Source organism: Equus asinus, unplaced genomic scaffold (genome assembly GCF_041296235.1).
Source record: "Equus asinus isolate D_3611 breed Donkey unplaced genomic scaffold, EquAss-T2T_v2 contig_645, whole genome shotgun sequence".
In the NCBI taxonomy this organism is placed as follows: domain Eukaryota; kingdom Metazoa; phylum Chordata; class Mammalia; order Perissodactyla; family Equidae; genus Equus; species Equus asinus.
In genome coordinates this window covers 143,318-265,213 of record NW_027225344.1, presented here as the reverse complement: position 1 = coordinate 265,213, position 121,896 = coordinate 143,318, and the positions used below count along the sequence as shown (strand labels likewise).

At 42.9% G+C, this 121,896-nt stretch overlaps 1 long non-coding RNA gene and 2 pseudogenes across 1 annotated transcript in view; 2 read left to right on the top strand and 1 right to left on the bottom strand.

Annotated features, from left to right (window-relative positions):
- The first annotated feature begins 2,189 nt into the window (after positions 1 to 2,189).
- LOC139044164 (dehydrogenase/reductase SDR family member 6-like) lies at positions 2,190 to 32,317 on the top strand (annotated as a pseudogene).
- Positions 32,318 to 35,956: 3,639 nt separating this feature from the next.
- On the top strand, positions 35,957 to 88,038 carry LOC123284152 (sodium/hydrogen exchanger 9B2-like; annotated as a pseudogene).
- A 28,735-nt stretch (positions 88,039 to 116,773) lies between these two features.
- LOC139044165 (uncharacterized) overlaps positions 116,774 to 121,896 on the bottom strand; it is a 21,428-nt gene continuing 16,305 nt past the window's right edge. Inside the window, exon 3 of the long non-coding RNA XR_011501210.1 lies at positions 116,774 to 116,923. This is a non-coding gene — a long non-coding RNA (uncharacterized lncRNA). The remainder of the gene's footprint in view (positions 116,924 to 121,896) is intronic.

Sequence of the window (121,896 nt, the reverse complement as noted above, 5' to 3'; positions counted from 1 at the left end):
TTTGTGGGACTCATGTAGCTGGAAAACAAATAACTCATACTTTTAATATGAGCTGATCACAATGTAAGGGTGAAAAAGATATGGTCCCTAACCTTAAACAAATTTAGTCCACTGACTATACAGAGGGGTAAGCAAATATCTGCAATACCATGTGACTTAGGCGGTCGTAGAGTAAGCATAATTGTTGAAGATCTGTGAATAAAGGGAGGCTGAAGACAGCTGCATCGAGAAAGAGGTACCTGAGTTGGCCTTGATTAGGGAACTCTCATATTCATAAAAAGTCTATTCCAAAATCCTCAAAAGTCAAAGGAAAGGTATTGGCGCTGGCCCCATGGCCAAGTGGTTAAGTTCGCATGTTCTGCTTTGGTGGCGTGGGGTTCACTGGTTCAGATCCTGAGTGTGGACCTACCACCGCTCATCAAGCCATGCTGTAGCAGTGTCTCACATAGAAGAGCTAAAATGACCTACAACTAGGATATACACCTATGTACTGGAGCTTTGGGGAGGAAAAAAAAAAAAGGAAGATTGGTAACATGTTAACTCAGGGCCAGTCTTCCTCACCAAAAAAAAAGCATAAAAAAAAAAGAAAGGAAAGATGTTGTTAGGAACACAAGGAGCACAGCTGCGTGTGATTACAGTCATTAGACCCAGTGTTAGAAGCTACAGTGGGGCAATGAGAGACAGTTTTACCAAAGACCTTATGTGAACACAAGCAGAAACTAGGGCAGGGTTTTAAAAAATCTTTAAGGGTAATTTTTACCATCCATTATAATTGAATTTCTAATAATCATTCACATTTTTAAGTACAAATGTAACAACTATTGTACATGCCAAGTCCTTCCTCCTCACAACATCCCTGAGGTAGGTGCTATGCCTACCTTCATTTTACAGATGTGAAACAGGTTTGGTCAGCTGGGTAACTTACTCACTTAGCTGGTGAGGGAAAGATGTGGGACTTACCTGCATCTTTCTGACTCCACAGTCTGTTCTTAACCACTGTGACTGTTACGGATACACTTAGCTCCAGGAACAAAAAACCTGAAAAGTGACTAAAGTTTATTTTTCTCACATAAGAAGTCCAGAGGAGTTACTTTAGGGATTTTGTCTTAAGCCTGTCTTCAAGGAACTAGGTTCCTTTTCTTCCCTATTGTCCTTAGTGTGTGCCTCTGACCTCAGACCAAGTCACAAAATGGCTGCTAGGTCCCAAGGCATCATATCCACGTTCCAGGACTGCCCCCCCCCAAAAAAGGAAGGAGCAAAAGCCAAAGGCCTTTCTATCCAAGAAGAAAGGCCTCCTCAGAAACTCCAGCCCACATTTCATTGGCCAACCCTAGCAGCAAAGGAAGCTGGCAATTTGAGAGTTTTGTTTTCAGCCCCTTGACACAAATAATCCACATCAATCTACAAATCAAAATTGGGGTGAATTTATTATGAGTCAGGTCTGAGGACTAGCCTGGGGCCTTCCTCCCCCAAGGAAGGAAGGGCACCAAAGAAGTGGGGTGTACCGAGTGGTTATACACAGTCTTGGAACAAAGAGCATCCATCATATATGGCAGGAATATCCCTTTTACAATTATCGTGAGATGCTTTGCTGGCCCAGCAGGTCAGAGGTCAGTAGGTCAGTGGTCACAAGGTGGGTGGTCACACAGTGAGCACAGCAGGTCCATAATTAATCCTTAGTTTAGGGAGAGATGCATATTAAAGGAAATGCCGATGTGGGGGGAAGCTACCTCCTTATCTTTAAGGGCATTGTTCTTGTCTTTGGGACATTGTAAGCGTTTAAAGCAGATGTACAATGCATGCTCAACAGACCTTTCTGGAAAAACAAGGTCAGGTCAAATTAGTTTCAAACCAAATGGCTTCCTCATATCCTCCAATATAGCCTACTGCTTGTCACTTATTTATCACCCTTACAGTGTAGGAGGCAGGGGAAAGTGAGTTGGGTGGGTGCTGAGTGAACCCACTTAAACAGCACGTGCACAAACAACCTACACACTCACTCTGCTCAGTTACCTGCCTGAGAAAGTTGGAGTTACGAAGCCTAGTGTAGAGGGCTCACGTGACCCAGTCCTTTCTTTTCCTTCTTGTGTCTCTGTTCTCTTCAGCCAGACTTGGCTTTTTGCTCTTACCCAGCATGTTCTTTCCTTGAAGCCTCCACACTCCCACTGAGGCTCAACCTGCTCCCTGACGCCACCGCCAGTGCAGTCAGGACGCCTGCATTCCGCCACTAAGCGTGTATTAGTGTTAGAAGAGACGGCGCGTCACAAGAGAACCACAACCATACCTTCAACGCGAGAGAACGTGTGCTGCCCTCTCAGCAATCATGTCAAGGGCCAGGAGAGAAGGCTCTAGTATCTTCAGTGACCTGGGCTCCTTCTGTTTCGCGGCTCTGCCGTCTTCCACATGCGACTTCTGCCTCATTCCATCTTGAACACCGCAGAACGGCACGTAGTAGACACAAACGACAGGGACTGAGAGGGGTCAAAGCCAAGGGAGTGGTTTCCAGTCCTGAGCATGCTGCGGGGGCTTTTTCCGCTTTTCACCGTTTACTCGGAGTTAGCAGTTCGACCTGAGCTCCACTAGACGGCAGCACGTACACACATTGAGTATACCAATGTGCGAATCCTTAAAAACTCAAGGAAACAGAACCAGCAAACTCGGAAGAAACCTGAACTACACATCCCAGCATTCATCATTAAGCGCCTGACTTGTCTGCACGAAGGTCGGTCTCCGTTTGCCGCTCGCGCAGTGACCTGGAGGACGCCATCCACCTGCTGCTACTCTAAAGTAAGATTTCCTGGTATTTTTTCAATGAAACTTTAAATGGACTGGGAAAAGGAAATGTTTAATTTTTATGTGTTGCTTTGCTCTGCACGTTACTTATTTCAGGAAATCTTAGCAGTTAGATCAGGATTAGGGTGCATTTGGAAGTCTGGTATCTTAAGTTTTTCAAAATAACCAAAGAAGAGAGGATTTTTCAGTGAACATTTTTCTTCCGGGTTCATGAAGACAGAATTCCCGAAAATGCTCTGCCTCTGATAACGAAAAATTAACACTTTGATTCCAGTGTTTACAGTAAGAAAGCCATCACGTTTGCTTTTCATGTTGGAATTTACCATTTCAGGCCATGTTTGCAACTCATTTTCCCAAAAACTCTGTTTTAGCGTGGCAGTGCAGTTGACCTAACAGTAAACCTTCGGCTCCAAACTCCGGGCCCAGAAAGGCGGGGAGGCCGCCCGGAGCCCGGCGCCCAGAGCCGCAGGGCGCACGGGCTCAAGTCACAGCGTTTGATCCGCACGCTCAGGACTGGGGGTGGGTAAAGGTTCCTGGAGTCTCTCATTCCTAAAGTACATATTGAAAATATCTCAACTCTCCCCAAGTTTAAAGTGAGTATGAACCTCTCGTGTAAGAAGGGGGAAAACCAGTGAAAATTTCGTTGCCTCAGAGTGGCTGGGCTTCTTGGTGGCTGGCGAGGGCGGCCGCGGTCGGAGCGCCTCGGGCAGCGGCGAGCTGGTCCCGGAGTCGGGCGCCGGCAGCTCGGGGCAGCGCTGGGAGCAGAGGGAGCGAGCGCCCGGGCAGGGGCGGGGACGGCGGGGCACCCCCTGGAACGCCCGCCTCCTGTCCGCGCGTGGACGCCGCGGGCCCCGGGCGGCCGAGGGCTGGACGGCAGGGGTCCGGGCGACACGAGGCCCGCTGGACCGGCTGGTGGGAGGCCCGGGTGCGACGCCGGCTGGGACGCGGGAAGGAGCGCGCGAGACCGGGCCACACCTCGGGCCTTCGCCCCGCGCCCCGCCTCCCCCGGCGCGCCCGCCCCCGCCTGCCTGACGCCCCCCGGCGCGCCCGCCCCCGCCTGCCCGACGCCCCCCCACCCCGCCCCGCCCCCCCCCGGGCGCGCCCGCCCCCGCCTGCCTGACGCCCCCCCGCCCCGCCCCCCTGGCGCGCCCGCCCCCGCCTGCCTGACACCCCCCGCCCCCGCTTGCCTGACGCCTGCCCGCGTGAGCGCCCCCGGCGGGCGGAGCCGCGCGTGGCTGAGGAGCACGGAGTGGGGCTCAGGAGGAAAGGGCTTAGGGGCCCAGGCCGGAGAAGCCGCCTGCGCCTTCTCGGGCGCGGTGTGTGTGCGCGCGTGCTGCTTGAGTGCGTTCGCTCAACGCCCTCCCAGCTCGTTTCCCTGCCTTTCCCATCCTGAGGGGGGAAGACGGCGCCCCCACATGCCGGCCCCCGCGGCTGCTAGGGCTGGCGGGTGAAACGTGGGCCGGGGTTCTGAGCAGGCCTTCCTTCTTGGGTAGAAAGACCTTTGGCTTTTGCTCCTTCCCTTGGTGTTTTTTGGGGCGGATGCAGATATGGTGCCTTGGGACATAGCAGCCATGTTGTGACTTGGCGCGAGGTCAGAGGCACACGTTGAGAACAGCAGGATGGGGGAGAGAGCCTGGCTCCTTGAAGACCACCTCATTTGATCATCGTTTGACTCCTCGCCACCCCGACCTCAGCGCTAGCCGTTCCGCGCGCCCTGCAGTCGGCACTGGTCAGACCTGATGCACGCCACCTTTCCCCCGGTCACAGTGTCTCAGTCCTGCCTGTCAGAAGTGACTGACTGTGGCTGTTAAAGCGTTAACTCCCGCCGGCTTAAGCTTGAGAAGAGGATCGGCAGCGTTATGGGGAGGCCTGCGTTTCGTCTGTCTCTCTCACCTGGACCAGGCCACATCAGTTTCCTCATCTGTAAAATGGGGGTATTGGACATGATTTGATTTTCCGGTTCTTTTGTTCAGTGACTTTCTGAGGCCGATGGTGAAATCTTTCCAAGGGACAAGGAAAAACCACAGATGAGAGCCAGCCCTGATGGCTTAGTGGTTAAAGTTTGGTGCACTCCACTTCAGCCTCCTGGTTCAATGTTAGCTTAGGGCGAATCTTCCCCTGCAAAAATAAGAATATAAATAAACAAACTAGAAATGATTGATGGTGCAAACCCAACGGAAGTTTACAGGACAGAAAGCAGGAAGGACATGCCCAGTGGCATAGCAGTGCGTGCGGGCACAGCGGGGAGGATGGGGAGGGGAGGACTCCACCCCTTCTGGATCAGCATTGGGTTCTCAAAAAACCGAAAGGTGGGTCAAGTCCAATGTCTGTCTCTTACTGAGTATCAGTTGAGTGGGCTGTGCCAAATGGTTTTGATGTACAAAGCTAGGTATCTAGAGTGGGCGCTCTTGGAGAATTCTCATGGTGGGAATATTTGTGCTGAGGTGCCATCTTCAGGTTCTTAAAGGAGTACATTGAACCATTCATTCTAGATGTTACTGCATAGGACCATGTCTACAGTGCATGCCATTAAATACACGTGTCTGTAGATTAAACCGCAGGTTCCGTTATGGGTCGACTTGATGGGAAGGTCATCGTCCTGACAGCTGCTGCTCAGGGGATCGGCCGGGCCACTGCCATAGTAAGTTACTATCTCTGTTTGCTTCCTGCCTTTGGAGGTGTTGAATCACGTGGACAGATCCCATGGCTGTTTAATTCTGCTCTACTTCTTTTTTTTATTGGCTTTTGTGCTTCTGTTGTCTTAAGTTACAAAAATAAAAGTTGCTACTCTTGATCCCAGGCAGATGAAGCAAGGCTTACCTCACATATTTATTATGTGACGTCTCATAACTTTTGACGCTGAGAACTTATTTCTTTGCCTCAGTTTCTCTGCACTGTAATAAATTTGTTACAGCGGGCCTAAAGGAGTACATAGCCCTCTGAAATCACCTCAGTTCAGACATAGGACTCCAGAGTTCTAAGACTATCAGGTTACCTTTACCTTGTAATTTATAGCAGCTTCTTGCACATTATAGTCCTCACTTGAGCTAATAATGCAGCTTAACTGTAACGGTAGGATTAGTTTGATATTTGTAAATACACTAGTATACTCTTAGGAGGAAAAGTGTTGAAATAACCCATTTTTCTCATTATTTTGGGTTTAGTCACCTGCTCAGAAATGGAATAAAGGCTGTCAAATCACAGAATAGTAGTATTTTGAGAGGTGTTAATAACAGAATCCTAGTTTTTTAAAAACACGATTGTATTTGATGTTACTAAAAGGGATAAAGTCAGATGACAAGCACAATGTATGTCATGTTGTACTAATTAATGATAAAAATAACAATGGGAAGGGCTAAGTGAGACTAGATAGTTTGAAATTCCACCCATGTATAAGGAAAACAATGAAAATAAGATAAAGGGAGAAAAGGCTAAAGGATTTTCTATTCATGAGAGCAGCTTAACCAAGTAAACAAAGGATTCATTTGTGTGTTGTCTTCCAGGCTTTTGCAAGAGAAGGTGCCCAAGTCATAGCCACAGATATCAATGAGTCCAAACTTCAAGAACTGGAAAAGTACCCGGGTAAGCAACTCAGCAGCTTGAACTTGGGATTCAGAGTCCATAAGGTATTATAAAAAACAGTACTCGTCTGCTGAAAGAAAATTACTTGGCTGGTCAGCTCCACCGGCCTTCTTCTTAGAGCCTGATTCTTTGATATCAAATCTATATTCTGTGAACCTACAGACAAAAATCTGTATACTTAAATATATAAAAGTTGTATACTTAAAATTTTTTTTATCCAGCATGTTGAAGGATTTTGTACCTAATTACAAAGTTGTATGTGAAATTTAACAGTTGTTGCGTTAACTTTTAATGACAACTTTCACTTCTGTGCCCTACTCAGCACAGTGCTGTCCAGTAGGAAAATGATGTGAACCACGTGTGTGATTTAAATTTCCTGTGGCTACATTTAAAAAGTAAAAAGAAACAGATGAAAATTAATTTTAGTAATGTATTTTATTTAACTAAATATATCTAAAATACCATTTTAACATACTCAATATAAAAAAAATTTATGGAATATTTTACATTCTTTTTTCATACTAAATCTTTTAAATTCACGTGTGTTGTACACTTACAGCGCATTTCAGTTCTGACTAGCTGCATTTCAAGTGCTTAGTAGCCACATGTGCCTGGTGGCTACCATATTGGAGACAGCTCAGCCCTAAAGTCACATATGATCAGAAACCCTAAGAGAGTATGCAAATTATTTCGCTGTGTATCACCCCTTACTGCACCACACTGAACTCAACTCCAGCATCAAAGGACTTCAACTAGAGTTCCTCTGAAAGAAATCAGAACAGACAGCTCATTTGAAAGTTAATTCTTCCAGCAAAATAGAACAGGTTATATAATCAAATGCAAATTAGCACATTGAATTCATGAACGGAATTAGACTATGCTATTTTAATTATTGGATTGTTTATTTATTATTGGAAAATTATTTAATTTTAATAATAGGGAATTTTAACTCCAAGTCAGAAAAACGCTGTTGTACTGAAAAAGTATTGAAAAAGTACTAAGGGAAGAAAGTCCTCCCAAAACTTTCTCCCCTTTCTCTCCTTTTCTATGTTTATAATCTTTTCTTTCTATATCTATAAAAGAATAATAAACCATATTTTTTTTAAAAACATTAAAATAGTGACTTTCTTTTATTAGAGAATGTTTGGGGTTTTTTAGTAACTATTACAGTGTGTCTCTGAGATCCAATGCTGGATCTCTCATGTCTAGCTTTCAAGTGTTTCATCCCTTCTCCTGGCCCCTCATTTCTTCTCCTTGCAATTTAGTGCAGAAATAAGTGATTATACCCTTGACTGACAAAGTTGTTTCCAATAAATAATGGAATTGACATGAAGGTAAAGTGCACAAATGGAAACAGTCTCCTGTCTCACTGCCCTGCCCTTCCCTACCCCTCACTCAGATAGGATTCAGTGTTCCTGGGGCAGTGACTCGCCTCTGGGGAAAGAGCAAGCCTGCGCTCTGTTATTACTGCTGGCTCACTGAGAAGCATCTAATATAGATCATTCATACTTCACTGTAAAGTCTTTTCTCAGAAAAGGCCTTTAGTATTCAATTTAGAGAGTGAAGAGAAAGGGAGGGAAAGAGAGGTGTGTTATTGGGAGTTCAGGATGGGGAGGATTTTAAGATTTTTATTAATGAGATTCTTAAGATTCTTAAGACCCTACCAATGGTCAACAATCCTATGAAGGCAAAATGGACAGATACTGTAATCTTTGTACTTCAAAGCAGCTACATCTACAAGACTAAACATTTTTTATGGGTATAAGTAAATAGTTTCCCTTGTTTTATGTTTCAGGTATTCAGACTCGAGTCCTGGATGTCACAAAAAAAAAAACAAATTGATGAGTTTGCCAATGAAATTGAGAGAGTTGACATTCTCTTTAATGTTGCTGGGTAATTCATAACTTTTTAATTTCATTCTCCTCACAGAAAGTTTTCTATGTCTTTTATTAAAAGAAATTTGATAATATGGCCAAATTATTCTTTGTGAACCCTAATATATTCCTTAGGAAATAAAGCTGGATTTTGGACAGAATTTTTGTTACAAGTAAGATTCAGCAAGTAAAACAGCCATAGAAGTTGACATGTGCTTGGGGCCTAAAGGCACTTAAGGATACTCAAGACAACTGCTACCAATCCAACGCTGTTGATCTACCTAAGGCTGGGGACAGGCTCACACCAGTGGACTTGTCACTGATGTTCCACTAAGACTTATAAAATAAAATTAAAAACTGTTTTCCAGGAGTGTCTTTAAGGCAAAGTATATCTGCCAAAAACTGAGTACTCAGTTTATTGAAATGCGAATGTTCCCCATTTGTTGGCACAACATTCTGGCAAGTTCTTTCTACCTCCCAAGCGCAGCATTTCTTATTAGGGCAATTAATCCCAGCAAAAGAAGTTTCACTCTGTTGCTTTATATACAGCACAAAGAGAATGGCTTAATTGAACTTGATAGAGTAGTACCAAACTTGCTGAACCATGCTTGAAGGATGAGAGACTGGAGCTGGAGCAGCCCCATGTGGAGCAGCTAGTGCTTGTGCTCACTCTCCCTTTTCAGGCATGACAGTAGAGATGAGGACAGTTGAGGCTTACGCAGGACTAAGTAGATAGAGTCTGATGTTCCACTTTTCTTGTGTGGTGTTAACGTTTATACTGTGGCATTGATAGAAAAATCCTAGAGCCTTCTTATGTATTTTTATGATTCTTCCTAATCATGTTTCAGTATGAAAAAAGTCTGTCTATTCATAGTTTATCATGTGTTACAATGTATGGAAATTAAAGCAACAATTTATGATTATCTATTTTATAAATAATCTGCTCATCTTTCATAGAAGAATATATTCAGAACCATGAAAAAATCAACTAGCAAAATTATTTTTTGAGCATCTATTAAATTTTCAGCAAAGTAAGGGATATAGAAATATAGCATGTGGTTCTTGCTGTCATTTGATTGAACTGGAAGTACAGTGGTACATGGGAATCACAACTGACAATATTTTATAAGTAATTACATAATCTTGGTCCAGGGGACAGTGAAATCAATTAGGACCCCATTGTTATAAAGCTTCCTTGAGGAAATGTGACTTGGAAAATAGCAAAGGCTATTTTGAGGGTTTTCTTTTGTTCTGCTTTGTTTACTCAGTATGTCAGAACTGTACAGTAGCGATATTACTTTGCTGCCCTGAGATGGTGAGATACTTGTTTTCCCTGCAACTTTGATTTCCCTTGAGAATGATAAGTTCTTGCCACCTGAGGGCACTGCTGCTCTTGAAATCAGAGTCCACTGGGGCAAGTGTCCTCAGTTGTTTGTAATGGCGTTGATATTTCCTGTGCATTTGGTATAGAGCTTCTTATGTTTGGGGGCTCCAGACACTTGCCGCCTTCTTTTAAAAGAAGGATCTTGTTTTCAAATAACAAATTTTTTACCTTAAGTTGTTGAGACACTTACTTACCTAATGTACCAAGTGATACTATGTTTGAATTGTTAAAAGTCTTGGTTAGGGAAGGGACAATGGTCTAAGTCAATAAATGAAAATAAAAATGAAAAGGAAGTGGAATAGAAATCGTTTTTAATGATAATTTTTCCCCATTGTTTAATTACTCTTCCAGTTTTGTTCATCATGGAACCATCCTGGACTGTGAGGAGAAAGACTGGGACTTCTCAATGAATCTTAACGTCCGCAGCATGTACCTGATGATCAAGGCCTTTCTTCCTAAAGTAAGGTGACCACCACCAGGATGACCACCACGTTAGTCTCCAGGTCTCCATCCTGGGCATCCAGAAAGAATCCTCACATGTGCTGAAGAGTAATGGTAGTTAACGTAATGACTAACATGTAGTGAACATAAATACCAAGGCATTTAGTATAAATTAATTCGTCTGACCTTCCAGTTCATCCATTCAAAGAATATTTATTAAGCACTTTCTACATGCCAGGCTCCATTCTAGGTGCAGAAGACAAATCAGAGAACTAAACAAAGTCCCTTCTGTCAGGGAACTTCCATTTTGGAGAGGTGAGACAGGATAATATGTAATCAAATAAACATATAACATGTGAGGTAGTTATAAGTACTATGAAGAGAAAAAAAGCTCAGTTATTAGAGAGGTCCCAGAGGGCCTCACTGATAAGGTGAGATTTTCATAGAGGCTGAATGGAGCAACGGAGCTAACCATTCAGGTGTTTGGGGAGAAGCTTCCAGGGAGAGGGACAGCAGGAGGCCTGTGGGACCAGAACAATCCGATGAGGTAGGTACTACTTTGTCCCATTCACTGTACAGAGAAAGAAACTAGGAGGTTAAGTAACTTGCCCAAATCACATAACTAGCAAGTGGTTAGAGCTAAGACTAGGCACACGCTCTCAGGATGGATGTACCCCACTGCTTTTCTGTACCTTGAGTACCCTCCTTACTCTCCTGTCTTTAGCTGAGCCACTGAAGTTCCAGAGAGGTGAGAGACAGCATGTGCTGAAGAGAGAGTATTCCTCCTGAGTCTGCCACCCTTGAATTCTCCAGCCTTCACACAGCTCATCAATGTTTTTCATTTTGTTATACAAATAAGCTTTAAGTACCTTTTGATACAAAGCACCACACCAGGTGCTCTAGGGGAGACAGGTGTAAATATGAAAAATGTTGACTTCAAATGAGCTTGTAAGCCAGCAGTGGCAGACAGCACGGGCTCAGACAATGGACGGGTTGACTGAGTACAGAACCAGCTCAGTTCAAGGTTGTAAATTAAATCCTAGTGAAATGCAGAAGAGCCATTCTTTCCATCCATCCCTGCTGGATGAGATGACTGGAGTACTGAATGCTGCCCTGTGCGGGGCAGGAGAAGAGCTTTTTAATGGCGCAGCAGGACTGATACTTTGCTCTGAACATTCAACCTAATGTCAAGAAGGATGCAGATGAATGCTAAAAGGAAAGTTAGAGAAATTGACTTAGTAACAAAGGAATTTGTTTTTAATCTATTTGTTTAGTGCCTAGAAGGGATCTTTGGGTGGGCCCACAGATTGTTGAACTAGCAAATTTTTTAAAAATATAAATTGCCTTTTTTACCTATCTGGAGGTGATGAAAATCTGTTATTTGGAACTTGGATGCATTTTTTGAAGGCTGGTCCTTAACACAGGATTTGGGGAGAAGCAAAGGCTGTGGTAAAAGGGGAGAGCGTCCGTCACAGCTGGTGAGACGTGTGAGACTCATTTGTAAAATGAGCTTGTTCGTGTCTGCAGTGCTTCACGAGTATCAGTGAGGAACGTAGGTGTGAGGCACAGTGGAGCTGAAATTTACACTTGTAAGTGTTAACTTTTAAAATATCGAACAATAACTTGCAAATTAGTGAGTTTGCCTGTGATTTAAAGCACCTTAACAATAATCCATATGAAACAATGACACTCGTTTGTAAAAAACGAAAAGAAAAAAATCCCCCAAAATATTAACCAGTGGGATGGGGAATCAAAAGGAGTCAGTGCCACTTGTTAAGGTGACCCTAACCAACCTGACCCCAAGGTCAGACTCTGGTGTCAAAAAACCTTCGGCACAGCCTGAGCTCTGCCCCTAATTCGCCAGGTGCCCTAGGAGATGGTACTTAGGCTCTCTCAGCATGTGTTTCTTCTATTTATTTATTTACTTTTTTTTTTTTCTAAGATTTTATTTTTACTTTTTCTCCTCAAAGCCCCCCGGTACATAGTTGTGTACTTTTAGTTGTGGGTCCTTCTAGTTGTGGCATGTGGGATGCCACCTCAGCGTGACTTGATGAGCAGTGCCATGTCCACACCCAGGATTCAAACCAGCAAAAGCCTGGGCCACCGAAGCGGAATGCGCAAACTTAACCACTCAACCGCAGGGCCAGCCCCATGTTTCTTCTGTTTAAAATGAGGGTGATAGATTACACAATCCCTTCCAGCAGTAATTGTCTAGGATCCTCTTGTGTTCGTTAACCATGACACACATATACCCAGTTAGAACTTTCCAGAGGAAGCCAGGATTTGGAGTCCAAGCAGATCTGCAAGGTCAGGTGGTCAAAATATAGGAACACTTGTAGGAAATTTCTGTTCATGGATAGACATTCCAAGACTGAAAGATCGGTCAAAAGGCAGAGGACAAATTGAAGATTCTGTAAGAGGTCAGTGCAGAATCCAAGGTCCACTAGAAAAGAAGATCCATTACGACAAGGATCTGGGGAGGGCTTGGATGTTTGGGGATTTTTCCTCCTTTGCTGTATTGTAGAAGAGTCCCTAGCACACGGAAGTGCTTAGCAAATGTTGGTTGAATGAGTAAGTGAATCTAGGTTATCAGTCCAGGTTGGGGTCAGGCATGGAATCACTGAAGACCCAAGGAGCCAAGGTCTGCCAAGTTTAGGAGCTGAGTTCTGGTTGATGGGGACAGAAGAGCTGAGTCAGAGTGGGACTGACTAGATACAGCTAGAGGAGATCTTTTGAGACCTTTGTAGCCCTGCCTGAGCTTCTGGAAGATCAGTCCTATGTGGCCTTACTATGTACAGACACTCCACTTTATGGGCCACAGAGGGCTGCTGCTTGGCAGGCAGAGGGAGCATCACACGGGACAGCAGGTTCTGAGCTGGGGGTAGGAAGGCAGCATGGAGGGAGGCAAGGACTTTGGGCTGGAGAATCAGCAGACAGGCCCAGCCGAATGTATGGTACCAGTGTTGGGGCAGCAGTAGCATCTCTAGGCGCGAAATTCTAGTTTGCCTGAGAGATTATTGCATTTCAGAAGATTGGAGACTGAACTCACTTAATAGCCCATTTTTATATATTAAGTTGGGCTGTATGTATTAAAAATGGATTATGTATGTTAATTATATTTCAATAAAACTGGAACAATAAAGTAAAATGGGTTATTTGCTAAAATGGATAAGAAAGAATAATTTTAAGGCTTAGTTTTCAACACCATTCTACTCTACTAATTTTCCTAGTGTTTTTTATGAGGACCCCATTTCATTATGATTCTCTTTATTTTATAGACACACAAGTTGAGTTAAATATATTCTCCCCTCCATCTTCCTTGACTTGGTGGGTCACCTCAGCCTCTCCCGGTGTCCTTCGCTGTCTCCAGCACCATGCCATAGGCTGGTTTCAGACTCTCTGCTTTTAGTATGATTGGTAGCTAAGTATCAAAACGGAAAGTAGGAAGATGACCATAAAGAGATGTATAATCTTGGCAGCCTCATCCCTGATCCATTCGATCATTCACCGTCTCCATTCCTGCCTCTGTCTGAAAGCTACTGGAGAAACTCACCCCAACGGAAGTGACTTTTTTCTCTAGACCCTTTACACTGCCTCTCAAGACTCTGCTCTTTTAGAAACTTCACTTGATTTTCATGATAGAGTATATCCTGGTTTTCCTTCCTCTGTTCTCTAGTTGATATTCTCCCTTTTCCTCCCGGCAGTTATTTGAACTCTTCCCCACTCTCTCGTGGCCACCATCTCCCCTTGTTCTCTATAGTCATCCTCCCAGCCTCTGACTTCCATGAAAAGTTAGTGCCCATTAGGCCCATTCTCTCAACCTCTTGCTTCTTCCTCCAAAACGTTTATGAGTACCCATGCCCTTGCATGTACATAATATTATCTTGAAAACATACGTATATGTTATAATTAATAAAGTGTAAGTTCATTGAAAACAAAACATTTTTTAAGTCATAGCAGCCTGTTTCATTATATATTCTTTTAGGTCTGGGGCAGGGCCCAGTAATCTGCACTTTAAACTAGCACCTCAGGAGATCTTAATTCATCAAAACGTATTGACCGCCTACTGTGCCCCTTGTCTAGGAGGACAACACAGCCCCAGACCCTCCTCTCTCAAAGTTCACAATTGAGTGGGGAAATCCTGCAGGACGTATTTTTAGGAAACACTGCCCTTGACAGGAGGCTGCCATCAGTGCATGTGGCCATGGACTGAGCTCTGCCTGCTGTGTCTGCTTTTACCACTCCTTTCCCGAACCACTACTGCAGCTTCCAGTCGTCTCCAGCATAGGCTGCCAGAGGAACCTGTAATCCCCGGATCTAGACATACCGCTCCTCCTCTGCACTAAGGCCTGCCTTATCTTCAGGGGAAATCCCAAATTCCTAAATTTAGTCCCTGTTGGCCTCTAAGGCCTCTTTCCTCCCAGGGCCTGCCTTCCAGCCAGACCCATCCCTTCCCCCCAGTTCCATAATAGAACCTTTATACCTATGGTTCTCATTCCTTAAAACACGCTTCTCTTTTGTTTTTCTGACTGTTACTCCACAAAAATGGGGTTCTCCTACCCAATGCACGTGGAAAAAAAAACAATTAATTACAGCATCAGATTTGGGGAAAGAAAAAAGCTTTATTGCTAGCTTGATCTGCAAAGAGACAGGAGGCGTATTCTCTCAGATCTGTCTCCCTGATCAAGGACTTGGGGCAAAATTTATGGGATGAAGGGCAGGGTGGTCTGAAGGGTGGAGACGGATACTTGGAGGTGAGAAATGAGGTGAGTGATGATCTGTGCAAGTGCAGTCAGCTCCATGGCTCTTCATAGGACGCATATTCACAGAATGGTGATGTTGGCATGATCTGAGGGTGGAGTTTTCAGCCCTTTGATGTCAAAAAGATTACTTAACAGGCATTTGCGCAGGCCCACTTGATGGAATGGTGGTCTTACCTGGCCTGAACTGGACAAGGGGGGACTCTCAGTTCCTGAAAACCCACTCTTATTACTCTGTTGGTAAGACGGGGTCAGTTGAACTGGTCCTGGAGGGCCCACGGTTACACTAATACTCTAGTTTTCAAAAATCGACCCACATATTTCCTCCTAGGAGCCCTCCTCTGAGTGTCCAACAGTGGATTGGCCCCTTCCTACCACCCACCACCTGTTCTCTGTGAAGGCCCATGCTGTCTCTGGATGCTGATTATGTCAGCCACCCAGTCAGACTGGCAGCTCTCCATAGGCAGGGACTGTGTCACTTATCTTTGAATCTCCTGGACCTACACAATACCCAGCCACTGTAGGTATTCATCAAATAATGTGTTCACTGGAGTAAGAGTTTTCTAACATCAGGAACACAGTAAATATGAACATTCATTTGCACTGGCTTAGAGTTCATCCTCGGTCTTGCTGATACTCTTGTGACAGGGAAGGTGGTAGTCCCCCTGGGAGATGTTCTTGCCAGTGAGAGTGTACTCTGCCATCAGTTCCCAGCAGTGATGAGGAGGTTGTTAAGACTGCTTAATAGTACTTCATGTTAACAGCTAATAAGATGGTTCTGCAAACCCAGAGTAAATGCAGATCTTTTAAAGAGGTAGTATTTTTAGCCTGCAGAGTGGCATTTTTTTTTTTATTATTTGTTTTATTTTGGCAGATGCTCACAAATCTGGCAATATTATCAACATGTCCTCTGTGGCTTCCAGCATCAAAGGTAAGTCTGTTTTCCTCTGGGGGTTGTGATGAACATACTCATAATCTTCACAAGCTAAGGGTTTTGGAAACAAGCATAGCAGATATGATAAAACTTACCCATAACTTCAAAACTGCTCTTTTAAAATTAGTATTAAGTTCCTTGTCTACCAGTCCTTTCACCTTACATGTGATCCAGTGACATTAAATGAAAGTTTGTTTTTTGTGCTCTCCCGTTTAGTTCTTCTAATGGATATGGCAGTGGAGATCAAAGTGGGAGAAGGAAACATTTATTCATTTGATTAATCAAAAATGTATTGAACACCTACTGTGTGCCCCTGCCCCCAGAGAGTTCACAGTCCAAAACGGGGAGAGGGGAGAGGCTCAGGCAAACACACGTCTTCCACCATGTGATAGTTCCACTAAAGCGGAACACGCGCACTTAACCACTGAGCCACCAGGCTGGCCCCAGCTATTTCATTTTAAACTTGAAAATCCATGTGTGCCAGACTGTGCCCTTATCTCCATCTTGCACTGCAATCCTGGCCCTTCAACTTGACTTCTCGTTTAGGGCCCAGATCAACTGTCTTTGTGAAGCACCCCCCCAAGCCCACAGGCAGAGTTACTTCCCGTATTGTCACAGCACTTCATACAAAGCTCTGTTACAAAAAAAAAACAAAAAAAGAAATAGCCACTGCTGAGAGAACATTCCTTCTCTTTGCGAGGATACACACATTAAGCCTGCATGAGAGAGAAATGCAAAGAAATGCCTAAGCTTCTTGGTCTTTTGTTTTGCTTTGCTTTACCCTAATTTTCTTTTCTTTTCTTTCTTTTTTTTTTTTTGAGGAAGATTAGCCCTCAGCTAACATCTGCCGCCAATCCTCCTCTTTTTGCTGAGGAAAGCTGGCCCTGAGCTAACATCCATGTCCATCTTCCTCTACTTTATATGTGGGACACCTGCCACAGCATGGCTTGATAAGCGGTGCTGTGTCCGCACCCGGGATCCAAACCGGCGAACCCCAGGCTGCCAAAGCAGAACGTGCAAACTTAACCACTGCGCCAGTTTTCTTTTTTTATCTTTTTTATTTTATTGAGGTCATAATAGTTTATAACACTGTGAAGTTTCAGTTGTGCATTATTATTTTTCAGTCACCATATGTTGCCCGCAGCCGCAAAGGGCAAGGAATGACAGGCACCGCCAAGGCTATTTGGTTGTTTCAGCAATCAAAGGTTTTGGATAAAGGGAAACAGAACAAGGAGTGGGCATAAGGGAGAACAACAAATCGGTACTTACAACATCCACACCACAATCAGCTGGGGAAGTCCCAATAGTTTGTACGGCGGGTGGGAGTGCCGATTGTCCGGGTCTGAGGCAAGGTGTCCTTTCCTCAGTGAGACTCCCAATTGTTCTATGCCTGTGACTCCCTTTTACCCTAAGGTTTCTCTGGGTTCTGACTCAGGGTTTTAGACATTTGGATATTTTGAGTTATTTCTTCTTGTTCCCACAGATGGGGTGCTTCTATCTTTTTCGTTCCCATGGATAGGATGTTTCTAAAGTCCTGTCAGGTGCCCGTCAGGGTGGCCAGCCCAGACAAGGAACATGACACAGGACTCATTCTTTGTAACTTGTGCCTTAGAGTCAGGGCCGAAGTGGCCCTGAGCCCAGACACATTCCTTTGTGTAGGGCCCAGGCCCAGTATCCTTGGAAGGTGGGGAGGTCAATGAACTCTGTGCACCTTATAAATGGTGCCTCTTCACCCCTTGTGCCCACACCCTAACCCCCTTCCCCCTGGTAACCACTAAACTGTTTTCTTTGTCCATGTGTTAGTTTTTCTTCCACATATGAGTGAAATCATATGGTGTTTGTCTTTCTCTATCTGGCCTATTTTGCTTAGCATATTACCCTCCAGGTCCATCCATGTTGTGGTGAATGGGACAATTTTGTCTTTTTTATGGCTGAGTAGTATTCCGTTGTATATATACCACATCTTTATCCATTCATCAGTCGGTGGACTCTTGGGTTGCTTCCACATCTTGGCTATTGTGAATAATGCTGCAGTGAACATAGGGGTGCATATATCTTTACACATTCATGTTTTCATGATCTTTGGATAAATACTCAGTAGTGGAATAGGTGGGTGGTATGGTTATTTCTATTTTTAACTTTCTGAGGAATCTCCATACTGTTTTCCATGGTGGCTACACCAGTTTGCATTCCCACCAGCAGTGGATGAGGCTTCCCTTTTCTCCACATCCTCTGCAACATTTTTTGGTTTTTCTCTTGGTAATTATAGCCATTTTAACAGGTAAAAGGTGATATCTCATTGTATTTTTGATTTGCATTTCCCTAATAATTAGTGATGTTGAACATCTTTTCATGTGCCTGTTGGCCATCTATATATCTTCTTTGGAAAAATGTCTGTTCGTGTCCTCTGCCCATTTTTGGATCAGCTTGTTTGTTGTTGAGATGTATGAGTTCTTTGTCTATTTTGGAAATTAACACCTTGTTGGATTTATGATTTGCAAATATTTTCTCTCAGTTGGTGGGTTGTCTTTTTGTTTTGTTCCTGGTTTCCTTTGCCTTGCAGAAGCTCTTTAGTCCAATGAAGTCCCATTTGTTTATTTTTTTCTTTTGTTTCCCTTGTCCAAGTAAAAATGGTATTCGAAAAGATACTGCTAAGACTGATATCCAAGAGTGTACTGCTTATATTTTCTTCTGGGAGTTTTATGGTTTCACATCTTAGCTTCAAGTCTTTAATCTGTTTTGAGTTAATTTTTGTGTGTGGCAAAAGATAATGGTCTAACTTCATTCTTTTGCATATTTCTGTCCAGTTTTCCCAGCACCATTTATTGAAGAGACTTTCCGTTCTCCATTGTATGTTCTTGCCTCCTTTGTCGAAGATTAACTGTCCGTAGATGTGTGGGTTTATTTCTGGGCTTTCAGTGCTGTTCCATTGATCTGTGTGCTTGTTCTTGTACCAGTACCATGTTGTTTTGATTACTACAGCTTTGTAGTATATTTTGAAGTCAGGGATTGTGATGTGTCCAGCTTCATTCTTTTTTCTCAAGATTGTTTTGGCTATTCGGGGCCTTTTGTTGCCCCATGTAAATTTTAGGATTCTTTGTTCTATTTCCACATCATTGGGATTCTGATTGGGATTGCATTGAATCTGTAGGTTGCTTTAGGTAGTATGCAAGTTTTAACTATGTTTATTCTTCCAGTCCATGAGCCTGGAATATCTTTCCATTTCTTTATGTCATCATCAATTTCTTTCATTTAACGTCTTAAAGTTTTCATTGTGTAAGTCTTTCACCTCCTTGGTTAAATTTATTCCTAGATATTTTATTCTTTTTGTTGGGATTGTATATGGGATTGTATTCTTAAGTTCTCTTTCTGTTAGTTTGTTATTAGAGTATAGAAATGCAACTGACTTTTGTAAGCTGACTTTGTACCCTGCAACTTTGCTGTAGTTGTTGCTTGTTTCTAATAGTTTTCCTATGGATTCTTTAGGGTTTTATATATATAAAATCATATCATCTGAAAACAGCAAGAGTTTGACTTCTTCCTTGCCAATTTGGATTCCTTTTCTTTCTTTCTCTTGCCTAATTGCTCTGGCCAAAACCTCCAGGACTACGTGGAATAAGAGTGGTGAGAGTGGGCACCATTGTCTCGTTCCTGTTCTCAGAGGAATGTCTTTCAGTTTTTCCCCATTGAGTATGATGTTGGCTGTGGGTTTGTCATATATGGCCTTTATTATGTTGAGGTACTTTCCTTCACTACCCATTTTATTGAGAGTTTTTATCATAAATGGATGTTGGCTCTAGTTAAATGCTTTCTCTGCATCTCTTGAGATGATCATGTGGTTTTTATTCCTCATTTTGTTAATGTGTATCATATTGATTGATTTGCAGGTGTTGAACCATCCCTGCATCCCTGGAATAAATCCCACTTGATCATGTTGTATTATCCTTTTAATGTGATGCTGTATTTGGTTTACCAATGTTTTGTTGAGGATTCTTCGTCTATGTTCATCAGCAATATTGGCCTGTAATTTTCCTTCTTTGTGTTGTCTTTGTCTGGCTTTGGGATCAGGGTGATATTGGCCTCATAAAATGTGTTAGGAAGTATTTCATCATCTTCAATTTTTTGGAATAGTTTGAGAAGGATAGGTATTAAATCTTCTTTGAGTGTTTGGTAGAATTCTCCAGAGAAGCCATCTGGTCCTGGACTTTTATTTTTTGGAAGACTTTTGATTACTGTTTCAATCTCTTTACTTGTGATTGGTATATTCAGATTCTCTGTTTCTTCTTGGTTCAGTTTGGGAGGTTGTATGAGTCTAAGAATTTATCCATTTCTTCCAGATTGTCCAATTTGTTGGCATATGGTTTTTCATAGTATTCTCTTATAATTCTTTGTATTTCTGTGGTATCCATTGTAATTTCTCCTCTTTCACTTCTAATTTTATTTGAGCCTTCTCTCTTTTTTTTAAATTAGTGAGTCTGGCCAAGGGTTTGTCAATTTTGTTTTTCTTCTCAAAGAACTAGGTCTTAGTTTCATTGATCCTGTCTACTGTTTTTTTGGTTTCAATTCATTTATTTCTGCTCTAATTTTTATTATTTCCCTACTTTTGCTGACTTTGGGCCTTTTTTGTTCTTCTTTTTCTAATTCTGTTAGGCGTAATTTGATTGCTTATTTGAGATTTTTCTTATTGGTTAAGGTGGGCCTATATTGCCATGAATTTCCCTCTCAGGACCACTTTTGCTGCATTCCATGTGAGTTGGTATCGTGTATTTTCATTTTTATTTGTCTCCAGTTGTTTTTTGATTTCTCCTTTAATTTCTTCAATGATCCATTGGTTGCTCAGTAGGTTGTTGTTTAGTCTCTGCATGTTTATCTCTTTCCCAGCTTTTTTCTTGTAGTTGATTTCTAGTTTTATAGTATTATGGTTGGAAAAGATGCTTGATATGATTTCGATCTTCTTAAATTTATTGAGGCTTGCCTTATTTCCCAACATGTGGTCCTTCTTTGAGAATGTTCCACGTGCACCTGAGAAGAATGTGTATTCTGCTGGCTTTTGGGTGGAGTGTTCTATATATATCTATTAAGTCTGTCTGGTCTGTAATTCATTTAGTTCCACTATTTCCTTGTTGAGCTTCTCTCTGGATGGTCTATCCATTGATGAAAGTGGGGTGTTAACATCACCTGCTATTACTGTGTTGCTGTTAATGTCTCCTTTTAGGTCAGTTAATAGGTGCTTTATGTACTTTGGTGCTCCTGGGTTACATACACATATGTGTTAAATCCTTTTGGTGGAGTGTCCCTTTTGTTGTTATATACTGCCCTTCTTTGTCTCCCATTGCCTTTTTTTTTTTTTTTGGGTGAGGAAGATTGGCCCTGAGCTAATGTCCATGCCAGTCTTCCTCTTTTGTATATGGGATGCCACCACATCATGGCTTGATGGGCAATGTGTAGGTCCACGCCCAAGATCTGAACCCATGAACCCTAGGCCTCCAAATCAGAGCACGTGAACTTAACCACTACATCACCAGGCTGGCCCCATCTCATTGTCTTTTTTATCTTGAAGTCTACTTTGTCTGCTGTAAATATGGCAACACCTGCTTTCTTTTGTTTGCCATTGGTTTGGAGTATTGTCTTCCATCCTTTTACTCTAAGCTTGTTTGTCTTTAGAACTGAGACGTGTTTCCTGGAGGCAGCATATTGTTGGGTCTTGTTTTCTAATTCATCCAGCTATTCTATGTCTTTTGATTGGGGAATTTAATCCATTTGCATTTAGAGTGATTACTGATATATGAGGGCTTAATGCTGCCATTTTATCACTTGTTTCCCAGTTGTTCTGTATTTCCCTTTTTCTTATCCCGTGTATTTCAGACGGATGATTCAGTTTGGTGGCTCTCTATGATGGTTTTCTCAGTTTTCTGCTTATTTATCATTTGTGTCTCAGTTGTGATTTTTTTAGTGGTTAACCTGCACTTTGTGTACAAGATCTCATAGATGAGATAGTCCATTTCTGATAGACTCTTATCTCTTTTGACTAAGCAGTTTCCATCCCTTTCCCCTTCGCCTTCTGCATTATTGTTGTCACAACTTGTTCCATTTTGTGTTGTGAGTTTGTGGTTAAAATGATGAGACTATATTTATTCTTGATATTTTCCTTCCCTTCATCTTTAATGTTATGCTAATCTGTTCTGATAAAGAGTTGCAGTTTTCTGATTTTGTCTGCCTGTTTATCTCCTTGCTGAAGGCTGTGTAAACCCTTTCTTCTTCTTTTCAGGTATGAAGGCCTTCTTGATCAAATCTTGTAGGGGGCCTTGTGGCAATGAACTCCCTGAGCTTTTGTTTATCTGGGAAAGATTTTATTTCTCCATGATATCTGAAGGATATGTTTGCTGGATAGAGTATTCTTGGCTTAGAGTTTTTGTCTTTCAGAATTTTTAATATATCATTCCAGTCTCTCCTAGCCTGTAAGGTTTCTGCTGAGAAATCCAATTAAAGCCTGGTGGGGTTTCCTTTGTAGGTGATTTTCTTCTGCTTTACTGTCCTTAGTATTTTTTCCGTGCCATTAAGTTTTGCCAGTTTTACTAATCCATGCCTTGGAGAAAGTCTTTTTACATTGATGCAATTAGGAGTTCTCTTAGCTTTTTTTACTTCTAATTCCAGCTCTTTCCCCAGGGTTGGGAAGTTTTCAGCTATTATTTCTTTGAACAAGTTTTGTGCTCCATTCTCCTTCTCTTCTCCCTCTGGAATACCTGTATTTCTGTTCACTAAATTGCTAATTTTATCCTCCGTAATATCAGCTCTGTCATTCAAGGTCTCCAAATTTTTCTTTATCTCATTTATTGTGTTTTCATCTCCAACATTTCTGATCGTTTTTTTCTTTATAGTTTCAATCTCTTTTGTGAAGAATTCTCTCCGTTCATTAATTTTGTTCCTGATTTCATTGAACGGTCTTTCTGAGTTCTCATAACTTATTGAGTTTTTTATGATGGCCATTTTGAATTCTCTGTCATTTAGATTGTAGACTTCTGTGCCTTCAGGATTGCTTTCTGAGTATTTGTCTTTTTCCTTCTGGTCAGGAGTATTAATATACTTCATACCATTCAATGGGGTGGATTTGTGCATTTGCATACTGATAGTATCTGGTCATACATTCCACCTGCCACCACTGGAGAGGGGGCAGCACCTGTGTAATCTGAGCCCACCGTGATCCCTGTCAGCCCTGCTTGTCCGAGCCTGGGCCACTTGTTGGGACTGCAGAGGCCCTGTGGGCTCTCCCACCAGACAAGAAAGCGATTATGCAGGAGCTCAGGGCTGCTGCCTGCTCCCACAGTCCCACTGAGTTGCAGTCCACCCCTTGGGGCCGCAGTGGTACTATGGGCATTCAAGGCAGCTGGGAATTTGTTTGCCTGGGTGCACAGCTCCACTGCCATCTGCTCCTAGGTCACACCAGCCATTAGTGCTTTGTAGGCAGGGCCTCCCCACTGGGTCTGAGCCTAGCCATTCCCTGGGACTGCAGTGGCTCTGGGCTCTCCCACCAGACGAGAAAGTGATCGTGCGGGGGCTCAGGGCTGCCATCACCTGTTCCTGTGGTCACGCCGAGGCACGCTCCCACCCTTGGGGCTGCAGCAGTACTATGGGCCTCCAGCTGGGAGAGCAGCTGCATGCGTGTACAGGTCTGCTGGGGGACCAGAAGAGTACTCACCTATCTCCACCACCTCTCCAGGGGTAGTCCATCCCCCTTCAAATGTATAGCTGCGCAGGTCTCTCAGGCATCCTGAGGTGCTGTGTGGGTATCTTCTGCTGATCAATGAATGACCATTTAGTTGTAGTTCGAAGAGGGAGAGACAAAGGGAACAGCTCACTCCACCATGATGCCGATGTCACTCCTAATTTTCTTTTGGAATCTGCCTAAGGTTTCTCCCAGCTGATGATGAAAAACTAAAACCACTTGTCATTTAAGTGCAGCATCTCAACACCTGAGTCTCAGTTGAGTTGTGCCGATAATGATACTATTTTCCTAAATTCAGAAACTCACCCTATTAAGGGAGAAAACCTGATATCAATTTTTAAAAAACAGTGGGGTGAGAGGAAGCATGACACTGGTTACTGGGGACACTAATTTGTGTTCCCTTTCTAGAGGAGACTGTGTTTTTCATTCCTTCACTTGTCGAACCTTCTCTTCATCCTCAGGAGTTGTGAACAGATGTGTCTACAGCACAACCAAGGCAGCCGTGATTGGCCTCACAAAGTCCGTGGCTGCAGACTTCATCCAGCAGGGGATCAGGTGCAACTGTGTGTGTCCAGGTGAGTTAGGCTCCACAGGGCTATGAAATTGTCCTTTGTGACATCCCACTTGCCACTGTGAGAGAGATCTCCATAAGCTTGTTTACTACCTGTTACTGTGGCCTGTCATTGGGACAAGTTCAAAAGGGAAAGAGTCCCATCCTGTTAAGGTAACAGTCTAACAGTCAGTTGGGAGAGAGATCCTAAGTCATCAGGAATAAGCCACTGAGGCAAACAGTTTACATGCTGCTCATGCACGTGGCGGCAATTCTAAACCACTGGGTTAAGAGACATGAGTCACCAGGGCTTACTGTTTTGGAAGCAGACCAGGGATGACTGTGTCGGGGGGAAGATGAAAAGTAGCCCATGCTCACAGGACAGCGGAAGAAAGTAAGAGGAGCCTCCCAGAACACAGGGGCTCTGCCGTGGAAATCACCTGGGTTGGCCCAGGGATAAAAAGGAGGGATTAATACCTTCCTTGATGCTATACAAAGTGAGTCAGCAAACTATGGCCTGCAGGCCAAATCCAGCCCACCGCCTATTTTGTAAATATAGTTTTATTGGAACACATCCACACCCAGTTTGCTTCTTGTATTGGCAATGACTGCTTTCATCCTACAACAGCAGAGTTGAAAACAAATGGTTCTTAACACCAAGAATATTTACTGTTTGGCTCTTCACCCAAATGTGCTGACCGCTCATAAAAGAAAGGAGAAAAGCAGAACTTATTAGTAGCAAGGACATTCAATGTGTCCAAACTAAAGCATTCAATAACCTATTTCTTAGGAATGACTTCTCATTTTCTTAATATCTGTAGGTGTGTCTATTAATTAGATATGCCCTTTCACCTGGTTCCACTGACCAAAATGAATATAGGCTACCTAAGAAGAATTACTAACTTCCTCTCTGGAAAGAAATGAAATGAACATCCAGGATCCAGGTTTTTCTCAGTAGTTCACAGCTGGTGTGGGGATTGAGGAGGGGAAGCATTGCAGTTCCCTGTGGGACCTTTCACGACCTGGAGGGTATGCTAGGATCTGGGGGGGAGTTGACGGGGAATAGGCTGGACAGCCCCACAGGAGATTCTGATGTAATCCAGCCTGGTCTCCCCTCAGGTTGAAAACCACTGATTTATTAAAGAGGGAAGACGACTATATACCTTTTGTTGACACAGAATAACCAATAACCATTTTATAGATAAGAAAGATAAGGTGCGTTTTACTTGAATCAGGCAGTCTCTACAAAGGAAGAAAGCGTTCCAGAGAGGCATGGTTTTCAGTACAGTTTTATACCTTTTTAGAACACAGAACATCCATAAAACACACCCAGGATACATATTCATCAAAGTTTCAGAGAGATACTCAGTTGCAAATTAGCAAGCAGGTCAACATGACCCTGATGTCAGGAAGGGGAACTTATCTTTAAAGAGTTCTGATAGTGGTGGGCACAGGAGGGGAAGTGTGCATCCTTATCTTCAAAGAGTGCCTTCTTTTACTTTGAGATAATGCATAATGCCCTCTTTAATGGTTAAGGCAGATGTTTGATAGGCTATAAGTCAGGTGTCTTTAGTTCAAGCCAAATCAGTTTTAAACCAAAATAGCTACCCCATATACCTCAATATGTGAAAATTTCTTGTCACTTTCAAGCTACAGCATTCCCCTTATGGAGGTGTTGTGTATAATTTTTCTTGGACTAAAAAGGTAAACATCGGTAGCACTAAGAAACAGGAGGATACAGAAGAGACAGTTTCACTTGGTTTTAACATACAAACTGGTGATACCTGAGCCTATCTGTTCTTGGTACCATTTACCCGGTGGAATAAATGGCAAAATGATTTGGAAAATGTGATTGTTTTAGCAGCTAGCCTTTTCAGAAGATTGGAAAATATGTTATCAAATTCTCTGGGACAAGGAACTAGCTGTGACTCACTGAGCCAGTCCCAGAAGGAAACATGATGGGGAATGAGTGTGTGTGGGATGGTGCTGATGGCTGTAGAGTCACAGCTGGTCAGCACGACTTGGGTAGACAGTAGCATGGTGTGTCAGCCTGTGCCATGGACACAGCAGAGTCAGGTGACAGTGGAATGAAGCAGAAGGCATAGGCTTGATCCACAGCTCTCATTTAATGGCCATTCATACTGGCCACATGTAAGATGTGACGCTCATTTTCCTCAGTGGGAGGAAGCTGTAGAAGCTGTAAGGATTTTGAGGAGAGTGTTAGAGAAGCTCAAGGCATCTTGAGCACACTGCTGGTGAAATTTTGGACTTTAAGGAGGCTGTTGATGAGAGAAGTAAGCAAAATGTTGTCTGAGGGGCTGGCCCCGTGGCCGAGTGGTTAAGTTCGCGAGCTCCGCTGCAGGCGGCCCAGTGTTTCGTTGGTTCGAATCCTGGGCACGGACATGGCACTGCTCATCAGACCACGCTGAGGCAGCGTCCCACATACCACAACTAGAAGGACCCACAACGAAGAATATACAACTATGTACCGGGGGGCTTTGGGGAGAAAAAGGAAAAAAATAAAATCTTTAAAAAAAAAAATGTTGTCTGAAACTGGATACAAGGGGGTCTTTGTTATGTGGTTTCAGAAATTTTATCAGCACTATTGGCTGCAGTGACATGGAAGGTATAAAATGTTTCTAATGAACCAGGCAATGTAGCGAAGGCAATTTCCTCCCAGAGTGGGGAGAGTGCCGCCCCTCCGAGTAAAATGTGAGAGGAGAAAGAAGCTAAAGAAAGGGTTCTTAGACAGAAAAGTGTCAGAAAGTGCAAATTTTGAAGCTTCCCAGCCTCTCCAGAGAAATGGCAAATGGTCATAAAATTAAGGAATTATTTCTGAGCAGACCTCAAATCTGCAGTGCTGTGAGGAGCCCGCTCTAAAGATGGACCTGAAGGATGACTGCAGATCATTTTCCGTGACCGTAGGAAGACCGTGTGGCCTCCTGGAGTACTGTCAGTCAGAAAGAGGCTTCCTGAGAATTTACAGGTTACATACGTTAACAAAAAAAGTCTGGGGAACTTGCTCTGTAGGAAGGTGAACTAAGTGGGGTTGTAAAAATTTTAGTGTCATTCTTATTTTTCTTTTTTTAAGTAAAATATTGTAAATTATATTTTTCAATGAAAAACATGAAACAATGTTAAAATAGGAATTTGAAGCCAATGAAAACTGGCAAGATAATGAGGAAAATTTAGAACCAAGGACTGTGACAAGCATGGAGCTGTCCCTGAGGATTCAGAGTGAACGTGACAGCAAAGAATGGTTTTGAGATCATTGAGACAATGTGGGTCCTTGTACTGGTAAAGAATTGTGTGATATTACCTAGCCCTCAGGGTTGTTGTGAGGATTACTGAGATAATACCTGTAAAACTGCATACAGTCCATAAAGTATCATGTCAGTGTAATGCGACTAAAATGCTGGTGTTTCACTCAGAGTCCCTGCCTAGTGTCATAGTGAATTGTAGTCTGTGCTTTTAAAAATCATGGAAATGCTGTTGAAATAAAAGGGCAGGCAGAAGAGGTGAAATTGCTGTTCCAAGTTATGGACAGGATTTCTCTGGTACCTGTATCCTACGGAAAGGAAGTTTAAAGTTGAGTTGCCAATTTCTTTTTCAGTCTAAGTAAGTAACCAAGCTGAATGTCACCCTTTGATTTAGGAACCGTTGATACCCCATCTCTGCAAGAAAGAATACAAGCCAGACCAAACCCTGAAGAGGTATGTCTCCTATTTTAAATGTGTTTAAATCTTTTAGTTAAAAAAAATGCCCTCTTCCTTACGCAGAGTAGACAAATGCATAGAGACAGAAAGTAGAAGGGTAGTAGCCGGGCCTGGGGGAGGGGCCTGGGGAGTTAGTGTTTAGTAGGCATAGAGTTTCAGCTTTGCAAGATGAAGAGACTTCTGGAGATTGGTTGCACAACAGTGTGAATGCACTTCATGCTACTGAACTGTACACTTAAAAATGGTTAAGATGATAAATTTTATATTATGTATATTTCACCACATTTTCAGAAAAATTTAAAAACCCTCTACTTTAAGATTAACTTCCTGATCTGTCACAGTGTCTGTAGGTTTTAGTATAACACAAATAGTTTGAGCAGCGTAGGAGTCACCATAGTCCTGCGTGGCCCACAGTTAATAATATTAATGATACTCTCATGTATCATGCGTGAATAATCGAGGCAGCAGGCCAGTGGCCTCTGTAGATCTCTCTTGCTTTGCCTCCTGAAGGAGCTGCCAGTGAGTTCATACTTTAGCTCACACCACTGATGTCTGGTGTGGTGTCTGGTCACAGGCACGGAGCGACTTCCTGAAGAGACAGAGGACGGGAAGATTTGCAACCGCAGAAGAAATAGCCCTGCTCTGCGTGTACCTGGCTTCTGATGAAGTAAGCGCTATTCTTCCCAGGGAGGTCATTATTCTCAATCACATTGGCCCGCTATTTTTGCTCATCAAGTAATGTCATTTTACAGAGTTACAGCATATGATCGTTAAGTTGCTGCATTTACGAGGTAGGGATAAGTTCTGATTTAATTTGCTCAAAGAAAGACCACTTTGATCTGAGCCACTAACTCTTCCTCATTCAAGTTTATATGTCACCAAATCTTGTAGCAAATAAAATGGAGGATGGAAAAAAATTAAATCACTCAATTTTATGAGAAACAGTTACTTTCAAAAATTACAGTTGGGGAAGCCTTGATTAAGTGTAAATCAAACGAACCTCCAAAATCATGAGAGCTTCAGGTGAAATGGGGAGAGAGTTAACCAGATATAATTGTGTCCAGGAGACACAGAATTGGCATCTGGTGTTCTTAGTTTTACTGGAAACTTATTTAGAAGAATCCCACTGACTCTTTTCCTATGAATTTTTACTGTTTGTCATCATATATGGAAATTCCTAATTCTGTCTCTTTCCACTTTGCATCTATTTAGTAACCAGTTTCTTCCTTTTTTTTTTTTTTTGAGGAAGATTAGCCCTGAGCTAACTACTGCCAGTCCTTCTGTTTTTTGCTGAGGAAGCCTGGCCCTGAGCTAACATCCGTGCCCATCTTCCTCTACTTTATATATGTGGGACACCTGCCACAGCATGGCATGCCAAGCGGTACCATGTCCACACCCAGGATTCAAACCAGCGAATCCCGGGCCACTGAGAAGCGGAATGTGCGAACTTAACCACTGCGCCACTGGGCCAGCCCCCCAGTTTCTTCCTTAATGGCTATTGTATATTTTTAAATGGCTTACAACTGTGAAGGCAGAAACTACATTTATAAGGAATAGAGCACAAGAATATCCCCCTATGTTATGTCTTGAAATGTTACATGCCCTGGAAACTAACGTGTGAGCAGAAAGAAGGAAAAGGGAGCAGGCAGGAGAGAGGTGTGTCACTGGCCACTTAGCTCCTCTTTACAGTGATTTGGTGCACATGAGGTGGTTGATGAATGTGGCAGATAGAAGGGTTGAAATGTTTTAGTGACAGAGCAGTTACTACTTGTCAGAACTATTACAACAGCTGTTAATTAATAGCTGGGGAAATTGCTAGGCATTTGATTAATGGAGCATACATTGGCTTTTGTGATTTCTCTGAATCTATATCTTCAGAAGAGCTCACTTGATTTTGAGGTACTGCTGATAAGCTAAATTGTCCTTGTTTAGCCAGAACTTAAGTTACCAAATATTTAGAAATGTTCTGGCTTGAAATGTGCAACAAAAGGACCATTGGCCTTTTAGAGGAGACCAGAGGAGTCCATATATAAAACAGAGAACTTGCCTTTTTAAAAAAACTTGAGGGAATTGGGGTTGTTTCTTGATAAACTGATTTATCTGCTTTATATGATCCGTTTTCATATATTGAACTTGGGGCCAGCCTGGTGGCGCAGCAGTTAAGTTTGCAGTCTGCACTTTGGTGGCTAGGGGTTCACTGGTTTGGATCCCAGGTGTGGACCTATGCACCGCTTGTCAAGCCATGCTATGGCAGGCATCCCACATATAAAGTAGAAGAAGATGGGCATGGATGTTAGCTCAGGGCCAGTCTTCCTCAGCAAAAAAAAAAAAAAAAAAAGAGGACGATTGGCAGTAGATCTTAGCACAGGGCTACTCTTCCTAAAAAAAAAAAATTTCTGTTCTTCTATTATGATGTCTTTCCTTCTTGCCTCTTCCATTGTCTCAGGCTTTAGATGAGTTTAAAACTAAGAACACAAATTAGAGTCTTTATTATCCATGTTTAAGTTAAAAGACTGTTAAACCTCTACCACAAGGATCACTTCACCTTGAATTATTTAGAAAATGAAAAATTCTGTGGGGAAAAAACAGTAATATTTTTAACTCCTTTAGTTTTACACAGATTTAGATGTCTGAAGTTAGTATAGAATATTTTTTTGTAGTTCAATAGATAATTATTAGTATTCACATAAATTTTAAAAACACATTTAGCATGCTCCAGTTCGTGGAATTACCTGTGTATGTTGACCAACTAAATATACACCATCTTTTAAAACAATTCTATTTGTAAATTGACACCACCACTTTATGACTGACACACTTGATTATGTTCAAAAGTTTATTAGTGGCATAAAACTCAGCTAGTTTAGAATAGTTCTGAGTCTCAAAATTAAAGTGTACTATTTTAGCCTCGACTTTATCCTAATTTGGAGAATGGGTATATATCACCAAACTGCTTAATTTTCTGATTCTGAGACCAAATACCTAATAGCCCCTGCGTAGAATGTGATACATGCTCAAACACCAGCTAGAGGCCACTTAGCTCTGGATCACAAGAACACTCAGAAGTTTTAAATCACCCGAAACTTAATTCTAATTTTCCTAAATTCTGTTTGTTAAGTGAAGTTTCCTGTTACCAGGAGAGTAAATTGTTTAGTTATCTCAGTCATACAAAAATTGAAGAAACACAACCTGTGTTAAACCTGGCTAATTGTTGGGTCTCCTTGTGTTTATCACTACAGTCTGCCTACATCACAGGTAATCCTGTCATCATTGATGGAGGCTGGAGCTTGTGATTCAGGATCTCCTTGCTGGGAAGGCAGGCCCTTCCTATACACTGTAAACCCGGCTATGAAGAAAACTCACTCATCATCTCTTTCGTATTAATGGAATATTAATGAAAACAAGCCCTTTTTAAGGATGTCATTGTTCACAAGAATTTGATTCTTTAAATATATTAATCTCTTTTGAAATCATTGTAGCTTAATAACATCACAGCAAAAGAATAGTTTTTAAAATAAGCCTCAATTTGTAAGCATATAAAATTAAAATATGAAGGAAAAAAGTAAGTTTTTTAAAAGAAAAGTGTATTCATTTCTATTTCCCAATATTCAGATGTTTTTGTTCAGGTCTGCATTGGTCTGTATGTGGATACTAATTTAAAATTTTTACACCGTTATAAATGAACAGCAAAGGTAGGAAGGAGTTTGGCTTCACTAACTTATGTTAAAAGAACTATAGACTATTCAGAACTATATGTTGGTCTGTTATATAAAATAAAAATAATCATCAGGTGTTTATACTTAATGGATGTTATCACTTGTAATTAAGTACTATTTTCTTAGTCTAACTAAAAGATCTTTATTAAAATAAACAATGACATTTGACATGAGCCTAAGAAACATAATAGTTAACTAACGCAGTGATGCAGTCTTGGCGAGCCGAGGAGTCAAAAGAAAGATTTCTTGGACTCTCGAGGTCTGGCAGTAGTGCTCTTTTATTAAGAGAATAGCATGGAGTAGCATGGGGACAGGACCCATGGACAGTGAAGAGCTGCAGGCATGGGGACAGGACCCAGGGGCGGTGAAGAGCTGCAGCATGGGGACAGGACCCAGGGGAGGTGAAGGGCTGCAATGGGTTGACGGTAGGGCTAAATTTATAAGGCATAGGTATGTGAGTTATTTCTTTACAAGACAAAGGAAAGATCATGAAAAAAATGTTAAAATGGTGTCTTTGCAGGTGGCTCTGGTTATTGGGTGGTCCTAGAACTTTGGGTAAGAATCAGATCAATGAGGTCAGGATGTCCTGTGCTTCCCGGAGGATGATGTAGATGGGTATGTAGGCCAGGACGCCTTGGGCTTCTCTCCAGCGGGCAGCCTTGATCTGCATCAGCAGTATCATCAGTTTGAGGGATATTTTTTAGATTAAGTATAGATTTCTTCACCAAATTCCAGGATAACAGACAGGAGGATATAAAACTTAGAAATAGTCTCTGGATAAATAAATATAAATGAATCATATAACAGGAAACAAAACTAAAGAAAATAAAAGTTCCAAGAAAAAGTTCAAGTAAATTCATGTATGAGAGAGTACTAGGAAGTTTTTTCTTGTTCTTTTAGTTTTAGCGTTTTGTGTTTGTTTTTTATTTGTAGCTACCTCAAAAGACCAAATGGTATGATGCACATATAGATAATAAATGAGCAGTCTTTTCTCTTAGAATGTTAATTAATATTAACAAGGAAATTTTTAATGGACAATGAAAGGATAACATTTTGTTATAATAATTGCAGTGGATTCTAACATTAACACATGACCCTCAGGGTCAGTTCTCTCAGAGCTAACTGTGAACTATAAAACAGTGTCAACAATAAAAGTAAACTGGAGCCCAAAAGTTCATGTTCTCTAAAGTAAGGTTAATTAATCAGGTTGATGGATCAATGAGGAGCATATGACTGAAAGAAAAGGAAAAATACATTTCACTCCTGTGGTAAGAGGAAGCTGGATGTCACCAGAAGCCTTTCAAGCTTTAGGGAGGAAGAGTCAGTGTAGGAAAATAACCATTGTAGACGGCCTGAGCCAGGTCATGGGACGGGACTTGGGTTCCTCCATCCTGTCCACAAAGGAGCACCTGAGAGACGAGGAGGAGCGGCTCCTGTCTGCTGGGGACGGTCCTGGACACTGTCTGTCTCGCCTGAACAGCGGTGATTAAAACTGGCAGTTGCTTAAAGGAGTAAAAAACAGGTAAGAAATTCTTTATTTCTGAAGGACATGGAAATGCCCCGGAAGGGGCGCGCGCCCAGGCTCACACTCGGGTGGCGGGGTCGATCAGGGAAGGCAGACCTGAAGCAGAAGGGAGGGGAGGGGAGGGGAGGGACGCGGGCTGCCGCCGGCACCGCAGCATCCACGCGGGCCAGCGGGAGGCTCGAGCCAACACGCGGCCGAGGGGACGAGCCGCCCGCCACGCCGCTCGCTGCAAGGGTCCTGTTCTCGCGGCGCCTTGGAGAAGACGCGCCGCGGTGCGCCCGGAGCGCGCGACGGCCCGGCCCGGGAACCGGGCTCCCCGCCGCGGGCTGCCGGCCCGCCCTCCCCGCGCGGCCTCGCCCGACCCTTCCCGCCGGCTCCCCGCCCGCACAGCGCCTAAGGCCGCCAGCGCCGCGCCGCCGAGCCCCGGACCCGTGGAGGCCGCGGGCCCGCCCGGGTCTCCCGCGCCGAGAGGGCGGGGCGCCGCCTGGGGCGATGCGTGCGGGCGCCCGCCCGGCCGTCCCTGGGCCGCGGCGCAGCCGGGTCCCCCGCGGGCCCGCCCGTCCCTGAGCCGCGGCGCAGCCGGGCCCCCCGCGGGCCGCGAGCTGGGCCCCCGAGACGCCAGGGTAAGCGGAACCGGCGGGGCCTCAGGGCTTGCGGGCCGGGGGCGCGGAGGCGGGCGCGGCCCTGGGGTGCGTGGCTGTGTGCGCGCTCACTTGTTAGTTGTTGCTGCCGTGGGTTTCTCTCGTTTATTTTAGTTCTTAAAACAACCGGAGGGTGTGGCTCCTGTGGGCCGAGGTGCCGCTGCGCCCAGACGCCGCCGCTGGAGCCGGCACCACTGTCGAGTTGGGGGCGGCCGTGCTGCCCGGGCCTCCCGCGGGGGCGTCAGCGGCCCTGCAGCCGGCGGTGCGGGCTCTGCCGCCGGGGCTGCGTGCGCGCTGCGGGGCGCGGAGAGATGCTCCTCTGCCTTCCGGCTCTTCTGGCCGCTCTATGATCAGATCGCCACGAGAGACTCTAACGGGAGAAGGAAAGCCTAATAGCGTGTGTACACGAGAGAAACCCAGGAAAACAAGTAACTTGCCAAAATGGCCGAGGCCCTCGCCTTAAATGCCATCCTCAGCTGAAGACAAAAGATGTTGGGGGTGGGGAGAGCCAGGGGCTTCAGAGGGTAGGAAGGCAGTTCACAGGTAGGAGAAAAGGAGCAAACATTTGGAAAACAAGTGTTTGGCCACGCAGAAACAGAAGACAGAGGGGAGCCCAGCAAACAGGCTTTTCTAGGCTCCTCCCGCTCTACTGCCTCGTTCTTGTCACACCAAGGTGACATAGCTCGCTTCCTGAGACAGGTTTTTGTATCACTTTTAGGCGCTTAAAGTGAAGGTAACAAGAAAAACCTCTGAGTCTTTTTTTTCTTACAAATAATCCTAAAATAATGTTCATGTTGAAAGAACACATTTTGGGGTCACACATTTTGTTCCGCTTCAGTACACTCTGATGCTTGCACAACAAAATTGCCCGAGAACGCATTTCTCAGAACTATCAACATGTCAAGTGACTGTACTTCCCAGGCAGCAGCCTGTTATCTCACCCTAGAAGCTGGTGTACTTGTTGCCCTAGAAGATTAACAGCAGGAAGCCACATTTCCTTTAGCCTCCGGTCAAGAAATGGATAACATGAGTGGATAGAGAGAGGCAGATACCCTACTGAGACAAGTCAACCTCTGTTTCCACTGAAAGACTAAAAGCCCTTTTCAACCCCACTCCATCTCTCTAATGGGGCCTCCGCCTGAAGTTATTGCTGCTACAAAGTGCTCTCGTGAAATTCTAGTTTACTGTTTCTCTCCAAGTCAAGAATGTAACGTTTCAATTCAGCAAGTACCCGTGTGTCTTCTCTGGGCCACGCAGGCATGGGGACAGGAGATACAAATATGAATTAAATAAAGTTTCTGCCATTCAGTAACTCAAAATCCAATGGATCAGAATATACCTAACAAAAAATTAGGTAGTGGATTCATGGTATGCTAATGATGTGAGCAAAGTGACTGAATCGCATAATATATTTTCCAGCATATTTTGCCTGTATTTTTATTTTTTAATTTTTTCCTTTTTTTAGGATTTCCCTAGAAGGCATTGTAGAATTAGTGGGAAAAGGTCGATGATGTAGGTCTGAGCCCTGGGGCCTACACCAAAAGTTGCTATCCTGGATGTGGAAGTTTGGCCCTCACATCCATTCCTGCTTGCTTCTTGTATGCCTCTTTGTACAGGCGAAACTGGAAAGCTAAAGTATTTCCTAGACTCCCTCGCAGGTAGAGTTCTGGATGTAAAATTAGCGTCTGGCAAGTAGATGACTTGCCTGAGATTTCGAAGGCAGGGATGAGGCAGAGGCATCTCCCTGCTATTTTTGGCGAATTTCTGTTGACAAGGACGGTGCAGGAGATGCGAGTGTCCAGTCTCCAGAACTGTGGGTGTTGGGAGGGCCTTACAGCAGCAGGGACAGCCAGGTCAGCGTTGTCGTGTTGAAGCACCAGCTCTCTGGCTGTCCGGAGGTGGTTGAGGGAGGTGGGAAACATCTTCTGTGTTCTCTGTCCAGGCAGCTTCCAGATCCCAGCCTCTCTGGGTCTCAGCTACAGTGTTGTTCTTGAACGCTGTAGTCCCTGTGGGGTCTCCTGATTGAGGCAAAAATAGTACATTCCCCAGTGGTTCAGTTACTAGTGTTCTAGAAGTCCTTCCTGGAGGCCCAGCGTAGACCCTGCTCTCTAGCCCTTTCAACAGTTCACTCAATTCCCTGTAGAATCTCTTTCTGCTTAAAATACCTGGAGTGGTTTCTATTTTCTGCGCTGACTCATTAATATGTTTGCTCTGTAGCCTCCAAGAGTCATCTAAACCTAATCTCTTCAGTTTCTTTTGATGGGAAGTGAAGACATGAGATGAGGCCCAGGGGTCTGCAGTGATCTGATGCCTTCAGCTGGGCTGTGCCCTCACCGGGTGCTGCAGACCCCACATTGAGTTTATCCCTGAAGGTATTTGAGTTTGTTACGCATAGACTAGATTATCTCTGACATCTCTTGCTGTACAAATATAATGTAAACGCCTTCTTCATTTAAAACATTTACAGAATGTATTCTGTAACAAGAAATTGTTGAGTATCTGGTTCATGCCCAACTGTTTCCTAGTCCTATTGATAATTGATAGGCTGCTCACAGACCCCAATGATAGAACAGATGTTTCCTCTAGGGGAAAGGATTTACATCTTTTGCACACAAAGCCTAGGAACACAGTATGTGGGGAATGGAGCTGCCTGTATATACACTTGTGTGAGGCGGTGGTGTTCTCAGTGTTTTTAGAGTCATGTATCCTGCATGTTAAAGAAAGCACAATTATGATAAGTTCTAAAGAGTTTTTAACAGCTTTATAAAGTTATTAAAGATATCTTGTAGATATCATAAAAGCTCTTTGCCTTTTTCGAAATCCATTCCTTTATTTTTCTGTGCTTTACATGAAGGACTGAAAGGTTTGAATTTACCAGTGTCCCTTCAGCACATGTATGCTTTCTTCTCAGGGAAAATCCTATAAAAGGAGGAGAAAGCATTGAGGGGACTATTTTGGGACTGCATGATGTACTTAGTACTTTTTTAAGATTTTCTGTGACATAGGCATTTTCACCATTTTACTGATGAAGAAACTTATCTGTACTGGTTAAGTAACTTGCCCCAAATGGCCCAACTAGGAGGCAGTGACACAGGATTTACAGTAAGGATTAATCCCATTGTCCTCTAACCACTCCGCATCTTGCCGTTTATGGTGTAGTTGATGCAGATATACACAGAGTTCCCTACAGACACATTCTCTTTCACCTCTCATCCTTTAATCCTGTGGTTTCTCTGCCTGTACTGGTCTTTATTTTCTTCACAAGAGTGGGTCCTCTTTCAAGGCTTGACCCCAGCCAAGTAGGCAATACCTCCTTTCTCCATTTAACTATGTGACTGTACTTCTCACATCACAATTAAATTACCTTGAGGTAACACTAGCTGCTATAACAGATAAACTCAAAATCTCAGTAACAACACAGAGGCAGCTTATTTCTCCCTCATGGAAAGTTCAATCAGGTGTTCAGCTAGTGGCCTTCTACTCAGTGATTCAGGAACCCACACTCTTTTTATATTATGGCTGTGCCATCCCCTAAGACCGTCGAGTCCTTAGTTTCCAGGCAATGGACAGGAAAAGAGAGGGTATGTGGAAGACTGCATGAGAGGTTTCTTACAAGTGAAGAGTAGAAGTAGCAGACATTGTTCATGCCCACGTCCTGTGGCCAGAGCTCAGTAACATGCCACACTGACTTGCAAGAGAGGCTAGGAAATGTCAAATACCTGTGTGCGCAGGCAGCAGGGGAAACTGGTTTGATGAACACATATCAGTCTCTGTGCCTCCCTTAAAGAATAGAGACTGCATCTCAGTCATCTTGGTATCTTATCCAGTGAAAGTCTGATGAACGTCACTGATTTTGAAGTGATGGGGTTGCTGTCTTATGTGCCCCAAATTGAAACTTACTACATTCTATTATGGTTGCTTAAGGAATGATCTGTCATTCTCTGATTAGGTTTTAACCTCTGAGTAGAGGAACTATGTCAGACTGTTTACTTTTGAATCCCCAGCACAAGGACTAGAACATAGCAAGAGCTTAATAGATGTTTGTCAAATAAGTGAGTGAGTCCTCAGAGAGAAGAAAGAGGGACAGAGCTAGTCTATGTGGAGTTAGGAAATACTAATTGACAAGGTGACTTGTAAGTTAAATGTTGAATGACTGATAGAATTTTACCAAGTAGAGAGAGCAAAAAGGAAGTGCAGGCAGGGATGGTAGTGGTGTTGTGTTACTGTTTTGTTTGTTTCATGGGTAGAAATTTAGAAAACAATCACATGTTTATAAGCCCAATTTTTTTTAATTCGATATTCAAATATTACAAATGAACTTCAGGGATGGGGAGGGAAAATATACAACTTTACAATGTATATGATCTCTATTGACTAAAAGGGTGGTCCTAAAAACCTTGGTATTGGTCTTTAGCTACTAAAATTGTTATTTTCGGTTTATTTGTTGAGATATATCAATACAAAGGCAGTGTTCTGGTTGTGTGTCCTCTGAAGATTTTGCACCATGTCAAGAAGCTAGGGAGATAGATATGTGTGAGCCAAAGGTCCCTCATCACTGCTCCTCATCAGAACTTCTCAGAGCTGGCTCTGCGTCAGAATCACCTGTTGGATTGGTTAGGGTGCTTTTGGCTGCAAGTAACAGGATATTTGGCCAAAATTACTTTCAAAAATACAGGTTTAATTTTTCCCACACAACAAGATGTCTGAAGGTAAGCGCGTCCAGGGTTTGTTCGGTCCCCAGTGATATCAGGCTCTAGGTCACTTTCTATGAGCCAATCTTGCCTTTTTCTTCATGGGTGAATGATGGCTGCTAGAGTTCCAAGAAACATAGTGCCCCTCCACAGCTCCATTTCCACACACACACACACACACACACACAATTTAAAGGCACAAAGAGGAGAGGGTTCTCTTGCTTCCCTGTCTTTTTATTAGGAGTCTTACCCAGTGGCCTCCAATAGCCTTGCTCACAAACTTCATTGGACAGAGTGAATTACGCTCAGCTCTGAACCACCAGCCGGCAGAGAGGAATGGTGTTAGAGAGATTGATTTAGCCCAGTTGTGATTTACCCCTTGGGGTGGAGGAGGGCCCCACCGGCATGCCTGAGCAGTGGTTTTAGGTAGTTAGTAAGTCCTGTCTGCCACACTTGGGGGGTTCAGTCTCTGGAGATTCTGATTGTAGTAGGCCTAGAAATAATATTTTAAACTTTCAATTAAATGCTTTTTTCCTAGGTGAGGAGAGAGATTACAAAGGAGAAAAGCAAGTACTGGGTCCTTTCTTACCTAGGGATAATTTCCTTTCATTCATATCTCATTATACAGTGTTTTACTTTACGTGTCTGTATCAGTTAACCAAACAGCAGAGCAGTTGTTTTTCTCTGATAACTTGGTCCCATGTGGTTGGCACGCTAACACTTTCAGATGAGGTCGTTCTTGTTCAGGAAAACATTCTCAGTCGTTTCAGTACTTATTTATCAAGGACATTTTAAGCCCTACTCTTCACTTGATCTGAATTCGTCACGGCTGGGCAGTGCTCCTTTTGGAAAATGAGCCTTAGATCAGAGTTGGTTAGCAGGACCCAGGAACTGGAAGGTTTCTGTATGTTCTATATAGAAGTACTGCGTGAGACTGAGAACCCCCCCTTTCAACACGTGAATGGATAAACCCCGAAGGTAGGTGATGTTTATCATTGTAATCATTATAGAAGGCTTCATGAACAGTCCTGGAGATGCTCCTTCAAATGTACGAATACAGCACATATTGTACTCCAGCAATATATGTAAATTCTCAATAAGAACATCCCAGTAAATGTTGGACAGTCCATATCACAGACAACAAACAACAGGAATAATCAGCCTTTATCCATGTAATGATCTTTTAGCAGTAATTCAGTCGATAGCAGTAAGCCTTTGGACATTTGCAAATCATAGTTCTTTTATTTCCTCTGAAATATTACTGAAAGCACTTTTTTTTTTTTAAGGAAGATCAGCCCTGAGCTAACATCTGCCTCCAGTCCTCCTCTTTTTGCTGAGGAAGGCTGGCCCTGAGCTAACATCCATGCCCATCTTCCTCTACTTTATATGTGGGACGCCTGCCACAGCATGGCTTGACAAGTGGCATGTCGGTCCGCACCTGGGATCCGAACTGGGGAACTTTAGGCCACCGAAGTGGAACGTGTGAACTTAACCACTGTGCCACCAGGCCAGCCCGCAGAAAGCACCTTTAAACATTTAGATTAATAAGATAACCTGAAAAAGAGAAGGCTGATTTAACAAACATCTCCTCTATGTGAAAGCGTGTTTACAAAAGGGTTTTAATTGTGCTTCACTTGCCAGAAGGAGCAGGGCAAGTGATAGGCTCCTTCAGCTCCACCTTTTCTCTGTCCCATTTGTTGGGTTTCAGGAAAAGGTTTCATTTGGTGAAAGATTTTTGGCTTAAGAAATATTTGAAAACTGCTGTAGAAGATTCTAGGCAGTTCTCCATTTTCTTAACCACAAAAACAAAAATGACCTTAAATTGTAGCGGGTGGGATTAAGTTACCTAAAGTCAAATGACGAGATTCTATCTCTGAAAAATAGTGTTACCAAGGAAAGCTGTATTCCTTTTCTCTAAAGCTTTAAGAATTGCATAAATTTTTTCAATGTATTTTAAATTGCGTAAGAAAGTCTTCTTGTAAAAATCCTAACAGTACAGAAATATAGAGAATGAAAATGAAATTTCAACCTCTTCAATTCCATTTTCCACCCCAAAGGCAACTACTATTAACAGACCTTTTTTCTCTATTTACATCCATACTCATATACAGAACTGCTCATCTTCTTGATGTGCAGTTTTCTCTCAGGTTTGGAGGAAAGACTAAGGAAACTGTTCAGGTCCACAGCTCTATGATTTTGGTGGCATATATCCATAATACTGGAAAGCAAAGCTCAAATTGAGCCAAGATTGTTTCTAAGTGTTTGGGTCAGTCCTGTAGGAAATTCTGTATATTAAGAATGCTAGAGAGTCAGCAGCCGTTGGCGTGTGTATGCAGGTGACACCTGACCTACTGACCTACATGCAAGTGGACAGGCAGATGGTCTTAGCAGCCACGTCCCTGGGCTCAGGTCAAACCTCCTTCTTCTATTGAAATCTGTATTTGAGTCACAGAATTTGATTAAATTCATGTTATTTACTGAATTTATGAAATCTATAAAATTTCACCATTTGACGCAGGATAGGTTTTTTTTCCTAATATAGTGTACAGGTTGTGATATCAGTCTGAATAAGGCACTACCTTGATGGAGAAGCAGAAAAAAACTTGTTTCTGTGTATAGGCGCTTTTATCTAAAATATCTTCCGAGTTCTCAGTGTAATTTTCTGATAAACAAAAATCTCTCAAAGCCTCTCAGCTTAACTGGATTTTTTTAAAAGAAAACCTCCTTAATTCTTAGAATCTTAAGACATGGTTAAGTGGCAAGGTGTCAGCCAGTTAACTATTAATTGAGAATATGTAAATAATATTTGTCATGAGAATAGGACAAAAGTTCTTGTTCCATTCATTTTGTCACCAATGTTGTACAACCATTTAGGTTAGTACAATTTTTTATTCATAATAAACTCTATTAACATTTCTAACAATGGGAAAGAGTAAAGCTGAACATAATACAAGGTAGAAAATAAAAATATTTGTATTTGCTTGTAGAAGATGTTTTCAAACTTCTTGTGGAATGTGTTTTCAAACTTAGAATTAACTATGAGTATATATGAGTGGGATTTTAAATAAAATATTATAGCAAAAATGTAAAAATATAATATAGTGATTTGGTAGCGATGCATGAAGTCAATGATACAGATTAAAGAACCAACTCATTTCACAAGTTTTTACACGGTTTTACTGTGAGGCTTGGCTGACATTGGCTATTAGTTGAAAAAGTTACTTAGCTTCTCTAGGCAGTAGTTTTCTCATTTGAATGTTAAAGAGATTAGACTAGGATATTTCTAAAGACCTTTCCAACTTTTTTTATTCCATTACCCTGTGATTCTTAATTTCTTGGAAACCACCTAGTTTCTCTGAATTTCCCCACTTTTTCATTTTTCCATCCCAGATACTCAGCATCTCAGATGCTTAACAGCTCTTAAAACTTCCCTGGGACTGAGGACTTCAAAAGTCTTCCGTGAACACAATGAAAAAATAATTAAGGTCCATTAACTAGAGTATTTTATTTAACCAACATTGTTTAAAGAAAGAGCATTTCACTTAAATTTATTTTTTGGATAACTGACACCTATTTTATTGAATACCAGATTTTTGCTTATTTTAACATTCTCTTTAAAGAAAATCTCTAAATTGTATTATATATTTTAATGCCTTTAATAACAGAAAATATCTCCACATCATTTTCTTTTCTTTTCTTTTCTTTTTCTTGGAGATGTAGAATCACCTTTCTAAACATCTCTTATAATACTGGGGATCTTTCAGGGCAGTTCAGGTATGAAGGTTCTTATGAAGGATGCATTTGGTGGCAAGTGACAGGAACCCAGCTCGAACTGGTGAGGAATTAATTGGCTCACCTAACTGAAAGGAGCTGCTTCTAGGTGTACCAACAATATGAGTATTAATCTGGAGCTCTCTCTCTCTCTCTCTCTTTGCATATTCAGAATCTGCTTTGCTCTATGATCATTCTTTGGAAGGCTTTTCTTATATGTCACAAAGATTGTCAACAGCAAGTCTGGGCTTAGCAACTCTAAAAGAAAGCAAGCTCTTTCCCAGTGATTCCAGGAAACACCATAAAGCTGACTCTCATTAGCCAGGTATGAGTCACTTGCTCATGCCTAGAACAGTCAGTGTGACCAGGGAAGGAGCTCCTCATTGTCTAGGCCTGTCCCCCTCTCTGGAACATTGGTGCAGTAGGGGGTTGGGGAGGTGAGGATGACGTGAGCCTCACATGAACCATGGATGGAGACTAGGGGAGCTGTGGATTCCACAAGAGAAAATTAGTGTGCTGTTGCCAAAAAAGGAGGGGAAGAGACACTTGGCAGGACAAAACTGTAAATACTCCTGTGGAAAAGACATTTATCCCCACGTTTTGTACACCTAGATTGCTCTTTTCCATCTCTTTCACTGTCAGCTGTCACTCGTGCTGTTGTCAGTTTGCTTCTTTACAATCTCTTCATTCGTTTGTTTTAATTTATAACGTCTTATCTTCTGAGGGTTTGGAAACCAGATGAGCAGAGTCATTAGAGTTGTTTTCAAAATAAGAGTTAATGGGCTCTGAATGAGGACTGGAGAGCCTCTCTCTGAGTAAGGGGTATAAACTTTCTACTTTTTAATGGATTTCATCACATTTCTTTTGGCCCTTCAAAAGTCATTTCTGGGGGCCAGCCCTGTGGCCAAGTGGTTAAGTTCACACGCTCTGCTTCGGCGGCCCAGGGTTTCGCTGGTTCAGATCCTGGGTGCAGACATGGCACCGCTCATCAGGCCACGCTGAGGCAGCGTCCCACATGCTGCAACTAGAAGGACCCACAACTAAAATATACAACTGTATACTGGGGGGAATCTGGGGAGTTAAAAAGCAGAAAAAAAAAAAAAGATTGGCAACAGTTGGTAGCTCAGGTGCCAGTCTTTAAAAAAAAGTCATTTCTGCATATTTTCTGATTTCTTTGCCAAAACTGCTTTCTTAATAGGTGATATACTATTGTAATTTTAAGATCCAATGACTATGAACAGTAAATGCCATGAACACAGTTGCTTTAAGTAAAAGTTACATTTTTGTGATTTTTCTAAATTTAAGTGGGTTTCTGACGATAGCTTACGTGTTCTTTTGGAAATGAAAACAGCAGAGAATAAACAAAGCTGAGCAGCTGTAAGTTGCTTTACTGGACTTACTAAAAGACTGGCATTTTATTTTACCTTTCCTCTTTGTAATACTGCTCTGATTGCAGATAAGTAGTTTAGCATTCATGGTGGAGTTTAGGGGAGAATAGGGAAATTTTTTTGAAACACAAAACTATGTATTTCCACAAATATCATATACTGTGCAACACACCAAGTTTTGATCATTTATGTTAAAAAGGACCAGAATAACATTAATAAAATAAATTCTCAAAGGCTTCATTTTAGTTAATAGTTTATCTCTACTAGAAATAATCAGTTGTACTTGTTGGCTGTTTAAAAATACTCTTCGTAAGTAGCATAATTGGCTGATTTTGAGAATTTGGTGGAGGTAGTTCTAGTGGCGCTGCCCAAGAGTTTCTATGTAATTCTACTAAAGAAAAAGGTGAAGAAATGACAGTGGTGAGTGTTACATCCACCTAATCAAGAAGCTGGCCTTGACAGAAAGAAGTAAAAAATATGGTCAAAGAAAATCAATGGGCTTAAGTAATAAATTCTTCAAGGTTAATAGGAAAAGCAGAAGGATTCTTAGAGATTTATGATAATTAGAGAGAAGGAATATGAGTGGCTTATAACCAACACTGTTGGATGCTTATCGTGTGCATGGTTGGAACTACTCGTCTCCATTTTGTAGATAAGGAATTAGTTAGAAAGAGGCTAAGCGATTTGGTATATGATGGAGCTGAACTTCAGACCCAGGTTTGTCCAACTCCAGAGCCAGCAGACCTGGTCACTTACTCTGAGATGAAGGGTCATTCTCTACAGAGGGTAAAGGCCAAGCCCCATGGTTTTGGACGTGATATTCCAAATCTCTACCCTCCTCCCCCGTTACTCTCAGCCTCCTCCTACATGCAAAGTGGGAGCAGCAAAGTTTCCCTCACACCCCACTGGCTTTCATGCTTCTATGCCCTTAAGACAAGGGTTTTCTGAGCCCAACATTTTCCTGTCAAAATGCTGTTCTTTCTCATTATGAGTCTAAATTTTGGAGTAAGTTTTTTAATTCAAAAAATTATATATACATATATATAATATGTCATCATATATGCATATGTTTATTATACATAATAAAAATCAAGCTGAAGGTTCTTTGAGATGCCTTTCTGGCTAACACTGTGTTTTGTAAGGAAGAAAAATGGTGGTGGTGATGGTGGTCGTGGTGGAAAGGATATAATTTTCTTTGAAATTTTAAATTCAAACATCTTGGCACTTTGTTAAACAGAAAATGATTCCTTGAGGCAGGAGTCCTGTCTAATTAATCTTTGTCTTTATGGCCTAGCATAGTGCCTGGCACATATTAGGCACTTAAATATGTGTTGAATTAGATTTTCCCTTATCTTACATAATTTTTCCTTTGGTCCTACCTAGGTTTGTAGTTTGTACCTCTACTATAATATTCATCATACATGTTGCATTAGGAATAACTTTGGTTACTAGTAAAAAGAAAACTTGACTAATAGTGGTTTAAACCATTACCTCAAAGCTTGGCAGCCCAAGACTGATGCAGCAACTCAAGGATGTCATCAGGGAACCCACTCCACTTCTGTACTCTCTTTGGTATAAGGCTTTTTATTCTCTTGGTGGAAAGAGGGCTGCTGTCCCCCAGGTAGTGTATCTACATCCAAGGAAGGAGAAAGGGAAATGTTAGAGGTGAAAAGTAAACAGTATGATTCTCAAAAGTCCTTCCCTTATTATTTGGGAATGAAAGCCCTTCCCAGGGACTCCCACTTATGTCTCATTACATAGAGCTGGGACACATGGCTACCTCTAGCTGCAAACATGGCTAAGAATTGGATTATGTGGCTTTTCAGCCTCTATAGCCTGGGCAGCCAGGGGAGAAAAGGTTGAAGTGGGTGTTTACGAAGCCAACCTTGTAGGTCTGCCCTACAAGTTTTTAGTTACTTGGTATAAGTTTATGTTTCCTGGCATACCATAAGCCTATGGAAAACAAAGAATGTGTTTTGGCAATCTTTGAGTTACCCATAATAACCAGCAGGAGACTACCATAGCACTTATAGTGTCTAAGACATTGTGGCTACTCAATCAATGTTGTATTTTTTTACTTTAATTCAGAAATAAGAGCCGGGCAGGAATTAGTGACTCTGGTTTCTCTGAAAATGATGGAGTCCATAGATTTCTCTTTGGTGACTCATTTCCTCTATCAACATTGGAAAATTACCTGGAGCTTTCCTGCTTCATCAAGTTGGCCCATTACAGAGGACAATTTAACAGTAATATTGCCTGGAATGTGTAAAGTATAACTCAAAAAACAGGATGGGAGAGAAATCATGAACATATGATGGTCAACAAGGGCTTTTTTAAGAGAGATAAAAAGGTAGATAAGCAATAGGATAATATATTGTAATCAAAGAAAAGATTAGCAATTGAAAGTTAAGAATAATCTAAAATATCTTAGCCATTCAGAGTTCTAAGGGGAAAAATAAGTACAATTCATTCCTTTAAATGGCTCAAATTGCTGTCTGATTCATTTATTTAAATCCCAAATTGCTATTCTATATCTATACTGTTTCTCCTTCAGAACAGATCTTGTTCCTTTTCCCTCTATCATCTTACTCTTAATTATCAATCATGGAGAATGAAGATAAGACAATTGAACATGAAGATTTGGCACCATCCACAGAGATGAATAACATAGCCTCTACGGATCAAGAAACCCAGGTAAATCTGTGATCAAGTGTAGACCGTCTCAACCATTTCCTTAAGGAAGGGACTTCCAAATCTATGATAGCAACGTGTCCTCTTCGTTCTCTGTCACTCAGTTAACAATTCTCCCATTCTTAATCCCCAAGCTTGTACAGTAGGTGTGACTACCAATTTTCCCAGTCATTTTAGCAGCTAGCCCTACATAAAACTGCAGAAATAGAGAGCCTGTGAAATGCTTTGTGTTCGCAGCCTAAACCCTAGAATGCTTCTGGTTTCTTCCCTCTCTGTTTTTATTGCTTAAATTTAAGTAGATGAATGAATGTGAATTGTTTTTCATCACAGATAGTTATTTTTTTTCTGAACCACTTTGATATATTTACCAACTATTGCTTTGAATCATATCTTAAATAGGCTAATTTTTAAACAGTATTGCAAATGTAATGACATTGTATGTGACTCAGGCATTTATAATGCTACAATAGTGACTCAGTGGTAAACACCCCTAAGAGAGTTCTTGTTCCAAGCAGTAGCTGATTAGCTAGAAATGAAGCTGTATATTTCCCCTATGAACTGTTACCCTTAATTCTAATAATGGAAATTTTATTCGTGATGTGGTGGCTCAGTGAGTATAAAAATGGACAGCAAATGTACAGTTTTAAGTATTTTTTTAATTGCTTTAAACACAGGAGGAGACAGTTATGAACCTCAAAGGTACAGAGGGAAATGAACCAACAGAAGGAAGTAACCTATTGAGTAGCAGTGAAAAAAGGCTGCAGGAAACACCAACTGAATCAACTCATTTGCAAAGACTGAGACAAACATTTGCTTGCCTCCACATGGTTTACTGGATAGAGTGATAACAAATGGTATGTAAATGGTACGGGTGAATTCAGAAAGATGGTAAAAGATGAAGTTGTCATATAATGAAAGATTTCAAATAATATGGTTTAAAGGACAAAAAGAAGTTTATTTCTCTCACACATAAAAACTACTAGGTGGGGTCAGCCAGGTGGTGTACTGGTTAAGTTCACATGCTCCCTTTCAGCAGCCCAGGGTTTCACCATTCGGATCGTGGGTGCAGACGTAGCACCCCTCATCCAGCCATGCTGAGGCAGCGTCCCACACAGCAGAACTAGAAAGATCTTCAACTAGGATATACAACTACGTACTGGGGCTTTGAGGAGGAAAAAAACAAGAAAAAAGAGGAAGATTGGCAACAGATGGTAGCTCAGGGCCAATCTTTCTCACCAAAAAAAGGATACCTTAAAACCATATTTAAAAAAAAAAGAGGGGTCGGCCCCATGGCCGAGAGGTTAAGTTGGCAAGCCCCACTTTGGTGGCCCAGGGTTTCACCAGTTCAGATCCTGGGCGCAGACATGGCACCACTCATCAAGCCACACTGAGCGGCGTCCCACATGCCACAATTAGAAGGACCTACAACTAAAAATACACAACTATGTACCAGGAGGCTTTGGGGAGAAAAAGGAAAAATAAAATCTTAAAGAAAAAAAGGGGAGAGTAGAAACGGGTGGGCTTCCCTTCTGAAAAGAAAAAAAAAAGTTACTGGGTGAACAATTCACAATGGTATGTGTCTTTATTCCACACAGTCACTAGGGGCCCAGGCTGAAAAGCTCCACCATCTTCAACATGGAGGGCTTCCAAGAGCACTGTGGTCACCACCATTCCAGCTGTCAGAAAGAGGAAAAGAGCAGAGATCAAGGACCTTTTCCTCTTCTGCGTCAGAGTAATCTCACAGGATTATGTTAGACCTCCAATGAGAAAAGTGATTGAGAAATCAGTTGTAAACAGAAAAGCATTACATAAATGTTGGTTGTTATTACTGTTAAGTAATGCAACTAAGGTTTAAGCCAACACAGCTACACTTCCAAATGTCACATCATTTTATAAGGAAGAATCCTCGTTTGCAATTCAATTTATTCCCATAGAGCTGCTATTACTTAAAACATTTGGGAGGAGTGACGTCAGCAATATGGCTGAGTGAGCTAGTCCCTTCCTCGCTCTCCCTTTTGAGTTATAACTAAATGGACACTTACTGACCAACAGAGGAAACCCACACAGCACAACAGGATGCCTGAGAGACACACGCAGCTATAAATCTGAGGGTGGGTGGACTGGCCCCCCAGGAAGTGATGGAGACAGGTGAGCACACCCTGTTCTCCCCGCTAACCCTGTGCATGCAACACGAACACTCCAACCTGGTGCAAGCACCTGGAAAGTGGGAACACGCAGCAGGGCAACCATAAGAGGAGGCGGCGGTAACCCTTAGCCTGCACTCGTGGTTGATCTCCCAGTGGAGAGAGGGAGCCCACCACACCCCTGTGCGGTAAAGGAGCAGCCATAGCCCAGGTCCCAGCAGGGAAGCCCTGCCCACCAAGCTCAGCAGCCCCACGGACTGCAGATCGTAAACAGGGACCTCAGCAGATTTCCAAGCTGGGGCAAATACTTCGCAGGTGTGCATGAATGCTCACAGTGCAGCTGTGCTCCCAAAGAGGTAACCAGTCCAGGCAACTGTGGGAATAGGTGTGGCAGCTTTGAACCCACATGCACTTACTTTCCTGGTGGGGAGGGGGAGCCCACCATGCCCCAGGGCTGTCAAGGAGCAGCCATAGCTCAGGTCTCTGCCTGGAAGCCCTGCCCACCAAGCTCAGTAGCACCACGGACTGTGGATCATAAGGGACCTCAGCAGATTTTTGTGCTGGGACAAACACTTCCAGGCACACATGAGTGCTCCCAAAGAGGGAACATGTCCCAGGCAGCTGTGGGAATAGGTGAGGTAGCTTTGAGCCCACTGGTGATCACTTTCCGGTGGAGAGGGGGAGCTCAGAGTGCCCCTGAGGCACCAAAGAGTGGCCCTAGCCTAGTGAGGAAGCCCCGCCTGACAAGGACAGTCCACACAAGTGCCTGAATGCATCCCAGGCTGGGGCAAGCACCCATAATACCCCCACAGCTTCCAGCAGATGGGGTACGGCCAGAAACACTACTCCTGCTCCCCGCTAGCGGTAACAGGGGGAATCTGCATCCTAAGAATACCACAAATGCCACAACAAAAGATTAGTTCATCAAACACCATGAGAAACTGCAGCAACAATTCAGACCAGGAGGAAAATGACAATTCTCCAGAAACCAACATGGAAGATACAGAAATATACAAGCTAAATGACCGAGAATTCAAAATAGCCATCATAAGGAAACTCAACGATTTACAAGAAAACACAGAAAGACAGTTCAAGGAGCCCAGCAACAAAATGGATCTCTTCACCAAAGAGATTAAAACTATAAAAAAAATCAAGCAGAAATTCTGGATATGAAAAACACAAATAATAATCTAGAATCATTAAGAAATAGAATTGATCTTATGGAGGAAAGAATTAGTCTTCTTGAGGATAAAAATGTAAAAATTCTACAGGTGGAGGAGGAGACAGAACTAAGATTTTTTCAAAATGAAGGAATTCTTCAAGAAATATCTGACTCAATTAGGAAAAGCAACATAAGGATTATAGGTATCCCAGAGGGAGAAGGGAGGGAGAAAGAAGCAGAGAGCTTATTCAAAGAAATAATTGCTGAGAACTTCCCAAACATGGGGATGGTTTCAGATTTACAGATAAATGAAGTTAATCGTATGCGCAACTTTATCAATGTGAAAAGACCCTCTCCAAGGCATATAATAGTAAAAACGGCAAAAGTTTGGGATAAACAAAGAATATTAGGAGCAGCAAGGTACAAGAAGATAACCTACAGAGGAAGCCCCGTCAGGCTTTCAGCAGATTTCTCAGCAGAAACCTCACAGGCTAGGAGAGAATGGAATAATATATTCAAAATACTGAAAGACAAAAACTTTCAGCCAAGAATACTCTATCCAGCAAAACTTTTCCTCAGATACAATAGAGAAGTGAAAGCTTTCCTGGATGAACAAAAGCTGAGGGAGTTCACTGCCACCAGACCTCCCCTACAAGAAATAATTAAAGATGCCCTCACACTGGCAACAAAAAGGCGAAGGTCTACAAAGCTCTGAGCAAGAAGGTAAATAGACAGACATGATCAGAAACCTGCAGCTCTCTACCAGAATAGGAAGGTAAAGACTCAATTACAACTTAAAAGAGAAAGGGAAAGAAAGCATCAGAAGCAATGATAAACACTTCAACTTAGCCACAAACTCAGGAAATTAAAAACAGAACATTGTGTAACAGCAATTACCCAGAAGGGGAGAGGAAATGGAAGGAACTTGCTTAGGTTAATGGCGATAAGAGGCTATGAGAAAATGGACTGTCTCATCTCCAATATCTTTCATACAATCCTCACGGTAACCACTAAACAAAAAAATCAGAGCAAAACCACAATTCACAAAGAGAGAGAACTGAGAAATCCCTCTTGGAAAACCAACAAAATGAAATGGCAGTCAGAAATGGAAAGGAAGAGAAACAGTGGAATCATAGAACAACTAGAAAACGAGATAAAATGGCAGCATTAAGCCCTCATATAACAATAATCTCTCTAAATGTAAATAGACTGAACTCTCCAATCAAAAGACATAGAGTAGCTGGATGGATTAAAAAACAAGACCCAACAATATGCTGCCTCCAGGAAACGCACCTCAGCTACAAAGACAAACATAGGCTTAGAGTGAAGGGATGGAAGACAATACTTCAAGCTAATGGCCAACAAAAGAAAGCAGGGGTTGCCATACTTTTTATCAGACAAGGCAGACTTCAAGTTAAAGAAGACAATGAGAGACAAGGAGGGGCAGTATTTAACGATAAAAGGGAAATTCCATCGAGAGGACATAACACTTATTAATATATATGCACCTAGCACAGGGTCACCAAAGTACATAAAGCGATTATTAACAGACCTACAGGGAGAAATTAAGAGCAACACAATCACAGTAGGGGACCGCAGCACCACACTTACTTCAAGGGACAGATCATCCAGACAGAAATTCAACAAGGAAATTGCAGATTTAAATGAAACACTTGACCAGATGGAGTTAATGGACATATATAGAGCATTCCATCCAAAAACAGCGGAATATACGTTCTTCTCAAGTGCCCATGGAACATTCTCAAAGATAGACCATATGTTGGATAGCAAGGCAGCCTCAATAAATTCAAGAAGATTGAAATCATCCCAACCATCTTTTCTGACCACAATGCTAGGAAGCTAGAAATCAACCACAAGAACAAAACTGGGAAAGTCGGAAATATGTGGACATGCTATTGAACAACCATTGGATCATTGAAGAAATCAAAGAGGAAATTAAAAAATAACTGGAGACAAATGAAAATGAAAATACAACATACCAATTCTTATGGGATGCAGCAAAAGCAGTCATGAGAGGGAAATTCATAGCAACACAGGCCCACTTCAACAAGCAAGAAAAATCTCAAATAAGTAATCTTAACATACAGCTAACAGAGCTAGAAAAAGAAGAACAGATAAAGCCCAAAGTCGGCAGAAGGAGGGAAATAATAAACATCAAAGCAGAAATAAATGAAATATAGACTAAAAAAGCAGTAAAAAGGATTGATGAATCTAACAGCTGGTTCTTTGAGCAGATAAACAAAATTGACAGAACCTTAGCCAGACTCAACAAGAAAAAAAGAGAGAAGGCTCAAATAAATAAAATTAGAAATGAAAGAGAAATTACAACAGATACGGCAGAAATACAAAGGATTATAAGAGACTATTGTGAAAAACTGTATGCCCACAAATTTGATAACCTAGAAGAAATGGATGGATTCCTATACTCATATAACCTCCCAAAACTGAATCAATAAGAAACAGAATCTGAACAGACCAATCACAAGTACAGAGCTTGAAAGAGTAATCATAAACTTCCCAAAAAACAAAAGTCCAAGACCAGATGGCTTCTCTGGAGAATTGTACCAAACATTCAAAGAAGATTTAGTACCTATTCTCCTCAAACTATTCTGAAAAATTGAAGAAGAGGGAACATTTCCTAACACATTCTGTGAGGCCAACATTACCCTGATACCAAAACCAGACAAAGACAACACGAAGAAGGAAAACTACATGCCAATATCACTGATGAACTTAGATGCAAAAATCCTCAACAAAATATTGGCAAACTGAATACAGCAATACATTAAAAGAATCATACACCATGATCAAGTGGGATTCATTCCAGGGACGCAGGGATGCTTCAACATCCATGAATCAATCAGTGTGATACACCACATTAACAAAATGAGGAATAAAAATCACATGATCATCTCAATAGATGCAGAGAAAGCATTTCACAAGAGCCAACATCCATTTATGATAAAAACTATCAATAAAATGGGTATTAAAGGAAAGTACCTCAACATAATAAAGGCCATATATGACAAACCCACAGCCAACATCATACTCAATGGGGAAAAACTGAAAGACATTCCTCTGAGAACAGGAACGAGACAATGGTGCCCACTCTCACCACTCTTATTCCACATATTACTGGAGGTTTTGGCCAGAGCAGTTAGGCAAGAAAAAGAAAAGGAATCCAAATTGGAAAGGAAGAAGTGAAACTTTCACTATTTGTAGATGATGTGATTCTATATATAGAAAACCCTAAAGAATCCACCAGAAAACTCCTAGAAATAATCAACAACTACAGCAAAGTTGCAGGGTACAAAATCAATTTTAAAAAATCAGTTGCATTCCTATACGCTAACAATGAACTAGCAGGAAAAGAAATCAAGAATACAATCCCATTTACAGCTGCAAGAAAAAGAATAAAATACCTAGAAATAAACTTAACCAAGTAGGTGAAAGATGTGTACACTGAAAACTATAAGTCATTACTGAAAGAAATTGAGGAAGATGTAAAGAAATGGAAAGATTTTCCATGCACATGGGTTGGAAGAAGAAACATAGTCAAAATGTCCATACTACCTAAAGCAATCTACAGATTCAGTGGAATCCCAATCAGAATCCCAATGACATTCTTCACAAAAATAGAACAAAGAATTCAAAAATTTATATGAAACAACAAAAGACCCCAAATAGCCAAAGCAATCCTGAGAAAAAAGAACAAAGCTGGAGGTATCACAACCCTGACTTTAAAACATACTACAAAGCTACAGTAATCAAAACAGCGTGGTAGTGGCACCAAAACAAACAGATCAATGGATCAAAATTGAAAGCCCAGAAATAAAACCACACATCTATGGACAGTTAATCTTTGACAAAGGAGCAAAGAATGGAGAAAGGAAAGTCTCTTCAATAAATGGTGTTGGGAAAACTGGACAGCTACATGCAAGAGAATGAAAGTAGACCATTATCTTTCACCACACACAAAAATTAACTCCAAATGGATTAAAGATTTGAATGTAAGAACTGAAACCGTAAAACCCCTACAAGAAAAAACAGGCAGTACACTCTTTGACTTTGGTCTTAGCCACATCTTTTTGAATACCGTGTCTACTCGGGTAAGGGGAACAAAAGAAAAAGGTAACAAATGGGACTACATCAGACTAAAAAGCTTCTACAAAGCAAAGGAAACCATCAACAAAATGAAAAGACAACCCACCAACTAGGAGAAAATATTTGCAAATCATTTATCAAACAAGGGGTTGATATCCAAAGTACATAAAGAACTCACACACCTCAACAAAAACAAACAACCCGATCAAAAAGTGGGCAGAGGATATGAACAGACATTTTCAAAGGTAGATATACAGATGGCCAACAGGCACGTGAAAAGACGCTCAACATCACTAATTGTTAGGGAAATACAAATCAAAACTACAATGAGATATCTCCTTACACCAGTCAGAATGGCTGTAATTGCCAAGACCAAAAACAACAAATGTTGGACAGGATGTAGAGAAAAGGGAACCCTCATCCACTGCTGGCGGGAATGCAAACTGGTGCAGCCACTATGCAAGACAGTATGGAGATTCCTCAAAAAACTAAAAATAGAACTACCATGTGACCCAGCTATGCCACTACTGGGTATCTACCCAAACAACTTGAAATCAACAATCCAAAGTAACATATGCACCCCTGTGTTCATTGCAGCGCTATGCACAATAGCCAAACATGGAAACAATCCAAGTGCCCAACGACCAATGACTGGATAAAGAAGATGTGGTACATATATACAATGGAATACTACTAAGCCATAAAAAGACAAAATCTTCCCATTTGCAACAACATGGATGGACCTGCAGGGTATTATTTGCTAAGCGAAATAAGCCAGACTAAGAAAGACAAACACCATATGATTTCACTTATATGCAGAACATAAACAAACACACGGACAAAGAAAATAGTTCAGTGGTTACCAGGGGAAGGGGGCTGGAGGGTGGGCACGAGATGAAGGGAAGCACTTATGTGGTGACAGACAAGAAATAATGTACAACTGAAATTTCACAATGATGCAAACTATTATGAATCTCAATTTTAAAAAAACAAAATATTTGGAAGATTTTTCCTTGAGAATTTATCTCAGCACAATTTTGGATATTGTTAGAGTTGGGGTATATTTGTCTTTTAGGAATGGATTTGGTCTTTGGAGGCAGCCAAACATTAAGCTGATATCAATTTGATTAATAAATGGATGTTCAGATTCAGTAATGCTGTTTTTTGTTCAAAAAAGAAGTGTGTGAATGTACCTGTGTGTGTATGTACGCTCTGAAGCTCACGAAATGAAAATGAAAGACATTTTACCATTCTCAACTGGAACAATGGTATGTTATACTTTAGACTCTGAATATGTTTTTACTGAAATTAGTTAATTTTCTAAACTAGCATGAGAAAAAAATCTCAAACTTTATTTAAAACACATGGAGAAAACCAGGTTCCAAAATGTACACTAGTTCATAAGGCAACAGATAATTTAATACCTTTTCTGTCCTTTTTATTATTTTTTTAAACTTTTACCCTTCAAATTATGGCACATTTCTAGTTAAAACATTTACAGGAAAACTGATACAGATTGACATAGGAAAGGTGTAAATGAACGATGTGGTCTGGAGACTCACTGTTTTGAGTTCTGTAATCGTTGTCCATCAGCTGCCTGAGAAGTGGACTCACGTGTGTGAGCGCCTCTTCTCTTGTTTTCTGTACTTCTGTTCCTGAGGCTCACAAGAGGGCTTTCTCCTGTACTCCTTCCTGTGCCCATTTAGAATACATAAGTATTTGTCTTAAGAAGTCAATCTTACATGTGAAAAAATGATTTTCCAAAATCATAAATGAGAAGTAAATTATTAACTAAATTAAAGATGATTTAGAGAAACCTTATACACATATATTTACTGTGTATTTAGAACTGAATTTTGAGTATGGGAGAGGAAAGGAAAATTAGAGATTTTTTTTAAAAGTGGTCTTGAAGTAGAAAACTACCTTGCTGAATTTAGTATAAAATCAGGTTCATGCTGTGATACAGTAAAATTTAGTAGCTGGTAATTCCTACTTTCCCATTATACCTTCAATACTGTATAGAAATTTCAGCCCCTATAGCCAACTGGAAAATACTGAAGGCCTTAAGTTATTTATTTCATTATAACATCATCATAAGCCTAGAAAATCAGGAAGAATTCTGTGAGGATGTAAAAACTGGGGCATTAGATTCAGTCTCTAGCAGTATGGTAGACAAGATTCAGTGAACAATTCTCTCACTTATGCCAAGATGAAAACAGTATTTTAAGTCTTTTTAAATGTACCTTTTTTCTGTGAAGAAAACAGGAAGTCATTGGACACCAAAACCAAACTGAGCAGAGGAGATAAATATGCACTCAAGCTGGCCTTCACCCTGGAGGCTTCTGCAAAACACCTGTGAGCTTGAGAGTCATTCTGAGGCCCTGAGAGCATAGGGGGCTGCGCTGGAGCTGGTCCAGGTGGGCAGAAGTCTCAGGAGCATTCATCCTCCCTCACCCACACAAAGCTGGAGCCCAGCGTGGCAGCTGCAGATGGGGCCTGCACCCACACCTATCTCAACTATGGTGCTGGCTGGGGGAGAGGAGCGTCCCACTAAAAATGTGTAACTCCATGCTGATCTGTGCTCCAAATTCACATAAAAAACACAAGCTGAAAATATATCTAAAAGTGATCCCAGATTGGAAGCTTCTAAGCACATGGTAGAAGCAAATGCAGATCCGATCCAGGAAAACTCACATTCAACCTAAGGTTCCAACAATCCCCAAAGGTAAAGTTCCAAGGAAGAGGTCACTGTCACAACAAATTTTAAAAGATCACAACATGCACAAGGAAACAGAGATTTCAAAAATTTGCATTATCAGAAAATAGAATAGAAAATATTTTTGGTATCTGTAAAGAAATTAAAGAGGAGATAGCAAATATAAGTACAAAACAAGGAACTATTTTTAAAAAATAAACATTTTGCTAACGACCAAGTCGAATTTCTAGAAATGAAAGATATAGTACAGTAATTGAAATGTAAAACTCAGTGGATAGATGAAGCAGTGGGTTAAGTGACAAGAGAATTGGTGAACTAGTAAGAGATCTGAAGAGATTATCTAGAATGCAGTTCACACAAAGATGGAAAATGTGAAAATGAGGGATAGCAACATGGAGAAGAGTATGACGGTCTGATCTTAGTTCCAGAAAAAGAGAATAGAGAATGGAGAAGAGGAAATATTTGAAGAAATGAAGACTGAGAATTTTCCAGAATTAGTGAAAAACTTAAATCCCAAGCAAACCGAAAGGAAGTCATACCTAAATACATCAAACTGAAATTGCAGAAAACCAAAGAAAAGGAAAAAATCTTAAAAACAGCCAAAGAAAAAGAATTCCCTAAAAAAGCAGAAATTAGACGTAAAAGCAGCAATGAAAGCCAGAAAGCCAAAGAGTAATATTTTCAAGGACCTGAGAGAAAGTAACTCTCAACCTAGAATTGTATATGCAGAAAAACTCTGTCTTAAGAATGAAAATGAAGATAATTTCAGACAAAACTAAGACTTTACTACCAACAGAGCCTTATGAGAAACATAACATGCTTTGCTACAGAGAGTTTCTGTACCATCAATTAGCTCTTATGCGATGGTAAATAGGGAATTGTGTGAGTGCCAGATGGAATTTGCATTTTTGTACATAATTTTTCCTGTCACCTTAGTATTTTTCATCATCAAGCAATAGCAAGTGAATACAAAGTGAATTGAAAACAAAAATCAGATAGATGTTTTCTTACAATTAAAGATAAAGCCTTATCAACTTGAGGACCTTTTAAAAAGCTGAAATCTCTGTGAAAGTGCGTTCTTTTTGGGCAGTTAGTTGCTGGTTTAGGGGCTTCAAAGACTTTTGAAACTTCCCACAATGTTAAGCTATCTAATGAAACCACACGTGGATGAAGAAGCTGACAGTACAGGTGAAGAAGCTGCCAACACTTTTCCCTCAGTTAAAAACAAACAAACCTTTGTTTGATGAATAAGCTACAATCTGCATAAGATTTTGATGGAGCTGCTCTCTATTTAAAGCAAATGCCCTCAAGATTCTACATCTCGGGAAAAAGGAAGTGTGGTTCCAGGGTTTAAGTCTGCAAAGAAGAGACTGACTTTAGATGCGATGTCAGTAGAGATTTAACTGTGCTGATACTGTATTAGAATTGTTACTGTTTTTTAGTGCTTTGGTCACAAGTTTTGAGTTTTGAGTTTTGGGTCGTCTGCTCCAACTCTGTTTTTCCCATAAGTCTTTTTGTTTTCAGTGTCTGATTTTGTAGAACACAAGGTTTTTGAAACAGGGAAACATATTTTGCATTCTAACAGAAATGCCTCTACTAAAGCAAATACTTCAGGTAACCAGATGATTGTCCCAGAGGAAAGGTTTGAGGTGCCACAATGAATGATGTCCCCCCCAAAAAGGTAAGTATCTGAGTAATTCTAAACAAACGTCAACATAGAAGAGAAACAATGATAATGTTTAATTCAAGGCAGAGCTAAAATAGGGGAGTGTGGTTGTTCAAGTATTCTCATGCTCCTGTGAAGAGGTTAAAGATAGTGATTGTTTCTCTTTTTATTAACTACTGATATATTTATAGTAAAATTAAAAAGAATAATAAGGGAATGGTAAAAAGAAAAAAGTTCAAGGTAGTAGTTGTAGCAGTGTGGAAGGCGATGGGGGATGGGATTAAGAGGAACACAGAGGTGCCTTCAAGGCACTGGTAGTATCCTATTTCTTCAGATGGTTGGTAATTACCCAGTTGTTCATATCACTGGTGTTCTTCAAAACTTACACATGGTTGTAAATATTTGTATGTGTATTCAGTATTTATTTTTAAAAACTTTTAGATTATATCAAAACCGACATATGACAACTTATTGATAGAAGTTTTCCTGGTTTATTTCAGTTACCATCCTTGTTCTTCTGTGGGCTGTAGTGTGGTCAATTACTGGCAGTGAATGTCTTCCTGGAGGAAACCTATTTGGAATTATAATCCTGTTCTATTGTGCCATCTTTGGAGGGAAACTTTTGGGGCTCATTAAGTTACCTACATTGCCTCCACTGCCTCCTCTTCTTGGTAAGTACCAAACACTTCCTGTGTCCTTCAGAGTAAATCATATTTTTAAAATAGTAGTTTGGGAAATAAAGGAATAAACTATTTCTGTATTTGCTGTGCTGGCCCTTAAAGCTGATTGTTAAATTGTGATGAGTTTTATGAGCCAGTTGGTAAACAGCAATTTGAAAATTAAATTATATATACTTACAATTAAATAACTTGCATTAAACACAAGAGCAATACTCAAAACCAATCACTTCTTAATTATTTTACTACATTTTCCTCTTATCTCTCCTCTTGAGATTATGGAAATACTATATCACGGTGTGTCACTGCCCATCTGTTCCCAGCTCCACGTTCAATGACGTCAGGTTGGTAGGTTAACATCAGCCCTGGTAGAAGTATCTGTAATACAGAAATCAGCAAATGCTGCAGCCCAGGGCTTAATATGTTGTCAGTCACTCACATCATTGACAAACGAGTGAAGTTCCAACATGTATTACAAAACTATTCTTCCAGAGGCCATGAGAACTGTGCAGATACGACACGTAAAAATTAGTCTTAAAACTAGGTATTATATCTTTAATGTTTCTTTTAAAAATTCCATATTACAAAATTTCAGTGTACTACTTTCAGTATACCACAAAAGACATTTTGTGTCCCTTTCTCACAGATTTATAAATCATTAAGTTTTATTTAAAAACCATGTACCTTTTACACATGCATATTTGCACACATCTCCTTTTTTTATTTCAAAAGATTGGCCCTCGGCTAACATCTGTTGCCAATCTTCTTTTTTTTTTTTCTTCTTCTCCTCAAGGCCCCCCAGTACATAGTTGTATATTCCAGTTGTCGGTTCTTCCAGTTCCTCTATGTGGGACACCACCTCAGCATGGCCTGATGAGCGGTGCTAGGTCAGTGCACAGGATGCGAACCAGTGAGACCCTGGGCTGCCAAAGCAGAGTGCATGAACTTAACCACTCAGCCACAGGGCCAGACCCCCCCACACACACACATTTCCTAAGTAAAAATTTTTTTCTATTAGTGAGGACCTCAGGATTGCTTAACATAGACCAAAATTATTTTCTTGTGAATTTGTGGTGAGCAATTGAAACTAAATGTAAAAAGAAGTAGAATTATTTACATCTTACTCTACACTGTTTCTCAATATATTTTTCAATTTAGGTAAAATTCAAGTTATTTCACTTAATTCATATTGTTTATCATGGGTGCTTTTTGTTAAAGTTTTTAATTGAATTATTATGACAATGGGTTGTTTCTAGGCCAGCCCGGTGGTGTAGTGGTTGAGTTCCGTGCACTCTGCTTCAGTGGCCCAGGTTCGTGGGTTCCGGTCCTGGCTGTGGACTACACCCTTGTCAGCTATGCTGTGGTGGCGTCCCACATACAAAATAGGGGAAGCTTGGCACAGATGTTAGCTCAGGGCAAATCTTCCTCACCAAAAAACAAAAGGGGGGCTGTTTCTAAATATGCCTGTGTGCTATGATAAAGGGTTGGCAAACCATCTCTTCTTGTAAATAAGATCTTATTGGAACACACTCATGCTCATTCATTTACATATTGTCTGTGGCTGCTTTTATACTACAGTGGCAGGGCTGAGAACTTATAACAGACACCATGTGGCCCACAAAGCCTGCAGTGTTTCTTGTATGGCCCTTTACAGAAAATGTTTACTAACCCCTGCATCTAAGTCAGAGCTTCTCACACTTTATTATCCAGAGAATGACCTTGGATCTTGTTAAAATGCAGACTCTAATTCAGTAGGTCTGGGGTGAGGCCTGAGATTCTGCCTTTCTAATAAGCTCAAAGACCACACTTTCCACAGAAAAATCATAAGTTTTCAAACCTGGCTGCACGTAGGAATCATCTGGGAAATTTTTTAAAAAGCTGATGCCTGGGACCCACCCCAGAGATTCTGAACTAATTGAATGGAGTAGCCCTGGGTATCAGAATTTTTAAAAGCTCCCCAGGTGATTCTAATATGCAACCTAAGTTGAGGACTACTGTTCTAGACGCCATGAAAAGGCCCTTTACACCTCATCCTTCTCTTTTCCACTCCATGCCTGTTATTGCAACAATCAAAATACACATGTTGCAAAATGATAAATCCTTGGGCTTTGTGATTACATGAAATCTCCTGAGGTCACTGAAATCATTCTTAAAAGTCACGTACGTAATGTGTCTTACCATCCCTTTCTATAGTGGTACGCTTGTGACAGAAGTTTACTGGCTCTTAGCGTATTAGGGCCAGTATCTAAAACTGAAACATTATCTGAATCCATAAAGAAGACTTGTTAAGACAGACATGTGTGGTGATCTCCTATTCCATATTTTTAAAAATTCATTGAAATAATTGCCAGAGATGGAGGATGAAGGAGCATTTTTTATTCCAAAAATGAATGTGAAAACAACTTTCCTAGGACACTGTTTCCTTTGCTGATGGTCTGGGTTGCTGGAAATTTTTTTCAATAATGATTTGCTTCAAAATAACTTGAGAGTAGATGAAATAAGATTGGCCATGTATTGATAATTTTTGCATGTTTTAAAAAATTTCCGTAATAGAAATTAAGGAGGAAAGAAGAATACTCCTTATCAAAGAAGGTATTCTTTTCTCCACACCCAAGGGAAAGGCCCCCCCCAGGGGCTCAGAGGCCAGAGGGGGCGCCTTCCTAATCACAGTCAGGTGGCCACATCAACGGAGGCCATCGGCAAACAGAACTGTCTCAGGGAAATTGTTTGTACATTCATCTCAGAAATGAAAAATGCTCCTTCATCCCCTCCAAAACTCCAAAAGAAACTCCTACATATTTGTGAGTTCTTATTAGACTATTATTCCTTTTGATTTCAGGTAGTTGTATGCTATAATCAATTTAGGGCTGGTTTAGATTCACATTTTAAGTTTCAGTAAAGAACTGTTGACAAATTAATGAAATGTAAGGTTAGTGCAGCATTTTTGGCTGGTAATTCATTAATATCTATAAAAATGATATACACTGTACCCTGGAGCCTAACATTTCCACTGCTAAGAATTATCCTATGGATATACTTGCACAAACCTACAAATATGTAAGCTCTATGTGGACAAGGCCCATGTTGGTGTAGCTCGCCTCTGCATTACCAGGGTAGAGTAAGGGTCTGGCATGCAGTTAATAAATACTGTGCTCATTTCAGCACTGTTTGTAATGAAAAGTCTGGAAAGTTCCTTCAAGTCCCTTACTTAGTCCAAAAATTATGGTACTTCCACACAACGAGAAACTATTCCAACTATTAAAAAAAACAAGGCAAATATATATGTGCATCATTGGGAATATGTCCACGATATATTGTTAAGTGGAAAAGAAACAGATTATACAATGGTATTTAAACATGCTCTCATTTGTGTCCAGTGCAAAAGAGCACACGTACACACACACAGAGAAGCATGCTTTAATAGGTAGAGAAACTTTCTGGAAGGGCACAGAAAACTCTGGACAGTGGAAACCTTTGGGGAATGAAGCTGGAAAGTTGCACTTGGGGTAGGACATGTACTGGTCACTTTACATTGTCTGTCATGGTTTAATTTTATCATGAGCAAATATATTATTATTCTTTTAAAAACAGCTATTGTAGGCTGGTTCTTACTTTCAAAAATTCTAGAAAGATCATGACTGCAGAATTCATAACTTCTTCTAGATTAAATGGCAGCAATGAGAAATGCCTGGAAGAGATGCTTCCTTGCCTAATGGTGTCTGGAACAAGTCACAAAAAGCTATACTTGTAATTCATCTCTATTCTCATAAGCTTACATATAAAACAACCCAAAGTTAGTAAATTTATTTAGTCCTTTGAAGTGTGGTCCATATAAGGACGTGGTAAGAAAAGAGTCCTGCTGGAGAAGAACAGAGTGTGGACGGCTTGCAGTCTCTGAGGAGAAATCCTTCCCCTATCTGGGCATGTGGTATCAGGGAGGGCAGGATTCTCTGACAAACTACCCGGCTTCCTCAGGCACACTCAACTACTTGCAGTTCCCAGAATGTGTCACACTTTCCCTTCATACCTTGGAAGAAACTGTTATTTCTCCCAGAAACTTCTCAACTTCTCCAGCCCCTTCTTCATTCCCCTTCCCCTTCTTTGGCCCCTGCTGACTCACCCTTCCTTGTCTCAGCTTGTATAAGGCCTCCTCATGCTTCCATAAAATTGAGGTTGCCCCCATAGACTGAAAGCTTGTTGAGGGATAGTACTGAGCCTTTGTTCATTGCAATATCTCTAATACCTACTATAGTGTCGAAAGTACCGAAGGCATTTGATAAATGTTGAATGGCTGAAGGAAAGAAGAGTCACCAGCTGACATGACAGAACAATGTCTATTTCATGATAACTCACTTCTAAGCCTTTGCAAAGCAGGTTATATGTTTTTTATTAAATTATCTGGTTTGAAAATAGGTAAAATAGAGCCCATATAGGTATTGATATTTCAAGTAATCTGGCATGGTAAATAATTTTAGAATCTTTCTGCTGTTTGCATACAAAGAGATGACTGAATTGGGCCTTGTATTAAAACATTTTATATTCAGAATTTGATCATACTTTCTACCCAAATACTACATCCTGTTTCTCTCTTTCAGGTTCAATTATTAATGAATTATTAATTATTCTAATCTTTCATTTTTATCTGCATATTAAAGCCTTTTCTTAGCTCCTGTAATTTTTTTTTTCATTAAAAGTTTGACATAATTTCATCTAAGGACTAAGCATAAAAGAAGTGGTTCCTGGGATTATAATCCTGGGATAGTCTCTTCTACATCTAAAGTACTGAAAATATTTTCTGTATTTGAAAACTAAAGATTTGTTTGATTTCTCCATCCCAGGCATGCTGCTTGCTGGGTTTCTCATCAGAAATATCCCTGTCATCAATGATAACGTACAGATCAAGCAGAAGTGGTCTTCCGCTTTGAGAAGCATAGCACTATCTGTCATATTGGTTCGTGCTGGCCTTGGGCTTGATCCACAGGTATTGAAGTATAAATTTCTAATTATTGACTTGGAATTTTGTTCTTCCAATATTGCAAGTATTTAGAATGACTGAGCTTTAGGAAATGGATGTGGACACTTTGCACAGCATTCAGAACGACAGAATGAAATTTATTTCATACAGGACTGTCCCCAAAAGATGTTCCCATACTCTCTCTTGGAGAAAGGTGGAGTTACTGTCTATCTAGGGACAGCACCAAGAATAAAGGCTCCCCTTTTCTCTGACAGAGATACAGGCCGTAGTTATAAATAAGGGTTGTGAGAGAGAAGACATCATATTTTTGGTGTGGAAAGCCCTATACGAGTGTTTAGGACTAACTATGCTGGCTCAGAAAACTGCCTAGCATACAGAATGAGTCTCAAAGTGTGCTTTTTTCGTGTTTGCTTTTGAAAGCAGGAATGAATGTTCTTGAGGATTGCCTTTACATCCCGTTCATTCTGGGGCCACAAATTATACATATGGCCAACACCGAGACGGTTAGATCAGCTAGTGTGGAGGTTATGAGCACAGACTCTGAAAGCAGCCTGGCCGAGCTCAAACCAAGCTCCACCACTCACTAATTTCATGATCTTGGAGAACAGCTTTAACTTGTGCCTTTTTGGATGAGAAAATCTAAACAATGATGATAATATTATCCCCTGTGTCATAGGTTGCTATGAGGACTAATAAGCCAACTCTAAAACACTTAGAACACTGAAATGTTTGTTAAATAAAACTCATTACCTGGAAAATTCATGATGGATGATCCAGACAGTCTGAACACTGAAGAAAAAGCATTTAATGTCATTCTCTCTGTGTGTCTTTAGAGGGTTATTTCGTATGTCTATTTTTATATTTCAGGCCCTGAGGAAGCTGAAGGGTGTCTGTGTAAGATTAGCCATGGGTCCCTGTCTTGTGGAGGCATGCTCATCTGCTCTTCTTGCCCACTTCCTAATGGGTTTGCCGTGGCAATGGGGATTTATACTGGGGTAATGATTTTTCTTTGTCGTATGAAAATACACACGGACATTTAGGACTTTCTCTGACGCTATATAAGTGAATGCATAATATTTTCGTAAGGACATCAGAAAATACAATACAGATATTCCAGCATAATATTATGACTATTAATATACCAGCATATAAACATTATAACTTCAAAATATAGTGTATGTCTTTGTAGGTGCTAACTTTGACAGTTTTATAATAATTTAAACTATTGAGGAAGTAATAGACTTTTATTATGCCTGATTCCATGCCAGTGAGAGATGCCAGATCTCTCCTCAAAGTCCATACAAAGGATAACGAATGCTCAACGGTGATCCACACCTAGCACAGGCCTCCTCCTCCTTTCACCAGGCTCTTATGATTATCTGTTCTGCTGTATTTTCCTCCTGCTGTTAGTTCTTTCTTCTTCTTCTTCTTCTTCTTCTTTTTTTTTTTGGTGAGGAAGATTGGCCCTGAGCTAACATCTGTTCCCAAGCTTCCTCTTTTCTTTTTTTTTCTCCCCAAAGGCCCAGTATATAGTTGTATATCCTAGTTGTAAATCCTTCTAGTTCTTCTATGTGGGATGCCACCACAGCATGGCTTGATGAGCAGTATATAGGTCCACACCAGGATCTGAACCAGCAAACTCTGGGCCGCCGAAGCAGAGCACATGAACTTAACCACTATGCCACTGGGACAGCCCCCGGTTCCTACTTCTAAGATTTAAGAGCCATAAGAAGTAAATAAATATGAAAGTACTTGGTAAGAATTTGGTGTTGGGGCCAGCCCCACGGCTCATGTTGAGGTGGCATTGGCGTCCCATATAGCACAGCCTGAGGCACTCACAACTACAGTCTACAACTATGTACTGGGGGGCTTTGGGGAGAAAAAAGAAAAGATTGGCAACAGATGTTAGCACAGGTGCCAATCTTTAAAAAAAATAATAATAATTTGGTGCTGATAAGTAGGCAAGAAGTAAGAACTACTTACTTCTCACGGTTAACACTCTCGAGCTATACTGCCTAGATTCAAATCTCGGCTCTGACTTTCCAGTATGTGATCTTCGGCAAATTACCTAATCTCTTTGTGCCTCCATTTCCTCATTTGCAAAACAAAGATAATGATTGTAGCTACCTCATAGGGTGGTTGTGAGGATTAAATTAGTTAATATATGTGAAGTGCTTAAAATGGTGTTAGGTACATAGTGAGCTTCATAAATGCTTTCTGCTATCCTACTGCTGCCGTTATCAGTGTCACTGTTACTGTCACTATGGCCTTCCTCTTCTAATCTGTTGTCTGATTTTTACATGCCAGGTCCTGATAGAAGGCCTCGCATCACTGGATTCCAATCCAAAAAGTCCATGGCCGTGTTTTTCAAACCTCATGCCGTGGATGTTTTGTTTAGATAGAAGGCAGATTCCTGGGGCCTCACCCCATTAGGTCTTCCAGACCAGCCGTAAATACAGATTTCAGACAGGCTGCGTAGTCCCAACGCAAGTTGTCCATGGCCACGCTCAGAAGAAGTGTTCTGTAGAACTTGTAGCTGTGCGTGTGTTTCTGTTTGGGACTTCACTGCCTTTGAAAGACTGTAATTGTCTAAAGTGTAACCTCTGAAAGAGTGGAGGTTATTATAATTTCACTAATAATAGTAATAATGAAGAAGATGCTATCATAAATATTTAAAGTGCTGCCTGCTTAGTTTTGTCTTAGGTGCTGTGTCTCCAGTTGTGGTGGTGCCTTCAATGCTCCTTTTGCAGGAAGGGGGCTATGGTGTTGAAAAAGGTGTCCCGACCTTACTCATGGCTGCTGGCAGCTTTGATGACATTCTGGCCATCACTGGCTTCAACACGTGCTTGGGCATGGCCTTTTCCACAGGTAAACTGATCAGTTCATGTGTGCTGTTCTCTTATGCTCTAGCGACATAGATATGATGTTGTGAGTGTGGCATATTTCCTTGATAATTGATTAAGGCAAATTAAAATAGAAAAAGCAACTCCAAGAGTTAGTTCTATACCTAAGGAGAAACCAGTGGCTTCTTGTCTTTACTCCCTTCACCCTCTAAATATAAAATGCTCAAGTACTGTGGTAGGTGCGTGAGGGGGCTTCAAAAGAGCAAAGTCGAAAGAAGGAGAACAGCTTCTGCATGCAGCCACCCGGGAGGGTCAGCCTTCGAGACTGCGCACAGAGGGTGAGCAGGTGTTTCAGTGAGCACAAAGGACAAAGTAGTCCAAGTGGGAGGGACAGTTTCTGTTCTCTCGTCTTTAACATTTTAGGGGAAATAATTATTTTAATGTGTATCTTATTAATACTTAATAACTGTCTGATACAGACATATTTTGTTTTAAGTAGTAATAAAACAGGAACTTAAGGCATTTTTTCCCTACTGTTATTCAACACCTTTATTATCCTTTGGGACAGCACACATTTAAGTTCACTTTTTAATCTGTTTCCAAGACTGGAAGATAAGATTTGCAATTTCATATTATTGACAAAATGTAATTGTGGGCTAAGTTTAGCTTCAGATTATTTAGTGGGAACACACCTTAGAAAGTCTTGTGTTCTCAGTCTCTCTGCCCCATGGTTATCCTCCCATTTTATGACTATATTTGACGTATGCCAATTACCTAGTACTTCACCTCTTCCCACACCCTGAAGTTGCCTTACGTCTAGTCCCCACCGTGTATCACTGGTGAATTAATCTTCTCAAAGCATTGTTTTGATAGTCTTACTTTCTTGTTCAAGCACCAGCAAGGATTCTCTATTACCAATTAGGTCGAATCTACACCCTTGTCTCTATTTTAACTCTACTGTACCTGTCCAATCGTACATTCTCCCTGCTTCCTGGTATACACCTTTAAAACAATAGTTCTCAGCCTCAGCTGCACACTATAATTACCTGGGAACTTTTTAAAAATACTCATATGTGGGCCCTACCTTAGGCCACTTAAATCATAATCTTTGGGAATGGAAACCACAGCTTTAGAGCAACAGAGTTTGCATTAAAATCACACAGGAGCAGGGTAGGGAGGGCCGTGGGGAGCGGCTGCTGGGGTTTTCATAATCTGAGGGGTGGGGGTGGGGGTGGGGCTAGCCTGAAGAACCTTCCTACTTGACAATACTCTGTACCCTCTGCCCTGCCCTACTAAATGCAGTCCTTAGACCATCTGGATAGGAGCTACCTGGAGCCTCTTTAAAATGTGGATCCCAGGCCCGGCCAGACTTACTGCATCAGAATTTTCAGAGGTGGGGCCCAAGAAGTCTTTTTTTCTTTTAAACAATCTTACTATACGGGAGACTGAAAGTGGTTAGTTACTTTCTACACATTTATAGTAAATTATTTACTGTAATATCTTGCAACGTATACTATTATCACAGATAAATGTTTTTGACAGTCACACTATTACCTAATAGAGAGCTGTCCTAGCTAAATAAAACTACTACAGAGGTAATCATTTTTTTAAATACAAGAGATAATTGAAACTGTAGGGGAGGAAAAACCGTTTCCCACACCAGGTTCGTTGACTGGGGCCCTGTAATCAGACTGACAAGAGACAGACTAACAAGAGAAAAACAGTTTATTAACGTGTGCATTGTGCTTACACAAGACCTCAAAGATGAGTAAGTCAAAGGAGCGGTCAGAATTTGGGCTTGTTCAGCATTTTAGCAAAGAACAATAATTATGTGGAGAAGCACAAGATAAAGGAGCTTTGAGCTTCTAGAGGCAGCAAATTGTGGGAAAAGAAACATATGGGGACCTAACGGTAGATAAGGGCTTGTTTTAGCAAAGTTTGTGATGTGAATTCCTCTGGTGCTGTCTTGGGGCTGATAAGGGCCCATAAGTGTCCCAAGTTGTCTCAGTGATTAACTTCTGTCCTTCCTGGTAAAAAGGAGAGGGGACACCTTTATGAATGTATGTCCTGCTTTTGGGCAAATAGTGAGAGGGCAGAGAGCTTTTCTTATATCTGCTTCTTCTCAATTGCCTTCAACTCAGAATAATCCTTATGCCCCAGTGGCATATTTGGGGTGACATATTGCGTACTCTAAACCACAATGACAAAAACCCACAATAACTAGTTAGTACATTTTTTCTTAGAATAGTGTGTGAAGAAGGGCTTTATGTGTTGAACAACTTTTTTTTTTTTTTTGAGGAAGATTAGCCCTGAGCTAACATCTGCTGCCAATCCCCTTTTTTGCTGAGGAAGGCTGGCCCTGAGCTAACATCCTTGCCCATCTTCCTCTACTTTATATGTGGGACGCCTACCACAGCATGGCTTGCCAAGTGGTGCCATGTCTGCACCCGGGATCCAAACTGCCAAACCCTAGCCGCCAAAGCGTAATGTGTGAACTTAACCATTGCACCACTGGGCCGGCCCCTTTGAGCAACTTTAATATAATTTTCTGCACAATGTGTTCACAAAGTTTTTTTAATTAAAGTTTCCTAAGTTCTGTATGATATGGGGGAAAATATTGGTTCTACTTACCTCTCTATTATTTCAAAGAAGCTGAGTAAGAAATAAAGATTCTTCTAAGAGCAATTTCAAAAATAATTTGTTTTCAGTTTGCTTTTAGAATAAACATTCAAGAAGGAATGAGTCCTTTACACTCATCATAGTAAGAAAAGATTCTTGATTTTAATTCTCAAATTAAGTTCCTGTATTCTATACATATCAAACCTACTAAAATCAGTGTACATTTGTTATTTTAAAATCAGGCTCGTAGGGCCAGCCCTGTGGGGTAATGGTTTAAGTTCGTGTGCTCTGCCTTAGTGGCCCAGGATTCGTGGGTTCAGATCCCAGGCACGGACATAGCGCTGCTCTTCAAGCCATGCTGTGGCGGTGTCCCACATAAAATAGAGGAAGACTGGCACAGATGTTAGCTCGGTGACAATCTTCCTCAAGTAAAAAGAGGAAGATTGGCAACGGATGTTAGGTCAGGGTCAACCTTCCTCACACAAAAAAAAATCAGGCTATTAAATGGCTGTTTGAAAACTAGATCAGTCTACTCACCCAGCCTATGCATATCATACCAATTAGCTCTGAATCATGAATTTTATCTTTCATATTTTCTTAGGCCCTTTAGGTAAAGTTTTTTGAAGTAAATGTACAAAAAAGTGCACAAATCATAGTTTATGCCTATTTTGAAGTTTATCTCTAATAATGCATACCTTTCTTATAAGATAGGCCCATTTTATTAGACACTTTAAGTCACATATATTTAAGACTGTGGAGAGCAGGAAATATCTGTAAACTTTTCCTTCTGTGTAATCAGATGCTTTGTGTGATGATTGAAGTAAAGTCTTTGTATTTATGGATTTAGAGTTCTGACTGAAGATTTTTTTATGTGTGTCTAAGGTTCCACGGTTTTTAATGTCCTCAGAGGCATTTTGGAGGTAGTAATTGGTGTGGCGGCTGGGGCTCTTCTTGGATTTTTTATTCAGTACTTCCCAAGCAGTGACCAGGTAAAGGAAACCATCTGTGGGAAAGTCGTGCTCTAAAATGTCACGGGAAAACATTCTGGAACACTCCCTCAGAGCCATGTGAAGGACGTGATTTAGCAAATGACCCCCATTTTAAAACTGCTTGCTGCTCTGTCAGTGCTGTCTGTGAGGCTTAGGAAGACAGCTAAACCTTGAAGATGTTAATGCAGTCCTGGGATTTTCTTCTCCTATTTATATTCTGTACACTTCAGCTTGCACTGTAAAACAAATAACATGAATTCCAAACTAATAGGATATGCAAGTCTTATTTTTATTTTCATTTTTTTGAGGAAAGATTAGCCCTGAGCTAACATCTGCTGCCAATCCTCCTCTTTTTGCTGAGGAACACTGGCCCTGAGCTAACATCCGTACCCATCTTCCTCTACTTTATATGTGGGACGCCTGCCACAGCATGGCTGGACAAGCAGTGCATAGGTTGCACCTGGGATCCGAACTGGCCAACCATGGGCCGCCGAAGTGGAACGTGCGAGCTTAACCACTGCTCCACCCAGCCAGCCCCGCAAGTCTTATTTTTTTAATTAATTTATTTTTTATTTTTATTATTATTCATAATACTCAACTAAATCAAGATATAAAATGGTTCTTTGGGCCCACGGTTTTAGTGTCAAAATACCTTAGATTCTAATACTATCAAATAGATAGACCTTAACATTTCATTAAAATATAGTCTCTTTCTCACCGAGTAGATTGAAGTTCTTTACTGTACATAGTGATTCTTAATGAGAAACAAAGGCTTGTTTGTTTTCCTTTACCCTCTTTAGTCTCTTCTGATAGGTAAACATATAAAAACCTTTTCTTTTCTAAAAGAATTGGTGTTATTTTGAGATTTCAGAGCATTTTGAATGGAATTCAAATCTTAACTGAAGTAAAACTTTAATTAAGAAAATTAATGTTTGCATTATCAGAATGTATGTTGATTTGAATTTTTATTGTGCTGCAAAAAAACTCCAAGTAAAATAGTCTGTAAAAGATTTTATGAATGCATAAAAGAAAATTCAAGGATTTTCTAATTATGCAACAAAGTACAAAGAAAAATGATGGCTTACATTTTGTTGCTTACTGTGTATAAAATGACAGGTGAGTTGAGTAAAGTCCCGCTGTGCTCATCAGGGCAGCGACTATCTACATGCAGCTCCAGCAGACACAGGACATTTCCAGAGACAGTACAGACATAGAAATTTCCAGCATCACTGATCGTTCTGTTGGGAAGCGCTGATCTAGTGCAATCCACACAATAACCCATGAAGAGAATACCTTTAATATGACCATTTCACTGCTGAGGCTCAGGGAGAGATGACTTAAACAAGGTCACGTAGCTAGAACGCCGTAGAGCTGGGTATGAACTCAGTTCATCCACTGCCAGGGCCTGTGCGCTTCCAGTCGAACCCTTCTAAGGACCTGCTGCCTTCTAAAGCAATCAAGAAGTTTAAAGGCTGAACAGGGACAAGTAACGAAAGAGAGGAGCACATTGCTTAGATTTTAAAAATCAACACCACAGACTCCTCTCAGTCTACAGCCACCTAGAGTTTCTTGGTATTCAAAGATTTAGAAAGAAGAACTGGAGAGCATCACATTAAAGAGTAAATAGAGAACCTAAAAATAATAGAGATATCATATCTTTAAGCTTCACAAAAACCCCATGATGTAACTGCTTTCAAGGAGGAGGAAACAAAGCTTGGAGAGGCTAAGTAATATGGCCACTGCATAGCCAATGGTGGGAAAGAGCTTGCATTTTAACCCTAATTTGTCCACTTCCAAAGCCCACACACTCTTTTCTGCTGCTCCGTTCAGCCCTGCGGACTTCTGCGTCAATGACTTCAGAGGAGGCTCACTGAGGTTCCTGAACGGGGAAGCTGCGTTTGTACACATGCTAACTCTACTTTTGTTAAGGAAAAGAAAGTAAATGTTATGTCATGCATTTATGTGCACAGATACAGACATTTTTATTTTCTACTAAGTCCTGAATATGGAAAAATCAATAATTAAAAATCAGTTCTATGAAATAATTGAGCTAATCCACGTTTTTTCTCCTCAAGGACAAACTTGTATGGAAGCGGGCGTGCCTTGTTTTGGGGCTGTCTGTGCTGTCGGTGTTCAGCAGTGTGTATCTTGGTTTCCCTGGGTCAGGAGGACTGTGTACGTTGCTCATGGCTTTCCTTGCAGGCATGGGATGGAGCAGTGAAAAGGTGAATTTCATTTTAAGTTCTTCTTCTCATGACTACTTTCTGATTAGATTAGTTTTTTTCCAGATACTTTCATAATATCAAGTTAATAAAATTAATCATAAGAGCTATTTTCTGTACATATACAAACGTATGCCCAAATGCACACATACACTTCCTTTTTTCCTGTTACATACCAATCTATAACTTGATGTTTTTACTTAAAATGTATCATGGTCATATTTCCATGATGCCTCCCTTATTCTTTGTAAGGGTTGCAGAGTATTGCATTGTATAGCTGTACTGTACTTTATTTAACCAGTTTCCTGCCTAAATTTAATTTAACAGACATTTAAATTGTTTCTAATTTTCTGCCAAGACAAAAAGTGCATCAATAAAATATCCTTGCATATACCACTAAGACACTATCAAGTCTAAGAAGCACCATTATTTTACATGCCACCAAGAGAGAAAAAGAATGCTGCCAATTAAACTATGACATCACTTCCTAATTTCAGAAATGAAAAAGTGTGTTTCTTAAAATCAACAAAATATAGCATATCTTTGAGTGTATCTATAGGATTAATTTCTAGAAATAGGATTTCTCTATGAAAGAGTATGCACATTGATACTTTTGATAGTATCAATTTGCCCTTTTTTTAACGTATGCTTTTTAAAAATTTTTTGGTGAGGAAGATTGGCCCTGAGCTAACAGCTATTGCCAATCTTCCTCTTTTTTTCCTCCCCAAAGCCCCAGTACGTAGTTGTATATCCTAGTTGTAGGTCATTCTAGTTCTTCTATGTGGGACGCCGCCACAACATGGCCTGACAAGCGGTGTGTAGTAGGTCTGTGCCCAGGATCCAAACTGGTGAACCCAGGCCGCCAAAGCAGAGTGCACGAACTTAACCACTCAGCCATGCAGCCAGCCCCTTGAGTTGCCCTCTTAAACAGCAGTACCAATTTATATTCCCACCAACAGTTTGTGAAAGGATCTGTTTTTCTGATCTGTGTACTTTCAATCTTTAGATATTTTGCTAATCTGACAGGTGAAAAATGTTTCTCATTATTGATCTGATTTGTATTTCTTTACAAGTGGAGCTAATCATCTTGTCATATATTTACTAGCCAGTTTATTCAAAAGCCTGTGCCCATTTTTTATGATTGTCTGTTTTTCTTACTGACTTTCAAGATCATTAAAATTATTCATTTCCTTTATGTGTATTATGGAAATTAGCTGGTTGCCATTTATTTAATTTCAAGGTACATTTTTATGGATTTGAACTTGAGAGGATCATATACTATTCTGCTTCATGAAGAAATTAGATGTGGGTGACCTAAACTAAATACACATATATCATTTGGGAAAACCAAAGACAACTGTTGAAAATAATTCAGCTTAAAATAATACTACATGAAAAATATATGTTGATTATCAGTCCTGAGGTTGGGTGTGCAGTGCCCTGCAGGTGAGCGGTCTCTGCAGAGGTCTGTAGAGGCAGGGCTTCACTGTGGGCACATGGCACTCCGTTGGAGGCTTTCACTCTCGGGAGGCAAGACATGTGCAGTTGGGCATCCCTTTGCTGTAGAGGAGGGTGGATTGGTGGGGCTGCCTGGAGCCTTGTGTAGATAAGGGACTGAGGCCCCAGGAAAGCAGGCCGCAGTGGATTGGGCTTTGCAGGCAAGGAGCAAGGCTCTGCAGAGCCCTGCTGCAGGCACTGCATGGGCCCAGGGCTGCTGCGTCCTCCTGGGGAGGCTTGGCTGTAAGGCTTATTTCAGGTCTACTTTTTTTTCCTTAGCAGCACCCGTATTATTAAATTCTCCTTTGTGATTTCACGTAACTTAACATCTGACAAGAGGAAAGCTAAAACATAAACTTCCCAGTATAAATTGGGTCCTCTTATCATCCCTCATCTCTTGTAAACATTTGCTCTTGTCAAAATTTGCTTTTCCGTGGCTTCACTTTCCTTGCAGGCCGAGGCAGGTGATCACACATTGCTGTTCAGTCTCGGGTCTGATCTCGGCTCCCTGGCTCCTCGCTGAGCGCTCACTGCTGAGTGCCTTCCATCCTGCCTGGGCTGCTGACCAGCGCACTGCTCTTGGAGCACTCTGGCCCCCTTGTCCGGGACAGAGCTCGCAGTCTTCACTCCGTGAAGGCATGCCACTGTGTGTGCACTGTGACCCTTGTCGAGCATCTGGGAGCTTGCCTGACATTAGCATTTTACAAACTGTCCCTTCACTTTTGAATGGTAACCTTTTTTAGCATTTAAAAAAATAAATTACCAAAGAGAATATTGTTTAGAATAAAGTTTATTTGATTTCTGAGTATGAAAGCGGTATATGCTTATTGTAGAACTTTGAAAAATTTTTTAAAAGTCAGATAAAAGGAAAGAAAAAATGATTTGTAATTTCTCCACCTAAAGCCAACAGCTCTGTAAACTATTTTGGTTTATTTCCTTTCATTTATTCAACAGGAAAATTCTCAAATATGCTTGTAGTAAGTTTCTTCAAATTGAATTTTATAGGTAAATGCTTTCTGTTGTCACTTGTTTAAAAGTCTTCAAAAATTACAACCAACTCATTATATTATACTGTCATGGGTGAAAAGAGGGAAGAGAATTAATCAATTTTTATTGCCACTCCGTATGGCCCTGTGCTAGCCAGTGAGGGGATATTCTCATTTATTCTCATCAAAAAAACCTTTGAAAAAATATTACCATTTACATTTTATAGAGACTGTAAGTCAGAAGGACTTAAATAACATGTCCAAGGTCACAAAATTAGAAAGTGGCACTGGGATTTAACTCAGGTTTATCGACTCCAAAGTGACCAGAATATACCATCATTGTGCAGGGCACGTTTTTATGTTTCGACATCTATTCGAATAACATATAGCAAGTGTATTAAAAACATTATACTTCCAAACTTTGCAATTTCAGATTGTTTGTAAATTAATAAATGATAGGATAAAAAATAAACAGTGAAAAGGAACCATATCATTTGGAATAGAACATAAAAGAGTAGTTTTAGCAACAGACGTCGAGGGGAAGACGGGTGCCCACCGCAAGTGGACGTGAGCCACTCGCGCAGAAGACAAGGGAGGGGGCCCGGCCAGTTCCGGTTACACGATTCTTCAGAAAACGAGGATGTGAGTCATGTAGAAAAGACCGTTATAAACCAAACAAATCATCTGTTTTTCTGCATTTGCCATAACTTTGCCTGAATTGCCAGCAGCCTGGCTGATTACATAGAAGATCAATGTAATCCCAAAACCCGGAGAGAGAACTGACAGCTTTTTTTTTCATATTTACCTCTGGTTAATCTCCTATGTATGTCTCTTTACACACACACACACACACACACACACACACACACGTGGATGCACCATAAGCTTTTTAAAACCAGTCTCTGCTATTTTAAATTATGCTGAAATCCAATATCGTTTCCTTAGGGCAGATTCTTAATGCTAAATTTTTTGGGTCAAATAACATGAACATTTTTAGGTTTTTGACACGTATTACCAAACTGGTTGCTTTCTAGAGTTGTATCCATTTACTTTTCCACCAGTAATATGTGAGGTACCTATATCATTACATCGTCATCAGCTTAGAATAATGTTTATCCAACTTTAGCACCACCTGGAAGTCTTGTTAAATTGGACTTGTGGACCCCACTCCCGAATTTCTGATTTAGTTAGACTACGGTGGGGCCTGAGAATGTGTACTTCTGATCAGTTACCAGGTGATGCTGATGCTGCTTCCCTGGGGACCACACTTTGTGAAACACTGCCTTAGAATATTATTGTTTTTAATTTTTATCCTTACTGATAGTCAAAAGTGGTATCTTTTTTTGTTTTATGCCTCCTTGCTTAACAATAAAATTGAATGCTTTTTCATATATTTAGCTATTTGTATTTTTTCTTTTTCTTTGATAGGTTTTTTGTCCATTATCTCCTAAAGTTGAATGTACTGATTATATATACGATATTAGCCCTTTGTGCCTTTTTTTATTGTTCATTTTTAACACACAAATATCTTATAGTTTCACGTGGTCCGATCTATCAATCTCTTATTATGACCTTTCCTCAGTTTATTTTTTCTTAAAGATTCCTTTCCTAGTGAAATCTTACCTATGTTATCTCATTTATTCTTTGCAATAACCTTGAGAGGTAGATATGAGACCCATTTTACAAATGAGGATACCAAGGCCTAGAGATAGTAGATAGAGTGCCTAAGGTCACCAAGCTAATAAGTGGCAGAGCCAGGATGAAAACACACTGTTTGAGTATATGAAAATGATTTCCTAAAGACAGGGTAAAAAAACCTTCATTGAATCACTTATATGGCAGACACTCTCCATATCTTTTCTAATTTAGTACTCAGGCAAGTCCCTACTTCTGGAGGCACCAAATCAATGAGTCCAGGTTTTGGACTGCTTTTCCTCCTTGTTCCATGGTGTAGCATAGGGTCTGAGCACTCAGACTTCCTGGATTAAGCTCAGCCCTACACCTGAGTAGCTGTATGCCCATGTACAAAGTATCTGACTTCTCAGTCTTCGATTTCCATATCTCTCAAGTGGGGAATGATAATAGCAACAACTTCATAGAGTGGAGGATTAAGTGAAATAATCTATATAAGGCAAAGTGCTTAGTCAGAACACACTAATAATTTTTATGACTATCTCTGAGCAGCACAATGTAATAAAAAGAGCATAAAATTTAATCTATGGAAATTGGGATTCCAGTCCCAGAGATTCTACTGTCTAGATGTGTAATCCCAAGCAAGTCACTTACCTTCTCTAATACTCAGTTTCCTCAACTGTACACTGAAAAAAATAATAATAATCACTAAAGAATTATTGTGGCTATTATGTGGGAAAATGGAAATAAAACACTTGTAAACTCAGTGCTGTAGCTATATTGTTGTTGAATTATGCTTTGACAAGCTACAATATTTTATAAAATTTTGTTTGCGCCTGTAGTTTTCTGACATTATCTCATACTTTCCTGCTTGGTTTTCCTTATAATCTTGCCATTATTGTATTCAAATGCACTCACTTTTTTAAGGCCTTTTTCATCTATATTTTTCATCTGTTTTCAAATGCAGTGCTTCTTCTGATGACTTTAACAGCTACAGGATGTTTTTCTTGATATATTTTCAATCTTCTGAATCTTGAAATCTTCTCTCTAAGAAGAGAAGTGTCAGCTTAAGTAGATATTTAACTCATGATGAAACTTCTGTTTCTCTTAACTTTCTCTTTTTGTCCATAATGGAAAGTGATTTCCATTGTTGAAGATTCTTACTAATGGTGCATACAGATAGGTAAAGTGGCCTTAACTTTCAGTGGACACCACAGTCTTCATTCCTCTGAACTCATGTCTTCTTTTGTACTTAGCCTATTTGATGACTCCTTTTTCTTTCTTTTTTTTTTCCTGAGGAAGATTCACCCTGAGCTAATATCCATTGCCAATCTTCTTCTTTTTATTTTTGCTTGGGGAAGATTGTCACTGAGCTAACATCTGCACCAGTCTTCCTCTACTTTGTATGTGGGTCACCACCACAGCATGGCTGATGAATGGTGTAGGTCCACGCCTGGGATCTGAACCTGCAAACCTGGGCCACCAAAGTGGAGTGTGCCAAACTTAACTACCACACCACGGGGCCAGCCCCTCTATTTTCTTTATAAACAGATTCATTTTAGTTTTGAAGTTACAAAAAAACCCACAAGAAGGTACATTGTGGCTCCTCTCTCATCTTTAAGTTTTACAATATATAGGGCCATGTCTGATATTAAATTAGTCTACAGTATTACAATCAAAAACCAAATCGTGGGGCCAGCCCTGGTGGTCTAGTGATTAAGTTCAGCATGCTCCGCTTTGGTGGTCTGGGTTCAGTTCCCAGGCACAGATGTACACCACTTGTCTATCAGTGGCCATGCTGTGACAGCAGCTCACATACAAAATAGAGGAAGACTGGCAACTGATGTTGGCTCAGGGCGAATCTTCCTCAGCGAGAAAAAAAAAAAAAACCAAATTGTGGCCTTTGTCCAAGTTTAGAAATAAAAACAATTTGATAGAGAAAACTCAATATGCCTCTGCCTTCATTGGAGTTCTCAGTACATGAAATACTTTCGAGGACTTCTGTTAAGCCATTAGTCATGGCAACAGAAGGCTAAGTAACCTAAAATTAATAGAGTTGATTTTTGTTCTTTACAACTATGGATATCAGCTAAAGTCTGAACTTTAGCTATGATATACTCTAAAAACTAAATTAAAAAGTAAAATTTAAAGATATGTAGAAGGGTGGCATCTGGACCTTAGTTTGGCAGACGATTCACTGTCATTAAGTGATAAAGGATCTTGGACGTTATCTAATGTAAACCTCTCATTTTACAAATGAGGAAAATTAGGTGCTGAGAGGCGAGTGGCTTGCAGTTGGTGTGTGGCAGAATTTGAACCTCAGTCATGATCTGATTCCTTACGATGTGAAAACATAACTTTATAATGATATAGGAATAGAACTATATAAATAAATCAACCAACCCCTCATATACGGTGTCTTTAAACATTTATAAACTAAGAGGAAATAGAATCTTCACCTTAATAAACATACCAGAAATAACAAAAATTAAGAAAATAGGGAAACGAGGTAATCCTCCTTTGTCAAACTGCTGAGTACGTAAATGAAAGTATAGATCCTTAGATGTGTAAAAATGGTAAAAAAATGTTAAAATGTCGTTCAAAAACATAGATTCTTATTAGTTGATTGAAAAAATCTGTTAAATGTAAATTCTTAGACACTGTTAAGGGTACTGCTAAATTGCCCTACAAAAAAAGCATTATCAATTTGCTCTCCTACCAATTGCTTAGTTTCCTTACAGTCTTATAAATACTAGACATTATTAAAACTTTTTAGTGTTTTTTTCCAATATGATGGCTCCCCCCCCAAAAAAATATATGGTATATCATTTTAATTTGTGTTTCTCTGATTACTGAGTTTTAGTATCTCATGTTTTTTGGCCCTTGTGTTTCTTCTGGTACAAATTACTTGTGTGTATGCCTTGCCCATTTTTCGATTAGGTTCTATGTCTTTTTCTTATTGATTGGATATTGCTCCTTATTCTGTTACACATGGTACAGATATTTTCCCCTGGTTTGTCACCTATCCTTTTTTATGGTTTCTTTTGCCACAAAATATTTTCGTTTTATTCTAGTCAATTATGTCAATCTTTTCCAAGGGTTTTTGTATTGTGTGTCATAAAGTTAGTACTTATATCAATTAGGGTCTTAGAAGGAATGAGAAACCATATAGTAACTGGAATAGGGAAAGCTTATTATTAACCATACTAGGGATTGTCTTGTAAGATGTAAAGAGGCCCCTAAAGAATATAGGAATAGCAGCTATAAACCCCTAGGGCTGAGATGCAGCATCCGCTTCCACCTCCCCACCCCACCCCACCTACTTCGGCACCCAGGGCTGAGAATCCAAGCCTTGTTAGAGCCTTGGTTCACTGGATGGCAGAGAAGTCACCATGGTACCCTGCCTGCAGAAGTTGCTGGAAATCTACCCTCTAAAGGTGTATGGGGTGGTATGTTGCCCAGGGCAGTTGGCTATGAAATCACCCGAGGAGGAGGCTGGGGGCAGCTGCTGACCGCTGAGTGCTGCTGGCCGCCATACACCCTAGGAGCCTGGCTCTGGAGAAGCCACCCGGGCTGCAGGACCCGGTGCGGAAGCATCCTGCTAGGAGGAGCCACCGAACCAGACGAGCGCCTTCCTCTTGGAGTAGCTCTTGGGCGCCCTCTAGTGGCAAAATTTAATATGGTCCAGCTAGCAAAGGGGAAAGACTTAAAAGGGTCCAGCTCCATCTTCTTTTTTTTTTTTTTTTTGAGATTTTATTTTTCCCAAGCCCCCCGGTACATAGTTGTGTGTTTTTAGTTGTGGGTCCTTCCAGTTGTGGCATGCGGGATGCCACCCCAGCATGGCTTGTTGAGCAGCGCCACGTCCACATCCAGAAATCGAACTGGCGAAACCCGCGGCCGCCAAAGCAGAGCGCGCGAACTTAACTACTCGGCCACTGGGCCAGCCCCTGGCTCCATCTTCTGCAGAGCAACAATTGAAAGGAGGATTTGGAGCCGAGGGGCAGTAAGTTAATAACTGGCACAGCACTTCACTATACCGGAATTTTATTTTTGTGCATGATTTGAGATAGTCATAAACAGTATTCTTTTATAATAAAATAAAATTGGAAACAACTTAAAGGTCTATTAATAAAGAAATGGTTGAATAAACTATGGTACTTCCATATCATACATTATTATGCAGCAATAAGGTGCATTTCTAGATATATGTATAAATATTACAAGATCTTTTAATCATATTGTTGAGTGAAAATTAACTATAAAGTAATACTAAGTATTATGGACACACACATCATGTATTCAGAAGTCGAAGTCCTCCTGAGATGACTTGATGAGATTCTTTATAGTTAACATCCTTTTGCAAACCAACACCAACGCACCTTATGTAATACCTTAACTGTTAGAAGTATCTTTATGCAATTTTTTGCTGTATTCTAGCTACCTTCTTATTTATAGATGCCACATAGATAAAGCCTATCTCAGGTCAAATTGACTCAGATTTCAAATTAGTAAAATTCTTAGATCTTCTAACTTCACATAATAAAAATCCCTGTATGTGTATGTGTGTTTCTTTTAGGCAGAGGTTGAAAAGATTACTGCAGTGGCCTGGGATATCTTCCAGCCCCTTCTCTTTGGACTGATTGGAGCAGAGGTATCTATTGCATCTCTCAGACCAGAAACTGTGGGTGAGAATTTCAAAGTAGTGTTTTTGCTAAAATCAACTTTTTATATTCAGTTGTAGTATCTGTAGTAGGTTTATATTTGGTGGTTCCCATTGTCACAATTATATAAAAAGTTAATACTGATCTTTTAAGCAGTTGGTTAGAAAAGAATGTTTGTCAATCTAAGACAGTAAATTTTATGCCTTCAATATTGTTGCTTGTAAAGAAAAGTGTCGCTCTTAACTACTATCAAGAAAATGCAGGCCTTAAAATTTTTTTCCAACGATAAGAATGTTCATCTAGGCTTGTCCTGATCAAGGGCCAGAATTTTAAAGATAATTAGGCAGTTCTATAATATGTATCCATGGGATAGAAATGTTTGTTCATTCATTCTTTTATTCATTCATACATTCAAAAGCCATCATATTAAAACTGTTGACTTTTAGTACCATACTCAAAAATTAATTTGTACACGTATACAGATGGTCCCCGACTGACGATGGTTTGACTTAGGATTTTTTGACTTTACCATGGTATGAAAGTGATATGCAGTCATTAGAAACCATACTTCGAATTTTGAATTTTGATCTTTTCCCCGGCTAGCGATATGCCATATGATCCTTTCTCGAGATGCTGGGCAGCCGCCAGTGAGCTGCAGCTCTAGTCACCACAGGATCATGAGGGCAAACGACCCATACACTTCTACCCTTTCTGTTTCTCAGTTTCAGTAAGTATTCAAGAAATTACATAAGATAGTGAACATTTTATTATCAAATAGGCTTTGTATTGGATGATTGCCTAACTGTAGGCTAATGTAAGTGTTCCTAGTACATTTAAGGTAGGCTAGGCTAAGGTATGATATTTGGTAGGTTAGGTGTATTAAATGCATTTTTTTCTTTTTCTTTCTTTCTTTCTTTCTTTTGGTGAGGAAGATTGGCCCTGAGCTAACATCTGTTGCCAATCTTCCTCTTTTTGCTTGAGGAAGATTGTCGCTGAGCTAACACCTGTGCCAGTCTTCTTCTAATTTGTATGTGGGATACCGCCACGGCATGACTTGAGAGCGGTGCTAGGTCCACACCTGGGATCCAAGCCTGGGAACCCTGGGCTGCTGAAGCGGCAGGTGCGAACTTAACCACTATGCCACCAGGCCAGCCCAAAGTGTATTTTTGACTTACAATATTTTGACTTAAAGTTGACTTTCAACTTATGATTGGTTTATCAGGATGTAACCCCATCGTACATCAAGAAAGACCTGTACTCATTATTTCCTTCTTTTCTTGCATCACAGTATTATTCCGTCCATACTAGGGATCCCATCCCTGCCACCTCCTTCTAGATCTCACACAGAGTCTCCCCTTTTTCTGACACATCTTCAGATATCCTTGTCACAGCTTTCTCTTCTGCAGAATTGAAACAGATTTTAATCTCTCCTATCTTAAAATAGTATCTTTCTATTCTGACGCATGTGACAACATAGATGAACCTGAGGACATTACACTGGGTAAGATAAGCCAGTTACAGAAAGACAAATCCCGCATGATCCCACTCCTGTGAGGCATCCAGAGGAGTCAAATTCATAAGGACAGAAAGGAGAGCGGTGGCTGCCAGGGTTTAGGCGGGGAAATGGGGACTTGCTGTTTAATGGGTGTAGAGTTTCAGCTTTGCAAGATGAAAATGTTCTGGAGATTGGTTGCACAAAAATGTGAGTGTTTAACTTAATGCTGCTGAACTGTACACTTAAAAATTGTTAAGATGGTAAATTTTACGTGTATTTTACCACAGTCAAAATTTGAATAAATATATATACATATATATATATATATCCCTTCTTCATTTCACTTCCCCCCTCACCTACCACTCTCTCTCTCTCTTCCTCTTTTCAAACTTTTCTAAAGAGGTAACTGTGTCCCCCTTTTCCATTTCAACTCTCATGCCCTCCCTCAGAACATTTCAGCCCAGCTTCTGCCCCATTCCACAACCAGCCCCGCCCTCACCACGGTCGTATTGCTGGATACACGAAATACGTGTTAGTCTTGACTTGACTTGATCTCTCAGCAGCATTGGACGCTATTGACCTCTTTACAACACTTTTTACGTTGAATTTTTACATTTTCCAGTGCCCTCTGAGTCTTCCTTTACACTATATATGGCTTAAGTGCTGCTCTTCCTCCAAGTTCTTTCAAAAGATTTCTACACTTCACGCTGGGTATCATTTCTCTGAGCTCAGCTACACTCAGTGGCTTCGATTATAAACTATGTAATTGCAAAATCTTTATCTCGAATTCAACATAGCCAGTTGCTGCTTGGACATCACCACTTGTAAATCCCACAAAACTTGAGGCTCAGTGTGTCCAAGGCTTCCTCATCATCCTCCCCAGACTGCTCCCTCCTGGGAATGGGATCGTCCCTTTTGTATCTTGTACTTAAGGCAACAAATACTTTTGAAAATCTACCACGCTGGGAAAAATACCCTCCAATAAAGAGCCACAGAACCTTTTCATAAAGAAACCATGTTGCAGATTCACAATAGAGCATCAAGCAATGTCTGTCTGGTGTTTTACCAGCCTCTTGAACTTGAGAAAGTTATTTATCCTTTCTGATCTTCATTTTTTTTCAACTGTAAAGTGAGAATAATTACTCCACAGGTTGTAAAGACTAAGTAAAGAGATGCATTTAAAGCTTAATACAGAACCTAGCACAGAGCAAGCACTCAACAAATGTTACTTTTTCAAAAACCACCCTATTACCTAGTACTCACCTTAGCTTTGCCTTTCTCAGGTCCGGTAGCTTGCCTTGCCCTAGTCACAATCTCTTATTTTGCAAATCAGAATGAACTTACCTTTATCAGCAAAGGATTCTGAAGGACTGAACGAAGTAGCTGTACACATCAGCCAGGGTGATGGGCAGTCAGTGCACACACCAGTATGGGGAAACAGGTGTAGAAGCCAGTGTCTATTCTGACTGGTCAGTGCCCAGCCAGCTCTCTTCTGACTGCCTGATTGCCTCCATACTTGCTGATAAATATTTTGAATATCACCTCTGGTCTTATCCTCTGTAAAGAATTCTCAACCACTTTGATGAAAATATTAAGTTTTTTCTCTTCTGCGCCCTCTTACCGGTATATTTACACTGCACTCACCTTTTGGTTCTTTATGTTTCTGTCTTCCTCTGACTTTGGAGTTCATGGAGGCAAAGTCTGTACGTTATGCGTGTTTGGGTATCAGAACCTAGTCCAAATTCTGTTATGCGTAGTTATAGTTTAATAAATTCTTGTTAAATAAACACATGGGAAAAAGTGTGGTTCTTGCTATAAAGCATAAGATAAATAACATTCAAATCTCCTTTGTGGAAATTCAAATATATTTAGTTAATTTCTGGCTTTAATTTAGGGCAAATACCTTCTTTTAAACAAATGGTCTGATTGATCCTTAATATTGATGTTTTGACAAATTATGCCTAATCATTTTTGTCTTTTTAATTTTTTAATGTTTTTAGATTATTTCTGTTGATAGAATTTTGAATCAATAATCAGGAGATTCCATTTCTTCCCCAGTATTTCGTTATGTCTAAAAATTGAGTATTTCTTACAGGCCTTTGTGTTGCCACCCTGGGTATTGCAGTACTGATACGAATTTTGACTACATTTCTGATGGTGTGTTTTGCTGGTTTTAACATAAAGGAAAAGATATTTATTTCATTTGCATGGCTTCCAAAGGCCACAGTCCAGGTAATGATGGATCTTAACTCCTATTTCAATATGATCCCTTAAAATTTTGAATAAGAGGGCTTGTCCAAATTTGGTGAACAAAAGTAACTAAAGTTTGATTTATGAAAAGAATTTTTACTAATCTACTCTAAAAGTTTTATTTTTGGTATGCTGATTCCTTTAATATGATGGCTCATTTAAATTTCTTTAGATCTCCAGGGTACAACTGAAAATCCAATAAATCCCTATGTTACTAGAAAGCAGTAGTAGAGGGAGGGAAGAGTTTGAATTTTCATCAGTCAGAGCTCTCTGAATCACCTAGAGATTTTTCGTTTTGATGTCTTCTAAGAAGAGAGTGAAACAGAAATAGCGCGGCCCATGTTAGTGTTTGGAAATACTTCACTGTCAATATGATTGATGATCAGTTATGCTCAACCTCGGTCTTTATATATAATGGAGAAAGATTTATTGAGAAACAACTCAGAAAATGCTTTATTGATTTCCTAGATTATTAGTTAATATTAAATTTTTCAAACTAGCTGTACTTCCTGTCAGTTGTCTCAATCACATGACCCAAAATTTGTGCACTCTAACAAGGCACTAACAGGTGCTTGAAATTATTGACCATGCATTTGGTAGAATACCTATAATTGCTAATTAAATTAGAACTGTATAGATTATCATTTGTTGCAAATAGCCCTGATTGTATTGTATATTTTCAGACTAATTATAGCAAACAAGATCTAACTGTTGCATCCTTGATTATTTTGCAATTATTTAAATATGTAAATTTCTATTTCATGAGATGAAAATCAGATATTTTTAATTTAGGAAACTTTGAGGGTTGTGTATGCTCTGTAACTATATGCCAGATTTGGTGTGGCTATAGGTTTGGGCATTATCCCAGAGAAGTTTTTTTTTCATCAGACTTTGAAAGATGTCTGGGACATAATGGCTAAGAATACTGTGAGGTTTATATGGTACAATAAGTGGAATAGTTTCTCCCTCAGTGTCTCCAGCTTCTACACTACTTCTGGTAACTTTATTAGGTAACTATCAAAATAATTACTCTAGTAGCTTTGGTTTGAAAGATTTGTTTCTAAAGGTTAAAATTTGAAAGACAGCACTTTCCTGCTGTCAAAGCAAATTTATAATAAGGAGAAATTATCTTGGATGTGGTGAATAATGTATGTACTGTGAAGCAAGTATTGTATGGAATTTTCTTTTTTCTTCTTTTGCCACTGCCTAAGAAACAAGACTTTCTTGTATGCTTTTTTCCATATTAGTGTTCTTCAAACTTTTTGGTCCATGACCTGCTGTAAGAAATATATTTTAAATCACAATATATTTTAAATCAGCATACCTACAAACCTCAAAACATACACACACAACGGAGAACTGAAAGAGAAATATACATTGTAATGAGTGCAGTTCTTGCCAAGAATTCTTGAAATGTTGAATTAGTTATGGTACAAGGAACCTGAAATAACAAAGAGCCCTCACATACAGGGACTAAGTGAGATAGATTTTTCCTTCTCTCCCACCAGCAGTCCAGCATGGACACTCCAGAGCTGGCAGGGTGACACTGTCCTCAGCATGTGCCTTCCATCAGTTCACCATTTCTCATCAGGGGGAAGGGGAAAAAGAATGATGTGCAAGTGTCCATTTCTCTTCAGGGAACAATCCAAAAGTAGCATTTATCACTTCTGCTCACCTCTCAGTGGCCAGAACTTAGATATATAGCTTCATCTAGTTGCAAAGAAGGATGAAAAAAAGTCTTGGTTTGGACAGCAATGTGACCAGCTAACACTCAGGAGTTCTAGTTTAGAAGGGAAAAGGGGCATTCAGATATTTGTGGGCAATTAGTAGTCTCTGCCATTGTGTCTCATCCACACCAGCATTCTCTCTTCTGATTCATTGTCCTAGAGGACAACATTGTTGTGTTTTGTGGAATAAGGGAATAACCAGATTGATTAATATATTATTTTCCCAAGTGCACTAATATGGCATTTTGCCTCTAAAAGAAAATGAAGGTTTTCATAATACTTCCCAGTAGACAAATTTTAAATAAAACATTTCACCAAGACCTAAGGCAAAGAGTTCACCAAATACCTAATAAGATTACCTTCAAGTTTTGACAGTGCCTACCACTTTCAGGTTTCTTTATGTTTAACAATTAGTTTAGCTCTATAGCAATACATATTCTTATGTTTTTTCATTTAAAACTTTGCCATCTTCCAGTAAGTATCACTAAACTTTTTTTAAAAGATTGGTATCTGAGCTAACATCTGCTGCCAATCTTCTTTTTTCTTCTTCTTCTTCTCCCCAAAGCCCCTCAGTACACAGTTGTGCATTCTAGTTGTGAGTGCCTCTGGTTGCGCTATGTGGGACGCCGCCTCAGCATGGCCTGATGAGCGGTACCATGTCCACCCCCAAACTAGCAAAACTCTCAGCCGCTGAAGTGGAATATGCAAACTTAACCACTCGGCCACAGGGCTCACTGCACTTTTTCATCTTGTTCTTTTTTAATTCCAGATTCCTGAAGATAAAAGAGTGAGATGACCAGTGACTTTCTTTACTCATAAGGAATTTAGTATACAGAATCGTCTTATAGTCAATTATATCATGAGGCTGTATTTACCTTGTGTTTTGAAATATATTTGCCTGATATTTTTGTAACCCTGCCTTCTGCAACTAAGTACATATGAATCACCATCCCTTCCCCATGCCAGGGCAGGAGAATTTTCAGAATACCAAAACCAATTGCAGTACACTTTGAAAGAAAGAACTTTCTTAGTTGAACAAAAGAACAAGCAGTTTGTTTTTGCAAATGATAAAATAATTCACCTTTTTTCTATGTGCCTGTCTTATATGCCTGTGTCCAACTTTACCATTAAACTTTTACAGGCTGCAATAGGATCCGTGGCCTTGGACACAGCAAGGTCACATGGAGAGAAACAATTAGAAGAATATGGAATGGATGTGTTGACAGTGGCATTTTTGTCCATCCTCATCACAGCCCCAATTGGAAGTCTCCTCATTGGTTTGCTGGGCCCCAGGCTTCTCCAGAAAGCTGCACATCAAAATAATGATGGAGAAGTTCGAGGAGAGCCCTCTGAAGAAGTTTAGAGGTGAAAAGAGAGAATGCTAAATATATGATTAGAAAGCTGTACCAGAGGCTGCTTTTATCAAGATAGATATTGAAATATATAATATTTAAGCTTAAAATGTAACAGAACTTAAAGTGTGGTTATTTCTTTAAACAGCATTTTCAGCCATTACCCTTTCCATGTAGGTGGTAATGTTCTACATTTCTAGCCTGATTTCTCTATCTTCTTCTTTTTGCTTCAAACACTCCATCATTATCTTAATCTGTGTGGGGAGAAATACTCTTTAATGTACTACCACGATATCAGATTAACAGGGGAAAGACCGAGTTCGGTGTGGCGTTCTGCTGGCCAACAGCTCGCTCTGAGTGACTGTTGCCGCCACAGTTTTATGATGCGTGGCCACCTAGCCTCTCATGCCTTGAGTTGTTTTTGGATCCTCTTTTCTTTTTAAATACATTGTAATCTCTCATCAGTTTCTCCCCTCGCTTTCCCTGTTAATCTGCCTCTTCTCCATTTCTGCCCCTCTTACTACCTTTCTGTGAAGTATTGTAACTGATTGGCCCCACCAAAATTTTTATGTACACAAAGTATCTTCATTGGCTCTTCCTCTTGCACCTATTTGGATGACAAAAGCCCTCATTCAACTTCCTGCCTGGCTCCACAGAGTCCCCCACTTCAGTGGCCCCTCTGAGTTTGCCTCCCGCTAAGACGTGCCCTGGTCTAGCCCTTTCTTAGTTGTTTCTTGTGACCCACGTCTTCAGGCTCTTCCTGTTCTCTAGGTGACAGAGAGCCAATTTTCAAATCTATGCCACTCTCAAGAATATCATATTAATCAGGGTAAGTTAAGCTGCTATAATGAAGAAACAAGAAATACAGTACTTAAAAGAAAATGGAAATTTATTTACCTCTCATGAAACTGGCTGCCTGGTCGATGCTGACAGGGTTACTCTGCTCATGAGGTCTACTGAGATTTGTGTCCTTTTTTTTTTCGGAGGAAGATTAGCTAACATCTGCTGCCAATCCTACTCTTTTTGCTGAGGAAGGCTGGCCCTGAGCTAACATCTGTGCCCATCTTCCTCTACTTTATATGTGGGACGCCTGCCACAGCATGGCTTGCCAAGTGGTGCCATGTCCGCACCCAGGATCCGAACCAGCGAACCCTGGGGCCGCCAAAGTGGAATGTGCGAACTTAACCGCTGCGTCACCAGGCCAGCCCCGATTTGTGTCCTTCTGTCTTGATGTTCCGCCACGCCCTAGCTTAGGACACAGGTTGGAAGTAGATCTCTCCCATGTCTCCTTTCTAGCCTTCAGGAAGAAGGAAAAAAGAAAGTCCAAGGCAAGCAATTTATTTTTAAGAAAGTTGTGAGGAAGTTAGACACATCTCTTCTCTTACCTTCTATTGGTGATAACCACACCCAGCTATGAGGAAGCTGAGAAGTGTCTGTCAATAAACATTCACATTCCTATGAAGATGGAAAGATCAGATTTGGGAGTCAGAGGTACCATTGTATTGGGTGTTACCATCACTTAGTAGCATGTTCTTGCATGTTAACAAGGGCTTTCTAAAGATAGTACCTTTGACCAAAAAACTGACTTCTGTGGCAGGAATTTCAGACGTTGTGACATGACAACAGAGATGATATTAGAAGAAAGGCTTATCTGCATAGGTCATATTTTATCCCACTTATTCAACAGACCATCTTGGCTTTTGTGTATCACCCGTAAGTTTCTCTTTAGTCTAGGTCAACTCCTGCCTAGTTGCTAGAATAATCATGTTTAAATACAGTTTACACCTTTTATCATGCTGTATACCTGAAGCGTTTATTACTTATCACTTCCCATCTAAACTCTTTAATCTAGAATTTGAAGTTGAAGCTAATCTTGAAGGAGATATTAAATACGTATTAAATGAATGAATTAGAATCTTCTGATCCCACCAAGCTGATCTGCATATAGCCTGTCCACTCCTCTCGTCATTAGACTACCATTCCAGCCACTGCCACCATGACTTTCACCCCTGTCCAAAACTAGCTTAATTCTTATTAAGCTAACACAATATGAAGCCTTAACAGGCTTAATTTTTATGTCAGCCTGACACTGGTTACTCCATGGTAATATATTCCCTTAGTGTTTGTGCTGTCAGTTTGGACTGGGTTAATTCATGCCAAAGTTCAGACAGATGTTTCAAACTGCACTTCGTTGGTTAGGTGCCCCTTGGTGGTACCATAAACCGAATGCTCGTCTGGTCCTCCACTTTCACAGACTCTGAAACTAGATCCATTCAACAAATACTTACTAAAGGGCTTTGGTGACCCAGGCACATTATTAAGACTAATATTGTTCGTGTCCTTAAGGATCTGACAGTCTGATAGAAGAGAGAGACAATTAAACAAGAGATTGAAGAATGGTGTGATAAGTGCTGTGAGGCAAGAAGTACAGGAGTGCTAGGGAGCTCGCAGCAGGAGCCCCCAGCTAATCCAGGGGGTGGCCTCGGCTGGGACATGGGGGACGATGAGGACCTGGACAGCAAAGGGCACGTGAGACCGAAGGGCGCAGCAGTTAGCGCTCGTTCCCACCTTCACCAGTAGTTTAAGTACCAGGCTTTGAATACTTACTAACTTATACAAAGTACAGTTAGTATAAGTAAATGAGAATGTTATTATAAATATCCAAGTCCCCAAAGAAGTATCAGAAATGGAACTTCAGTGTGAAGAAATAGTTGAAGAGCCCACTAAGCCCCTGCCGATAGCGTGTTCCATTTTGCACAGCAGGCAGCAAGCTCTTTCCTCCCTCTCCTCGGTGGATGGCCACTGTCTAAATCTCTGTGACTCTGTCCAGTACTGGCCTCTGCAGGGCTCACCGTGTGAAGTCTCAGGTTCATCACCACATCCTAAGTCACAGCTCTTGACTTGGTTGGTGAACTCAGAGTTAACTTGATACAGAGTGTTGACTCCCACCAAGCTAATTTACTCCACCCCAACCACAGATAGAAAGGGTTACTTTAACCTCTGGGTGCCTGAAAGAAGGCTGTATGTACCCTACACACACTTCTGTCAGAGGACTTAGAACCTTTTTTCAGTTTTTTTTTTTTTTTTACAGGTTTGTCTCCTATTAAATCAGCCCCTTAGGGGTGGGAGCCTTGCCTTGGTCATCTTTGAATCCTCAGCACTTTGCACAGGGCATGGAACACAGTAGGCATTTAATAAATGTTTGTTGACCAAATCAGGAGATCCTCTTCCAGTATCAGAAAACTCCTTGCCACTTAAGAGTTCAGATCTTAGACTGCTTCATCTGTCTCAGTCAGCGCGGGCTACTACAGCAAAACACCATAGACGGAGGGGCTTAAACAGCAGACGTTGACTTTCTCACAGTTCTAGACACTTGAAGTCCAACAGGAGGGTGCCAGCACGATTAAGCTCTGATGAGGGCTCTCTTCCTGGCTTGCCGATAGCCTCCTCTCCCTGTGTCCTCACATGGTGGGGAAATAGAGGGGTTTGGGGCAGAGTGTGCAGCCTCTCTGGTCTCTTCTTATAAGACACTAATCCCATCATGAGAGCCCCACCCTCAAGACTCGTCTAAACCTAGTCACCTCCCAAAGGCCCTACCTCTAAATACCATCACACTGGAGGTTAGAATTTGCTGCGACACAATTCAGTCCACAGCAGGGGTGTCAGAGTTCCAAGGATGGTGCTAGATAAACAGAATAAATTCTTGTTCTTCAGTGCCCTTTTCTCCTAGGGCTGGTGTCATCCATCTTCCCTCTGAGAAGCTCTTTTTTTTTTTAAGCAGACTAAGTTTCAGCTCTTTAAGTATTAACTCCAAATAACCCTGATGAGATTTGAGTGTCCTCAAAATTTCCTCAGCCATAGATTTGCAAATGATCTCATCCATTACATTCTTTAAAAATAATATTATTTTTTTCTGATTACAAAATAATATATTTCCATTGCAGAAAATTTAGAACACAGAAAAGTGCAAAGAAGAAAACTGAAACTACTCTTAATGTAAACACCCATTTTATGATTCTTTTAAATTTTGCTCTTACAGTTTTGGGAGGTGTCTTATTTTCAGAAAGATATATCATCCACTGAATTAGTTGGGTGAAAGGTAACATAAATACTTTATATTTGAGTTCCGTGAAGATATATAGATTGAAGAATTTTTGTTGTCTATAATGAATGCTAAGCTTTCCAAAAAAATCATTTATTCACCTGGTAATATTCAAATATTCACTTTGCAATGAATAAAACAGACAAATCCCTGCCTTCATGGAGCTTATGTTTTAAAATCCATTCATTCACTCACTCGAAATATTCTCATAACATGCCTACTATGTGCCAGGCATTATGGTTGCTGGGGAATACAGTGATGAACATGATAGTCAAGGGCTCTGTTTGGTGGAACTTGTATTCTAGTTGGGAGATTGACCCTGTGGGGAATACAAATATGAATGAGACATGATACTTGCCTCCAAGAACCTTACAAGAAAATAAAATATGTACAAATAGCTGTAATCCAAAGGAAGGATTCAGAGTCTGAGTGAGGGGAACTTCTTAAAGGAGATGACACTTGAATTGGACCTTCAAGGGTGGCTATGGTTTGCATTGGTGGGTTAATATTAGGGAGTAAGGTGAAGAAAGGATTAAGTAGGTGGAGGGCCAGTATATTAGCAAAGTTTAAAAACAGTAAAGCTTAGGATATAGTAAATGATTGACACTTAAGGTTGATAGAATTAGTGAGAGGTAAGACTGGAAGAGAAGATTGGCACTTAATTCATACCAAATATATCATTAGCCAAATTTCTATTTTTATTGAAGTGCTTTCAGAAGTACAGAACCATTTATATAGAAGATATTTTAAAAACTATTTTTGGGGCCGGCCCCGTGGCTGAGTGGTTAAGTTTGCGTGCTCTGCTGCGGTGGCCCAGGGTTTCGCTGGTTTGGATCCTGGGCGCAGACATGGCACTGCTCGTCAGGCCACATTGAGGCGGCGTCTCAAACTCCACAACTAGAAGGACCTGCAACTAAGATATACACCTATGTACCAGGGGGGATTTGGGGAGATAAAGCAGGGGAAAAAAAAAAAAAAGATCGGCAACAGTTGTTAGCTCAGGTGCCAATCTTTAAAAAAAAAAACTATTTTCATCATATTAAATTTATTGAAAACTGCTGTCATGAATAAGGTTCTCCTTGTTCCTCAGAAGTTTTTTGCTTTCAGTGGCATTGATGCTAATATAAACAATTTAATTATTTTTAAGTTGCTGTTAATTTTTTACGAGAAAAAATATCAGATGTTTCTTTAGATGTTGTTTAATCCATTATTAGATGTTCATCACATTGTCCTTAAATAAATGAAGGACATTATTTTTTAAACATTTCTGAACGTATTTCTATATGAATAATTTCTGTAGTTCTCCGTAGCAGGTGGGAATTGCTTCATGCCATTTTGGGAGCAAGTAACATCACAAGTGTTAGTTGACTAACTCAAATCTGGCCTGAGCCCTCTGACCTGGTGAGAATTCCAAAACGCCATTTGTTGATGTGCCCTTCTCTTCTTTAGATGGACCCGGAAGCACTTCACCTCCAGCAGTCCACTGCATCTGAGGCACAGAGCCGTGCCCTGGAGGTCATCGGACTTCTCTCAAAGGTCCTTCCTCCCAGTATCCTTGGGGATCTACCTGCTTTCCCTTTCCCTACCATGAGAACAAAGCGTTTAACCCTATAAGCACAAAAGACTTTGTCTACTCTTCTAAAACAAGGAGGAAAATAACTTTCCATCTTTGCTGAGATGTCTACACCATGCTGAAGGTGGGAGGGGGTTACAATGAAAAGAGAATTTCTCATTGTCACCCAAGAAAGAGTTGTAATCTGAATCAGATCTTAAGTGATAAATAGGAAAAGGAGAAAGAGAACACTGCCGATAGACAAACTAGAAAAAACACAGAGGCAAAAAGGAGTACTGTCTGCAGGAGGAAAAGTTCGGATTATCACAAGAAAAATTAGATACAAAAGAGCAGTTTGTCCTTCTAAGAAGTTTGGATATTCTCCCATAATAGTTGTTTTTGTCTATATTTTAGGAAGCTTGGAGATTCCATTAGAGGAACCTTATAGACAACCTTTGGGATTGAGAAATCAAGGCTTCTGGGCCCACCTTCAACCAGAGCAGTTCTGCTTTCATTTGTTTCCTATGAAGGTTATTTTGTGAGGGGGAAAAGCCAAAGGTTCTATACTGATAACAGGATATTGTGTTTACTTTGTACCAAGCCCTATTCCAGACACTTGCCAGGTATCAATTCATTTATTCTCACCACCACATCCTTTACAGTGAGAAAACCGAAGCTCAAAGAGATCATGTAATTGCCGGTGGTCCCATAGCTAAAAAGTGGCAGCGCTGAACTTTGAACCCTGACGGTCATGACCCCACAGACTATGCCCTTTTACGATTGCACTATACTTAAGCTGATTTAAGGGGAAATACGATCTGAGTTTTGATAAATTACTTCTGGCACGTGCAGCCCCTGGCGCTGTTTTTTGGCTAACGGGCTCTGTGACGTCAACTCTGTCCCTGGACTTGTATAACCCAGTAGGTCAATAGTCAGAAAAGACTGAAAACACATCAGGCGGTCCCAGGTGATCCTGGAACCCACGCCTCCGCAGGCCGAGGTGGCCGCCAAGCCACTGGAAGGCGCCGCCGCCGCCAGCCCCGCCCCGCCCCCACCGGCCTGCACCCTCAGGCCCCGCCCCCGACCCCCGACCCCCGACCCCTGCCCCCTGCCCCCTGCCCCGCAGGCCGGCCCGCCCGCTCAGGCCCCGCCCCCGCCCCGCCGCCGCCACCCGCCCCGCCCCGCCCCGCCGCCCCCGCCGCGCCCGCGGCCTTCAGCCTGGCCCCGTGACCCTCGCAGAGGTCCGCTCCTGGCGGCTTCTGCCAGAGCGGCGCGCGGTCTCCGCGGCGGTTGCTGGGTGCCAGGGCCGCTCCTGGGGCGGCGGGGGATGCTAAAGGAATTGTAGGTAGGGTCCATTTTTCTCGACACTGCCCCTTTCCAGGCCCCGGGGCACCAGCGCCTCGTCCCCCGCGCTGGTCCCTTCCGGCGGCCGCGGGAACGCCGCTCCCCCTCCATTCGAGGGAGCGCCCGTCTTCTCCCCACGACGCGGGGCACAGCCGCGGACCCCTCCTCTCCCCCGACTCGGTCCTTCACGCCCTCGCGTCCCTCGCATCGCTGCTCCTGTTCGCTGCCTCCTCTCTCTCGTCTTACAGGTACTCACAAGTAAGAAAAAAGCGGGTCTGTCAGTCCAGACCGCACAATCCATTTTATTCAGCGCAGCCTGTTGTACAAATAGTGAATACCTGCACAGGAGCCTTCACGCGCGCCTGTGACTGGAGACGTGGCCCAGGATTGGCTGCTGATGCAGGGAGAGCGCTCCTCCGTGCTCCTTCACCCTGCCCCGCTCCCGGTGTTGGCTTTCTCACAGTGGACCGCGCTGTAGCTCAGTGCGTTTAGAGGATGGGACAGCTGTTGCACATGCACCGTGTGTCAGGCGCATCATTTAGGAGGCCGCCCAAGAGCTCTGCAGGCCCACGCCAGGCCCCTGACGCCCTCCAAGTGTGCCCTGTAGTCTGTGACAGATCAGACGCAGTGATGGAGAGGGCGATTGGCCCGGTGGCACTGAGGGAGGCCACACCCTACTCCCTGGTTTTTCGCAGGGAGGTAAATAGAACTGTTATTTGTGCAATACAAATGCAGAAAATTAACAGATTACTATCACATCTAAAACATTAATGCGCCAAACGTCTTAGTCGTTTGGCACATTATGAAAACCTATGAAATGCTATTCATATTTGTTACTTTCTATGAGTACCAGAATTTATACTTGTGTTTCTGTCAGTTGATTCTCTCTTGTCATAAGCTCCTGCCCATTACCAGACAAAAAGAAAGAGGCAGGTGCAGGGATAGTAATATATAAGGTAACATTTTGATAGCAGTCCTCTTTTTGTGCATAATTTTCATACTCATCCTGTTTATACACTCTGTGAGATAGAGTTAGTTAACAAAACTCCATTTTACTGAAGAGGGAACTACATAATGACATTGAACAGGACCTGGAACATAGTAAAATATGCATTCAGTATATATTTGTTGAAGAGATAAATGGATAAGATTCTCAAGGAGCCATGCCTTATTCACCTTTGTAATCCCGACACCCAGAGCTAAGTCTAGCAATAGTAGCCCCACAAATATGAGTCAGAGAAGTTGAGTGACTTGCTCAGAGATGGGCATATGTCACATCTTTTTAAGGAATCTACTGCTTTGCCAAGCGTTGTGAATACAACGGTAAGGAAGACTGGTAAGATTCCTGTTCTCATGGAGGTTAAATTCTGGTGAACAAAGATAGAAAATAAACAGGTAATATATGAACAAGGAAGTGTTGATAATGGTGAGTGCAGTGAAGAAGTAAAACCGTGTGAAGTGAGAAAGACTAGGGGAGGGGTTACTTTAGATTGATTGGTTAGGGAAGGCCTCTCTGAGGAGCTGACATTTGTGCTGGCCTCAGTGATATAAAAAAGCCAGCCACAGGGGCTGGCCCCGTGGCCGAGTGGTTAAGTTCGCGCACTCCGCAGCAGGCGGCCCAGTGTTTCGTTAGTTCGAATCCTGGGCGTGGACATGGCACTGCTCATCAGACCACGCTGAGGCAGCGTCCCACATGCCACAACTAGAAGAACCCACAACGAAGAATACACAACTATGTACCGGGGGGCTTTGGGGAGAAAAAGGAAAAAATTAAAAAATCTTTAAAAAAAGCCAGCCACAGAAATATTTGGGGCCAGAGGATTTCAGGTAAAGGGAACTTCAATTGCAAAAGCCGTAAGGTATGAAAGAGCTTGACTCTTTCAAGGAACATCATAAAGACCGCTGTAGCTGGAATGTAGAGACAGCGGTACAGGATAAGCATGAAGAGATAGGGAGGGGCGAAATCAGGTAGTGCTCTGAATCAGCCATGGCAATATACCCATGGTATACATTTGGAATGTATGTAAAGTGTGATGAGAAACTAGTACAGAGTGTTTCGGAAGGGAGTAATCTGATTACTTTATGAAAAGGTTTGTTCCACCTGTCATGTGAATGGGTGATAGGGATGGGGAGCAGATTAGTAGCAGAAGACACTTGCAGTAATCCAGGAGGGAAGGAAGGACAGTAGCTTGGGCTAAAGTGGTAGGAAGTAGATGGCTGTGAGATAGATTTGGAGGCAGAGCCTACAGACTTGATGATGTTTTAAATATAGAGGTGAGAAAAAAAAGGGGAGCTCCTGATTTTCATCTTGAGCTTGAGTGGATGGTTGTGCCCTTTACCAAATGGAAAAGACTAGGGAAGAAATAGTGTGTGTGTGTGTGTGTGGGGGGGGGTATATTCTTGTTTTGCTCACCTTAAGTTTGATGTGCTTATTAGAAATCTAAAGTAATTTGGGAGTCGAGTTCTGTGTAAGGGACGAAAGATAAAAGTTGAGAGTCATCAGCATGTAGGAAAAACTACCTAGAGAAAGTGTGTTTGTAGAGTATTCCAATGATCAGAGGTAACGCCGAGGAAAAGAAGCAACCAAAGGAGATGGAGAAGGAGTATCTGGTGAAGAAAACCTGAAGAGTATGATGACTTAAAAGCCAAGACAACAAAGCATGGCCAATGGTATTGAAACATGCTGAAGAGTCACGTAAATAAAGAGATCTGACCATTGGATTTTGGCAACATATGGTGATGTGCTCTGACAAGCACAATGAAGACGAAACGTGACGTGAAGAAATGGACATAGCACAGACTTCTCAAGATACTTTACTATGAAGAGTTGAGAAACGAAGGTAACAGAGGAATATGTGGGGTCAAATTAGGGTCTTAAAGATGGGGATAAAAAGGCTGATGGGAACGATCCAGTAGAGAGGGGGAAAAATTATAGTATAACAGAGAATGTGTATATTAGAGGAGTAAAGTCTTTGAGGAAACAAGAAGGAATAGGATCCAAAGAACTTGTATGAAGTATTGGCTTAGAAATATGAACATAAAATTTACAGTAATAGGAAGAAAGGTAATGAGTATAAGTAGAGATGCAGGTGGATGGGTAGATTCAGTGATTAGAAGGTGAGAGAGTTTCTGCCTGATATTGATTCACTTTTTCTCAATGAATTATGAGCATGATCAGTAAGAGGAGACTAGGGATGTTTGGGTAGGCAGTTTAAGGGGCAAAGGGAAAGTAGAAAATAATCATTGGGAGGACAGAAGGCAATCATACTTGTCTTAGTCTGGGACGCTGTTATAAAAATACCATAGGCTTATAAAACAACAGAAATTTAAGAATTTTTTTTTCTCTAAGTATACTTTTTTGGTGAGGAAGATTGGTCCTGAGCTAACATCTGTTGCCAGTCTTCCTCCTTTTATCTTTTTTCCTCCCCACAGCCCCAGGACATAGTTGTATATGCTAGTCGTAGGTCATTCTAGTTCTTCTATGTGGGATGCTGCCACAGCACGGCCTGATCATAGGTCCACACCCCGGATCCAAACTGGCAAACCCCAGGCCACTGAAGTGGAGCACACGAACCGAACCACTCAACCCTGGGGCTGGCCCCTAAACAACAGAAATTTATTTCTCACAGTTCTAAAGGCTAGGAAGTCCAAGATCAAGGTGCCAGCCTATTTGCTGTCTGCTGAGGGCCCAATTCCTGGTCCATGGATGGCCAAAAGGGGCAAGGGAGCTCTCAGGGTCTCTTTTAATAAGAGCCTTAATCCCATTCGTGAGGGCTCTGCCCTCATCACATAATCACCTCCCAAAGGCCCCACCTTCTAACACCATCACGTTGGGGGTTAGGATTTCAGCCTAAGGATTTTGAGAAGACACAAACATTCAGTATATAGTAATACTAGAGGAGCATGGTAGCATCGCTGGGCTCGATGGAGTGGCCATTTGATATTTGTGGCCTTCTGAGTGTGTGGCTGAGATAGGATGGAAAAAAAGATGATAGGAGCCAAGGAGATCAGGAGCTGAAAGACCAGAGTGTGGGGTGGGTAGACTGCCTGGGGATTACTGGTTAGGTTCGTAGCTAAACTAGTTCTTGAACCCAATCTCCTGACTTTGCAGCTCAGTGGGTTACCATTTTACTGAGAAGTGATTCAGATCATTACTCTTTTGTGCCACTTACCCTTCTAGTTAATATAAAAATAAAAAAGTAATTGTGGCCTGATTTTTTTTGGTCCATATATCCAAATTCTAGACTTCATAGGCTGGTGCTTCTGTCTCTCTTGTCCCTTTAATATTTACTTGTTAAATTTTTTGGCTTGGTTTTCCTGGTGTTGTGGGGTGTTTTTTTTTTAACCATTTCCATCAATATGTGTTTATTAAAGTACAGAAGCCTACCTCTTAAATGATAAAGGGAAGGTGAAGGATGAGATTTGGAAATCTCGTTGCCTGTAGAGCTGGGATGACCAGTGACAGGGAGGCCTGATCTGTGTTCACTCTAATAACAATCGTAATAATGGCATTTGGATAGCCCTTTACATTTTGTGCTATGCTTTTATTTTCTCATATCTCATTTGACTTTGTAACTAACTTTTTCAGATGAGGAAACTGAGGCTCAGAGGGGTTAAGGCTCTTGGCCATGGGCACAGCCTAGTAAGCGGCAGCATTATTACACTGTTCTGATACTGAGGCTCACGTTTTTCACTGCAGAAGTTTGCCTAAGTGTTTACACTCCATTATATCCAAAGTGATATCAAAGAAAAACTCTGCTAGGTAGAAAGTAATGGCTGGGTGCAGTCCTCTTACAATGCAAAAATTGTTTGTATATGTTTAAAATCCAACAGTTAATGAGATTAGATATTTATCTACCATCCACTGTGTTAGGTAATTCAAAGAACTCGGAAATGATTATGAAATTTAAACTGGTAGGGAAATAGATGGAAATGCAAGTCATTAAGAGACATTTCTTGGACCGTCTCCCACATACCTTATGTGCTTACACAATACCCTGAATTGACTAAATTCTATATGCAGAGGAGAATGCAGTACCAGTGACATAGCGGACTCTCAGTGAATATTTGTCAAATAAAAGAATGATAATAGTTAAACAAGCAATTACAGTAGTAAGGTGGATGCTGTGAGAAGGGGTAGATGCTATGATAAGGATGCATCCTGGGGGCCGGCCAGGTGGCATAATGCTTAAGTTTGCACACTCCCCTTCGGTGGCCTGGGGTTCACAAGTTCGGATCCCAGGCATGGACCTATACACTGCTCATCAAACCATGGTGTGGCAGCATCCCAGATACAAAATACAGGAAGACTGGCACAGATGTTAGCTCAGTGGCAATCTTCTTCAAGCAAAAAGAGGAAGATTGGCAACAGATATTGGCTCAGGGCCAATCTTCCTCACCCCCCCCAAAAAAAAAAAAAAGAATGCAAAGTGAAGAGAGCTTCCACAAGAAGGACTTCTTACACTGACATAGAGTTTGCTGAGCAAAAAGCAGGGGTGTGGGGTTAGAAGGCAGCATACAGAATGTAAAGTCTCAGAGATGTGATGCATGGCAAGTTTGAAGAACTGAAATTTCATATGCCTGAAGTTTAGAATGTCAAGTGAAGAATGAAGAGATAGGCAGGGACAAGGTTAGCCCTTATTACAGAGGGCTCTGTAAGCTATGTTTAAGGAATTTGGACATTTTTCTTCTATGGGAAGCCATTGATGAATATTAAGCAGGAAGTTCTCATAATTGCCCTACATTTTAGAAGATTACTCTGGATTGTGGAAATTCCACTGGGGAGGACCAAGACTGGAGGCCCTTATGGTGTTTTGGGGGAAAGGTGCTTATGGCCTGGACTGAAATAACGGCAATTTATATGGAGAGAGATGGACAAAGTTTTTAAATATTTAGGAGCCTGATTTAACATGATCGAGTAACTCAGTGGATGTCAGCAAGGAGGGGTAGTCCATAGAAGGAATGACTCCTCGGTTTCTAGTTTGAGCAACTAGGTAGATGGTGGCTCCAATCTCTAAGACAGGAAATTCTCTGAAGAAGGAATAGGTTTGGTGGGGAAAGGTCTTGAATTCAGTTGTGCGTATGTTGAGCTTAAGATACTTGTAAAGACAATCAGGTAGAGATATCCAATGAATAGTTAAATATGCTAGTCAGAATCTCAAGAGAGCTTCTCTAGGCCAGGCTCATTAGCATACTGGTCACCATTAGAGCCACAGGAGTGAAATACATTGCTTAAGAAATGTATGGAGAGCAAGAAGAGAAGACGGCATAGGGCAGAATGCCGAGGAAGTCTAACATTTCAGTGCGCATTGAGGAATGGACAGAGGAAAAGAAGCCTGTAAAGAAGACCAAGAAGGGACAAGCAGAGGGAGAAGGAAGACAGAGCAAGTGACAAAATGATATAAGAATTCCAAAGGGGAAGACGACTGCCAGTTTGGTGGTACACCTGCAGGAAGCTTTCCTTGGAGTGACCCTCAAGCGATAGACAGATATCATTTACAAAGAAGAGATGCGGTGGGAAGGTATTCTGAGCAAATAAAAGAAAACAAATAATGCGTGGGAGAACATGTAACAGTTTAATTGACTGAAATGCAGGGTCCAGAGAACTCAAGAGAAAGCTGACAAGATAGTTTGTGCCATGTTGTGGAAAACAGATTCTGGGTAAGTTGTTGGCAACTGTTCTATAGGTGAGAAAAACCAATGTGTTTGGTGCTAAGGGAAAGAGAATAATATAAAGCATACTCTGAACCGTGGAATGCCATTTTATTGTGGAAACAAGATCTAGGCACTTGAAAAGAATATAAATTCAAGATAATATCTGATTATTGAGAACAAACACCAAATACTATAGGAATTTTAACAGTAGCAAAGTCTATTTGAATTGGAATAGTAGTTTTGCCCAGAGTTGTATTTTTCTGATTGAACAATAATGCCAGCTAGTCATTATCTTAAAAAAGAAAAAATAGATCTAGTTTGAATGCTCTTTATAAAGAATATTCTGTTTGTGGGTATGACTCTCAAATTCATTTGTTAAAAGATTTATACTGTAGTTGTTTTTAGTTGATGACCTTTGATGTAAACTCAGACTTGTCTGAAAGACAGCAACAGTTCCAAAGACTTCAAAGGAATACAGCCTCACAAACACAGAATTGATGCACATTGATTTGATTTTGGAATGCTGATACAACCTTGCATACCTGAATAAATTTCCTCTTTGTCCTGGTGTATGATTGTTTTACATTGTTGGCTTCAGTTTTCTAATATTTGTAGAAGACAGTAATTGCTCATTTCTGAGACTTGCTGTTCTCAAGTTTTCCCTACTTTTAAACTCTAGTTTTGCTTTTAGGGTACTGCTGGGCTCATAAGATGAGTTGGAAAGTGTTGTCTCTGGTTATATTTTCTGGAACAGATTGTTGGGAGCACTAGGTTTCTGGAGGGAGACCTGGCTGAGGCCCTAAAAGCTGCATCCCACAGCTTTCCCCTTGGATAGGCAACAAGCAGGAAATGGTATTCGGAGTCAGGGACCAGAAGCCCAGGGGGATCCAGTCTAGGTCAGAGGTGAACAGGGAGCCCCTAGTGGGCCCGAGAAGGAAGAGTCCTGCCTGCCCATGGTCCATGTCCACAGGACCTTCCTCTGGCCTCGTCCTCCCTATGTGCACGTTTTGAGCTTTTGACGGTATTTTCCCCACTTAGAGCTGAAGCCATTGCGGAGACTGAATCAGAAAACAAGGTCCTAATCTGTGTGCAAGAGAAACCGGGAAAATGTTCCCTCTTCCGGCAGAGTGTCGAAAGGCAGCCACTGTCCTGGGCAGGACGTGTGCTAGGGACAGGCACGTGCTAGTTTGACAGACACGCCCAGCTTAGTGGTTGTGGCTCTGCCTGAGAAAACGCCTCCAACCGCTTAGTCCCAAGAGGTCGGAGGGGCCCTCTCTGCTCCTGGACAGGGTGAACCACACTGCAATGATCCTGTTCTCGGCGGGAGGGGCACTTGGGCACGTCCTTCAGTAGCCAGGGAGGGGACTGGCACTTCTCCCTTCTCCACATAAACTGAGCCGCTCACTCTGGGAGATTTCTAAATTCGAGGAGGAATGTGAGTTTCTGGATCTGGTTTCCATGAGCGCTGCGAGCGAAAGACTCACACCTCCACTCCCAGGATTAGAAAGAAGCAACAATTTAATATAATACTCAAACGGAGCATTTACCATTGACAACAAAATATGGCCCCGCCAAATAGGGAAATAGGTGCTGGGCAAAAGGGGGGAGGGGGAAGAGGGGTTGGTGCCTTCCCTCGTGGCCAACAGGGGACCCCAAGAAATGGATCACAAAGTTCTCCTCATCAGAATCAGGGGAGGTGGCCCTGTGCACCCTGAGTATCAACGCTGTGTCCCCGCTGTAGCTCAGCTGGTCTCAGGAGGGTCATCGACCACCACCACTGGGCCCTTGGTTGGGGGTCTGGTGTCTGGAGAAAGAGAGGCATTTCCTGAGCGGCCTGCCCTGGAACCACAGTGCACACCGCATCCCGGCCCCCACTGCGCTCTGTGCTCCAGCCCTGTGCTCAGTGCTCAGTCAGCCAACAGCACCCCATCTGTCCCTGACACAGGGGCTGATATTTAGCGTCACCCACTTCACAGAGGAGGAAACCAGTCCCAGAAACGTGAGTGCAATCGCCCAGGACGGGACTGCTCAGCAGTGGAGCTGGAACCCAGGGCCAGCTGTCTGCCTCCCCAGGCCCACGCTCAGCCTGAATGTTTCCTGAGCCCATGGTTTCAGCCACTGCCGGTCTGGACACTCACTCTGGACTGAGCGGTTCTTCTTGCCTTTGAAGAAGAGTCGAATCTTTCTGACCCAGTGGTATCGGGGCTCCAGCTGGCAGGACAGGCTGTAGCTACGGGACAGAGCGGAGCTGGGAGCTCTCAGGAGCCACACATCACATGTGCGTCCTGGAGCCTGCCAGCAGCTGGGGTCGAAGGGCCCCAGGGGTCGCCATGCAGTCAGATCAGGGGCTGACCATGGAGCAACGGCCATGGGCTCTGGAGCTGGTCAGCAGAGAGAGGCTGCCCTGCCCTCCCCCAACTCCTGACCCGACTCACCTCTCCTCCTTGCTCAGGGGCTCCACGGCCTGGAACCAGGCCCCAAAGTGCTCGTCGGGCTGCACGGTGTACAGATTTGCAGCCTCCTGGAGCAGCTCGATCTCGTCCATCAGTTTGAATTGCTAGGACAGAGCAAGCACAGGATGCCCACAGGGCCTGAGTGGGGGACCCTGCAGGGCTCGTGGAGGGGGTGAGGAAGGGGGCAAGGGGCCAGTCTGGGGCCTTTGCCCACTTGGGAGCCCTCCCTCCCTGCGATTCCAGTCAGAGCTTGCCTGCTCTCACACTTGGCCCAAAATAGCTCCTCCTCCAGGAAGGAGTCTTTGATGCCAGCCCTTCCCCCACCCGCCAATGCCATAGGATCCCTAGCTCTGTATATCGAAGTGGGCAAATAAATGTTCCACCCTGGGGATTGGGCCAGAGGGGGTCCTGCCCACTGCGGGGGGGGTCTCTGATTTCCAACCCCCACCCTCCCCACCGGGAGGCCGCAGCCGCTTACCTCATTCCATTTCCGACAGTTGAGCACATTGCCCTGGAAAGCAGACAGCCGCAGTCCATCAGAAACAGCCCCCTGGGGCCAGCACTAGCCCCCGTCCACACCTCTTGCAATGTTGCACTACTGCCAGTGGGCAGGCCCATCCAGAGCCCGGACTTGGACCTGGGCCAGTCTCTGGGCTCCAGAGCAGGGGGCGCAGAGCAACTGAGGCAACAGACCTTGTGACCCAACCCTCTCTGATGACACGTGGGGAGACTCAGGCCTCAGGCAGGAAGGGACAGCTCAGCGTCTGATGTGCTTCCTGACTGGGAGGGGCCCGACTTCTCTTCCCTCACTGGCAGGGCCAGAGGGAGACGCTGAATCCAGCTCAGACACCACCTCCTGCGGCCACACAGTCAGGCAGCTCTGAGCCTCAGCAGCCCAGGGAACCTGGACGGTGGCTTATGCAGAGCCTGCATCACCCACTGGGGAGATGGGCCTGACACCCCAACTCCCACACGAGGCTGGAGGCCCTGCTGAGAGGACCTTTGCCAAACGCAGAGAGCTCAGGGCTCAGGACAGGACTCTCTCCTCCCCACCCTCAGGAGCCTGAGCCCCCGGACCCACCTCCGGGCTCACTCACCTCCACATAATCCTCCATCGTAACGTCCAGCAGCTCCAGGGAATGGAAGAACGTCACCAGGGAGGGGACGACACCCTGTGCCGCCATCGGGATGGGCATGGTGATGAGCTCCCGCTCTCAGGTGCCCCCATGAACCTTCCCCTGAAACCCCTCAGCCCAGCCTCCTGCCCACCCCACGCTCCCACACAGAGCAGCCTAGGATCCTCGGGACACCCCAACACACACAATTCCCTCCCCCGCTCCCCGCCAGGAACACCAAACTCCATCAGTCAAGTCCCAGGGCTGGCTGTTGGCCCCTCCCAGGGGCAGTGGCCCCTGCCCTTCCCCACCCCAAATCTGCCCTGCTGCCAGCCCTTCCAGGCCTCCTCCTGCTCACTGCCACTGCAGGCCCGTCATGCTTGGCAGCCACAGCAGATTCGCCTGAGGAGGAAGGCCCCTCTCCTGAGGGAGGTCTCCAGCTGGGAGGGGGAGCCCCCTCTCCTCTGACTCCTAGGCCCCTCCCCCACAGTCACCCTCACCTGCTGCCGCTGCCTCTCCTGGGCTCCTTGGCGGGCCCTCTCTGCAGTCTTTAACACGGAGGTCGCCTCCTGTCGGGGCCGAGGACAGGGTCAGTGCGCCCATACTCCCCTCCGCATGTCCCCCAAGGCCCCTGATCTCAGACCCTGGCCATCGGCTCCAGTCCCCTGCTGCCTCTGCTGCTCCCACCTCCAGGGTGCTCTGATTCTAGACCAGTCCCAGCTCCAGGACTCAGCCCTGTGTGACCTTGGGCCTGCCCAGGCCTCCCTGGCCCTCTTTCCTCAGCTGAAAAGTGTGAGGAGAATGTCACCTGCTTCCAGGAGTCTCCTGAGCACTCAGAGTCATCTGTGTGTCATCACTGCTCTCCCCTCACCTCTCGAGGAGGAGCCGGCACAAATCTCCTTGCGTTCCTGTCCTCCCTTGGATGGTAGCACCTCGCTGGGAGGTCTGCACCACTGATCAGTTCCCTCCACTTCCCAGAGGAGGAGACGGAGGCCCCCAGAGGGGCAGTGACTGGCTCAAGGACCCACTGGGAGAGGCTGCTCCCCGTGCCAGCTACAGGCCCTGTCCCCGCTGCCTTCACCCCAGCCCTGGCTCCAAATCTGACCAAGGCCCCGACCTCTGGACTCCAGGGGTGCGTCCAGACCCCAGCTGAACAGACAGGGAGGGGGAGGGCAGGGTGTCTTGGGGGACCTGGCCGAGTGGCCCCGGCCTGCCCCACCCTCACAGGGCTGTCTGACACCCAGCCTGGGCCAAGCCTTGCCATAGCCTCACCTCCTAGGATCCCCTCAGGATGCTCCCCTCCCCTCTCCTTCTGGCCTCCTTCCAGATCTCCAGCCTCCAGGTTACCTGCACTAGCAGCTCCCTGCTCACGCGTTTCTCTCTCCTGACCCACTTCTTCCAGGTTCGAGAACTCTCCCTGCGGGGTGGGGAAAGAAAGAAAGCAAGCAAGCAAGAAAAACTGTGGGATGCTTGAAGGCAAATCCCATTTGTTTGAGAACCCAGCAGATCCAAACTGCCTGGGGCCTGGATGAGGGATTTCACTGGGGTGTTCTGAGCTCTAAGGTCCCCATGGGACTGCGGAGGGGCCTCTCCTCTTGTCCCTTGGGGCCTCCATTCCCAGATGTCCCAAACAGATCTCTTTGGAACAGTGTTGGTTTCAGCTGCATAGAGGCTTCTGTTGCTGCAAAGGAAACACCTGAGAATCTCCACCTGGGCTCAAGCCAGGATCTGGTCTGGAAGGAAATGAATCCCTGGGACGGAACTGCTGGCTTAAGGGCGCTGAGAGACTCAGAGACCCAGCACCCAGGTCAGTCCCTGTGCCCGGCGTTCGCTGTCTCCCAGGTGGTCTCACCTGACTTTGGGGGACATGCCGGCCCAAATCAGGCTGCCTGGGCCACCTCACCCTCATGGTGTTTGGCTGGAGAGCAGACCACCCACTACCCACCTGGAAACTTGTCCCCAGGTGTCTTGGAGACGGGCAATGGCAGGGCTCTGCAGGGCAGAAAGGATTGTGTGGAGGGAACAGAAGTTCCCGAGGCCTCGACACTCCTGGGGAAGCGAAGAGATGGAGCCGTGAGGGGGAGCTGAAGCTCTGCTGCCTCTGGTTTCTGTCCCCTCACGGACTTCCCCTGTCCTGGAGGAGACACATGCCCAGGGAAGCCAGGGAGGGCACACCTGCCACCCGATGAGTAACACTGCCAGGCACAAGGATTTGTAGCTCAACACAAGGGAGGAAGTGAGCTTGTCCCCACTGGGACCTCAAGTCAAGGTCAACGTGGCCCTGGCATGAGGGTCAAGGGACAGTCCAGGGACTAAGACCCCAGACTTCAATCCTGAGAGCTGAGAAACAAGAGGCAATTCCCACGCATCCAGACAGAGCGTGCCAAGGCTTACCTCAGCCACCCTGATCCACAGCTCAACCACCCTGGCCCTGTCCCGCGCTGTCATGCTGGGGTCCCCAAGGCAGGTGACGAGGATGCAATTGGCCACGGTGTTGTCGTGCATCACACTGTCACGGACAGTGGGTGCCAGGTACTCTCGTTCCCTGTTGTCGCACTCGGACCAGATGGAGCCGAGGCAGTGGGCGGGCACCAACGTCTTGAACAGCTCCTGCAGAAGATTCGGAGTGTCACCCGGTCCTGCCGCACCCCAGCTCGGCGTCCACATTCCCCCATAGGCCCAGCAGGCTGAGATCAGAACTGGAGCTCAGGAAGCAGAGCATGTGGCCTGAGGCTTGTGGGAGTCCCTGGGTTTTGTCTGTGTCCACTGAATGCACCCAGTCCAGGATGACCCCGGACACAGTACTGTGGGGAAGGGAGGGGACATTTGCTCCCAGCCCCGTCTCACTTCCTCCAAGCTCCAGAAGGCAGCCCACACATGCCCACCAGAAGGGCCATCATCCACCCATCCCAGTGCCCCTGAGGTCCCACTCCCCATTCCCATGCACATTCCCCCTGAGGCAGGGACAACCCCCGGCTTTGTTTGACTGTCTCCACTGGAGTCAATACACATCACCTTCCTGCTAAGTGCTGAGGCTGTCCGGGCCACCTGCACAGATGGGGGATCCACCCAAGGACCTGGCAGCACTTCAGTGAGTGCCCATCCCCCACCAAAGGGCCAGACTCTGCCCACCTTCCACTCTCTCCCACCTCATTCACCGGCACAGCCACCCTGTACAGCAGGTGCTCTGAGTGTCCATCTCTACTGTCCTCTGTTCTCTAGGGGACAGTGAAGGCTTGGGGAGAAAGAAAGCTGCCCAGGTCACAGTGTTGATAAGGGAGGGAGCAGGGATTTGGACCCAGATCATCGGAATCCCGAGCAGGGAATGGCAGGTGTGGGGCGGCTCATGGCACCGGGAAGGCAGGGGCCACCCGCCCCGTGAGCTCCTCTGCTCACCGCAGCCATCCTCGTCAGCTGCTCTGCCACCAGCTGGGGAGGGAAGTCCAAGATGTTCAGCTTCTCCTCCCGCAGCTGGTCCTCGGTGGTCACGGCCCGGGGGCAGCTGGGCTCTGGGGCTGCCTCTAATGGTGGCCCTTGCTCTGGTCCTGGAGTGGCCGACTCAGGGGCTGCTGGCTCCAGCTCTACCACACGTGGTGAGACTGGAGGTGCAGCTGGCTCCAGCCCGGGGGCTGGCACTGGCTCTGGCTTTGGAAGTGGCAGGAGCTTTGGAGCTGGCTCTGGAGCAGGATAAAGAGAAAGTTGCACCCACACACCTGACAGTTTCTGTGCCTTTCCAAAGATAGGAAGGGCTCCACTGCCTCTAAGGGAACGCTAGCCCATGAACCTCAACACAGACAGTCTTCCCAGACTCCAGTCCCCTCACCTTTCCGTTCGGCCTCAATGGCCTTGAGATGCTCCAGGTGGCCTGGCAGAAGGTAGGCATGGCCCTCCACGTGGGAGCCACCAAAGCTGATGTGCAGAGTGGCCAGCTGCAGGGTCCAAGAGGGAAACCGCAGGGGCTCCCTGCAATCCTGCCCTTGGCCCAGCCAAGTTCCCAGCAGGAAATAGATAGCACTGCGTGGAGGCAGATGGGCCAGAGAGTCAGTGGCCTGGCCTTTCCTTAAACACCGTCCTCCCAAGGCACTCTTGTTAGCATCTGCGCCCCTTTGCCAGACCCTCCCCCTCCAGAGGAGGGCCCCATCCCAGCCCTGAGCCCTGGCTGGCTGTCCTGGCTGTGGCAGGCCTGCTCATCCAGCAGGCTGAACACAGAGTCTGTGAGAGTCTCTTGTTCCCACCGATACTCTCCTCCCCAAGGGTCTGGACAGAGCCCACCCAAGCCCTGCATGAATGTGGGCCACTGGAATGAAGACTCCAGCAGATTTGGGAGCAGCTTGCTCACACACCTCCTACTATGGACCTGGCGGTGGTGCTCACAAGGTGTGGATGTGGAGAAAGGGAGGCAGGAGGGGCTGGGACTCTTCTGGGAGTGGGTCTCTTGGGGACAACGCAGCCCAGCCTCCCTTCCAATTCTCAAGGGGCCTGGGACCCATGCACAGCTCTCTTTGAGTCCAGTCCTGCCGGAGTGGAAGCCACCAGAACTCAGCCCTCCCATGGGAATCACAAGATGGGTGAGATGCAGGTTTCTCCCAGGCCTGACCCGGCCACAGCCTCCATCCTCTCCCCACACCCTGTTTGCTAGAGACAGGAGGCCCTCCTTCTCGACCCAAAGACCACTCACTTTGGGAGGTGGTCCTGTCCTCCAGCATCCCGCACGCAATGGGCCAAGCTGCCTCCATGTGTCCCAAAGGGGATGAGGGCATCGCCCGGGATGGAGGGTAGATGGGACCTGTGAATGCTGTCAAGTGTGACTGTCTGACTCTCAGATTAGAGGGGAGGGCCAGGGAGGCTGTCTGCTTCAGTCACTGAGTGACACTTAGTGTGTCCAGAAGTCCTGCTCAGAGTAGGTCCTTCATAGACATTGTTGAATGACCTCCAACCAGAACCACCCCGGGTGTCTGAGTGGGCCTGTGGCCCCTCTGTGGCCCTAGAGATCCCTAAGTGGCTACACCAAGGACAAGCACCAGGACCAGCTGGATGGCATCTCAAACTCCTTGACAGGGTGCTCTCCAGGTGCTTTTCCAAACTCAAAAAGCCACAAGCCAGTGAAGGGAGAGGAAGACTACTTTCCGTGGGGGACAGAGAAATAATCACCACCAGCAACCACAGCATGGCCCACCACCCTCTCTGCAGAGCCGGGCACCAGGGCAGCACCTGGAGGGCTGATCCCATTCATCCCTGGGAGAAGCCTAGCAAGTTCATCCTCTCCCACCCCACGTTTCAGAGGAGCCAACTCAGGCTCAGAGAGATGCGGTGACATTCCCAAGGCAAGACACACAGCTGGCAGTGGGCAGAGTCACCACTGTGCTGAGGAGGAGGCGGGCAGTCACCTGGGAAACAGCTGGTCCAGCACCTGGTGGGCTGTGCTGGAGCCTGAGTAGCTGCAGAGGGAGGTGATGACACTGCAGAGGACTCTGCTGGGGAAGGCTGGCAGCACAGTCTCTGAGAGCCTCTGCATCATGCCTGCCCGGAGGGCACGCATCCTGCAGGCCTCAGTGACAGACAGAGTGGACTCATCTTCACTCTGGGTGGGACGAGGAGGGACACAGAGTCAGGGTCACCACTGCCAACCACCAGCGTTATCAGGGTCTGCAGCTGACCCAGGAACTCCTAGCCCCTCCCAGACGTGTGCGACAGGAGAGACAGGGGTCCCAACTCAGCAAAGTTCTGGGTTCTCAAAGCACAATCTGACTTTGGTCCTGTGAAGGATTCCACATTGATCTCCCTCAAGGCCATTTGCTCGCTGAGGGACAACAGACCTCCGTCTGTGCAGAGCACCAGCCCAGTGAATCCTCAACAGACACCCCTCTCTAGAGAGGAGAACAGAGGCTTAGGCATGCCAAGTGGCTTCTCTAGGTCCTGTGGCTCAGAACTGAGAACCGCCCAAAGTGAGGGCTGAGGGACATCCCCTGTAACTGCCTGAGGCTTTATCAGACCCTGACCTGGAGGGAAATGTTATGTGGCCACCTCACCCCTCCCAGGTCTGGAAACAGTGTACAGGGCAGTGACACGTTCTGAGAATCCCTTTGACTTTCAAACACGCTGATGGTTATTTCTTTTACATTAAAGGGAGTTTGGAGACCCTTGTTATCGAGGTTTCATTTTCCAAAAAAGGCGAAATTCAAAGATACTCAGGGCCTATTGGGAAGTGACAACGACATCAACGTTTTCTCTAATCTTCCTAGGAAAATGCAAAGAGTGCCCTCCTACCCTCCTCCTATGCAGCTGGTGGGGAGGAGCGGAAGTCCAGATTCCTTTGGGAATGGGACTGTGGGACACTCATGGGGGACAGCCCTGTTAGGGTCCCAGGAGAACGGCAGTTTGAGGTTGGATTCTGGGCCGGCCCTGGTCATCTCAGGGGCCTGGGTGGGAAGACCCCTCCGTGCCCACTCTCACCTCAGAGCAGCCCTGGTTATTGATGGTGGCGCGGTGCAGCTGGTCCCTGTCCAGGGAGATGGAGTACCCGAAGCCATCCGTCAGCTCTTCCACCACCTCCTGCGTGCAGCTCTGCAAAGACAGTGCCCGAGAGCCGGGCCGGGAGGCCTGAGGGGCATGCCTCGACTTGGCCACAGGAGGAAACCCCAGCACAGATCAGGTACCGAGCAGCATCTGCATAGACCTCTAGCCAGGGAGGGAATGAGATGACACCTGGATGGCTCGGGACTAACCTATGGGTAGAGGAGCTTGGTTCCCAGCACCCACTCTCCCATCCTGCTAGCCACCACCTAGGCTGGGGACACGACACACTGCCAGGCTTCCAACACCGAGCAAATGGCTCCTGCCCAGTGTGGGTCCCCGCTCAGCACCGCCGCCCATCTCTCACTCCCCTCCGACACACAAGGAGGCTCAAATTGTTGTGCGGGTGGCATCCAGTTGTGGCCTAACCCGGTTGGCTTTCCCTGTGTTACCTGAGTGCTCCTCCTGCCAGTTGGACAGAGGCGGTGCAGGTGAGGGCCAAGCCAGTGTCTATAGTGACTGAAAAGGCTCTTTTTCTTGGCTTTCCTGAAGCCAGAGCCTCCACAACTCGGGAGACAGCAGGAGAACATCCTCTTGTCTTCAGTGTCGCCACTCAAGTGGGCTCAATAGGATGCTATGTCTAGAATGTGGGCGCCTGGAGACCAGTGTGCTAAGTTCTGTTGGGGTCTGTCTCCAAGGAAGTGAGGTCACTTCCTCAAGTTTCCCTTACCTGGGCGCCTTCTTCAATCACACCCACCGAAAACCTCTCTGGGATCTTGGCTGCTCACCCTCCTTGCCCATGTCACCTCCAGAACTGTACACAAATAGCCAGCACAGATCCCAACACAGGACCTTGAGATGGAACCAGGGTTCCAGCTTGAGGACATGCAGCTGAGTTCCGACCTCTTTTTTCCTACAAGCTCTGTGTCCTGGAAATGCCAATGGGCCTCCCAGGGCCTCCTCAATCACCCAACCTGCACAATGGGGACGAGGCCAGAAATATCTCCCTCGGGACGTCCTCAGGTGTAGAAGAGACAATAGCAACAACACCTGTGGTCTGGTTTGCATGTGTCTGATGCACACACTTAGAGATGAAAGAATGACAAGAAGGGGTGGGATGTAGTGTGGAGTACCCCTCAAAACAGGACTGGGTTCCAGCTCTGTGACCTTGAGAAAGTCACTGCCCCTCTGGGCCTCATTTCCAGGTCTGCACCTTTAAGAGGTGGAAATTAGGGGAAATTCAGATACTTCCATTCACTGGCATGAAACCTTGCAAGGTCTCCTGTTTGACTTAGAATCAGACCCAAGTGCCTCGTGTCGGCCTATGTAGTGGGCAGCCTCCACTATGGCTCCTGGTGCTCACTGTCTTCTGCTGTGCACGTCCTTGTGGAACCACAAGTGGTCAGGAACTGCCTTCTGAATAGAATGCAGCCAAGGTGATGGGATGGCCTGCAACCCAGGGTTAAGAACAAAAAGCCTGGCCCTTCCTTCTTACTCATTGGCTTTAGTCCCCTCCGTCTTTCCCTCCTTCTGTTTCCATCTCTCTCTCTCTCTGCATCTTATATCTCTGGAACTGGGGGAGCAAGTGTGCATGTTTTCAGTTGCCCTATGAAGATGTTCCATAGGAGAGAACGGAGGGAATGATTGGCCAACAGACAGGCAGGAACTCAGACTTTCAGTCCAAACAAACCCCGTCAGCATGCATGTGAGTGAACTTGGGAGCAAACCCTCCACAAGTCGAGCCGCAATATAGCCGCAGCCCCTGCTTCACAGAGACCTTGAGGCGGAGGCACCCAGCTAAGCTGTGCCCCATTCCTGGCACACAGAATTTGTGAGATGTTAAGGATTTGTATTTTCTAGGTGCAATGTCTTAGAGCAGTGTCATCAGAGAGCGACGGGAAAAGCACAGTCTGCCAGTTCCTGCCCTCTGGCCCTGCCTGTCCCCATCTACCCTCCTCTCTCTTCTCAGGCTCCTTCCAGCTACACTGCCCTCTTTCGGACATTGGTCAGACCCACTTCTTCCTGTGAGCCTCTGCGCCAGCGGTGCCTTCTCCCTGACACTCAAACTGTTCCCAGACACAAGCGGGCGTGCCTCTCATCTGGCACCCTGCTGACAGCAAATGTCACCCCTATGATGCCTTTCAGAGCCTCCCAGGCACAGGCTCCACTGTCACAGGTCTCCCACCTGCAAGGGCATCTCATGATGTCCTCCTTCTTGGTCTCATCTGGATAAAGTGAGTCCATGAAGGAGGGCTTTCTGCTTGGCGGACGAGGAGGCAGCTTCTTCTGGTTTCCTCAGGATCATGACTGTCTCTTCTGGGCTGAATGTTTCCCCTCCCAAGTCCATCGTGAAAGGAAATTCTCATTCCCTTGCTTTCAAGGGTCTGGTTTCCCCAAGAACACAGGGAGACTGGCCTCTCCCTGGAATGCGGCACCAGCCCCTACACCCAAAGCCAGAAAATTAGCACCCAGCTTGAAACACCACCAGATCCTGAAGTCAATTCCTGCTGAGGTCCCCCATCCATTTTGTAACCCCATAGTATCTCCTGATCTCACCTTTCCGCTAAGACACAGCTCCCAGCCTGCCCTTGGCTTCTTACAGGAACAGTGGGATTTCCCAGAAGCACTCCCAGCCTGGGCAAGAAATGTTTTGAAATGTTCTCTATGTATTTTCCAGGACATGGGATATGGGGAGAAGTCATTTTGGTTGTGTATGTGCAGCAGTTTTGATGCGAATAGCATCTTTTTCAGACAGAGATCAAAGAGTGGGGCTACCGGGTGTAACAAGAAAATGGATACACTGAGCCAACGTCTTCATGGTGTGAAGTCATAGGGAGCAAAGAACATGGTTAAGAGCAGAGAATATGGAGCCACAACTTATGTTCAAATTCCACCTCAATCACTTCCTAGATATTGGTAGAGGGCAAAGTACTTACCTCATTGGTGCCTCAGTTTCTTCATCTGTTGTTGGCAAGAAGGATAAGCGTACCTAATTTGTGAGGATATGGAGACTGCTAAAGGAGTTAATGTTTCAAAACACTTGCAACATCCAGCACATTGCATGCCCTGTACGCATACATTACAAATGAAATGTAAATGTTCTTCTGACGCTGTCTGTTTGCTCCAGACGGGAGACTAGGGGCTGGAAGGATGTAGACAGCACTCCCTGAGACAGGATGAATCGATGAATGAACAACCCTGTTGAAGGCATTACCAATGGCAAATCCGCCTCCCTATGGACATTCCCAAGGACAATCACACCCAAGCATCCCTCCTCCTTCCTGCATCGTCTTCTGGGATTCTATCCAGGAATCACGGGGGCTTCTTGAACCCTGGGACCCACACCCACCACAGGTTCTCTTCTGTCTGACAGCAAACCCCAGGCCTTGTCCTAATGGCTGCAGCCCACAGGCTCTGAACTCAGATCCTTTTCTTCACTTGAGGGAGACGTGTCATTCCCAGAGCTGGGCACACAGAGTGTCAGCCTTGGAGGAAATGCCTCCCTGGCCAGTGGCAGGTGGAAGAGCGCCGTGACGGAGTAGGATTTGTGGAGAGTCCTCCAGGTGTGGTCAGAAGGGGCCCAGCCAGGGCATTTGTCAGCAAGGTCTGGTTGGTGGACCTTGGTGGCAAAAGAGTGGTGGGGACAGCATGTTTTAGAGTTCCTGGCATGAGACAATCCACAGGATGGTCATGAAGTCAGAATCAGCCTAATGAGGTCCAGCGCAATGCACTGTCATTTGTTCCCTGACTGGCTCACTAATCCAGGAGTGATTTACAAGGGCGATATTCGTGTTCTACCATCTTTTCGTTGATTGGCAGGAGCTAGTATTCTTTACGAAACTTGTGTACTTTTACATAGGAAAGGATAGGTGAGTTCTGTAACAACGCTTCTTGCAAAGTTCTCGCTAATGTATTGAGTCTCTAACAGAATCCACTGCTGGGAACTTCACCAAAGATCCTGACCTTTACTCTCTGGTTTTAGATCTTCCTGGTTGGTAAATTTTCTTGACTCCTGGCTCCTTTCTTGAGGTTCGTCCACTTAGAACAATGTAGGACTGCAAGCTCTTGCCACATGAGAAGTAGTGGTTCAACTCTATGATGATGTTGGTCTTGCTTTCTAAGTGTGTGTGTGTGTGTATGTATGTGTGTATGAGACTGTTGTCTGCATCTTGCCACGTGGGTCAGATTGACTCCTTTCCTGGGAAAAATTGTCCCTAACCACTTTCTCTGGGCTTTATTTTCACGTCTTGAACAGTGCTGTCCAACAGTAGAATTTCACACTCTATCTAATGAAATTTAAACTTTTTTTAAATACTGACATTGAAAAAAGTAAAAATAAACAAGTGAAACTAATTTTTAATGGGATATTTAAACCCATTATAACCAAGATATTACCATTTGTCCAGGCAATCTATATGAAAATTAATAGTGAGATAGTTCACATTTTTTTTTTTATTGGGATCAACAAATCCATTTACATAGTCTCCGTTTGTAAGTTGAAACTTTTTACATATGTGGTTTCTGTGTCCCCCACTCAGAACCTGGGCTGACGTGTTAGAGAGGAAATAAAGCAGAACAGGCATAAGTAACGATCACTGTCAATCCAGCTCAGCACGAGCACTCACCACCGACAAAAAGGCTGTCCCTGACCAGGGAGTAGAGGCCCCTCGGGGTCACATGGTGGATCAGCTGGTTCCGCACCCAGGAATGCTGCTCTCTGTCACATGGGGTCTCTGTCACATTCTCCATCATGAGCCATGGGGTCAGGGTGGTAGGTGCAGACAGCTTCCATGCTGGAGGCTGCCCCTTCCTCCGCAGGCCCGGGGAGAGAGGAATGTGGGGACTCTAGAGAGATGTCCTGAATCCTCTGATAATGGGGGCCAGAGGGAGGGAGGAGCAAATTGGCAGTCAGTGGGAAGAGTGATAATTGGGGTGGTCACCAAAAGTGTTCATGACTCTCAAATGCTCAGAAAAGGGACTTCCCTGAGGGAGATCAGTCTACAGCCCAAGACAAGGGGCCCAGGCTGCTCTTCTTGAACAAGGATCCAAGCAGGGGAGGAGGCAGGAGGAGGACGAGCAGGAGAGACAGCAGGTGGGGTGCTCCTGGCTGGGACTCATCCTGCCGGGAGCTGCTGGCACCAGGGTCTCATCAGGTGCTGCAGGACTCTCTCAGTGGAGTTCAATGTGGCTGAGCTCTTGCTCATGTCTGTCAAATACTGGATGTTGGAGATGGTGGAGTTGAGTGTGAGGGCCTTCAGGTCGTGCCCCTTGGCTGCAAGAAGAGAGGGAGAGAGATGGCCATCACTGAGAGCTGGGCTGAGACCAGATCAGAAGCCTGAACTCAGTATCATCTGTTGCCTTTGCTCCCAGTGGAACCACCACTCAATGCTGCGCTCATCCAAGTTGAAGCCAGCATATCTCTCAGCTCCTCCTCCCTCCCCTGCCGGTAACACCAACTGCACCTACAGATTGCTCCTCAATGCATTCCTTCTGTTCATTCACGTCCCAGGTAGGTCTTATCTTTTCTCACCGGAACCAACACCCTAACATGCTCACTGGATGCATTGTCTAAAGGATGTTCTCTGCCTTGAACATTAGAAGCATTTTTCTGAAATGAAGATCTCACTAGAACACTCCTGCTCTAGCATCACCCATGGCTCCCTAAGGCCTTCAGGGTTAAGTTCAAACTTCTTGACCTGGCACTCAAAGCCCTTGCACATCTGGCTCCTGCTGACTCTTCAGCCTCATTGATGCATTCACTCTGAGTTAGGCTTTGTGCTTCAGGCAAACCAAATTCCTGTCACTTCTCCCGTACACTATGCTGTTTTTGCCTACAGGGCCATTGCTCATGCAATTTCCTCTGCCAGGAACACGCTCCACACCTTATTTCCCTATATAATTCCTACTCCTTCTTAAAGACCCCAATTGGGCAAAACTCCCTCCAGAGAGCTCTTCCCACCCAAAGGATGCCAGGTGCTTCTCCTCAAAACATCCCACCTTGTATTAGAATTTTCTGTGACTTTCACAAGACCAGGGGCTCTCTGAGGGCTGCGTCAGATTGAAATATTGGTATAATCCTTGTGATCAGCATGCTTGCCCTCAAAGCAGAATTGCACACCTCGGCTTCCCAGCTGCCCAGTAAGAATTGGTCAGTTGAGGTGTGGGGCTAGAGAGCTCCTCTGGGGAAGGAAGAGGGGCCCCCTAGGCCTGTGGTGGCTTCTGGTTGCTCAAGCAATGAGGAAGTAGGCAGGAACATGCTGCCCAGCTCAGGAGCTGTGGAAAGGGCTGTCGTCTGGGAGACACAGAGACCCCACACAGTGGGTGAAGCCCCACAGGCTCATCTGCACTCCAACAGTGGCTGTCCCAGGACAACCATTCACAGGTGAGCCATAAATGTGAGTGACAGAAGGAGGGATTGTGTGAGTAGCGGGATGTTCGAGCCTGTGAGTGAGATGAACCCAAGAGAGACAGTGTGCTTGAAGAAGAGAGAGACGCAACAAAGAGACAGGTAGAGGCACAGATAGAGGGGATACCTGGATGGACAGAGGAAGAGCGGACAAATGGAGGGTCACAGGGAAAGCAGGAAGAACAAAGACAAGGAAGAGAAGTTGAGACATGGGAGGAAAGAGGATGGAAGGAGAGAAGAAGGACAAACCGGCGAACAGGCAGGAGGACAGTTGGACAGATTGATACCTGGACAGATGCTCGGGTGGATAGATGGAAGGAAGGAAGGAAAGAATGGAGGGAGCGAGGGAGGGAGGAATGAAGGATAGGAGGAAGAGAGGAAGGAAGGAGTCTGAGAGGAGGGAGAACTGGGAAAGTCACCTGCCCACGTTCAGAGGGTGCTTTAAAGGGAGGGTAAGGCTGAGAATACAGGACCCCTAACTCCCAGGCTTGTGTCCACCTGTCCCAATGCTGCCTGTTATTACTCGTAGAGACGGGCATATGGATGTAAAGGAAACCTTGAGCCCTACCCTCACAACACACAAAACTCAATTCCTGGACACTTTGACCTAAAGGGGAAAGGTAAAATAATGAAACTTCTAGAAGACAACATAAGAAAACATCCTCGGGACCACAGGGTAGAAAAAACTTCTCAAAGAAGACACACACACACTCTCCATACAAGAAATATCGGTAAACTGGGATTCACTAAAATTTAGGCTTTCGGTTCATCATAAGACACATTACAAGAGGGAATTTGCAAGTCACAGGATGCGAAGAGATTGTCCCAGTTCCAATATTCAACAAAGGATTCACATGCAGAATACAGAAAATCTTCAGCATATTTATTAGATAAAATGCCGTGAAAGAGATACATATTAATGCTGCTTATTTTAATGAGCCACATTTATTTGACAAGGACAGTGAACAAAGCAATCTGAAAAGCAGGGGGTGAAAAACGAACAGTAGATAAACAGAATCCCAGGAGGGTTTGGAAAAAGCAAGAGAAGCCCCTTACATAACAGTTCATTGGCCTTAGAAAAGGAAAGTACTACTGGATTCTGTTAGGAAGTCAGAAAGATTGAAATATCTAGTGGCTTCAGCGGAAAAATAAGATAGGAAAAAATAACTATGATAGTTATTTGATTTTCCTCCAAATGACTTTATCCCTTAGAGAGCAAGGCACTTTCCTTTTCAATCATCAACACATCAAAGTTTAATTTCCCTCCATTTAGCCTTTTTCGTGGCCATAGGTTAGAAGCAGCAAAGGGGCTCAGCAGGCTGAACCAGTCTGCAGACATACTCTGTCCTGTTCCACACTGGCTCACACATGTGCAAAGTGGTCGCTTCTCACAAGGGAAAAGCCTGCAGGGCTGAGGGGCAGCCACCCCTTGGACCCTGTTTGTTAGTACCATTGGAAATTTCTCCTGAGTCCCTACTCAAAAAGGAAGTGGGTGGGGGGTAGAATAAGAAGGCCATATATTTGAAGGAAATAGGAGAAAATATTTCATTGTGAAAGTAATAAATGTTGCTTTTCAGAAGTCATGTGTATGTTGAAAGTCTATGTCTTAAGGTACCATAATGAAACAACGTACACCTCATCTTCTCCCTCTTTTATCTGAGCATTAGGTTAAAATCCATGAAATTCCTAAGCTTAAAAAAACACACAAAAATCACAAGGAAAGTTTTGGAGGTCATGGATGTGTTCAGCACTTGGTTGTGGGGATGATATGATGGGTGTATGCATATGTCCAAACTAATCAATACACATATAGAAAACGTGTGCATTTTTTGTCTATTACTCATACCTCAACAGAGCTAAAAATTCAAATAAATTCCTAATTACTTTTTGAGGGTGCATAAAAGTCAAAATTTCTAATAAAATTCAGATTGTTAATTTCTCAACATAAATAGCATTCCTGCTTTGATGGGTGACCCCACAACTCTCAAAAAAAATCAAGAGCAGTTGCTACTGTCAATCTCAGTGGAAGTTATTTTCAACACCTCACCCCCTCCTTTACACCTCATTATTTAAAAACCAAGGAAATAGTCTTCAGCTTTTAAAATGAAGGAGTAAATGAGTCAGCTTGACATTATACTTTATTCAAGATTTAATGTTAAGTAAAGGAAATAACTGAGCATGAGCAGAATCCCTTCCATAACTCATCTTTTCTCCTATGCTGATAATAAAAATGACACTCTACTGAAACATAGTTTGCATCATATATTCTCAAGTAAATATATTTCACTGCTGGAGATTTGATTTCGTTTTTTTTCTTTTTTTAATCAATAATTTACACAAAAAAATCAATTTAGGAGATAAAACGTATTGCTATTTAGAATTACTTCCTGATTGTAAATTACTAGAAGTGTAAACATGAAGTCAACGCTAAGGACGTTTTAATTCCTTCAATTCATTTTGCCAAATTTCTTTTTTAGAAAATAATGTTAATATAGGACTTTGAGAAACCTGTTTCATGACACCCTAATCTGTTGAAGGATAATTTTGAGATTCTCATTCAATTTCTTCATATTCATCTATAAAACTTATTTGGCATCTTTCATCTTTTTAACATTTTCATCTTTTTAACTTTCGAAGGTTTAACTTTCCAAGAGACTATTTTTTAATGACGAGCTAACTGATGAATTTGTGCACCAACTGTTTTTTTGAGACTGAATATACAAATGGACAAAGGACAGATCATATATGACAGTATAACTCTGACCCCCCAACGTGGGAAGCAAACATCCCAAGAAGCCAAGTCACAGCCCCTGCAGCATTCAGCACAGAACAGTCAGCACTTGGTCAGTAACTGCCAGTTTCCAAAACTCTCGTTCTGCTTTCAACACAGGACCGCCAGAGAAAGCCACATGTGCTCCCTAAACCATCACATAGGATGCCTGCCTTCTATTTAGTGAGCTCCAGCTTCCCCGTGTCAACAAATTCCAATCAGGCCACCCCTCCCCCACTCCCCTGACCTCTGCCACCCTCTCCCCTCCCTTTCCCTTCTCTCCTCTTCTTGTGCATGCGACAATCCTCTCCTGTCGCATTACAGTCTCTGCAATATTTTTAACGTGTGATAGACCAGCTCCTCCCTCAGAGTTCTTCCTGGTCCATATTTTCCTAGCTTAGCTTATGCGTTTATTTTTTCCATGTAGGATCATTTATCTAACTCAACAGAAAAGCTCGTTAAAATTTTTATTGGCATTGTATTCAATTTATAAAGTAATGGGACTGACCATTTAATGAAACTTCCTAACTTAAAACATAGACTGACTTTCCATTTGCCAACTATTTTTAATTGAAATTTATAGTGTGATCATTGTAGATTCTACACTGCTGTAAGGAATAACTCCAAAAGTTCCAGTGTACACTTTACCCAGTTCCTTACAATGATAACATTCTGCAAAACTATAGGACGATACCACAGCCAGCTTGTTGGCATTGATGCAATCCACTATCTTATTCAGATTTCTCCAGTTTCACTTGTACTAATTTGTTCCTGTGTATTTAGTTCTGTACAATTTTATCAGATGTGCAAGTTTCTGTATCCATCACAGCTAAAATAATGACCAGTTTTATCACTACAAGGTATTCTTGCATTGCCTATTAAAAAATCAATGGATGTTATTTTTTAGAGCAGTTTTACGTTTACAGCAAAATTTAATGAAATACACAGTGTTCTCATATAGTCCCTGCCCCCACATATGCATAACCTTTCTGTTGTCAATACCCCTCATCAGAGTAGTATACTTTTCACAATTGATGAACATACATAGGCACATCATTATCACTCAAAG